Source organism: Xyrauchen texanus, chromosome 2 (assembly GCF_025860055.1).
Source record: "Xyrauchen texanus isolate HMW12.3.18 chromosome 2, RBS_HiC_50CHRs, whole genome shotgun sequence".
NCBI lineage: Eukaryota > Metazoa > Chordata > Actinopteri > Cypriniformes > Catostomidae > Xyrauchen > Xyrauchen texanus.
This window is the reverse complement of record NC_068277.1, coordinates 12,929,898-13,074,076: the sequence shown is the minus strand read 5'-3', so window position 1 is coordinate 13,074,076 and position 144,179 is coordinate 12,929,898. Positions and strand designations below refer to the sequence as shown.

General features: G+C 39.0%; 1 protein-coding gene across 3 annotated transcripts; it reads left to right on the top strand.

The window, feature by feature from the left end:
• Positions 1 to 26,804: 26,804 nt before the first annotated feature.
• Positions 26,805 to 91,416, top strand: LOC127658436 (peroxisome proliferator-activated receptor gamma coactivator 1-alpha-like). Of its 3 annotated transcripts, none has more exons than XM_052147731.1 (13): positions 26,805 to 26,972; positions 33,506 to 33,685; positions 58,590 to 58,784; positions 59,485 to 59,607; positions 60,709 to 61,852; positions 62,644 to 62,689; positions 62,861 to 62,934; positions 70,010 to 71,021; positions 72,375 to 72,467; positions 73,899 to 74,019; positions 82,702 to 82,823; positions 83,347 to 83,498; positions 87,235 to 91,416. In XM_052147731.1, the coding sequence occupies exons 1-13, from the start codon at positions 26,925 to 26,927 to the stop codon at positions 87,336 to 87,338; spliced, it is 3,414 nt and encodes a 1,137-aa protein (XP_052003691.1). In that variant the 5' UTR covers positions 26,805 to 26,924; the 3' UTR covers positions 87,339 to 91,416. The 3 variants fall into 3 exon arrangements, with proteins under 3 accessions (XP_052003691.1, XP_052003710.1, XP_052003700.1); XM_052147750.1 differs by having other exon boundaries at positions 58,593 to 58,784; positions 60,709 to 61,045; positions 87,235 to 91,415; XM_052147740.1 differs by having other exon boundaries at positions 60,709 to 61,045; positions 87,235 to 91,415.
• The last annotated feature ends 52,763 nt before the right edge of the window (positions 91,417 to 144,179 follow it).

Below are 144,179 nucleotides of genomic sequence, written 5' to 3'. Positions count from 1 at the left end.
CGCTGTTTCATCATCGTCGTAAATAGGGTGTTATAACAAAAACTAATGATTAACTTCAAGTTAAGCCTTAATGATCCAATAAACAGCTTTTATGTGTAATGAAGAGTGTCATGTTGAGGGGTTAAAATATTTAAGGAGCAGCAACTTTGTTCTTGCAATCCAGACAGATGTAAGTTGGTGTCTCAACATGGTGTTACTTTTCTCACCAATCAGTCGCTGATCATTCACCCTTTATCCCTAGAGTGTGAAGGAAAGAGCTTGTTTAAAAGTCCAGGAACCAAATCTTCAGAGGCCATTATTAAGAATGTCTGGGTTGGTCATGACACCCTCCAGGAGGTACTGAAGACGAGGTGTCATCTTTAGCGTTAAACAGTAGCTAATGAGGACGTCAGTCAGGGTGGTCTTAAGCAAATGGGCCTCTCATATCTTTTCTCTTCCTCCTCCTACCTTCTGCTTACTCATAGCTGTTTCTCATTTCTCATCAACACCTTATGTCACATAGCTTCAATAAAGAAATCCCAAATCTTTGATTAAGTATTAAGAATTGAAAGGCTGTGCTATATTTTCAGTGAATTCACAGTTAAAGAGTGTTATTAGGCACCCCTTCAGTCTTTTCTTAGGGCTATATTCACAATATAGCACAGTTACCGAGTGCCCTACATACCTTTTCAATGATGTAACAATAGCAAAGGAATAAAAATGCTACTTGTTCTGGGTGCATTTTTGGTAGCAGAATTTTTACTGTAAAAACCTGAAGTGACTTATCTCAATTTTTATTATCTTGTTTACACTGAGTGCGCCTCTATGAGAAATGTAAAATCTTATAGTAATTTAGATTCTTACAGTTATTTCCTTAGCATAAACGTAGGGAATATTGGATCACTCCCATTATAATCAAGAAAGCTTTTAACACTGCAAGTGTGTGACTTGCATAGCTTCATTCATTATAATGAAAGTAATATATAAGGTCACATTTAGTGGCTGAAAAAAATATTCTGACTTAAATAGCCAGCTAGACTCTACCTATCAAACATACAGTCAGGTGCCAGAAATGCTGTTCACTTACCAGAGTTAAAATTTGTACTACATATCTTACAGTTTTTAGTACGTACCCAGCCTTATCACTTCACACAAGACTGAATCTTCAATCCAGGAGTTCATTTGTGTTTTTGTTTTTTGTAAATAGATTTAATTTTAACTTGTCCCATGCATCCAGAGAGCATTCAGCCTTTTAACAACATGGTCCAAAATCTTAATGTTGACATTTTATGACAATCGTGTTAATGTTATCATTAATATAATCACTATGAATGAAGCCTCACCCACTGTTGTTTTTAATGTGTTTGGAAATAACCAAAAATGTTCTAGGAGCAAAGACTTCCCCAACGAATGTTCTTTGAAATGGTCCATTGATTTTATACAGTAAAATGGTTATTATATAATTCAAATGTTAAATGTTTTCATTAAAGATTTTATCTAAGAAATCCAGAGCCATTCTTCTGCTAGAAAATATATTTGCTGGCATGTAATGTATCTTGAAATGTAGAAATCTACCTGTGAACGTGTGATTTGTGCATGCTGATCTCATGAAATGTATGTGACAATTGTAAAAAAACAAATTACCATAATTACGTGCTTCATTACACGTTTGGCTGCAGTTTCCCAGTACAATGTTCAGCGGGAGGCGCCAAAAGCGAGTGAAATGATAGTCATGAGTAGTCACGCATGTTTTTTTTAAGGTGAATATTAGTTTTAATACTAGAATAAGGTTTTAATGGGTGAAATGTACCTCCCCAACCTAGCTGTAGCCTAAGCCTAACCAATAATGTTCTAAAATATATGTGAAAGGTGAACAAAACAGACATCCTTACCCTTAACCAATGCCTAAACCTAATGATTAAAAGAACACAATTTGAAATGAAAAGTAAATATACTGAAGCAGACACGTCATTTTGTGTTGCTTTTATGGCACTTTCCCATAACTTTAAATCCAAGCATCCTTGGCTGGGCTTGAGGCTTGGTCTCCAATTCCAAAATCCAAAACTCTATTAGGTGAGCTAGAGCGCAAGCTAATAATATTGTGTCTGTAATACAAGTGTTAAAATGTGTTGTTTTTCAAATGATGTGTGAGAGTAAAAGTGTTCTGATATCATAACATAGCAGGGTGTGAGTAATAGAGGGAAACATAAGTGTATATCAAGTCATAAATTGCCATAGAACCCATGATTTGTGTGAAAGCGAATAAAACGCACAGTTGTTGTAGAGACTCTAGTGTTAATTTCACCAGGAAAAATGTAGAAAGTGGCACGTTGAAATCAGTTTTAAAACATTTAGTTTAAGAAAAGTTCATTCTATGAGACTAGGTTGAATTTGTGCCATATCTGTTACTATATTGTGTGTTTCAAAATGGCTGTAGTGCTGTATTTTCCAATCAGGACCCTGAACTGGAACTATCTATTTTATTAGAAGTGGTATAGTACAATTTAACGCAAAGTCCACTTAATAATTTCCCTCTCTGGTCTGAAATGATAGTGGATCTTAAGAATCAATTATCTCATTTCAAAGCTATTTTGCCTTCTATCTATCAATATTCACAGCCAATGTGGGCTTGTTCTTGAATGAGTGATCTGCTGGTAAAATTGCAATGGTGCTTTCATGGGGACTGTGTATTTTAGGAAAGGAGCCATACTTAAGGTGAAATAAAGCTCAGATTCATACATTTTTGCATATTGACTAATTTCCATATTGACCACCCATGTGTTGTCTTCACCTGGCTGGTAGTTGATGGAGGTCCAGATTAGTTGTTTGATATCTGACAAGCATCTACACCAAGCAACAGTTGAACATCTTGGTGTGCAAGTTCATCTCACAAAAAAAAAGTATTAAGGATGTTCCAAATGCAATATTATTGAATCCAAATCTGATAGCGTGGCACAGGCCACAGTTTCAGGTCAATGCACAAGCAAAAACTGTACAAATAGCTCTTGCCAGCACTAGATCATTACTCATGTAAAATATGTGCATGCAACATTTTCTTCCTTGCTTGGGGGAGGAGGTGTTGTGCATATATGGTGCTCCCTCATCCATTGTATGTGTGTTCCATGTAAAAGGCTCTTAGTTCAAGCATAAAATGTGTTGTTTTGTACTGCCTATTTATTAGGGACTTTGAGATATATGGTATGTGCGTGTGTTAGCTCAGGACATTATACCTACAAAATTCATCCCCTCAAATTTATGTGTGAGAGTCTATCCAAAAGGTCAAAAATGTATGTTCAAGAGTAACGTATGAGTAGCAACAGATAATAATAATAATGATGGAGACAGAGGTGCACCTTTAAGAGATGTGTTGTTCACTTTGTAATCTGTCCATTTATTTCCACCAGTTTGACCAATTTAAGCAAATTCTCATGACTTTTTGCACTGTATCTCGCTGTTAACCCCTCACATTCATGCCACATTCTAGGTCCTCAATGACAACGCAATAAGGCCCATGGAGACAAAGGAGATGATGATTCCTTCAGAAGCTCTCTCTGCATATTTTGTTAGGAGGCACTGCTTCCACTGTCTCGTTAGAGAAAATGTCTCTGGCTAAGGGAGTATGAGGCCAGCTGAAGTATTCACTTAAGCTCACCTTCTGGTATACAAGTTCTAGAAAGCCATATTGTGACATAGCCTATTAATGTTGCTGCTTAAGGCTAATAAATGAAGTCCCTCTTCACCTTAAAATGCAACTTTCTAGATTCATTTGTATGAAAGTAACATACTATGAGTCACTTTGTGAGTGAAAAAAGAAAGACACAAAGCATCGACTCATTTTTGTTAAATAAGCATGTTAAACACTGTATTTGCTGGAGTAACTTATTCTTCATGGCATGAAATGGTGTTTTGGGGATAGGAAGTAAGGCAATTTGCATGTCAGAATGATGCGCTTAATAGGGACTGTAAATGAGGTTACTTGATATTGGACAAGTCTGCAAATCTGGTTTCCTAGCAATCTTGCATGAAAAAGCATGCACGACTTAAAATAGCCAGTGGAGAGCCAATCATAATACTTTATTTTGAGAATGTAATTTTCTCAAGCCTCGCCAGTAATTAACCTCGCTACAAAAAAGGTATTGGAAGCACCACACTTGCAATTCCAGCTATAGCACAGTAAAAGTCTGGCCATATGATAGCAAAGAGAGAGAGAGAGAGAGAGAGAGAGAGAGAGAGTGGGGAAAAAGGGTCTCGATTCAACTGACTGTGGGCGTATCTTTTTGCATTCTTTCTCTCTCACATTTTTTATTTAAAACTAGTTTCTTTAGCTTCTGCTGAATTGTGGGTTTTGTCCAGTGTTAATTCACTTCCAGCTCATGCTAAGCCTTTTGCGAGCTGCTGGGATCCCTTATAATGATGGCAGTCAAACACCTTGGCAGATAAATGACTGCAAGTGGTCTGACTTGTTTTCCAAAGGCTTAACAAAGGAGTCAAAGACCACTGAAGGGGAAAAGAGAAAAGATCTGAATCTTGAAGCTCACTGCATAGGCAATGTAGATGAATGTGCCTACCTGCGCACAAATTGGCTCCCTTTGCTTGGTGCCAGACTGGAGACATGGCCTTATTTTTTTGTCTTCCCTTTTGTCCCAAAATATTTTAGTGATCTATCTTATTTTCTACATTCTATGAAACATATTTGTACTGTAGTCAATAGGGATGTGCCTAAAGCTGAAAACCTTATTCGGAAAGGCTCGAATAATGACTTTAAAACGAATAGCGGATTCATCTGAATAGTATACAAATATTTGTATGACTGATTATCCAAAAAGCACAAGGATAAAGCAACATTTTAAATAAACATATCCAAAAATACAACAAATTTATGAACCTGCGCAGCTAATATTTCTAAAGTTTAAACCTTATGAATGAAAATGTGCTCATTGTGATTTCAGATTGAATGATCTTGACTTGGTCTGTTAATTGTGCACTTCTGGATCTTGTCAAGTGTAACATTAACTAAGATATGACATCATATACACTTTCCACTTCTTGAAACGTCAATGTTAATGTCTTACATGATTCACACGTGATTCACATGTATTTATTTACAGCCTAAACATGAGCGTGATGTTAAATTCCTTACCTGAAGTGATGATTTCACGTCGGAGCTCATTTTTCGTCTCTTAAATTTGACCACATTTCTATCCACATCAGCGATTAAATATATTTGTCATATTCCCTGTTGTATTTTGTTTTTGTGCTTTTATGTTGGAATTCTTATTTAGTTTCCTGTGTTAGTTTTGTAGTCCTTGTAGTTTTATTCCTTGATTGATTCTCCCTGATTGTTTCTCATTCCCTTATTGTTTCCCCAGGTGTTCCTTGTTTTCCCTTGTGTATTTTTTTCCTTTTATTCTGAGTTAGCTTGTTTATTTTTCAGTTTAATATAGCTGCGTGTAGATCCTCATTCCTTGCCTGCCTCGTCACAGAAAAACTGACCTACGAAATGGATCTAGCAGCGGTCTTCATCCAGTTGAGCTGAGCGAACCTCCCTATAATTGAATACTCTCGTCTGTTCAGCACCATTGCCAGATACACAGGATTTGCTGATGCCCACTTGAAGTCCCTGTACCAGATCGGCCTTCTTTCTCATGAATGGAAGGAATTGTCAGAGACCGGTGACTACATGTGGGAAGAGTACGTGGATTCAATTTAAGAGATGTTCGCTTCTGAGAGTCCTCTTATAGATTCAGCGCCCATGATTGCCATGGCCAACGAACCAATGCCCACGCCTGCCATGGCCAATGAGCCAACGCCCTCGCCTTCCACGGCCAATGAGCCAACACCCACGCCTGCCATGGCCAATGAGCTGGAAGACGCGTCCGCCCCAGAGCCAGTGTTGCCAACTTCGGCCATGAGGAGGAGGAAAAGAGGAAATGATTCTGTTCCCCAGATTCTGCCTGAACTCTCTTCCACGGCTCCACCCCCAGAGTCTTCCACTGCTTCACCTTCCACAGCTCCGCCTTCCATGACTCCACCGCAAGAGCCTTTCACGGCTCCGCCCCAGAGTCTTCCATGGCTCCGCCCTCTACGGCTCCGCCCCAGAGACTATCCCTCCTGCAACTCCGCCCGTTCCCCCAGAGACTATTCCTCCTGTGGCTTCGCCCGCTCCCCTGAGACTATTTTCCTAGCGGCTCCGCCCGCTCCCACAGAGACTGTTCCTCACGCGGCTCCGCCGCTCCCACAGAGACTATTTCTCACATGGCTCCACCCAATCCCCCAGAGACTCCTCCTTCAGCGGTTCCGTCCCCCTTACTAGCCTCTCCTCCTACAGCGGCTCCACCTCCTGACACATTCCCTTTCCTGTGGCAGCCTCCTGACCAATACCCTGTCCTGTGGCTGCCTCCTGACACAGTCCCTGTTCTGTGGCCACCTCCTGAAACAGTTCCTTTCCAGTGGCCGCCTCCCAGGCTTCCTGACCCAGTCCCTGTCCTGTGGCCACCTCCCAGGCCTCCTGACCCAGTCCCTGTCCTGTGGCTGACTCCCAGGCCTCCTGAACCAGTCCCTGACCTGTGGCCACCTCCCACGCATCCTGAACCAGTCCCTGCCCTGTGGCCGCCTTCCAGGCCTCCTGAACCATTCCCTGTCCTGTGGCCGCCTCCCAGGCCTCCTGACCCAGTCCCTGTCCTACGGCCACCTCCCAGGCCTCCTGACCCTCTCTCTGCCCTGCGGCCACCTCCCAGTTTGCCTGTCCCTGTCCTACGGCTACCTCCCAGGTTGCATGTCCCTGTCCTATGGCCTCCTCCCAGGCATCCTGACCCAGTCCCTGTCCTACTGCCACCTCCCAGGCCTCCTGACCCTCTCTCTGCCCTGCGGCCACCTCCCAGTTTGCCTGTCCCTGTCCTACGGCTACCTCCCAGGTTGCATGTCCCTGTCCTATGGCCTCCTCCCAGGCATCCTGACCCAGTCCCTGTCCTACTGCCACCTCCCAGGCCTCCTGACCCTCTCTCTGTCCTGCGGCCACCTCCCAGGTCACCTGTCCCTGTTCTACGGCCGCCTCCCAGGCCTACTGATACTTCCTCGGCCCTAGAGCTGCCTCCCAGGCCACCTGACTCAGTCTCGGCCCTGCGGTCGCCTCCCAGACCTCCTGACCCAGTCTCCACTTTGAGGGAGTCTCCTTGGTCTCCTGGCCATCTGCCTGATCTAGTCTCCTTGGTCTCCTGGCCTCCTTCCTGATCTGCTCTGGTCTCTGGTTTTATTCCTTGATTGATTCTCCCTGATTGTTTCTCATTCCCTGATTGTTTCCCCAGGTGCTCCTTGTTATCCTTTGTGTATTTAAGTCCTGGTTTTCACTGTTTCCTTTGTCAGTTTGCATGATTTGTCTATGCTCTATGCTAGGTTTCCCTGTGTTTTGTTTTTCCTTTTATTCTGAGTTAGCTTGTTTATTTTTCAGTTTAATAAATCTGCATGTAGATCCTCATTCCTTGCCTGCCTCGTCACAATATTAGCTTGTTAAGACTTTATTCTGAAAAAAATTCAAATCTCCATAAAGGTTTTAATGCCTTCTGTCCCCGGCCCGAACCCTTAAACTCTATAACTTAAAACTCATAACTTTTAAAAATGGACGTTTCAATTAGTTTTGACACACGTCTGGTTTAAGGCCCACCCCCCCCCCCCCCCCCCACCCCCAACACCCAGTTCGATCCGAACGAGAACGATACAGATAATTTTGTCAGATACAGATACAAATATAGATAGTGGCTTTACTGCACACCCCTAGCAGTCACATATTTACTAAAAAGAATCGATGACTCTTTATTAGCTTAATGCAACTAAAATAATATTTCAAAGACAGTCAAGTGGTGCAATAGTTTAGAGTGTTCAGCCAACCAAAGAAATAGCTGAATACAAAACTAGCTAACTGAATAGCTTCTAACAGTTCATGGATGGGCAATGAGGAGGCGTGAACCGGCTGAACAGTAAACATACAGTTTTAATGAGAAACTCAACTTAAAACAAAGGTAAACAAACACAGACACATATGCAACATGGCCGCATGCATCACTCTCTCTCTCTTGCACCGGCGTCTCTTGTTGTTGTCAAGCTAACAGACCTTATTCTGATTTTTGATGGGAATGACAAAGAGGCTGTGAGGGCTAGACATACAGTCTCTTAAATGGGTTGTAAAGTTGTTTAAAGTGTTTTTGGGTCATTTAGCTGACATAACATTGAAAATGTAACTTTTCAAGAAATTTCAGTAGACAAAAACTCCAGACAACATTATATTTTTTTTCTTCAATTGGATGTGAGCAAGGAGCTTTTTGATCAGCCTCATTTTCATTCCCATCAAAAATCAAAGATTTATTAAAAGCTACTATTAAAAAGCCCTTGCCAAGAAAACATTCTTGTGAATAAGTAAGAAGAATGATTTGTCTTTCTATGAAGCCTTACCTTGATAAATAATAGAGTTAACCATAACTCTAATAAATGTTATGATATTATGCTTACATTTGAACCAAAGAACATCTTCCAGGAATTTTAGTCCTTCAGAGTTATATGGAATAGACAGATTCATATGCAATGCTATTACATTGATTGGTTCATATGTCAACTGATGCTCATATTTTCCATGATTCAGCATCCCTCGTAATTTTCTCAGATATAAATGAGTTCCGCTGCAATGATTTGAGCGTTACACTATGTTTACATAGCAGCAGAATATGGAGGAACCGCTGCGTGTGTGTGTGTGTTTGTTTATGTTTGTTTTATGTTGAGTTTTTCATTCATCTTTATGTTGACTGTTCAGCCGGCTCCCGCCTCCTCCTTGCCCAACCTTTAACTGTTACAGTCACTATTATTATTATTGTGGTTGTATTAAAAATAATATAAAAAAATTAAATATGTGCTATTTTTATTTATTAAAATACTTATTTAATATATCAATTTAATTTATATAAAATATAAATACTGTCTTCATTTATTCACTTTCACAGCATTGCAACTGGGTCTGAATAAACCTTTTCACAGAAAACTGAAGGAATATGATTTATTCTTATATTCCTTCTGTGCTGTATTTTAATTGTTGTCTATGTACACATGCGTCACATTGAGATATTTGGCCATAAACAATGCTTTTTAAAACACTGTGTAAAGTTTAAAGGAGATCAATTTCAGAAAGCACATCTCAATATTCCTACTAGTAGTTGCTGCTAAAGAAAAAACCTTAAACCAGCCTAAGCTGGTTATTTAGCACTTATCAGGACACAAATACTCTATATCAGTCACACAAATTCTCCCTTGCTGCCCAAAGCTTTAGATTATGTCCCTTTCTTATATTCCTTAAACTTTTAAATGTCTTTCAGCTTTTCCCTGGTTGATACCTTAATTATCTCTTTCAAGCCCTCAAGTCAAGTCAAGTGGTTTTTATTGTCGTTTCAACCATATACAGTTAGTACAGTACACAGCAAAACGAGACAACGTTCCTCCAGGACCATGGTGCTACATAAAAACAACAAAGGACCAACACAGGACCACATGAGACAACACAACGAAATAAAATACCTATATAAAATACCTATATATACCTATATAAAGTGCACGTGCAAACGTCAAAAGTACTGGACAGTACAACAAATTACTGACAATGAACAGGACAATAGACACAGTGCAGCGCCGACCAGTACTCAGTAGTGCAAGAAGATGACAGTTTCTAAAAATGTAAACATAACATACTATGAGATAGTGTTCTATGCACATAGCAGTTATTGAGGTAGCAGACAGTTATAAAGTGACAGTAATTAAAGTGCAACTCAGGACACGTAGTGTGTCAAACCAGTCTCTGAGTATTGAGGAGACTGATGGCTTGGGGAAGAAGCTGTTACACAGTCTGGCCGTGAGGGCCCGAATGCTTCGGTACCTCTTGCCAGACAGCAGGAGGGTAAAGAGTTTGTGTGAGGGTGTGTGGGGTCAGTCCACAATGCTGGTTGCTTTATGGATACAGTGTTTTTTGTAAATGTCTTTGATGGAGGGAAGAGAGACCCCAATGATCTTCTCAGCTGTCCTCACTATCCTCTGCAGGGCTTTGCGGTCCGAAACGGTGCAAGTCCCAAACCAGGCAGTGATGCAGCTGCTCAGGATGCTCTCAATAGTCCCTCTATAGAATGTAGTGAGGATGGGGGTGGGAGATGTGCTTTCCTCAGCCTTCGAAGAAAGTAGAGACGCTGCTGGGCTTTCTTGGTGATAGAGCCGGTGTTGAGGGACCAGGTGAGGTTCTCCGCCAGGTGAACACCAAGGAATTTGGTGCTCTTGACGATCTCCACAGAGGAGCCGTCGATGTTCAGCGGAGTGTGTTCACCTTGTGCTCTCCTAAAGTCAACAACCATCTCTTTTGTTTTGTCGACATTCAGGGACAGGTTGTTGGCTCTACACCAGTTCGTCAGCCGCTGCACCTCCTCTCTGTATGCTGACTCGTCGTTCTTGCTGATGAGACCCACCACGGTCGTGTCATCTGCGAACTTGACGATGTGGTTCGAGCTGTGCATTGCTGCACAGTCGTGAGTCAGCAGAGTGAACAGCAGTGGACTCATCCCATTAAAACCTCAGGACTGTCATTATTACATATTCATCTTGCAAAAACTATTATTTAGCATGACTCACAATGGCCATAAAACTGCTTATGGGCTCATTGTGACATTCTCACTTTTATGCTAAATGCTGGGAGCCGCTCAACCTACTCTCCCGACACCCACTTATGGCACCAACAGGTGGGCATAGCAAAAGGGCAAAGGATGGAATGTTGCCTTTCAACTAAGGCAACCTTGTGACAGAGTGTGGCCTTGAAAATTGTCAGATATACCAGCCAACCATTGTCCTCCTCTCACATAGCCCCAAAAATAGGTCAATGTAAATGGAAGTTTTAAGGGAAGCAACTTCCCTTTTAGGAAACAGCACTGTTTTGCAAAAAAATGGGAGGGAATGATAATTCTTCTTTTGTCACAGAGGAAAAGGGAATAATTTGAATTCATCGTGTGACTTGCTGCTACTGTTTTTCCCTTCTCAGTCTTGTCAGAGTCTTTCCTAACTAATTATGTCTGCATGCCACATTCAAAATGACTGTGAAACAGCATGCTAATATGATACAATGATAATACAGTAATATCCCCCACCTGCCTCAGAAATTAGAATGATTCATCTATTCATAGTTTAGTGTGTGTGTGTGTGGGGGGGGTGTTCATTGATTTATGAGTCACTGTAATCTTTCCCCAAACCAGAAATAGCTGAGCTGCCAATATACAGTCATAGAAAAGACAACTCAATATATACAATATTAGAATATCTCCCAGAATTAGCAAGAGTTACAAGGGATTTTTGTATCTTATTCGATATCCATTTCCTTGCTAAGTTAAACTGTGGGAAAGTTGTTGTAGATATAGTATCATGTAAGACTGAAAGCCTGAATAAGCACACTGAAAAGCACACATTTTAATGGATTGAAAAAAGATTTAAGTAACTGGAGAATGAAAATTGGGCAGAATATTTAGATGAATAATTCAGCCCTGTAGGTTAAACAATGCAAGGAAACATTTGATAGAAATTTGAAGGTCCAAAATGCACATAAAGGTAGTATAAAAATAATCCATACAACTCAAGTGGTTAAATCCATATGTTCAGAAGTGATATTATAGGTGTGGGTGAGAAATAGATCAATATTTAAGTCCTTAATAATAAGTCCTTTTTTTAAATTTTTTTTTTTTACAAGAAATCTCTACTTTCACTTTCACTTGCAGATTCTTCTTGTTTTGTTTTTGGTGATTCAAATTCTTTGTGCATATTGCCAACTACTGGGCAGGATAATTTATATAAAAAATGGCTTATATTTATCCTATTCATTTACTGCTGCCGTTATTTGATTTTTGGAGCTTTGAAGTACTGGTGAGCATTCACTTGCATTGTGTGGACCTACAGAGCTGAGATAGTCTTCTAAAAATCTTAGTTTAATTTTCATTTTTGGGTGAACGATCCCTTTAATGGGCTGACTAATTTATAAATATTTACAAAATAGAAGGCAGTCACAAATATTGATACAAATTTGTCAGTTATAAATATATAGTGTGTGTGTGTGTGTGTGTGTGTGTGTGTGTGTGTGTGTGTGTGTGTGTGTGTGTAAACAATAGTACCATCACTATTTGAAAAAAGTAATTTCTGAGCAAATCTAGACAGGCCCCATTTCCATCAGCCATCACTCCAACACCTTATTCTTGAGTAATCATGCTAATTGCTAATTTGCTCATTTCAAATTGTAATATACATTTTTCACTTTATTATAAATTGGTACTTTTATTCACCAAAGTGGCATTCAACTGATCACTATTTATAGTCAGGACATTAATAACCTGAAAATTACTATTACAATTTAAGAAATAAACTACTTCAAAGAGTTCTATTAAAAAAGAAATCTCCACGTGCAGCAATGACATCTTTGCAGATCTTTGGCAATCTAGCTGTCAGTTTGTCTAGATACTCAGGTGACATTTCACCCCACGCTTCTTGTAGCACTTGCCATAGTCTTGTCGAACACTTCTCACACACCTTACAGTCTGGCTGATCCCACAAAAGCTCAATGGGGTTAAGATCCATAACACTCTTTTCCAATATCTGTTGTCAATGTCTGTGTTTCTTTGCCCACTCTGACCTTTTCTTTTTGATTTTCTATTTCAAAATTTGTTTTTTCTTTGCAATTCTACCCACAAGGCTGCACCCCTGAGTTTTCTCTATACTGTTGCACATGAAACTGGTGTTGAGCGGGTAGAATTCATTGAGCTGTCAGCTGAGGACATGTGAGGCATCAATTTCTCAGATAGAGACTCTGATGTACTTATCCTCTTGTTTAGTTGTACATATGGTCTTCCACATCTCTTTCTGTCCTTGTTAGAGCCAGTTGCCCTTTGTCTTTGAAGACTGTAGTGTATACCTTTGTATGAATTCTTCAGTTTTTTGGCAATTCCAAGCATTGTATAGCCTTCATTCCTCAAAACAATGATTGACTGTAGAGTTTCTAGAGAAAGCTGTTTCTTTTTTGCCATTTTTGACCTACTGTAACTTCAGTAATATCCTGAGTTTGTGATCAGTTGAATGCCACATTGTTTAATAAAATTACCAATTTCTTTCCATAAAAGCAAAATCTGAACATTATCCCAAACTTTTGGCCACCAGTGTGGGTATATAAAGTATATATATATATATATATATATATATATATATATATATATATATATATATATATATATATATATATATGAACTGATGTCATGAAAATAGATACATTTGTATACCTTCTGTAATGGACACAGTGTTTTGCATATACAACGACTGTCAATAAACACGTGAGAGCATGTGATGAAATAGATTGTCATTTTAATACTTGAAATCCCTGGAAGTTCATTAGGTATTGCAATCATAATGTTCACCAATTGTGCCTTTGCAAGCCTTTACAAAATAACCCAAATACAACACTGTAAAGTTGATATGTTGGAAGGCAAGCATAACGAATGGCAATGATGTTTGCTTTGTCAATTATATCAGTGTCCTGGGTATCTGAATAAGTTCAGATATGGAACAGAGAGTTCAGTTTGAGTTTTAAATCCAATAGTGTTATCAGTGCTTTGCACAGAAATAAAAGAGGGGGAACATTCTACACAGTGTTGCATTGGGGTTATTTTGTAAAGGCTTGCAAAGGAACTAATGTTGAACTTTATGATTGCAATATCTAATTAACTTTCAGGCATTTCAAGTATTAAAATGACAATCTATCACATGTTCTCATGTTTTAATTGCCAGTCGTTGAATATGCATAAAACTGTGTCCAGCCCAGAAGGGCTTAATGTACCTATTTTCATGGCCTCGGTTTATAGATAAGGTGCAAGGCAAAGATCACTAAAGAGAACAGCCACTTAAGACACTGGAATTTTTATAATGGTTTCAAAGCTGCCAGGTAATTCTCATATAGGTTAAGGTTCTGTTCCCCACAGTTTTTAGAGACTGGCACAGAATGAGTAGCCAGCTGGTTCCCACGTGATGCCAAGTATTTTGGCATGCCCAGTAATACTCTGCTGGCCATGCAATGCAGCGCACCCCCACCCCACCATGCCTACGCATATGCACTGCAACATTTAGAGTTTTAAGAATCTGTCCATCTTGATTTGCAATATGCAGCGTACTGCACTCGCACACACTATGCATTACTTTTTTGAAGGACAACACTTTATGTAATCATGATGTTATGGATGACTTCAGCTCCTCATTAACATATATGATATTCATATTGTAGTCAAAAGCCAAACTCGTACAGATTGAGGTCTTGCCCTGAGAAATCAGCTGACTGACAAGCAAAAACAAAGTCACCACTAACTTAGAAAATGTATGGACTCCGCTTATGTCTGGATGTATGCACCAAAGTTAGCATATAAAAGAGTATAGTAAAGAAAATGACCCCATGATGGTCAAAATCTGCAAATTGTTCTTTTGTTCACCTTTTTTGTCTTATCACCATCCAGTGAATCAGAACTATGGTCTGGAGAGATTTGCTGGCTTCGCATTTACCATTCATATCAAAATGACTTGTCTCCTGAATAGGAGATTAACTTAAGATTCAAGTTTCAACATGACAGGCCTTCATATGTCTTCAAACTATTATTTGATAGTATTTCTTGAATAGCAATGACTTCCTATCAGCATTTTCTCTCACTTTATCTTTATTCATTTAATTATGACCAGTTGAAGCACTTTTTAATGTGTACATTTTCTGCTTGAACTTTTCACAAGACATTTTTATTTTTGTTTTTGTTTTTTTGTATCCCTCAACATCAAAAGAAGTGCACATATAGATGGTGCATCCACTAATTATAACAGTATCCTTTGTAGCTAATAAAACAAAATCTCATAAATATCTTGCAATATGAATTATTGAAATCATTGATGATGTCCTGTGACGCTGGACTATTATAGAGGGAAGCTTATTTTTCTGATGCTAACTTATGGGCATATACTTATAGAGTGTAATAAAAATCCAATTAAGTAAAATACCTGTGTCATTAACCTAACATTGTTAATATAGGAATCAGCAGGGCTTAATAAACAAACACAGTAGTGCCCTCCCACATGTGGGCTTATTAAAAATGTGCCATCATAATTTTTTAGCACACCACTTTTGAGTACAATACTTAGGGGGGCCTTTGTGATAAATCTTTGTATGGGATGAGTTTGAGGTTGGGATATAGTCTATAACATAAGTGCTGTGGCAGACAGCATTTAATATAGGTAAAGTGTGCAATTTCTGTGCCAATAGCTTTACCACATTGAATTGCATTGTTTTGATATTGCATAGAGCCAAAGTGTTTTCATTTTTGGGGGAAATCAACCTTCGATTTACTTAGTTATAGTAGTCAGTTTGGAAAAATATTTAGTTTTGAAGTTGGTAAAAGTGATTACACTCAAGAAAAAAAAACAGAAACAGAAAATAGCAGTCATTTCTAGTTACTTGATATTAGCCTCTAGATATTATATAAACTTACTTAACTATTATATAAAAGCAAATGCATGGAAATACTGAATGTTAGCACTGCTGGTGTGGAATCACAGCCATGCTAATAAGCAATCTAACACTCTTGGTTTTGTTATATTGCTTTATTACTGACCCTATGCTGACCCAAAATGTCTCACAGAAATTGTGGACCCAGGCAGGGGTGAAGGCTGGCTGCCAAAAGTTGAGGGTGTCACAGGATACTCTGATGCCATTGAAGAGGAACATGGCATGACAGATTATCCAAAAGATATGAAGGGTCTGGCTGTTAAAAATAGTAAGGAAAAATGCCCTCGCGTAAGTTATTTATTTTTCCATGCTGTCAAGGTATGACTACACTGTTTCTGTATGCACAGACAAAGAGATATAATGTCCCTCAAGAGAATTCACACACTATTTTTCACTTCACCTTTAAATTAAGGTTCCTCACCCGGAATCAGTAATAGGGCAGAATTTGTTTATCGTGGTAGTTTAACATACTAATGCAAAATAAATATGCAGAAATATAAAAGACAAGTGAAAGTGGATGTTTTTCAATGCAATGCTTCCAGTAAATATCAAGAAGCCCTGACCTAGTTACTCACCAGCACATATGCATACACACTTTTTTTTTTCTAGATCTCTCTCGCAGTGACTCACTATCTCTTTCCCCCTCACACACATAAACTGAACCACTGATGGGCTCTGACTGAAGAATTATTCCTTCTTTTCCCATTCCCCTGTCTCCCATCATCTTCTCTCTTCTCAGTCTCCCACCCAACTATCTCATCCACACTGTGAGGTTGAGAAAGCGGTCCTGAAACTATGTATTCTTTTTCTTTTAATCCCCCAAACCCCTGGTTTCTGGTCCTCTCCCCACCTTTCTTCATTGCCAAACAGCAGTGCTATCTTTATGAACCTTTTTCCACACCATCGTGGCTATGTGGCCTGAGACCCAGCATGTCCCTGGACCTCCGTTTTGATAGGAAACTCAGCGCAAATTAGCTAGCTGCTATTGTTGGTTAGCAGCACCTCACAATGATGACTCTCTGCCCCCAGACTTCTGTTGTCCAAGCTTTGCTACTTTGACTTAGAATAGGAGCACTAATCTCGTCCTGTTTGATCCACAGCTTTCTTAATAGGGAGTAAGCCACAGTTGTTTACACCTACAGCAAATTCAGTCATCCTAGTAAATGTTATATGTCCATGATGGCATTCAGTCTAAATGTCATTAGATGCTTTCAAATTCAATAAATAAGGAACTCAAAGTGGAACTATATTTAATGTACTGTCTCTACACTCAAATATCTATAAAATAATATAGTGGCCCTGAACATTATTTGGACACTTAAGCCACACTTAGAAAATGTATGAATCTCTTGGCATTATATAGCAAAAAATCAAACCAACTGGAATTTATTTTAAGAACTATTGCACACTCATATTTTCCATACAAAAGGTGTGTCCATGCGTTTCCACTGCAGAAAAGGCCATTATGGGGTGGAAAATCTGGTTCCGCACCAGCTCAAAAAGCTTGCTGGTCTCTACACACAAACCGATTATGTCAGGGGGCGGAACCGAGTACGTCCGGGGGCGGGATAATGTTTCATCACCAGGTGAAGTTTTCACAGTTTTCACCAGTACTTCTTCAATACATAACAACAACAATAAAAAACCCACAAAAATGTCAGATATCAAAGGCGTTGAGAAAACACGGATGAAATGAGCACTCTACTTGCAAAATTATCTTCTACGGAGATCCGAGATAAATAGAGAGATCTATAAGGAAATACAGAAAGAAAGGATGCATGCCGGTGTTTTGTGTCCTCTTAGTAAGTTGTTAGACTGGCCAACTTTGTTAGCTTTCCTTACACTCTTCCCATTTATTTTGTGCATTTTTTTGTTCAGTAAATAGATTTTTGACCAGCTACTCAAGAAGTTAGGCTAACTGTTAAGTAAACCATTGAGATACTCAGTCAAGACATAAACATAATATTATAAGCTATGGCAAATATCCAAATATAACCATCTGTTACAACAATTTCAATAACGATTCCACTGTTACAGTTTATAGTACTTAGCAAGTTAAGCCACATTGAAAAAGTTCTGCGTTTTGGCCATCCATCCTCACTGAAATGGCGATTTGGATAGCGAAAACGAAGCTTTCTGAAAATGCTCTCCCAACACTGTCTACATGTTGTAGTGTGGACAGGGAAAATGTAGATATCTAAAAACTATGATGTATTTGTTGTCATGTGACATTGTCCTGTGATCCATTCAACCCAAAACAATCAAAATGGAAGCCATATTGTAGCAGTGTTATTGTGCCTGCTGTCCACTTTGATAATGTTGTTAAAAATAAATGCTACTTTGTAAACATTTCACATTGCATTCCTTCAAATGCACAGTAAGGGGATTGAAGAGTTTTTATGCATTTTAGTGTGGACAAGCAACTTTTGGAAAACACTTCAAAATAGCAGTGTGGACGGAGAGCATTTCAAAAGAGTTTTCAATTGTATCCAGAATAATGTGGACGTAGCCTGAGTGTCCAAATACTTTTTTGCCAGTGTATATCTGTTTGGCTGTATATGAACCTTTTCCCTATGGTCAGTCTTGGCTCAGCAATACTATTTTCACACCATGTTCACAGATTGTTTGAACCCCTTGTGGCTCCACTCTTTGATGCAAATTCGCTGTTGCATCCCTTGCCCTCAACTGGAGGCCATCTGAGGTTTTGTCTAATGAACTATTGTTTAAAGAGCTGTGTAAGCCATGATGAGGCACGAGGGGAAATGACTAAATAAATGGGTAAATAACTAAGCTGGCAATTAAGAATACCCAACGAGTTACTGAGAGGAAGAGTGTCATTTAGTATGCAAATTAGAACATAAGTAAGTGACCAGGAGCATAAGTGAATTAGAATGGAAATAGATGAAGAGATAAATGAATAAAAATGTTATGTAAGTGAGTTTGTATGTAAATTGGGCCACAAGTGCAGAGGGGGGAGTAAATAAATAGCTTAGTATGCAAATAAATGAATACGTGTATGACTTAAACTAAAGCAAAGGAATATAGCTAGGGAGAGAGGAAGGGAGAGATTGAGAGGGCAAGTGAACTAGTAAGTGAATGAGTAATGAGTGAGTGAATGAGTTATAAGATGAAGTACTTTCTGAATTTCAAAGCAGTGAGGGCTTACCGATTAGTTCGACGGCCATAGAACTCCCATCAGCTTTGAACTGCATAAAGAAAAACAGCAAACAAAATAGATTTGTACATTTTCTGAAGAAAATGTGAGTGGTACTTGCCTGTTCAAAACTATTTTAGCATGTTGCTATGCAGTAGCTAGGTTTTTGTGGGTGGTTACTAAAGTGTTGCTAGGTGTTTGCTTTCTGGCCCAATGTCAAAAGAGCTCACCTACAAATCTCTATGATATTTTAATCCCTAATTATGGCTCCGGTTTGTCTTTCAATGTAAGCCAGTGGATATTATTGTCCATCACGCGACAATACGATAAATCCATGTGTAACTCTGATCGCATAGAAAAATAAAAGCACACCTCTCCTTAATAAGCCACATTGTTATTAATGTCTGTTGCACAAATATGCAGGACAGTGTGATGAAGTTTAATACCTAAGGTAAAAGTTTTTTCAAATCCCTATTGTTAATTATGCAATAGTAATATTTGCCTTAGCTAACATCACTCAAAACTCCTCCAACTCTGGGACTGTTGATTCAGGAGTTCTGATGGGGTCAACAACCAGGAACATAGTACCCTGTAAAAAGACAGGGTGTCCTGCAGTGACAGATTAAATAAAAATGTGGGCCTAAATACAAACAAATATTCCAAGCTTTGTGATTACTGTTCTTTGGTGGATTTATGCATCTGTATGCACACAAATGACTACAGAAAAGTTGTATCATTCAGCACTCATTAAACGGAGAAACATCTCCACAAATGTTCACAGCATTTTTTTATCTGTAATTTGAAAATATTTCCTGGTTATAGCTGTTCTTGCATATCTCTGCTAAACATGTATCATCTTTCCTCATGTTCAGATGATGTGCCAATTACTCTCTAATTACATGCGTCATCTGGATGATAAATCCTGTTTACCATTCTGACAAGCCTCCCAGTGGTTGCAGACTGTCTCTAGAGTGAGGGGTGAAAGGATGGACCTCCACAAAGAGGGTGGAGAGAATTGGAGATAGAGCAGGGACTGTTGCTCAGTATAGCCCCTATGGTGCCATTGTCTGTGACTGAACAATTACTAACTATGTTAGGTATTAAGTTAAGGTTTGGGTAAACAATTTCTGTTAATTCAGAGTTCATTTGCAAGCAACTGTAGCTTAAATACAGAGATAATACCTAAAGTAAGGAAGCAATACTTGTCAAAGCAGCACAGTTCCATATTGTCTGGTTTGTGTTGAGATATCTCTGTATTTCAGAGATATCTGATCTTTTTGAGACCATAATCAGGAAGTAAAGGTACTAATTTTTGCAATCTTGTAAAGGAATCTAATCCTAAACACCTTGCAATTCCTAGATACTATGAGTTGAGGTGCAGATCTTGGAGCTGATTTGGGTATCTAAGTCTATGTCCACCCAGCAACAGAATATGGTTATCAGTTCTGTTTTGAATGCTAAATACAGTACTGTTTGGTTATGAAAGAGATTGAAAACCCTATTCTATAACCAAAGTGACTACAGCATATTATCAGGAGATACAACCGCATATTGAGAGAAAGTTCAGTTGATCTTTCGTTGTTATTTTCTGTAAATCACTAATGTTATACAGTAGTGCTGTCAACCTCCCTGTGTGGACATTTCTTGGTTTTATCCATTCATTTAAGTGCCCTCCATTCTGTCAACTAAAGAATTTCACTGAAAACTACCACTGAATCACCCAACCATCTCCCTTAATTACACATGAATTGTGGAGCTGGCACTTTACTGCATGACTGATTTCAAGGCCAACTGGGCCAACACTCTCTCCTCTTCTACGTTAATGTTCCAAACTATCCTCTATAGACTTTAAGTGTTACAACATTAGTAGCTTTCCAGAGAGATATTTGTTAACTCGGGAACTGCTGTGTAGACACTAGAGTTTAAGAAACCCCTGAAAATGTTTTTTGTGGTAAACCACTCCGGGAACAATTTAACGCACATGAACCACAGGCCTAGATAGTAGGCTAAGTCATACACACATCCACATGGTTATGTTTTTCCCACACTGTTACTTGAAAGCCCACTATTTGTGATATAAATCAGGTGAATCAAATCTCTTCACAGCAGTATAATTAATGTGAATTACTGGAAGAAATATTGTCATACAGTATTCTGCATTTTCTCTGTCAGTGGTTATACTAATGAAAATGAACAAGGAGCACAACAAGAGTGTTTTCTTTTTCTTTATGACCAGGATTTCCTGGGTCAGTAAAGGCCCCAAGTATTTAGTTTGGTGACATGGTTGAGTGATTAGCTTAGGATGGTCTTCAGTTTACTGCCTGGAGTTCAGCTAATATGATGAAGACATTAGAGTGGGGATTGTTGATGAATCTGGATGACTTTTGGATTTCTGGATTTCAGAGGTAACATTTAATTGGCTACACAAATTTCTATGTCACTTTTCTGGTTTTGAATCTTTTATCCTCCTTAATTCTATCACTTTATCAATCTTTCCTTGTGTTATGATACTTGAACATCTACGACATCTCTCTCACACACTTTGGCCCTGTTTACACTTGGTATTAACATCTGTCTTGGGTAATCCATTCACAAGTGGTCAGCTGAAACACATTAATGTAAAAACTTGCATCTTAAAAGTGACATTTCAAGCAGAATGCTCATTGTTCTTTTAGTCAAGCAGTTGTATATTCTTAACACATAACTAAGTTTCAGAAATGTTTTAGTGCATTGGTTGATTAACTGGTGAGTAGGTAATTATTCAGTGTTGTTTCAGTACACATAAGGACGCATTGGTGTTTACCCTAAAAATGTGATGTTGCTACATGCTTTTTTGACTACCTCACACAGCAATTTAGATCCCATTTACTCCTGCATTTAGTGCTGTCACTAAACAGATCACCTAAAATGGATGTTAATACTAGGGATGCACCGATACCGATACCGGTATCTGGTATCGGCCTCGATACCACATTTTCTAAAGTACTCGTACTCGTTAAAAGTCCCCCGATACCGGGGACCGATACCACGGTGTTGTCCAAAGCGGCAGAGTTTACAACAAACTGAAAAAAATACTTGAGTTGCACTGTCACTGTTTAAATTTTTTTTTAGAATTATTTATTCTGTAATATGTTGCATACAACATGCTTTTCATTTTAAATAAATGTTCTTAATTCCAAACTAGTCCCTTGTTTTTTTTTGTTAAATTATATGACTAAAGCTGTTACCTGTAAATTTAAATCATGTTTTTTTTATTAAGTACTCTGTATTGGTATCGGCGAGTACTGAAATGCAAGTACTCGTACTCGTACTCGTTTTCCAAAAAAGTGGTATCGGTGCATCCCTAGTTAATACCACGTGTAAATCTGGTCTGTGTCTGTCTTTTATAATCTACATATAAACAAAAATGAGCCTATCTACATTGCATTTTGAAATGAAACTAGTTTTGTCTTTATAGATATTTGTGCCTTACAATCCAGGTATGCTATGTCAATTTGGAAAGTGGGGGTGGCATAAAGGAGAATTTCCCTCTGTAAGGGGGAAAAAGAGATGATGATACACTCTTTTTTATGATGCCGTAAGGGCTTTTGCCTTGGTTCCACGCCATGTGCAAGCCAACAGCTCGCATAATTTTCCCTTTCTCTTCAAGTTTTCTAAGAGTAATTAGGCAGGTCATGAGCAGTGCACCACTTTTTGATAACATTTCTCAAATGTTCTACCTGTGCACCACCTCTCTCCCTCCCCCATATTTCACCATTTCATGCTACGATTTTAACATGAGAGTTTTTTTACAGGCACGCTGCTCAAATAGTGACCTAATTCTTCCCAAGCATGCCGACACTGCTGAGAGAGCAAGAGAGGCAAACTCATCTTCTCACACAAAGGGACTTCTAGTTCTAATCATACCAGGACTTCATATGAACACTTGTTAATGCCGTTTTCAACTCCCCCATTTTAATGCCAATAACAAGCTGTGTTTATGTTGTGGCTTCAATCAATTTAATTATGCTCATTTTGGATGAACCGAGAACTGTCCTTCACTTTCTGAGAAATCACAAGAAAGACTTAAAATAATCTTGGCTTCCATGCGAATGCATGTCATTCTGAGCTTGTAAACACATCCCCGCTAGTGCTCATCTTCTTGCAAGACTCATGTTTTTCACCATGCATCTTTAATGGCTGCCTAGTGATTCTAACTTGCCTTAATAACAGCCTCAGATGGAGCTTTTATCCCATGTGTCACTCTGACAAGAAACCAGAGGTTTTTTGTGCACCCGTGATGTTTTTGTCCGCAGGAGAGCAAGGATTCTGTGCGCCAAGCATTCTCTCCAAAAAATATATCACTGGGCTTTCCCACTGAGCCTATACTTCTCTCCTATATCCTTCATGTGAATATGCTGTTTTGTCCCACTATTGTTATTTCCAATTTCATAGCTGAGCCCTGGCTAGCACGTTCTAGCCCCGCTATGCCATTTACTGCAATAATACACACTGGGCCCTCCAAGGTAGCAATCAGCCACACTCCAAACCTCCTGTGAAATGGCAGGATTCGTCAATAAAGCCTTTTGTTCTGATACACTTGGCTGAATAGCTTTCTTTGATTCCTTTCTCAAGATGACTTCCTTTCAGTAGAACTGTCGACCAATTACCGCTACTATTTTATTGTAGCCGTATTAGGTTATGTGGTGAGGGGATACATTTTAAATAACAGTACGTATATTTTGGGGACACTCTTATTATTTTTTTTTTTCAAGTTGCTTTCATCTGGTTTTCAAAGGCTATCAAGTGATAAGTCAAGTAACTTAAATTATGGAGTGAAGCTTAAAAATAACTAGGAGATCGGGATGCTGCTTCCAAATCTTCCAGTACCCTGACATCAGCCCCATTATGCTGAGTTACTGACAACTGACATCTCCCATAAGAAATCTTTGCATTGGTTCAAATGCGTTTGCATTTTCCAGTGGCGAGCAAGTAGGTATAGCTGCAGGCCGGAGAGCTCCAAATGGCAGTGGAATCTCCAAACGAGGACGGGGTTACTCCAGAAGGGGCGTGGTTACTCCTAAAAGGGGTTGTACCAATGACAAAAAGGTTAAGGTTAGGGAAAAGGGATAGGTATGGGGCTCCCTATATCTTTACTGGCAGTTTGGAGCTCCTGCCCCTTTTTGGAGCACTCCTTGCAGCTATATCCTTCTCATGGTGCGCCTATAAGTGCATAGCCTCATCAGCATGGGACACCCGGGTTCTCTTCGGCCTCTTGGGGCAGTGCTCTGAATTTTGGTAAGCACAAGTTTAGCTAAAAAAAATACTGTTTCTGAATTCACAGTTAGATCAGTCGGGACATTTGTTAATAATATTTTCTGTTTTCCGTTACACATGCTATATTGTAACACTGCATAATGCATTCTGACTCAGTATTCATCAGTAGGTAATTTCACAGGCAGATATAAACAAAAATAAATCTTTGAATCTTTTCTTAAACCCATTAATCCACTGCACTCTTTGGTTTTGATGCCACCTCTGCCTTTACTAATTTATCCTAATGCTGTTAAAAGATGGCTAATTTCTTTCCACTAATCATTCTATTTCCAATATCTGTGGTTAATTTCACTGGCAGATATGAACGCTGTATTATAAATCAACAGTACAACTGTGAAACAATATGATGCCAGCAGTAATATCAGATATGAAGAATATAAATATATAGATGCACATATATGTTTTGTTTCTTGTTTCTCCATCTTCAACAAATGGTAGATTGTATGCATGAAATGGCTTTGCAAATATACGTAAGCACAGATGCCTACAAACTGCAAGGTAAGCTCCGCAGGCTTTGCCCCAAAACGGCCTCCATGTCCATGTTAATAAATGTTTTACAGTGCTGGTGTGTCTAAACAGTTATCCAACATAGCTTTAATGTGCATTCCCATGCACAAGTTAAACTTGTCATTTCAGACCAATGCTTTGTCTTTTTCAAATATGCCTAAAATGTATAAAAGTGAGATTATAACTTAATATACAAGAAACAAAACATTTACAAGAAACAAAAAAAGAGAATACACTCAATGCCTTTTGAGGTTAATACCTTTTTTTTTTTTTCAATGTGCTGTTGACATTCAGTTTGACAGTTCATTGTCAAATTTACATTTAATCCTCACTGTTTTTTCTGCACATTGAATGCCACCATGAACTACATATTTGTCACAGGTCTTTAGACTAGTTATATCTGGAAATGAACATGTCCTCCTCTTGGAAATATTCAGCTGCCAGCAAGTCAAAACCCATTTGAAAGGAAATCACAACAAAGACATATTTTTAGCTCGCTATTTCTTAATTGCCATAAAGAGAACAATCAGTTAAGGCTTGCAGCGTGTCCATGTGAGTAAGAGAGAGAGAGAGAGAGAGAGAGAGAGAGGGAGGGGTAGAGAGGGCAAAAAGCAAGAAAAACAGAGCGAGAATCACGTGCCATTACTACCATACAATAAGCAACCATTTAAATCCCTCCAGCTCCAGCCTTGATCACAATATGGCATCAGTGTGTTGTCTATATGTTGCATTGGCATTGTGTTTATGCTACCATGTAAGAACCATCCGAAATAAGCGTCATATATACCGAATATAGCACATGACTTCAGCACTCTGATATGGGATAATATTCCTTTGAAATATGTACTGTGTATATACATAACACGTAAAAATCTGGTAAATATGGGCCTACATTTGTATTGGCTATTTGCTTCAGGAACTGTTTGGTTTTTGTGCATTATTAAAATACCATGACACAATTACGATTAGGATACACCCTTAGCACATCTCCCTAATTCCACTATACTTGTTTTTCCTTTGATACATTATGTAAACTTTAACCTGAATTAACGTGAATACTGATAAAACAGCTGACAAGGAGTGAGCTTTCAACTCTCAGAAGTGGGCGGTCACCAGTGGTCGAGCTGCGGTTTGTTATGACTATCTACAAACCTAATGTTTGTGTTCTCGCTATCTGTGTTGCGTATACATTAACGTTGACACGGTACACCTAGTCACCTGCTGCTTCCTGTCGTTTGAGTGAGGAACAAAATCCGTCGTAGGCGTATTACACATTATCTCTAGCTGTTATGACTCCTCGGAGCAGCCAATTCGATACTGCTGCTCAATTTGTGATGCCTCGATGTATATAGAAACGTGACTGTAAACGCGTAAATTGCGCGAAGGGAGAATCGGACAGAAATGCTAAATGTGAAACGTCATCCAATGAGCTGAAAATGAAGCCAATGTCAGTCATGAGTTAGTCTATCGTGCATATTTGTAGCATTTATGCACACAACACCTCCCACGCACACTATTTAATGTGAAATGTGAGCATTTTAGAAAAGAGAAATGCCTCGGAGCTATACATTTAAAGTAGGCCTAGTCTGTGAACCACCACAGTCGATCGCAAAATATCGACCGTGTTCTCAGATGTATATTAACTGACAGTATTTGCTTTGTTTTCCTATTCGCAATGTTTGATACCGTCGCAGATTTGTTTAATAATGAGCCCTCTGGCAACTGTTTACTTTCGGTGAACGTAAGTCATTAGGATTAACAGCTTCAGCGGCAAAAACAAAAAAATATATATAATAATTTATATTATAATTATTTATATGCCGTATATGATACGGCAAATAAGAACGTTGTTTGTAAGAACAAGGAAAAAAACCTAGATATCTGATTGATGCGCTGAAGGGAAAAAAGTCCCAATAGAGTCGTAAATTATTCCCTACTATTACTACACGATATGTTACAGTTAGCTTTTTTTTCTTCTTTTAATTTGTGCATTTACTCTACACTCTTTCAGCACATTTCTCTTTTAAACGCCGTCCTGTTATCTGTTGCCAAAGCTGCGCTATGCATTCTGTCAGGCAGTTGTTACTATGGTATGGTGGCATGTCGTGAGGAGCGAGCGGATTTATAGTAGGGGAAGATTTACTATGCGCGTGCCAGACCCCGCCCTCTTTACGGTACGTCATTGGCGAGTAACAGCGAAGGGGAGTCACTCCCCTGCCTACTTTTAATAGCTTTGTCATGTGATGGAAAGCAGTTGTAAGACAGGTGCCCACGGTTCATTGTCACTGAGTGGCGCTTCCCTGTATGAGCGCGGTCTGGAGCGAGTGGATTTTCTCATTTTACCGGTGATTTATTTTTTATTTTTTCGGACCGTCATTCAGGGGCTGAATGGCGTGGGACAGGTGTAATCAGGATTTGGTGTGGAGAGAACTAGAGGTGAGAACTGATGTGCAACTTAATTTCCAGGGTTGGAGAGCAAATGTTTTTTTTCTGGAGAAAACGGAGCGCACAAAACGTCCAAGTCTGGCTTCGCTTATAGTTTCCGTTGAAGTCAACCGATCCCATAACCTGCGCGGAACGTACGGGTGCTCTGAATGCACGGGAATACTCCGGGTTGTGAAAAAGTCTAATATTTTGGCAGAAATTGTGTGTGCAATGAATGCTCTGATGATAGCGTGTGCTGTTTGCCCAAGCTGTGTCGGAGTTGAACAGTGACAGTCTACTTAGTATGTCTTGTCGTGGGAAATTGTGTTGACATGCCAGTGGATGAAGTGCGCTCGCTCGCTGTTACGCAGGTGATGATGAGACAGGTATCCGCTCCAGTGAGAGCCTAGTGCCACTACTGATGTGCTGGAATTAGCCTACTCATATGTACTCGCGTCAGGTATTGTACATTGAAACTTTTGTTTCTATTTGACACAGTCTGGAAGAGGGCTACGTGCGCATGTTATGCATGCAGAGCGCGTGTTGGCTTTAATGGACACAAATAGTTCATGTACAATTGTGCAGCGTCACATAGCAGTAGAAAATAGATACCTTGGTTTTCGCGAAAAGGTTCATGTAATAACCTTGTTTATTTTTATTTAGCAAGACCAAAAGTAGCGTGTTTAACTCGCAGGGAAACAGGTTACGCGTTGCGCCGGTAGGCAACGCAAGTGTTACGCGATGGTTTTATTTATTTTTTCTAAAGTTGCACATGACATTAATCGCTTTGAATGTGCTGCCTCGCCAAAAATGTATTTTAAAACATGTTAGGTGTTCGGTCAGCGTTGATTGAAATGTGAGATTGCGCTCGTGAGAACAGCGCCGCTCTTTCATGTGGAATGTAAATTTATAGCGCAGTGTAAGAGTTTCATTCTATCTATCTATCTATCTATCTATCTATCTATCTATCTATCTATCTATCTATCTATCTATCTATCTATCTATCTATCTATCTATCTATAGCCTACATTGACTCGCTTGGGAAATGTATGGTACAGACGGAGTCTTAGTCGTATTAGTTATTCATTAAAGCAACGCCTTCAAGTCTATTCCTGTCCGTAAAAAAAGTTTTATCTTCAAAATTTATTAGAAATATCGCTGCACTCGAGGCAACTGTCTGGGTCACACGCTACGGTTAGTTTAAAAGGTTAGTTAACTGTCTAAGTTGGAGCATAAATCCATCTAAACAAAATCAGTGAATTGCATCTCTCTCTCTCTCTCTCTCTCTCTCTCTCTCTCTCTCTCTCTCTCTCTCTCTCTCTCTCTATGTGTCTCTCTCTCTCTCTCTCTCTCTCTCTCTCTCTCTCTCTGCATGTGCTCGTGATTAAGCTTGTCCGTATTTTCGAGAGGAAGGGAGAGCAAGACTTTCAACACTTAAAGATGCCGAGACCGAACACTGCACTTGATGCATTTAATTTGATCAGACGTGCTTCATGATTTATTTGAGATATTATCGTTTTCCCTTAGCTTGCCCGGCGTTTATAAATCTTCTGCAGAGGACGTTATAAATAAATATACTGAATCAGATAGCGATAATCAAGCGTGACATATGCACCACATAGATTAAGATATTCCAGACACATTCAGCAATAAACGGCGATAACTCCTTTTAAGGTAAGTAAGGAACCGTGAAGAAAGTGCAATTTGCCATTATTTTTTTTAAATGTGTGAACTGCATATTCAATATAAACCAATATAATCCATTATTAAAAATATATATTTTTGTAATAGCTTTTTTGTTGAATGACATAGAGACACGGAACCAGCGTCATTCAATAGAAGAGGACAATGGGCAACTTTCACAACCTTTCATTTTATCCCTACTGGTTGAATAGGGAACTGCATGTGCAAAATTACAAGAACAAGGTTCATTTTGGACATGCAGTTAAATGAAATGTTGAGAAAATTGCTCACTGTCCTTATGTATTGAATGGTACGTTTCGTGTCACTATCTCCTCCATACAAAAAAGCTATCCAACTTATTCCTATGCCCCAGGATGCTTTGCGCGAAATGTGGGAGGTACTTCCGTTGAGAAGTAAACACAGTTGTAGTTGCATGGTATGTTCATTCATTTTTCCATTGTGGTGTTGATATTCATTAATACTTGCATGTGTGAGCACAGTCTGATATAGGTTAATAAGGACAATATACGGATAGCCGTTCCATTTTTAATACAGGTTTGGGAGGACGATTTAAAGAAGTGGCCTCAGGAAGTATGTAGAGCCACGGACTGCACATGTTGTTCCTGAGCTCTGTAAGGACCTTGTAACATGTTCTAGCTGAAACCACTTGAGCAAAACACAATACAATACTACTCACTAAGACCTTGTTTATAGCTGGTATTTGTTTTGTATGTTGGTTTTGTATGTCTGTTTCTCACATCGTTTGTAAAATTTTCTGAAAAACAGTGCCATCTACTGTATCCTTAAAGAACAACAGGTATTGTAATTAATGTATAACATCACAGTATTAAGATGTATCTCGGGTGATCAGATCACATGTGGTCAGACAAGACACATCACTGTTAGTCGAACAAATGAATCTCCTGTGAGCACCTGTGACATATTGCATCACTGTATCGCAAATTAATAAACCGGAAAAATGTCACAAAAGTCAAAGAAGCTTGGAGAAATGGTGCACCAGGTACAGCTGAAATTTAATCTACAGTAAGTGCACACAGAGACACACTGACACTTATTTCCTTTTTTAAGCCACGTGTCACCAGAGTCATGAACAGTTTATACTCTTGATTTAGCACAGCGGTTGATTGACTGATAAGGAGTGGTGCTTCGCTGCATCCCAGACGGTGTTTACAGCGTTTCAAATGCGTTTTTGATTACCTACATATGTGATTTGTTCACAAAAGGTTTTGCACCCCATTAACACCTGTATCTAGTGCTGATCACTTGTCATCAGATCATCCAAATCACATCCTAATACTAGCTGTAAATGGGCTACAAGATGACTTCCAGCGGAAGTTCATCCCACATCCGTTTCCCCAGTAAGACCCACATGAATAAGGTGGTTAGCAATGTAGCTCCCTATTCAACCACTAGGGACAGTGCAGAACTTTCACAACCTTTTTATTTCACCCCTAGTGGTTGAATAGGGAACTGCATGTCCAAAATGAACCTTGTTCTTGTAATTTTGGACATGCAGTTCCCTATTCAACCAGTAGGGATAAAATGAAAGGTTGTGAAAGTTGCCCATTGTCCTCTTCTATTGAATGACACAGGTTTGTGTCTCTATGTCCTTCAATAAAAAAAGCTATTACAAAAATAAGGTTTATATTGTGAATGCAGTTCACACACCAAGATAAAAAAAAACAACAAAAAAAAAAAAACAAAGGAAAATGGCACTTTCCCCACTGTCCCTTACTTACCTTAAAGGTGCCTTTTGTAAGATTCAGAATCCCTTGATATTAATAACACCAGTGGCCATTAAGTGAACTGCAGCCAGCTACCTTTTGCTCGCACTCGTGCACACACTCCATAGGGACGCGAACGAGCATCGACCAAAACAATGACGTAACGTACAAATAGGCTGAACGTGATTCACCAGCATCATGCTAACATATAATAATAATTAGCATAATTAAAATTACACAGTTATGATTGTTTTACTACTATCTTTGAGACTGTATGTTATATTTGACTATCCAGTGCTGGAACTTGGCTAAAACAAAGTGTGGATATAGGTCTGAATATGCGAGACTGTAGTTGAAGTAATCACTTTTCTTTGCATGATACATTGGCTGAATTTATACGATAGCCTATGTCGGCATTAGCTAGCTAGCCAGCTTTATCAAAAGCTGTTAGCTAAATTTGGTGGATGATGACAGTAGCTGTTTATAAAATATACTGTACATTATAAATATGTTGACACAATTCAGTTTTGATGTGATTCCATTACAAATGTCATTTTGATATATCGATGCACTATTGTTTTATAATAATAGAATGTATATATTTTCTGTAACCAAGTTACATTACACTAATTAATTTGCATTATCTTGAACATTGTGTAGCATTCATTTAATGTGTTATCGTAGTTTACCTTGCTGAATAATTACAGATTAACTCTGACATTAACCTTACTTTTAGTTTAAAGAGAAGATCGTTGAAATTATTTGAAAGTTATGAAGCAAGGTAGCTTGCAATTCATCAGCGTTAGCAGGCAAGATCAAGTTAGCTAACATTACACAGATCAATCCTTATGGCACGATATTTCACATGCTTTGCATTTATTTAAGCTTACCTGTGCAATAAGAAGAATGCCAATTCAGGGTCGGTTTTGATCCGTAACATCAAACGAAGTTCCCTCCAGGAATCAAATGCCCTGCCGATGTTCACTCTAGTTTTCTCTCAATCCCAATCATGTTCCCGCTTAGCCAGATGGGATTCAGTAGTTAAATGTTGTTGGTTTTTTTTGTTGTTATTTTTTGCCTTACTCAGAGTTTGTGTAGGAGTTGGTGTTGTGCTGGGGGGCAGATGTTTGCTGCATTCCATCTCTAAGATAACGTTACCTAGTGTTGCAATTTGTTGTAGCTGTTGAATAGCGGAAGAGAAGCTACTGTCTGAGGCAAGGCTCTCGGGAGAGGGCATAAACGTTACATCCTTTGGATTTTCCTGGTAAAAGCAACCCGCTCCCTTCACATGAATATCAGTGTACAGGCTTTAATAGGCAACCTAGGAAGTCCGGGAAGGACTCATTTTTTAAGTTGTGTTACAAGCCATCCACACATTGGCAAAAAAAAGGTGAATATTACATGAAAATTTTACACCTTTAAGAGGAACTCTTCTCGGGGTAGCTTAGGAGTTATCGCTGTTTATAGCTGAATGTGTCTGGAATATCGAAAACAAAACTATCTTTACCTCGCTACCCATTGAATCTTATTAGTTTATGTGGTAATGTTTGCTTAATGCTGCACTATGTATGATTGTTTGGTTAAAAAAATTAACAACTTGCCGATTTGGCATGAAATCGATGGCTTATGACGTACATCCTTGCCTCATTACGTTATGTCCGTGAACATAGGAAAGAAGAGCTGGCTGTCTCGTTCCCATGCAAACAGTAGATGCCGGTAATGCACTGTTTTAGTTTGCAAGTAGCCGTTAAAAAAGAAGAAAGAAACTACATACAGTTCAGTCAGTCACACTCACACTGTTCCGGACCGCATCGCAACAATCTGGATGGATGTTTATATGTTATCCATTTGGCTTGGCAAGTTGGCAAGTTTTTTACCTGCTATAATGCTTGGATATGTCGTCTGGTAGGGTTGTTGAAGCTAATATTGCTTGTCATGCTTTATGAATCAAACATTACTTGTGTGTTATCTTGTGTGTACAATGTGTATTCATATTTGTGACTCCTTGAGATTGACCTGAAATTGACGTGTACGACAATACAAACATTAATATAAAACACTTGGAAATTATATTAACATATGCTGGAAGAGATTGATCCCCTTTTCTTTATGTAAAAGTGCTTTGAGAGCAGTATCAGAAAAGCGCTATAAGTGTAAAATTCATTCATTCAAAATATGTGAATACAAATGTTGTTTATCTGCACCAAAGCAAGTAATATTTCAGTTTGCAATGTTTATTCATATAACATTATATCAACATGAAAATAGCATGTTATGACTCTGGTCCTGAATATATCCAAGTCATTATCACACACAAGCGAAGCTCAAATCATGAGATTCATCCACAAGAAGAGCAGTGCCGAAACACGAATCCCATTTAGAGTTCTTACGCAAATTGCTCGCAATTTTAATTTTAAGTCACTTCCGGTCATGCCACAATGGAAGTACTTGCATAAGAGCCGATTAAAAAATGTATGATTGGAGATTGCGCTTGTCAGAGAATCAGCGTAATGTGGTGATTCACTGAAAACAAATCTTCATATGTGAAAGACATTTATATCTTCATTAGTCAAGATTTTCAGATTAATGGAATGTATTTGTTAGGAAGTTTATTTTTACATTGAGACTACTGACCATTTAGCCTACAGTGTGTTGCAAAGCCTGACCAGCAGTGAAAATTTAATATCTGTTGATTCCACCATTAACAGTTTGATCAAGTTTATAGTTTGTGTTTGAGAATCACACAGCAGCTGGTGCAGAGTTACTGCAAGATAGTAAATAGAATAAAGGTTAACAGACAATATAACAATAAAACAAGTGGAATTTCATTCAAACAACATGGAGAAAAAGCTCTCAGGGCTACTATAAAACTATCTCTTGGATCACATTATAGATGACAGCATAACTGAAATGAATGGAGGTATGTATCAGGCCATTAAATAAATAAAGGGATGCAATAAGTGGCAGGACTCAAATACAATAATCTTCTTGTAATTTAAATGTTTGCATTTTAGCAAATCGAGAGCACACATTTTTCTACATAAACTCTGAATGAAGATACAGCATTTGTTTGACATCTTGACAAACAAATGCTCACCAATAACTACTCTTTTCCAGTGTGCTGCCTTGGTTGGTGAAGACCAGCCCCTTTGCCCTGACCTGCCTGAGCTTGACCTCTCTGAGCTGGATGTCAGTGACCTCGATGCTGATAGCTTTCTGGGTGGACTCAAATGGTACAGTGACCAATCAGAGATAATTTCCAGTCAGTATGGCAATGAAGCATCAAACTTCTTTGAGGTAAGGAGGGTCATTTTGCTGTTTCCTTATCTGATTGTTCATGTTTGTTTCTTGTAAAAAAAAAGATATGATTCCAGCATAAGTGAAGAATACTTCAAATGCTGAGGTTGTCAATCAGTGCTGTTTATTAGTTTATAAAGATGTGTTGCACATTTTGAAAGCACAATTGAGCTTGCACCATGCTGTCTGATAATTGGGGTGAGGTATTATGATAAGCACCCAACCTTTGTCCAGTACTGAAGTTCAGTAGATGTTTTGCTTCTTAAGCCCCCATGCACTTAAATGTATGGCTTTTTATATTCATGTTTTTCCTCATCTGTTCCTGAGTAGTAAACAGCAGTTTTGACTATGAGGAAGACCACAGGATGGATAAATTGTGGACCTTCACCTACTGAACAAATCAGACAAATTTCTTAACCTGCAATTTACCACCAACTAGTTTCTTTTGATTATCTCAATAGTCTTCTTTATGAATTCTCGCCTTAATCTTAAGGGTCATCTTCTTATCCAGCTTGTCACTGTTCAGTGTCGAAAAAGGGAAGAGGTAACACTTTAAACCCGTTACACTTGTGCTTCTCTGTCACTGACAAAGAAAGCAAAGTCCATATGAAAATAAATAAGGCAGCTAAAACAAAGTGGCTGAGGCCAGGGCTAGTTCATTATGTCTTATCTGGATAGACAGAGAAGAGAAAGGATAATGCTGCATTACTCTGAGTGCTGGGAAATATAATGCAGGATCTGTCACAAGGGCATGTTTTGGTGTTTTGTGGCATGATCTGATAGGGTGTGGAATTCTTAGATGTTCCTATTGGGTTGTGTGAACCACTTACCTGGACCATGTGAGACTTAGACCCCCTAAGGGTTGGAGAATGATTGAATGGGGACCCACAATTTCTGAGTGGCAAGAAACAAGCGCCCAAGAGCCTGGATGAAAATCAAACTGTGTGTGTATGTGAATTAACATTGTCTAAATAATTGGCTATTATTTACATGAGTCACATTAACAATCCTAGTGCTCTTGTAAATGTGACAGAAGCATAATAAAAATAAATTGAATGCTGCCCTTCAAAGGCAAAACACCATAACTACACAGTAATGAACAGAATAGGGTCTCTTGGGTAGTTTTTATACTGGCCGTATTTGCTGCAGTCCAAATCCAATTGCAATTGTTCCCGCAGCGTTGGACTGGTTTCAGACTTTATCAGATTCTGTCTAACCCTGGTTCTTTTCTATCATCAACTGCATCATCACAAACGTGCACATGATGGAGAACACAATCGGTGATGTCACTTTTTCCTCACAGCCGGTATATGTGTGACTGTCAGCTGAAGGAAGCATTGGTAGTGAATGGAAAAACACCCATGAAATGAGAATTTTTTTTTTTTTTAATTGCTTTGATCCATGCCAAGTCCCAGGAAAAATTATATACAGGTCTGAGGTCAGCACAAATACTGAAAGATAGGGCTTTTGTAGAAATGTAAATATAGTTTATCCACAATTCATCTCTGTACTCTGGTGAGTCTGATGTGTGAATGGCAAGTTCATTGGTTCATCGCTGTAAACATCTCTCATTCAGAAGTTACAAATGTTTTAGTGATGTTTTCTTGTCTGATTTGACCACAATATTACAAAATGTCTATGATGATTCCATCTGTATGAATGTAAGAGCTGCTTTTAGCTCATGAAGAATACACAAAGCAACCAAGGCATATTAATGTATATGACTGATATGTTTACATTGTAGTCTGGTGGTATGAATAAAGGCTGTGCATCATAATATTGTGTGTTGTTTACTGACTAACTTTAGAATATACACATTAAATATATAGGACTGTATATTGACATTTTAGTGATTTATATTTATTTCAATGTGTTACAATTAAGACATGCCTTTCTTTAGGCTGGGTGTTATTAATTTAACATTGTCCTATGTGCATTTCAGGTTTCATTGTATCTTACTTGATTGTTATAAATATAACTAACATGTCTACAGATAACTGGTATGTCTGAAAAAATGATCAAAAACTAATGTGTTCTATCCCTGCTTTTCCCCCTTCTTGTTGTTTGACTTTGGAGAAATGAAGCTGTGACACTTGACAGATATAAATCTTTTGAAAGAAAAATTATATTTTGGCTCCGGTAAGTAAACAGCAATATCACTTTTTCATCCCACAGTGCAGCACACTGAAGGTATAAAGAATTTTAGTCAGAAAATATGGCGTGGTCATACAGTGACTTCACATGAAACAGTTCAATATTTGTCTGTGTTTCATTAATTTAGTCTCATTATGCACTCCAGATTGAACGACCCTTGTGCCTCCATGCATCACATCCCATAATTCAGCAGATATGAATGTCCGGGAGAAGGCAACTATATCTGATGTTCACAAACTGTCTTTTTTTGAGGAGACAGCTGGTTGCGAGGAATGCATTTGCAGCTCTGCATATGCTCCCCTGCCACTCATGGTGGATGTTTGTGTGTGTTTTTGTGCAACCGATGATGTCCCCATGCTTAAATCGGTAAAAGTGCTTGTGAAGGTTAATTTACTTCTTGAACAAGTGCGGACCCCAGTACAGGTTTCTTATTCACTCATGACAACCGTGCCACAGTTCCGTTGCAGCCGAGCTCAGACTACCTCCTACAGGTTCCACGGTCCCCAAAACAGCTTCTATATTGCATATTTTTCATGCCAAGCATGCTCTGTTTTGAAATAAACTACCAGTGTGAAAGTCCCCTTAGACTATGATCTGTCTTGTGACAGATGGGTTTAGCTTAACTATGCTCATATATTTTATATAACTATGATCATCATTTTTTTATAATCCAAATTTGACTGAACAATCAGAAAACTGTAAAGCTGATTTTCTCAGTTTGGGTAAACTCATATATTTTATAATTTTATAAATAAAAATAATATACGACAGGACAGGGTCAGGAGGCCTGGAAGGCATGACAAGACCGGCTTGAAGGACCAGGGTGGAGCTAGAGACTTGAGGGACTGAGGTGGTACCGGAGGCTCGGAGGACCAATGCAGCACCAGATGCTCGGAGGACCGAGGCGAAGCCAGAGGATCAGAAGACCAAGGTGGAGCCGTAGGGATGGAGGTCCCTGGTGGAACTGGAGATTCGACGAGCCAAGGTGTAGACGTACTATTGGATAGCCAAGGTGTAGACGGAGTATCAGATAGCCAAGGCGTAGCCGGAGGATTGGAGAGCCCAGGCAGAGCCAGGTGACCGACAGACCAAGGAGAAGCTGGAGGGACGAGGAACCTCAGTGAAGGCGATAGGCTGGAGGGCCACAGTGGAGCCGATATAATGTAGAGCTAAGATGATGTCGATGAATCGGAGGGCCAAGGCAGTGCCGGATACTCGGAGGACCAAGGTGGAGCTGAAGGATTGGAAGACCGAGGCGGAGCCGGTGGGACTGAGGACCGAGGCGGAGCCGTAGGAATGGCGGTCACTGGAGGAGCCGGAGTATTGGATAGCCAAGGTGTAGATGGAGTATCGGATAGCCAAGGCGTAGCCGGAGGATCGGAGAGCCTAGGCGGAGCCAGGTGACCGACAGACCAAGGTGAAGCTGGAGGGACAAGGAACCCCAGTGAAGACGGTAGAGCCGATATAATGTAGATCTAAGGTATGTCGATGAATCGGAGGGCAGACAGCACCGGAGACTCACAGGACTGAGGCGGTACCGGAGGCTCGGAGGACCGAGACAGTGCCGGATGCTCGGAAGACCAAAGTGGAGCCAGAGGATTGGAAGACCGAGGCGGAGCCGGTGTGACTGAGGACCAAGGCGGAGCCGTAGGAATGGAGGTCCCTGGTGGAGCTGGAGGATTGGAGAGCCAAGGTGTAGCCGGAGGATTGGAGAACCAAGGTGTAGCTGGAGGATCAGAGAGGATCTGAGGGCCTCAGTGGAGTCGGAGGGTTGAAAGTTCCCCTTGTCTGTGATCTCACAGGGTGATGGTCGAGCCAATCTGATCAGGAGGAGGAGCTAATATCCTGGCCAGCATGGAGAAAAGAACCATCGTGCGAGACGGAACTAGCGGATGAGGAAGGGCCATCGTGCTGGACGGAACCAGTGGAGGAGCGGAGGAAAAAGGGCTAGGATACTGGACAGAACCAGGGAGTCTATGATTCTGGACGGAACCAGTGGAGTAGAGAGGCTGGACAGAACCAGTCAAGGAGGAAGAGGACTCAGAATGGGCACAAGGGCAGAAACCAACTCCTGGTCTAATAGCTCAACGAGAGCTGGCTCTGGGACGGACAAGGCTTGCAACACTGGCTCTGGGATGGACGAGGCTTGCAACGCTGGCTCTGGGATGGACGTGGCTTGCAGCGATGGCTCATTGGCCATGGCAGGTGTGGACGTTGACTCGTTGGCCTTAGCAGGTGTGGGCATTGGCTCGTTGACCGTGGCAGGCGTGGGAGTTGGCTCAGGCGTGGACATTGGCTCGTTAGCAGTGGCAGGCTGTGGGGCATTCACTGTGGGAGGTGAATCAACTGCTGCTAGATCCATTTGAGGAGGTCAGTTCTTCTGTTACGATATACCAGAGATGAGATGGGAGACGATGGATCTACACACAGGCTTTTAATGAAGGTGATGAAGGTTATACAAAACAACATATCAATATCATAAACACATTGACTCTGATCTAAGAAACATACAAGACAACATACTAGGTAACGTAAGAATTGACCAAGCGTGGTCAAAACCAGACTGATGAGGCAATAGAAAACAGTTGCTTGATTAGGGAATAGGTGAGGAAGATGGGGAACAGATGACTGTGATGAGGGCAGTGCAACATGGGAAATGTAGTTTGGGGTAACTAATGACAAAAACAAATCAAAAGAATACAAAATCCATATCAAAATAAGAGTCATTATGAACATAACAGTGACTAACTGTGACATATATTATATTTTTATTATATTATGCAACAGTAAAACATTTATTTCCTAATTTCTACACTTTCACATGTTATTTTAGTGCTCTGATTAAATGCACAAGCCCTTATTTGTCATGAAGTAAAACTTTTGAGATTTCGTTTCATAATTTTATCACCCCACAGAAATAGAGTAAGCATGCGCCTCCTCTTTGTCACTGCGTGTCATTAACACAGCGTGTATGAACCTGGAACATTTGCCATTACACGATCGTTTAAAGTGAAACTGTAACACTTCATACTTGTTCTTTTATATTTTCCTGGGAATTTGGCTCGAGCCTCTGCTGACAGGGCGTGCATCAGAGTGCTTCATGCGCTCTTCAGTACAAGAACATGTTGACCTACACGGTGTGGCTCAGTGACGCTTGGACTCGGAGTTCAACTGAATGACACACAAATGTGCCTTTCATGGGATTTATACATTATATTTACTTAAAATTCCCTTATTTGGCCATTAAAATGTGATTGGAATTTGAATGCCCTATAAATCATGATCGTCTCAAATAACCGTGGTTAGATAAAAAAAAAAACATGATCTGATGGTTATTTAATAATTGTGACAGGCCTAGTCTTATACTATGCATTGCAGATTAGCAAACAGTGGAAAAAACACATCTTCCAGATGCAAACACACATCAAATAGACATCTGGGTGATGTACGTGTGCTATTATGGACGGTTATTTAGCCTTTTTTTGACTAATATGAACCCTTGATAATAGAGCATGCTAAACTAGCAACTGACACTCCCATGATACACTGTGAATGATGTAATTAAGGTGGTGTCCTTACACTCAAACTAGTTGTATATTTGCAGATATGTGAATACTTTGCTATTAAAATTAATATATGTTTGTATACTTATAATCAAACAGCTTTTAATCAACATTTTAAAATTGTTCAATCATTTCTAATTCACTTCCATCATTCACAATGCTTCATGTGATTGTAGTTTATTCCCTCATTAAACATGTTATGTACACAGCCTTGTTCCTTTGTCTTTTTGTCCATTTTTTTTTTTTTTTTTTTTTACTTTCTTGATTCAAATAAAAATTGAAATGTTGCGATTCATCTCAGCTGGTTGGTTTGGTTATGGTTTAGAACTGTTTTATGAAGAATTTTATGAAATCCCTATTTAAAAAATTAATGGGAAAATACTGCTGGAACCAAGCAAAGTATTGGCATAGATGTATTTTGGCATTTTAGGTCATTATAGATTAGATTACCAAATTATTTTCCATATTTCTGACTGGTCATTTGTAAAATATGTTTGCTCTTATTGTACGATGTGTATTTATTGTCTGGAATACTGACCTCATCATCTGATTCAGATTAAGCACAAGGTAGAAAGGCAGCAGATCCTAGATAAATGAAATGGGACATGAAGTGCCGATACTGATTAATGTGTTTTGTGTGCAATTCCAATATTGGCCCATGTGGGTCAGTACCGTGCCAGAGAGCAGAGTGAAGACAGGTAAATTAATGGCCAGCTCTTGCGTAAACATTTTTTTCTTCCTCCCCCTACATCACTGGTAACTTTTTCTTAACCTGTCTGACTTTAGCATAGTTAATAGGTGGCCTGGCAAGTTCCATTATCTCACACACTCAACTCTCACACTTAAACTGGCCACAAACATAGACTTAAACAGACATTACACCAAAGCTCAATCAAATATTCTTATACTGTATATGGAGATAAGGGCAACAGAGACAATCCATGAGAACTAAAGGGATAGGTTCACCCAAAACTGAAAATTCTGTCACTCATGCCATTCTTTCTGTTGTGAAACACAGAAGATGTTAGGCAGATTGTCTGCCTCAGTCACAATTCACTTTCATTTAATCCTTTTTCCATACAATGAAAGTGAATAGTGACTGGAGCTTACGTCCTGCCTAACATATTCTGTGTTCCACAGAAGAAAGTAAGTCATCCGAAACAACATGAGGGTGAGTGAATAATGGTAGAGTTTTAATTTTGTGTGAGATATCCCTTTAAACATACGTTTACATGCAACACAAAGATTTTCTCATGATTATGATTCATTATTTCATGTCCTATGCTTTCCTGACATTTTGTACATCATGTTCCATTATTGCGGGGCAAGCTGGCAGGCAGATGAGAATGAGCGATAGCAGCGGGCAGGGAAATGCAGCTTAGAGATTTTGTGTGATGTGTCAGCTTATGCCTTTTAGAGGCAGATCAGCTCTAGTTATCAAGACCATCTCAGGGGCTAAAATGTATCTCTGGAGGTGGGAGCCAGCAGGCAGCCTGCTCTGCTCCAGGGAGAATGCCTGACAGCACGGTCAACCTGTCACCACTAGCCCCTCTCCCGGGAGCAGGATCGCGGGGAGGTTAGAAGCACTCAAAACCATGCTTTGAGTCAAATAGATTTGCTCTTTTAGGCACTAGTCGAAGGTTATGTAGGATACTACATTTGTATTGTGTGCTTTGTATTTCTTAAATGTAACACTTCCTTCTCATGCATATTAATAAATGTTATAAATGTAAGCTTGCTCACAGGGTTCTAAATACATTTATTGTTTAATTATTACATTTTTATACACAATTTACAATTATATTTAATCAAACTACACAATGATCACTCTAACACTCTATAGATATTGCAGTTTCGTTTTTTTTTTTATTGTTAATGTATGATTTACTGTAAAGCTGCATTGAAACGTGTGAGTTGTGAAAAGCAATATACAAATAAAAATGACTTGACTTACTTTGAATATATGTTTTCATATGGAAAGTTGTATTGCTTGCTTTTCTGGGAATTTGATTTTCTCATCATGGATAGCCCTTTAGGGTATTTAGCTTAACAATTAACTAAGAATTGGTGTTAAAATAATGTATATTTTAACAACTGAATCAGTGAAAACTTAATGTAAATATGACATTATGAATAATATTCATTTGAATTAGTAGATAAACTTGAATCTACATGTGTGTGTATATATATATATATATACACTCACCTAAATGATTATTAGGAACACCTGTTCAATTTCTCATTAATGCAATTATCTAATCAACCAATCACATGGCAGTTGCTTCAATGCATTTAGGGGTGTGGTCCTGGTCAAGACAATCTCCTGAACTCCAAACTGAATGTCAGAATGGGAAAGAACGGTGATTTAAGCAATTTTGAGAGTGGCATGGTTGTTGGTGCCAGACGGGCCGGTCTGAGTATTTCACAATCTGCTCAGTTACTGGGATTTTCACGCACAACCATTTCTAGGGTTTACAAAGAATGGTGTGAAAAGGGAAAAACATCCAGTATGCGGCAGTCCTGTGGGCGAAAATGCCTTGTTGATGCTAGAGGTCAGAGGAGAATGGTCCGACTGATTCAAGCTGATAGAAGAGTAACTTTGCCTGAAATAACCACTCATTACAACCGAAGGAATGCAGCAAAGCATTTGTGAAGCCACAACACGCACAACCTTGAGGCGGATGGGCTACAACAGCAGAAGATCCCACCGGGTACCACTCATCTCCACTACAAATAGGAAAAAGAGGCTACAATTTGCAAGAGCTCACCAAAATTGGACAGTTGAAGACTGGAAAAATGTTGCCTGGTCTGATGAGTCTCGATTTCTGTTGAGACATTCAGATGGTAGAGTCAGAATTTGGCGTAAACAGAATGAGAACATGGATCCATCATGCCTTGTTACCACTGTGCAGGCTGGTGGTGGTGGTGTAATGGGGATGTTTTCTTGGCACACCTTAGGCCCCTTAGTGCCAATTGGGCATCGTTTAAATGCCACGGCCTACCTGAGCATTGTTTCTGACCATGTCCATCCCTTTATGGCCACCATGTACCCATCCTCTGATGGCTACTTCCAGCAGGATAATGCACCATGTCACAAAGCTCGAATCATTTCAAATTGGTTTCTTGAACATGACAATGAGTTCACTGTACTAAAATGGCCCCCACAGTCACCAGATCTCAACCCAATAGAGCATCTTTGGGATGTGGTGGAACGGGAGCTTCGTGCCCTGGATGTGCATCCCACAAATCTCCATCAACTGCAAGATGCTATCCTATCAATATGGGCCAACATTTCTAAAGAATGCTTTCAGCACCTTGTTGAATCAATGCCACGTAGAATTAAGGCAGTTCTGAAGGCGAAAGGGGGTCAAACACAGTATTAGTATGGTGTTCCTAATAATCCTTTAGGTGAGTGTATATATATATTCATGTTTAAAATGTAAAAAACTAAATAAAATAATAATGCATTTAAAGGGATGGTTCACCCAAACATTTATATTCTCTCATTTACTCACCTTCATGTCATCCTAGATGTGTATTTCTGTCTTTCTTCTGCAGAACACACAGATTTTTTGAAGAATATTTCAGCTCTGTAGGTCCATACAAGCAACTGAATGGTGACGAAGCTCCAAACATCACATAAATGCAGCATAAAAGTAATCCATATTACTCCAGAGGTTAAATCTATGTCTTCCGAAGCTATATAATAGTTGTGGGTGAGAAACAGATCAATATTTAAGTCTTTTTTTACTATAAATCTCCACTTTCACTCTCACATTCATATGCTGGAGTAAAAGTGGAGATTTATAGTAAAAATGTTTTTAATTATTGACTTGTTTCTCACCCATGTAAATACATCACTTCAGAATACATATATTAAACCACTGGAGTCGTATTGATTACTTTTATTCTGCATTCATGTGATTTTTGAAGCTTGAAATTTCTGGCCACCATTCACTTGAATTAAAAGTATGTACATAGCTGAAATATTTGTCTAAAATCTTTGTTGTGTTCAGCAGAAGAAAGAAAGTCATAAACATCTGGGATGGCATGAGCGTGAGTAAATGATAAGTGAATTTTCATTTGTGGGTGAATAATCCATTTAAATTGTGTAGTGAAGTTGCACCAGAATTTATACGTTTTTAGCCATTAGTTCAACGCAATGATGTAACAAACACCTGATTTTGGGAATTGTTCACCCAAACATAAAGATCATTTCATTATTTACTCACCTCTATGACATTCCAAACCCATTTGACTTTTTTGTCTTTGTGAAACCCATAAGGAGATTTTTTGTTTGGCAATGTGTTAATAGCCTCAGCCACTCTTAACTTTCATTGAATGGAAAAATATGCAATCAAAGTTAATGGGACAGAGGCTAACACTGTGCCTAACACCTCCTTTTTTGTTCCACAGGAAAAGTAAATAAATAAATAAAACTACTTTTGTGTTTGGAACAATATGATGATAAGTAAATAATGAAAGTTTCAGACTCAATGCTTACTGAAAAGTAATCTTTCATCTTATCAATCAATATTTCCTGTCTCATTTGAGCCTGCACATATACAGGTAACTAAAGTATAGCATGCTGACTTCCTGGAAAGAGTTATTGCTGTTTTCTGTTCTGCATGGACAATGTGTGGAATAGGCTATATTGAATGTCACATGACCAAATCGGAAAACTGGTCTTATCACATCCACTTGTTGAGAAGGCCGTTTCAGCAGTATGAACTGACCTAGCTAGTGCTTTTTATTGTTGGTCTTTTATTCGATTTTAATATCTGAATGTTAGTGTGAAGAAGAAATTTTTTTTGTCAAGACCAATAAAGTACCAGAAGTGGGATAATCCTAACAGTGATTTCTGCTGTGTACCACAATGAAGGCATCTTGAGTAAAACAGCGCCATATTCAACAGAGGACCCGAACCAGAAGTGATGCAACCTCTTTTACAGAGTATGGAAGTTTATTGCGCATAACCAGATGGAACACTCCCTGACTCCAAGTGATTGCCACAGCCTTTATTTTAAGGCCACTTGTCACCTAATATAAATAAGTGCCTGTTAAAGGGACGTGCTGTATTAGGTCACCCAATAGGGGCTTTGCGGTCTGGTTGTGTGATGTTTGTATCCAAATGTGAAACTATGCTGCCAATGAGTGTTTGGAATTAGAACTTGGTCATAGGGTAAAAGCACTGGCTGTGCTTTGTAAGGTCAGCATGGTTACTGATGAGCGGTCAAAACTTTGACCAGAAATTGACCTCCTTGTCAGCTATTGGCGAAGAGCCAAGGTGTGTTTGTATGTGAGGTGTCAGGGTTGAATTTCTAAGTGTGCTGCGCGAGCGTGTCTGCAGATTAATCACTGAAATAAATCACACACATTCTCAAGTACACACTCACACTTAAAAACATGCATGTCAACAGGGTCACATTTGCTTCTTGCAAGTGTAGTAATTTGTAAATCAATCAAACAGTCATTCCTGCCTGGACAAACCCAGAGCAGCAGCAAGGGATTAATAAATTGCCCAATCGCATTCCTGGATCAAACGTACATATCTCTGAAGAGTGAAAAATTCACATACACTGGCACATGGTGTTAACAGTGACTGCTGATCGCTTTGCATTTTTTATTTGCAAATTAATGCTGACATTTGAAAACACACCATCGGTTTAGCTGCGCCAGTTCAGCTGGGCCAAGCATATTATCATATTGTGCTGTATAATGTGATTTCCTCAAATGAACACTTATGCAATGCTCACACACACACACACACACACACACACACAGACACTCTGTGCTTTAACTTATCTTCCTGCCCTGCCTCTTGAAGCGTAGACAGTTTGCATGTAGTTTGGTTTCAGCCCACTTCAAAGCACAGCCAAAATTGTCTGCTTCTGTTGTTTGTTTTTTATGGTTGTTTATGCTGTTTAGTCACCTCACCACTAAATTAATCATTTATCCTAGCAATTATGTTGCTTCTTAGTGAATCAAAATGGTATATTTAATTGATTATATCTGATATTTACATGAGCTGCAGGTTTATTTCGTAAAAGGTCAGTGGTCTTCAACAGGAAGTTTGCGGTGGTTTGGCAGTCTGTAAATTATTGTAAAATACATACCAAATGTTTGTGAAAAAAAAAAAAAATACAATGTTAACGTCAACCAATTGCAAAATGTATATTTTTATATAGAGGATATAAATCCATTACTATCTTCTATACTAGAGGTGTGCAGCGTAGCCATTATCTGTTTTTGTTTCTGTATCTGTTCATTAGACAAACTTATCTTACATTTATAGTTTCTATTAATAAAATATGCCTTGTATGTGCCTTTTCATAATAATAGCCTAATAATAATAATAAATATACAAATAATTATTATACAATTATAAAAAATAAAAAAGCTATTTTCAATTTTTGTTTGTCTGTGCATGTGTAACAACATTATTCTGGAGGGAAGGTGTGTCAAACAAAATGTGAAATGTCAAGAACATATGTTTTTGTGAAAAATAAATAAAATCAATATAGCCTACAAACAGGTGAAAGCCCTGAATATTTACGACAGGACAGCATTATTTTGTTAAATAATAATAACAATAATAATAATAATAACAATAATAATCTTAAATATATAGCACCTTACCAGAGTTCAAGAACACTTAACATTTTCAAATTTAGCACAGTAAAAGAAGAAGAAGAAGAAGAAGAAGAAAAAAGACGGAGAATGTTTCAGTTTTTTCGTTTTACATAAGGAGGAATACTCTGAATAGATGAATACCCTATGAAGCATTTAAACCTTTATGGAGTATTTTATTTTTTTTTTTTAATAAATTCTTAATTAGTTAAAAACCTTAATCGCTGATGTGGATATAAATGTGGTCAAATTTAAGAGATGGAAAGACAAACTGTGATGGTAAATCACTTCAGGTCAGGAATTTAAAATCGCGCTCAGGTTTAGGCTATAAATAAATACATGAGAATCACATGTCAATCGTGTGATATATTAACATAGACATTTCATGAAGTGGAAAGTGTATATGATGTCGTTTCTTAATGTTACACTTGATAAGCTCCAGATGTGCACAATTTATCGAGACCGCGGCCATATGATCTGAAAATACAACGTGCGCATTTTCATTCATAAGGTTTACACTTTAGAAATATTGGCTTTATCCTTGTGCTTTTTGGTCATTCAATATTTGTTTTATTATTGGATGAATCCGTTATTCTTAAGTCATATAAGGCATTATCTGAATAAGGTATTCGTCTTCGGAACACATCCCTAGTCTATACACATGTTATTATAAGTCAAGCATAAAATGCAATATATTGTAAGCTGTAATAAGTTCTGGGTCAGGAGCTTCAGTTAATGTTCACATCAACCACCAGAATGGGGAAAAAAGTTTATCTCAGTGATTGCGACCGTGACATGATTGTTGGTGCTAGATGGGCTGGTTTGAGTATTTCTGTAACTGCTGATCTCCTGGGATTTTCACGCACGACAGTCTCTAGACTTTTCTCAGAATGGTGCCAAAAACAAAAAGCATCCAGTGAGCTGCAGTTTTGCAAACGCAAATGCCTTGTTGATGAGAGAGGTCAATGGAGAATGTGCGTGAAAATCCTAGGAGATCATCATTTACAGAAATATTCAAACCAGCCCGTCTGGCACCAAAAATCACTCCATGGTCGAAATCACTTAGAGCACATTTGTCCCCATTCTGATGGTTGATGTGAACATTAACTGAAGGTCCTGACCAATATCTGCTTGATTTTATGCATTTCACTGCTGCTACATGTTTGACTGATTGGACTGCATGAATAAGTAGGTGTACAGGAATACCTTATAAAGTGCTCAGTAAGTGTATATATTGAAGTACCTTGGCATTACCATCGTATACCATAATTTTACTATGAACCAGCTGCAATATTTCTTTGTTTTGCATTGCCATGTTCTTGATAATTCTATATTAGCACTTTATATTGGCATACAAATCTTCAAATCGTATTCTTAAAGCCACCGGTATGCATTAACTTAAGCTTTGTTCTTAACACATTTCTCCTGCGTGTGTTTGTGCATGCCTGAGCTGTTCATCTGGCAGTTTTACTTCCTGAAGGACACACTGTGTTCTTCCAGTTCTGTGGCACAAGTGTCAGCTGACAGTCAGTACCCCGAACTGAAGCACCACAGGTGGTATCACACATGAGACCATTTTTCCATGTCTGTAGGCAAGTGAGAAATTGGGTTTTCCCTTGGACATAGTGGTCAGCCCTTTAAATCCCATTTTATGAGTTTGGCTTAGACAGCTCTTGGTGGAAGTTGCTCTTTCATGCTGATCTGCTGCCAAATTTTATCTTGGTTGTGCTAAATATACTACATCAACATTACAGCAAGTACAAGCCAAGGGTTTAACTTTGGCTTCCATTATCTTGATAATTATTTAATCCCATTTCATGTTCGTACTAGCACGGTATACAGCACATTATTTACAGCATTGACATTCAGTGTCTACACATGCATATGTCCAAACAAACCAATATACACAATGTCTCATGGGTATCAGTTGGCCACGTACAGTAATATTCACATTTTAGAGTAAGCATGTAATGTGTCAACAGTTGAAAGTGTGGGATAGCCATTGTGGGCTATTTTTAGTCTGGTACGTTAATCTCTTCTAAGAGTCTTTCAGGGCCTGTCTCTTTCTAACCTGGCCGGAAACGCTAAGCCAATAAGCCCTAGGCGTCTGGCTCGACTCTTAGCTGGGAGAGAAAGTGAGCCACGGTACAGGCGTTTCCTGGATTATTTAATACTCCAGCATCACAGGGAGGGGCAGTGTGAATCTCTGGATTCCAGGAAAGATGGTCCTTTTAGGTCCTTTTGTGCAGGGGACAGTGTCCGGACATGGTTTAATGGGTCACTCGAAACTGTTTTATGAAAGGGGAAAATTAGAAGCAAAACAAAATGCAATAATTCTGCAACAAGGAAGCTGATTGGGCTTATTGCACGAGATAAATTCAATGGATGATCAAGCTTGTACCTGCACTTTTAATAGCTTTAGCAGCCAGGTAAAATGAACAGAAATGAATCACTTTATTAACCAACATTCCACAAGTTTTGCTCAAGTATTAATTTCCCACATCCAGATAGTGGTGACCTGTTCACCCTATAGATCCAAAGCTTGCCCTTGTTTCTCATCAACAATAGATTGTTTAAAGTGCCCTCAGGTGAACTACCTGTTGTGAGTGGTTCAGTAATGTATCCTTGTCTCTATTTGATATCCATTGGTGTTTAAAAGAGATGGTCGTGTATGTCTACAAAATATATTTGTATACCTCTTTCTCTTTTTTAGCTGTTATATTCTGCTTATAAGTGAAGACATGCATTGCTAAGATATCTTATGAATATATTCTTTGACTATCGATTCTATTATAGTTTGGTGCCTGTAATTTGTGCACTAGGACAACTCTGAAGAAAAGACCAGATTAGAAGCCCTGCCTAGTCTAGTCCCCTGGTCTAGCTGGTGGACCAGCAAAACTGGCTGACTAAGGAAGTAACACTGAAAATAGCGGCTCTAGGAATGGAAGTCTAACCTTACAGTTAAAATAACCAATCACCTTTTTGATAGAGACATCACATGTCAGTTTACTTGAGAATGTGCATGCCCATTAGCTGGAGCAGCCAAAATAATAGTGTTTCTTTTATAGTGATTTGAGCTAAAGAAGCACAAATTATGTAGAAGTTGTTGTCAGATTTAACTACTCATCTGAAATGTTATTTTATCGGACTCTTGACTATCTGTTTTGTAGATTTCTGTCTTTCCCCATTCAGGTAGAACTGTACTTGTATCCCTCTTGTATCCATAGAAAATAGCTACCTGGAAGCCTTTTGAATATGGCCTCCGAATTACGTGACTTGCCTTGAAGGGACTTTGGTATTATTTGTTAACCTAGTCAGCATCTATATGCTGGTCACCAGCTAGAAACCAGACCCTTTAAAGATTTAGAATGATAAATAAATAAAGAAACACAAAGGATAAGAAAAAAAAAACATGTTTGAAAGATAATGAGAATAATGTTCTCGCAAAGTCAAAGTCTCGTAGAGCTTCCCTCACCAACATCTCAGGCCTGACCAGGAAAGAAAGAGAGGGTACATAATTGAAATCAAGGTAAAAGGTAATGCATTTATTTAGTAATCATCAAATAGCTTTTATCCACTGGAATGAGAGCACTGCAGTGGGTTCTGTTATGATAATTTGCTTTCAGGTGTTTTGCTGGCTACTGTACTCAGCACTGAGTGTAAATTGAATAGCGTGACCTTTTGCTGCTGAATCAAATTTACTGCATTCCCACACAGATTTGGTGGTTTCAATTACCATATATTTTTTTATATTGGAGTCTGCAACCCCACTCCTCCTTCATAATTGCACAAGAGCAGGTGTTCATGATAAAACACACACACATGCATTCATGCAATCTCTAAGTGCTTTTTTTTTGCCCTAGTTTCACACAGATTAATTCAGCAATCAACTCTAATACATTTTTTACGAATGTGCTTTGTTTTAGAAAAGATTACTATACAGGATCCTTCTCCTTTGTTGAGTTTTGTGAATGTTGAATGTTCCTTTGCATGCCTTGTGCAGTGTTGTTGATGATGTGCCCCACTGCTGATATCAGGGTGACAAATTACAGACCGTACAGCCCCTGTGCTTCTCACAAGCCTTCCAACAGCCAAAAGGTCAGGGGGGAAACATAGCACTTTAAACAAGCAAGGAGGGATTTGGAGAGCCTCTACACACAAAACAATGATAATTTAAAGGAATATTATGGGATCAAAACAACTTAAACTCAATTCACATCATGTTTTGGCATAATGTTAATTACCAAAAAAATATATTTCAACTCGTCCCTCCTTTTCTTTAAAAAAAAAAAGCACTTGCATTAATTCTTCTGTAAAATCTTGAGTATTATTTTAGTTGTGAAATTGTTTAAATCGACGTTTTTACTGTCGTATTATTTATTACTCCAGCATCACAGGGAGGGGCAGTCTGATTCTCTGGATTCCAGGAGTTTATAGCGTTATGACATCATTGCAATGAAGTTATACATTTGGATATAAGTTTATACAAAAAATTGCAAACACCTGTACTGTTTACTTAGTGTGGCAACACTTTTAAAACAGGGAGTATTTTAACATTTACAGATTGTCCTCGTTCACTTCCATTGCTTTTTTAAAAGAAAAGGAGAAAAAAGTCTAAATAACTTTTGTGGTAATCAAAATAATGCCACAAATGCTGTCAATTGAGCTTAAAATGTACTGAATGTTCACTCCCACATTTAAATGCGGTTGTCACTCCCAAAACTTTGTGTGCCTGTGTCTCATTTTGGTACATGCACATTTCTCCAGTCATCTCAATAAGCACTTACACTAGAGTAAAACAAGAGTAAAACAAGCTTTCCTCTATATGTCCATTTCCACATGCAAGGCTGACTGTAGCAGTTCCTCTCCCTGCTTGCATTGCCGTGAAATACAACATTGACTTTTTAATGGGTTGAAGTGTACAGGACTCTTATTTTTCCTTTCATCCTCCACTTCCTCCTTGCTTGTCTATTTCTTCTGCTATCTATCAGATCTAACATGATTGCCATTCTGTATATGTTTATTCTCACAAAAGATTGTATACCTCTGACTGAAGTGAAGGTCTGTGCATGCCGTTTTGAAAAAGGAATAAACATTGTGTTGTTCTGTTCTTGCTGCATTAAAATGTTTTGATTCCAGCTCTTTAGGAGTCTGAGCACCCGCACTGAAAGTGTAAGTATTATTGGGCAAGGTTCTAAAATAAATAGAGCATCAATATGTCTGAGTACCGAAAACTAATTTGATTCTAATCACATTAGAAGCAGGGCTGTGGACCATCTGTTGCACCACGGCTAAGAAACAGTTTGTGAACCCCTTCTTTTTTCTCTCAATCTATTTAGATTATGTCAGTTCTTTCTTTTTTCAGTTTCAACTCTTTTACTGTTTCATTCCATCTTTAAGAGTGATTATCTTTTAAGAGAAGTTGTTTTAGTGATCAATTCTTGAAGCTACAGGAACATGCAAACACATACAATATGTGTAATGCATACTGAAAGACTCTTCAGTATGCATTATTCTGATTGTTTACATTTTCAATAAACTGGTTTCTGGTCTTAGCTGGCTTAAATTGTTCTTCCAGCCTGACCAAGCAGGTCTTCAGCTGGTCTAGCTCATCTCCCAGCCTGGCTTATCTGAGACTGGCCAGCTGAAAAGTGGCCTAAACTCATTTAAACCCAAGCAACAGACCAGAGTGGAAGTCAATCTAAGACCAGCAAACCAGTTTAGGCTGGTTTATGGTGGGGTTTTTTTCTGCAAAAAATCATCATGGTTACTGTTGTAACCTCCATTTCCTGATGGAGTGAACGAGACGTGTCAATTGTAGTGACACAAGGGGTCTTTTTTGAGAGCCTTGCGTACCTCTGGATTTTAGAAAAGGCCAGTGAGAAATTGGCAGACTGAATTTGCATGTCCCGCCCCCTGACATACGGGTATAAAGGGAAGCGGACGTGCATCTGTTAGTCAGGATTTTGCACTGAGGAGCCGAGAGTAAGGTTCGGCCATTTATAGTGGTAGGTCTAGTGTCATGGCAAGGGGGACACAATGGTAACCATGACGTTCCCCTTCTGTCACTCACTCGATGTTGTGTCGATTGTAGTGACACAAGGGGTCCCATTTAAAAATGACATTCACGGTTAACACTAAACCGTGTTACGTGAACTGCTGACACAAGTGCAAGTAAGCTAATGCATGCTTGAAGTAACTTTATCGGCCGCACGTAACCCTCCCCAATGCACAAAAAATCATATACATTTCTTACGTTCCCAGCACCCTTGAGCTGCTTGAACAAGCGACATGACTATCATGGGAGCAAGCCAGCCAGCCGTGGCCTTTTCTCTCTCTATGTTTCTCGTCATAGAGCATAAACCGGCTGGGGCTATCTTAACGCTATATCACGCCGCAGGTAAGGTGTTCTTTTCCATTCCTATTCTTTCAGGTGGAAAAGACTCTGGGAGACCACATCCTGCCCAGGCTGGGGGGAGGTAACATGTGTCCAATATGTCACATGGGTTGTAAAGCCACACATGGAAGTGGTGTGGTGGTAGGTCCTACCTAGTAAGGGAGGAGCTCTACAAACACATTGAACGGGGGCCGAGAGACTGCCCAAGGGAGACGCGGGTCCACCAACAGGGGGACCGTACCGTGGAATATACATCACAGGGAGTTGCTTGAAAAGGGATTTATGCCTGTGGAGCCCTACCCCAGTACAGAGAACTTGAAGCTCGTAGTGGGTCTGGTCGCAAATTCCTCCGGAGGGCTAGAGGGCTAGGGAGGAGTCATCCAGGGAGCCAAGTTAGTGGGATCTCCTGGGATAAGAATGCACGTGTTCGCCTCAATAGAGGGGAAAGGCGCTGAGTGCAAGTGGTACAACCGGTCAGTAGTTGAAGAACACCAATTTGCGATCAAACGCCACTTCAGGGCATAAAGCTGCCTGGTAGAGGGAGCTCTGGCTTGGTTGATCGTGTCTACAACTGCTGGTGGTAGGTCACTCAGATCTTCCGCATCCCGTCCAAGGGCCAGACGTGGAGGTTCCAGAGGTCTGGGTGTGGATGCCAGAGGGTGCCCTTCCTCAGGGGAATTCGCCAGGGAGGTGCTGTCGTGAGGATTGCGAGATCCGAGAACCAAGTCTGAGTGTGCCAGTAAGGAGCCACTAAGGTGACTTGTTCCCCGTCCTCCTGACATTGCACAGCACCAGTGCAAGAAGGACAGTCGCGGGTCAGGAGGCGAGGTAACTGCGTCCGGGAATCCGGACTCTAGGATTTTGGTTCATCCGGCACGCACCGGCTAGATGACCCAAGAAGTGAGGAAATCGCTCTTTTATTGACAAAGTTGGTACCGCAGCCTGAAGGGGTGTGGCAAAAGAAAATAAGGAAAACAAGGATTTTCCTCCCAGCCCACCACAGGGGGACAGAGTGGTCTTGGTACCTACTCCAGAGCGAACATCTGACTGCCCGGGTTTTCCATCTCAGGAGCGCTTAGGAGCCTTCCGGGTCCTAGAGGTGTTCCTGGAGATGGGAGGCGTATGCTGCTTGTGGGGCCCTCGACTCTGGGGCTGAGAGCTGGGCTCGGGTTGAGGTGGAGCTGCCTGTTGTTTGGATGAAGCTGCAGGGGGACACCCTCAGCGGGAAGACGGGGCGTGGGCTGCTGGGGCGGCACCGCGGCATGATGTGAGAGATCACTTCCATCTTTCACTTTACCGGCAAAAACTGCTGGGCGAAGTCATCGACGGTGTCGTCGGAGACAGAGGCATTGAGAAAGCGGGCTTTTGCAACGTCGCGCATCTCGACCAAAGGAGCCACAAGACCACGAGGACCACGGACCACGAGGGTGGCCATCGCCTGCCCAAGTGCCCATGCTGTGACCTTTGTTTCTCTGAGAGTGAGGTCGGTGGCAGAGTGCAGTTCCTGCAGCATGTTGGGGTCAGGAGTACCCAAGTGCAGATCTTTATGTGCCTTGGCTTGGTGAACTTGCAGGAGCACCATGGCATGCAGGGCGGAGGTGGCCTGACCAGTGGTGCTGTAGGCTTTCGAGGTCAGCGACGACTTCATCCTATAGGCCTTGGAGGGGAGTGCCAGACGATCCCGCCAGGTGGCGGTGTTCTCGGGGCACAGATGGATCGCAACCGCTCTATCCACCTGGGGGACCTCCTTTTACCCATGGGCCGCCCCACTGTCAAGGGTAGTGTGAGCGGACGCCTCTGTGTATTACTCTTTTATGAATGAAAATACTCTCTTTTAGAGGGGAAAACACTTCTGTTTTAGAAGGTATACACTCTTTACAGAAGTGCTGTCGAAGCGCCCAGGGCCGTGGACTGCACAGCATGCAGAGAAGGTGAAAGCTGCTGGAAACATGCCTTAGATCCAACAGCAATGCTCTGATAGAGGTGAGTGGAGCAGTAGTGAAACTCAGCTTGCTGCTGCACAACTGCTCTGCTCCGAAGAAAAAATCTGACTAACAGACGCACGTCCACTTCCCTTTATACCCGTATGTCCTGGGGCGGGACATGCAAATTCTATTATATGCATTCAGTATCATGACATTTATTTTGTCCTAATTGTAATTTAACAATAAGTATAGTTATTATTATTATTATTATTGTTAATAATTATGTACAATAATAAAATATGTCATTATTAATATAGTATTATGAATCTCAGATCATGTTAATTTATGAAAGTATCATTGTTAATTGCTACTTTATGTTAGTTCCATTAATATATTATTCTTATTCTTATTATTATGAGTATTTTAATTTATGTATCTGTGTCAGCAAAGAAGAAAAAAAAGGAAAAAGAAACCACATTTGAAATACATAGATCTTCTTTTTAAACAGTTTCTACACATTTTATGCCATTTAATCACTACCTTTTGATAGTGCAAGGTTTCATTGTAAAACCCGCTCTGCTTAATTGACTTTCCAGGTTTATTACCTGCAAAGTTTTCTTTCTCTGTCACTGTGGAGATGCGAGGCCGCAGACACTCAGAATCTTGACTTTCTTTTTATGTTCTGTCATTACTTGGCAATGAAGGATATTCACCAAAAAACCATCAAAAGATATCAGAAAGACTTTGTATTGCTTTCTTTTGAAATGAAATTAGGGGTTAAAAGAAAGGGACCAAGCTACTGTTATCAGTGCATAAGGTATATCTCAGGAATACAATGGCTTGGGTGGAACTCAATAAAAGAGTTAAAGCAAGGACAATTTCAAAGACAGCCTGTCTGATAACAAAAGGGTTCACCTGATAATGAATGACTGGTGAGCACTGGCATGCCTCTAAAGCATTGGGAAAGGGAGGGGAGGTAGATGGAGTGTGACTACCGAGTGCTTGCCAGTGTGTTTTATGGCTAATTGAAGCATTTGGAGTAAAACAGCCATGAATGGCACCCTTTAGAATTAAATCAGGTTAATATATTGTGATCCCATAATTAGCCTATGATTGTTAAGATCTATTTAATTCAGTGGGGTCCATTAAGCGGAATGGGAAAAGCCTGATCTATTTTTCTTCCTCCTTCTTCAGGTCATTCCTCTTTAAGGCTGCTACAGTCAACCAGTGGCTGCAGACATTGCCACCAAAATGTTGCCAGACGCTTCTGGCAAATCTGATAACTCTGACACAGGACTGGATGTACTTTTTCAAGTGCTGGTTGCACTTTGAATTATGTGTCTGGATGGCAGACAAAGGTTATACAGTGTGTTTCATAGCATACAGAGAGATAACAGATTTTGTAAAAGGAGTGCCGGAGATTTTGGCAGGACTTCATGCTTTTGATTGCTGTGTAAACCCTTGAGCACCCGCTGACATCTTGGAGAATGTCTGACTGAGAATTGACACTTTAGTAGTAGTTTTAGAAAACTGTACTAGCCCATTCACTGCAAAAATATTTTTTTGTACTTATTTTTATCTAAACATCCTTAAAACAAGATACATTTACTTAAGAAAAATGGCATATGATATTAAGTCTTGTTTTCAGAGAAATCTAACAAGATATTATGAGGCTGTACACTTTACCACTATCTTATAGTGTCTTATTTAATTTTGACTTCTCAAGTAAATGCATCTTATTAGAAGGATGTTTTGTTATATTTACTGTGAAACAAGATACAAATTCTGATTAAGAATGATTTTTTGCAGTGTATGAGTGCATGCTATGGTGAAAACTACCTCTATTTTTCTGACTCAACCCAATAAAAATCTGTCTTGAACTTGCGTAATTCAAAAGATAAGCAGCCATTAAAGCGACATGTGAAGTGACCCTAAATAACGATGATTTAGTTAGCTTGGAGGAAATGCTTTAAAACATTAGGCAAAGGCTTTTGAGTCTATTGATTGTTATTGCCCTATTTGTCAGTGGCTGACTGGTAATTTATAAAGTATCTAAAGACAAATAGCGGGGAGCCATCGAAAGCACAGCACATTAAAAGGACATCATTAGACAACCATTAAACAGCAAGCTATGTCACAGGCTGTGATTTATTTCTTACAATTTTAATGTCAACACTCAGGTGTGCCCCAGTGAATGATTGGTTATCTTTTGGAAATATGTGCTGTTATCAGTTCCAATAAAGAATTAGGAAATATATCCCAAGGAGGGCTTTATGAAACTGGGCTTAGCATTTTCCCTGTCAGTGGATAATCGAATGATAGAACTATCAGTGTGGAAATCTTTTAAATGGAGGGAGATAAGTAAAATGGCCTTGTTATGATGTTTCAAAATCAGTTTCCATGGGTATAGGGACATGCCAGGGTGTAATGGTGGGACACTATTAATAGAAAAAAGGATCAAACTGTGTGATCATTGCACATGGGACAGGAGGTTAAGCAGTGCAACACTTCTATCTAATGAGGACAGTCTGCCTGCAGCCACCATGCCTTACACCATCAGCAAGCCATACTAGCTCTGTGGTGTGCACAAAAGGATTTGTTCTTGATGGCCTGCTTACACCACATCCCCCATCAATTTGTGTTTATATTCTGCAATTGCTAAGTCCTGTGGGTTTTGGTGCTGGATCTTCCGGTACCTTCTACTTTTCCACAGCCACCACTCCACAGATACTGCTGCCCCTCATGCTTTACCATCTAAAAAAGAAACAGCCCCAGAAACATTTGACCACATCAAAGACATTATCATGTGGTTGTGTAATCATACACCATAGAATAATAAATATAAATATATCACATACACTCACTGAGTCACTTAAGTGCCCAACATGGTCTTCTGCTGTTGTAGATCATCTGCCTCAAGGTTTGACGTATTGTGCATTCTGAGATGATATTCTGTCACTTTCATTTTACAGAGCGGTTATCTGAGTTACCGTAGCCTTTCTGTCAGTTCGAATCGGTCCGACCATTCTCTGCGACCTCTCTCATTAACAAGGCATTTACATCCTTATAAATACCACTCACTGGAAGTTTTTTTTGGCACCATTTTGAGTAAACTCTAGAGACTATTGTGTGTGAAAATTCCAGGAGATCAGGATTTACAGAAATACTCAAACCAGCCCGTCTGGCACCAGCAATCATTACATGGTCAAAATCACTGAGATAATTTTTTCCCCCATTCTGGTTTATGGTTGATGTGAACATTAACTGAAGCTCCTGACCCGCATCTGAATGCTTTTATGCATTGCACTGGTGCCACGTGAATGGCTGATTATATAATCGCATGAATAAGTAGATGTTCTTAATAAAGTGCTCAGTAAGTGCATATTTAGAATTAGTTGACAACAGGGCTAGGCAATATAGCCCTGAAGTATTTTTCAGCCTTTTAATGATATTCAGTACGTCAATATTTATGTATTGCTCAGTAAAAATTTTAAATGTAAATAAAAAAGACCAAACTATTTTGTAGTAAATGAATGCATAATAAATAGCAACAGCAATATTTACCTAAATATATTTGTACTAAAACATTTTTATATACATGAAATGTCATGCTTAGACTTCCACAAATTATTAAGTGATGATGTCAACAAAACGTTGAATCAGAGTTTTGAATCAATTCATGGTAATCATTTCAAATTATGTGCCAAATTAAAAGCACATTCAAATCATCAAATGTTTTACAATGAATTTTATAACACCAGCAAAATCATTATAATATATTGCCCAGCCCTAGTTTACCATAAGAGTTACGTATCTATGGATTATGAGCAAAAGTTTGGTTGATGGACACACATTTCCCAATTTATGACAACTGTATTGGGTATTGTAGGAACTTAAATTTCCTCCTACTGTTTCTTCCCTCTTTCTCTGTACTTCATTGGGTAGTTGCTGTGTGCCAGCTCAAGTAGGGGAGATATTGTTTTGGTTCAATTAGCTGCATGTTTAATATATGAATGACAGTGCTGACATATGTGGCTTAGGCAATTTGTTGTTGAAAGAGGTTTTTGCAAGTTTATGCAGCAAAAAAAAAGGAAACCCTCCATCCTCTATTAACAATTATGTAGTACCTAACATACTCCAAAGCGTAAAGACAGACAGAATCGATTTCTCCAAACTAAAATGTCCTATTTTCTCTCACTGTTCTTTTTCTTTCCCTGTTTCTTTTTGCCCCTAAGAAGATAGATGACGAAAATGAGGCCAACTTGCTGGCAGTGCTCACAGAGACCCTGAATAGTATCCCAGTGGACGAGGACGGGCTGCCTTCATTCGAGGCTCTGGCAGATGGGGACGTGACCAATGCCAGTGATCAGAGCTGTCCTTCCACCCCAGACCGCTCTCCACACACCCCAGAGCCAGAAGAGCCTTCCTTGGTAAGAGAAGCTCCCTCCCTTGCCTCCACTGTGCCCAATCCTATTTCACCATGAAGCATAGCCCTCTCGTTCTGTCTTTGCCTTACTCTTTCTCAGTCCCAGGGTGATTAACTTCCCTGACTCTCTGTGTCTGGTCCTCACTTGCACCAGATAAGGAGATGCTGCAGGCCTGTGAGCAAAAATGGGTACAGACACGCCAGAGAGTAGCTCTGCCAGCCTTCTGTTTATGTGTGTGCACAAAACACAGCCACGCTGCTCTGTTAAAAGAGCAAATCAAAGTTTGTCAGCTGGACCAATATACAAGATAAAATAATTAAATTAATTTATCTATCATCTTTATTGTTTGTAGTAACTCCCTGTAGCAACTTGCAAAAGTTTCAGATTAAATCCACCTGGCAACTGATTTGTCACGGCGGGGGCTCATCTGTGATTTTAACCCGGGACCTCTTGCATAAGACCAGAGCCCAGTTGCAGGAAACCCCTTAATTATAGAAAACCCTTAGTTATAATTGTATGGCTATTGTCACTAAGCGTTTTCGCAATGAAGTGTTTTTTGCAACTGACTCCAGATTGACAAGTCAATAAAACTAATATTTTCTCTTTCTTCTATAAATTATTTTAGTTCATTTTGAGATTTTTGCATTGTGTTTTAAATACATAGTTCTAATCCCCATGATCTGTTTCTCTGCTCTGTTTGTAGCTGAAGAAGCTCCTTCTGGCGCCTGCTAACTCCCAACTCAGCTATAATCAATACCCAGGTGGCAAGGCACAGAACCATGCAGCCAGCAACAAACGGATCAAACCAACACCTGCTGTTGCCAAGGTAGCTGCTCCCTGCACTTCTCGAAATCAAAGGCCTGGTGTGTGTTAGCTCATTTGCTGATTTCATGTAATTTTTCCTTTCTGGTAAATTATACAAATAGTCTGTTCACTCAGTTCGTTCACTCACTCACTTAAGGTTGATTAAGTTGTGTCTGAGATGGAGGTATTGTGGCAATTTCCTCTAAAGTTTCATTGCTCTTAACAATGTTTAGGACCTCTGAGTTGCACTTTCCGTGAAAAATAGAAAACGTTAAGTCGTCTTGATAGAATTAGCAATGTTGACATAAAAATTATGATTTCATTTACCACAGGCTCCATTTTGTTGTGTACAAGCAGCAAAATTTGTATTTATTTAAGGTGAAAATCATGCTTAATTCTCTCTCTCTCACAAAAACACTTTCACTCATATGTATGCAATTCTATTTTAGGAGTTAATTTTCTATAACGACTTAACTCCTCTGTTTCTGGAGTTCTGCTCATAGCAGGGTCCCATAGGACGCAGCTGCCTCCTCTGGCTGCCTTCATGCAGATCTTCCTGGAGCAATCCCAAGACCTCATAAATAAGATGATTGGCAAAGCACACTCACATTGCCTTTTGGGAGACAAAACCACCTCTGTGCTAACCCGCTGTTCTAATCTCTCTATTACCACTGTCCCTTTTTCATCCCATGATTCAGGCTAAAACATACTCTATGCTATATTGATGCAGACGCTTCTAATTATGCAAGCTCAATTTAATGCGTTGTTGCGTACCATATTTTGTCAGACAGCAATTCATAATTCATAATTCACACAACGCAAGTGCATGTTGCATTCTCAACATTGCCACAAGTCAAGTAAGTTAAAGTCAGTCAATTTAGAGCAACTTACCTTACAAAAACACTTCCAGTTTAATGAGACAGACTTTTGAAAGCAACCCTATCACCACGCTGAGTACTGAGGTTTGCTACCGACACTGTAGTGCAAGAAGGCACATTAAGCGTGTTGAACTGGACCTCTCTTTGGCAATGCCGTGGCCAAGCACTCATATCTATGTCTGGTTAATTCCTTAAAGTATGTTTCTGAACTTTTTCCCCCTCTCTCTGTGTCTCCTAATCTTTAGACAGAAAACCCCTGGAACAGCAAACCTCAAGGGGCCTGTCCCAATCGCTCCATAAGACGCCCTTGCACTGAGCTGCTCAAGTACCTCACCTCTAGCGAAGAGGCCTTCCAGACCAAAGCCAGTGAAGCCAAGAGCACCTGGGCAGGCTGCAGCAAGGATAGGAGAGGGGCTTGCACCTCCTGCTCATCGTCCTCCTCTCCATCGTCCTCATCGTCCTCCTCTTTCTCCTCTCTGTCATCCTGCTCCTCCTCCACTGCCTCCAAAAAGAAGACATCCTCTGCCTCCCTGTCATCACAGCAACAGCAACAGCAGCAGCTGGCAGTGCAGGCCCAGCGAGGTGAGAGCCAGGCAGACGGCGCGTATAGTGTGGCTGGTGAGAGGGCAGGGAAGTGGCGGCGGTGTACTCACGGGGAGCAATCGGCCCCCATTGTGCCATGTGGCCATGCTTGCTCCGGTGAAGAGGGTGCTGACCCAGGCAGCTTGGCCGCCGCCCGCTTTATTAGGTACATGCACTCTTACTCTCTCCCGCCTAGAGAGACGGGTCATGCAGGCAGCTGTGGTCATTGCCTTGAGGTGGGCGGCAGGGCTTATGCTGGCCGTGCTAGTAGGCATTTCACGGTGAACATTAGGAAACAGAGGCAAGAGCTAGAGCACCCCATGCTCAGTCAGCTGCTCACCTCCAGACCCAGGCCAGCCCGTTACCGGGCCCACCTGCAATTGCCCAATGTCCCCCATAATATAAGGCAATACCTATCTGAGGAGGCTCGTAGAGTCCAAGAGAGTGATGGACACTCAGAGCAAGCTATTCATGAGCATGATAGCAAGACACCCAATTCACACGATAAAACATTTAGCCTGGCTGACCAGAGTGATCTAGAGTGTTCAACAGAGCTTAATCTAGACTTAGAGAGCTGGTTAAGCAAAACAGAAAGAGAAAGTTTGCGTGATCTCGTGAGCCAAGCTGGGGGGGAGGATGTTTTGAATGATGTCATAGGCAGCCCCATGTCATTCTCACAGGGCCTGCCAAGCCCTTTGTTCCCAGACTTTTTAGTTCCAGAGCACACCCCCTCCGACTCACAAGGGCAGCGCCCATATAAACAGGCAATCTGCAGGCACCTCGATGACCAAGTCTCACCAATGTTAGGTAATCATTGCTGCATCCCTGCCCTCTCTCCTTTGCCTCTCCTCCTTTAACCGCTTTCCCAGTTTGACCACACACTAACCTCAGCGCTAACACATACCAAAAATTTACTTGGGAGATTAAAAAAACGCAGCTGGTCACACCATTCAAATTGAAGAGTAAACCTCTGATTTGGCACAAACATTTGTCTGTAGATTCAATATAAATTGGAGTGGGGGAAAGCCTGCACAACTTTGCACTATGGAGTCATTCAATTTAAAACTCAGATACGTGCTGAAAAGATTCTTTCTCTGGCTGCCATAATATAGATGTTTAACAGAGAGATACTCCCTAGCTGCTGTTGAAGATGGTCGCTGCCTCAGGCAACTGCACATGCTTACTTGACTCTTCTTTCTTTCTCTGCTTTGGTTTCAATTGCATGCAAAATATCATCTTGTTGAAGTTTTAGCCATACGTAACCTTTGTGTCTGTCTTTTTCATTATCATTCAATTCTTTATGTTTTCAGACTGTTAAAATGTGGGGAAACTTTTTACGATAGGCTGGGAATCTTGACACATGCCATTACTCCATCCTGCCTCACAAAGTATGCAGTTAGATAAAACAAAAATACAAACCAACAATGGGGTCATGTTAGTCCAACTATTGGTTTTGCCCAAAATATATGACTGGAGAGTAATCTAGCCTTTCAGTAGGGTTGGTTTTGCAACATCATTGCTTTCACTGACTGAGTCTACAATTTAGTTGTAGATGTGAAATAGTAAATTAATTACCCATGCTCCTTTGTGTTCTGCAGCCAAACCAACCATCTTGCCACTTCCTTTGACCCCAGAGTCTCCAAAGTAAGTGAGAGAGTTTTTACACAACTTTTGTAGAGCAGAAAACAATTATACTTAAAGCTGAAAAATATGAGGCATTTTGTTAATTTCATTTCCATTTGTTAGCTCACACAAACACTTTCATCAGTCAGGTCTGTCTGTGTTCTCATACCTTGTTTTACTGTGTGTTTGCAGTGACCACAAGGGATCTCCGTTTGAGAACAAAACCACTGAATGCACATTGAGTGTGGAGATCTCTGGTACCCCAGGTAAACAATCATTAATCTTTACTAATAACCAAGAAAATGAAAATGTTACACAATCCAAGCTGCTTTAAACAGACAGATAAATCATATTGCATGTACCCTCTTACTTGTTTTGATCTTTTTGTTGATCTGAAATACTAACCTGAACTGAATCTTACCATTTTTATCATTCCATGGTAAAGATAAGCTTTCTTGTCTTGGATTTCATGAAAAGGGCAATTTCTCCCACAAGCCTAGTTTAATAGTTTAATTAAAGCCTCCAGTTGAAGGTGAACTCATGGGACATGGTCAGAATTTTACACAGTCCTCCACTGATTACTGTTTCCATTCTTAGTGTGATATATTGAAAAGTTTTAGTCTTGCCTTTTGAAGAGTTTCTCTCTTTGATTTAGACACTAATGCTCTTTTATTGGGAAGCTCGCTTCTTCAATGCATCATAGACAAAACGATATGGCATTATTATTGTTTTATTTGTTTTTGTCAGTATTATCTGTATCTTTCTGCAGACAGTCTGGCAATTTAATTAGGGTCATTAAGGTAATTTACTGTTAATTCAAATATTTATTAGAAGGACCAATTTGCCATTTTTGGAAAAAATGTATGTGTGTGTGTGTGTGTGTGTGTGTGTGTGTGTGTGTGTGTGTGTGTATGTATGTATATATATATATATATATATATATATATATATGTTGAAGTCAGAAGTTTACTTACACCTTAGCCAAATACATAAAAAAATTCCTGACATTTAAAAATAGTAATGTCAGTTAGAATCTCTACTTTATTGTAAGAATCTGAAATGTCAGAATAATAGTAGAGATAATTATTTATTTCATCACATTTCCAGTGGGTCAGAAGTTTACATACAATTTGTTAGTATTTGGTAGCTTTGCCTTTAAATTGTTTAGCTTTGGTCAAATATGTTGGGTAGCCTTATTTGATTGTAGTTAGTATATCCACATCATTTTCCTTCCTCATGATGCCATCTATTTTGTGAAGTGCACCAGTCCCTCCTGCAGCAAAGCACTCCCACAACATGATGCTGCCACCCCCATGCTTCAAAGTTGGGATGGTGTTCTTAGGCTTGCAAGTCTCACCCTTTTTCTTCCAAACATAACAATGGTCATTATGACCAAACAGTTACATTTTTCTCTAAAAAGTAAGATCTTTGTCCCCATGTGCCCTTGCAAACTGTAGTATTGCTTTTTTATGCTCTTTTTGGAGCAATGGCATATTCCTTGCTGAGCAGCCATTCAGGTTATGTCGATATAGGGCTCATTTTATTGTGGATATAGATACTTGTCTACCTGTTTCCTCCAGCCTCTTCACAAGGTAATTTGCTGTTGTTCATCTCTAGGAGACAGATTGTGTCTCATTCCTGAGAAGTTCGATGGCTGCGTGGTCCCATGGTGTTTTTACTTGCGTACTATTGTTTGTACAAATGAATGTGGTACCTTCAGGCATTTGGAAATCGCTCCCAAGAATGAACCAGAATTGTGGAGGTCCACAATTTTATTTCTGAGGTCTTCATTGATTTCTTTTGATTTTCCCATGATGTCAAGCAAAGAGGCACTGAGTTTGAAGTTATGCCTTCAAATACATCCATTGGTACACCTCCAATTCAGTACACCTCCTATCAGAAGCTAATTGGCTAATTGTCTAAAGGCTTGACCACATTTTCTGGAATTGTCCAAGCTGCTTATAGGCACAGTTAACTTAGTGTATGTAAACTACTTATCCACTGGAATTGTGATATATTCAATTAAAAGTGTAACAAACTGTGTGTAAAGAATTGCTGGAAAAATTACTTGTGCCAAAAATTTAGTTTGCTAATATTAAATCTGTGGAGTGGTTAAAAAATTTGCTTTTATGACTTGTAAGTAAATTCTGATAAGTACTTGTTAAAAAATTAGGAAAATGTTTGTGCATGGAACTAGTTTCTTACGCGACAGATCAGAATCTGCCGTTGCTGGTTCAAACCAAATGATGCATCCAAGCAACCATTAGTAATTCAAAAATGTGACTTCAGAAATAGTATAACGGCTTATGCTGTTTCGAACAAGTTATTGGATAAACAAGGATGTATGTATGCGTGTGTGTGTGTGTGTGTGTGTGTGAGAGAGAGAGAGAGAGAGAGAGAGACTGGGCATGTGCAAAAACCTGTTTCCACACCCAATCAGAGATGCTGTCAGCTTTTTGAAGGTCTGCTTTATTAGTGGAAAAATAGCATCCAAGCGGGGGTATTTCTCCCTATTTCGCAGAAGCCGGTGCACAAGTGTCGATCGCTATAGAAAACCGCAATGTCCTCCGCCATTTTAAACAGCACCCATTGTGTAATTAATCAGTCTGTTGTGTCTCTCATCTGTGATGAGCCGTAATGCTGAAGTTGTTTGTTTAAAGCAGTTTAAAGCTATTTCTTAGCTTTTGTAGTGTAGTGTAGTAAGTGATCACGAAGAGCTGTTGTATGTAAACAGCTAACTCGGATTTACTTCATGTCACCTAAGTGGCTCATATTACACACAAAAATACATGTATGAACATATACAACTTCGCCAATCTTCTTCAGTATGCCTGATATCAACATAGAGTGACACAGATGAGAAGACACAGTTCTGGTGTTAAATATGACTCTGGTGTCTTGTGTTCAATGATCCTGAAACAGGATAATTGTTATGGTGGTCATTTTTTTTTTTTTTTGTTATTAACTGTTATAAAGCCACAAACCACCCAATCTCCAAAAAGATTTTAGAATGTTGAATATTTATTTTAGGAATTATAGGTTTTGGATACTCTTGGTCCAACCCAATTGATACATTTAACCCCTAAATAATTAAATAACTAAAGTTAAACTTTTCTTTGATAATTATTCACATAGGGAGTCCTAGATTTAGTTCACAATAGCAGGTAACATTGGATAATATACAATCATTTACACACCATTTATACAGTCATATTGTAGAATATGTGAGCATTTGGCCACTACAAGAATTTTCAACTTCATTGATAATACAATTGGGGAGTTATGAGCATTTTGTTATTTTTTTATTTTTGCGATTTTGCATGCAGACTCAAAATGTGCTATTGTATATATGTATCAAGTTTCGTAACATTTGGCCTTTATTTTTGGTAGATATTGGTCAATACTTACAAAATGGATGACGCCTCACAAATTCGTTGGCTTATATCTTTGCAACGCTTCGACAAATCAAAATTATTTTGATAACTTTTTGTCAGGAGGGTTCATAGTAGAAACACCAATTTTTGGTTGCGGAGTTATTGGTGAAAATGTAAATGATCTTGTTATAGCGCCACCTTGTGGCCAATTTTTCATAAATATTGGTACACAGCCTCATTCTGACACTGTCTACAAATATCTCAATTTCGTAACGATTGGTCATTCAGATTTGATGTTATTAACTGCTGAAATTTGATTTGCTGCTGGCGGCCATGTTTTTTATTTGTCTGACTGATATTGTATGATATGTTAGCCTTTGGCCCCTACAAGATGCATACCAATTTTCAACTTCATTGATCACATGGTTGCAGAGTTATGAGAGTATTTTTGTTGTAGTGCCCCTATAGGCTGAAGTTTTTCTTGACTTTGCGTGAATCCTCAGAATGTCTTTTTGTCTATGTGTATCAAGTTTTGTAACTTATATCTTCGCAACACTTCAATATATCACAATTCCTTTGATATATTTTTGTTAGGAGGGTTCACAGTAGACACACCCCAATTTTCGTGTGAATCTAACATACAGCCTAGGAGGAGTTTGAAAAAGTAGGTTTTTCGAATTATGCAAATTAACGCAAACATTTTTATAACCAAAATGAAATAGGAGATACATGTTTTGTTCTTCTTGAGCCAAGGAATCCATTGATGTAGTACACTTGAGTGTGCAAAAAAGTTTAGGAGTTGTGGGCCAAATCGTAAACACGATCACTAAAGCGCCACTTTGAGGCTGATCGGGCCAAAACTTTGATATGCTGTAGTACTCTGGGGGACAACCTTCCTCAAAGTTTCAGCTCTGTACAGTTTGGTCTGCACAATCAGATTTAGGGCAGAATAAAATCCTTACAATTACAATTGGGTTTCAGCCCTTCGGGCTTGAACCCATAATTAAGAGAAACTTCAATCTGGTTTACAGTGTTTTTTTTTTTTTTTTTACATTTTGCATATTATTGTCATGCAGTAATACACTGATGTTATGATTGATGTATGCCTTCTGCATCATAAAATCAGAGACTTTCCCCTCGAAATCCAAACACAAGTGATCAAAAGAGATGACCAGATCTACTTTTGATCAGGTCACCTAAAGCGCTTTTAATACCCTGTGTAAACAGGGTTTCAGTTGAGGAAGAGTGGTCGTGTAGTGCATACACCCAATCGTGTGATCACCATCACGAAAGAAAACAGAACACTGTGAGTTGTAAAGTGTACACAGGGCGCTGACAGAAAGTCGTGCACAGTGGGCAAGACTTAAAGGGTTACATTTTCTCTGTATTTAATGTGTTCTACTTATTTGAAAAACTACACGCATTATTAGCCAATTCAGATTGGGGATTAAATATTAGTTTAATATAGTGCATGGCTGTACATGGGAAGTTTCTGATGCTGAACTTTCCTTATAAGGATTAGTTTACTGTCTTTCTACTGTATATTGTAGTTGCTGTCCATAGACAACCTCAATCCCTTCATGCTCAGTCTTTACTGAGATAATACCAGATTAACTGATTACAAATGATTGCAAATCCAGATGAGACCTTTAAGTCTGAATAGAATACGTTAGAGTACGAATGAGATGTCATTTTTATGGAATTTTGGAATTTGGAAATGCCTGGTTTTTGCACTGCACAGAAAAACACCTCAGTACCTGTGAAACAGTCAGTGATATGAGCACCAGATTTAATACAATTCCCTAATCCCCACCCCTCTAATAGATTAATTTGAGCAGGGGTTCCTTTAATTAAGCTATCATATGACACCCAGGTCAGTCTGTGCTCCGCTCCTTGCGTAGCATTTTCAGATTTCCATGGGGATCAGTTCTGTAAGCTTAAAGTAATAATTTGTTCAGAGATCTCTCCATAATACACACCCAGCTAGAAACAGATGAGAAAACCCCACCAGTGAATGATTAGTGTTTGTGTCTGTGGGCATTTATCATGGCTGCCTTACTGAACAGCACATATTTATGTAATGCTTTGTAATTTATGTAATGTAATGTAATGTAAAGGCGATAATGGTCCTTGGTTTATGACCCTGTGTGCACTGTTTTGCCCAGATGGTGTTTGATTGCCCCGATGGTGTTTGATTGCCCCAGTAGAACTTCCATTGGCAGTGCCTACTTTCTTTTCATAGCTCATTGCATTGGCATAATGATAAATTTAGTCAAAGCCACTGTTTTTTTAATATACCACATCAGGCTGCAGTAGTGTATCTATCTAATTTAGAGAGAGATGGCATATGCTGGAGGCAGGGAAGTGTTTGGAAGACATTCCTTTTAATAATAGATCCTTTGTCTAAAAGGGACAGTTCACCAAAAATGAAAATTATGTCATCACTCAGTCTCATGTTGTTCCAAAACCATATGAGTCTATTTCCTCCATGAAAGAAAAAAGGAGATGTTATGCAGAATGTAAGAATGCAGAATTAGTTTTGAACTATTCTTTGAAAAACAGTTTGAGGGTATAGTCTTAAAAGGATGTGACAGTCCCTGAAAATGTTTGAAAATCAGCTAGCTGGTTCTTGGTTGATGCAATGCACTTATAGCTGTTTTTAAAAATATAGAACATTAAAAATTAATTAATAAAAAAATTAAAAAAGAAATTACAGAAATATAGTTTATTGAAAATGAACAGAGAGTGAATGACACAAAGAGATTTTGAAACAGAAAGAGAAAGAGGAACTATCTGATGTTTGTGCAAGTGCATTAACCATGCCGTAAAGCAGTGCATCTCAGGACTTCCCATATAACTGCCATCTGTTGCCACATAATTCTGTCAGGATCGCTGGAGCTCATGAGGAGAAAAGGTGGCAAAGATGAGGAGAATGATAATGATTCCCCCAGTCATTGTGCTTTCACTGGGGACATAAAGCATGGCATACTTACATCTGCATCCATGTATGCCAGCAGAAATACAGGATCAGTATGCCTGATTATATGGATGACCATATAGGTGATTCTGATGAAACCTGTGAAAAAATTTCCTGGTCCTATTTAACCTCAAATCAATACAAAAATATATATATTTTCTATTATATTTTGCATAAAGAAAATGGACCCTACAACCATTAAGATTTGTTTGCATTATGGCATTATTTTCAGGACACAAGCACATTTTACCCCAATTCACATTACCGTAATGCCTCCGGGCGTTTACTATTGCTATTGTTTTCAATTATGATTCTCATTACCATAACAGAGTATATTTCAGTAAAAAACGATGCTGTTGTACAATGATTTTGAAAAGGAAAATCAGCAAATATGAAAGGCAGTACTACTATGATATATAAATACAATTTACCATTTTTAAAAACCAGTGTTATTATTTGGTCTGATTATTTTAATTTCTAATGAATTAGGATTGTTTACAGTCTGGGGGAAGTTAAATTGAGTAACTCTGTCCGTATCTGTCTGCAATCTGAGATTACATTGATGATCATGGTTGCATTAAAGCACGGATCAAATTTAGGGCTAAGTGAAAGGGAATATTTTAATCAAGCCTATAAAGTATAGACCAAGTACTTTTAAAGGAATAGTTCACCCAAAAATGAAACATTCTCTCATCCTTTACTCACCCTCATGCCTTCCTAGATGTTTATGACTTTCTTTGTGTTTTTTGACAAACAAATCTCAGCACTGTGAGTCCATTCAGTACAAGTAAATGGTGACCAATTCTTTGGACCATTCACTTGCACTGTAAAATCTTTGTTTGTATTCTGCAGAAGAAAATCATACTCTTCATTGATGGCATGAGGGTGAGTAAATGATGAGATAATTTTTTTTTATTTTGGGGAGAACTATTCTTTTAAGAAAAGAGAGTGATCCTGTTTGGTAATTTTTCTCTCTTTTTGTACCTCCAGGTTTGACACCACCTACCACACCTCCTCACAAAGCCAGTCAAGAGAACCCTTTCAAACTATCACTTAAAAACAAGCTGTCTTCATGCTCTTCCTCACCCTTGTCAAACAAAAGGCCTAGGCTGAGCAACGGCCAACAGCCAACCAGCAGCTCTATTCGGAAGGGCCCAGAGCAGACTGAGCTCTATGCGCAGCTGAGCAAGGCATCCTCCACAATGCCCCTAGGGGGCTCGGAGGAGCGTCGGGGCAAGCGGCCCATGCCCCGTGTCTTTGGCGATCATGACTATTGCCAGTCTACAAGCACAAAACGAGACAGCACTAATACCACGGCTACAGCGGTTTCTGGGCCAATGGATGCCCAGCATGTAGAATGTAAAGACTCAAAAATGCTAACCTCCTCTATTATTACATCATCTTTGTGTTCCGCCTCCCCTTCGTCTTCCTCTCTGGCCAGGCAGCTTCAGGACCTTTCACCCCCAGCTCAGGAGACTTGTCTGGATATGGATGCTCTCAGACAGGACCACGACTCCACTTCGGGCCCCAAAATTTCAGTAGATTGCACTTCTTCTGGCAGGAAATTACTTAGAGACCAGGAGATCCGGGAAGAGCTCAACAAGCACTTTGGAAACCCTCAGCAAGCCTTCATTAGTGTGGAAGAGGGAAAGCAGAAAGGCACCCAGCTGCTAGAGGACAGTGACACTGGGGATGAATACTCTGGCCTTCTCGGACACTTCATTCACCAAGGTCTGCCATACTTCGAGGATCTGGAGGTAGGCCGGGAGCGCCTACTCCGCTTGGGGGAAGGTTTTCCACTTGAACTGCTCCTCGAAGGGTCGCCCTGTAGCTCCCCTTCCAGCAGTTCCTTGTCATGGAACTCTGTCTCACCTCCGTCCACTAAGTTGTCCCCACGCTGGCCACGCACCCGCTCCCGTTCTTCATCTCACCACAGATGCAGATCCCTCTCCAGGTCTCCATACTCCCACTCTGAGTCTCCCGACTGCCGTTCTCCCACTAGGTAACTGTGGAGTCTACCTTCTGTTTTTGAATCACATTTACCTAGCAATCTCTTTTGACACAAATGTACATGTCTCAGCAGGGGGGGCGGGATTAAAGGAAGTAAACATCTTTCTGTGGCTGTCATTGTGCAAATCTAAGTCTCGCAGCATGGCCACTAGAGTTGTTGCAGCTGATTTTGCACAACCAGAGAAAGATTACATACAGTAGACTATAAGCCTTGCCTTTGAGAGACATACGATAAAATTAACTTAAAAACGTTTTAAAGGATATACTCAATGAGTGTCTGTAGGATAGATAGTTAATCTCCACACTTGTAGCAATCTTGCTGTTACACCAAATGAGCCTTTCAAAACCTGAGTTCACACATTCTCTCCCCATTATAGAAATGTATTGAATTTTTATAAATTGCAGAAGCCTTTCAGCCTTTTATACACAAACAATGGTGATGAAAAGTAATTTATTGGGCAAACAAGCTTGTGTCACTTGAGGAGCTCGAGAGACTTATGGAATAGTCTCATATGATTTCCTCAATGGACCTTCGTCCCATTAGCTTGAATTTTAGATTAATTTATCTCCAGTACTCTTTGATGGCACACTGTTGTTTTTAGTAGCAGCTGTTGTTTTGCTCTACAGCATTGCCCACTCCTTCCCTGTGAGATGAAAGAAAGGCCCAATGAGTGAAGCCCTGGACACTTTAAAGTGGGTTACATCCAATGTTTACAGTGCCTACTTTGATTTTTTTATTTTATTTTTGGTAAAAAAAAGAAAAAGAAAGATAAAGAGACAGTGCTTTGTAAGCAGATTCCGATTTTATACTACTCTTAATACCTAGCTACTTAGTGCTATTTTATGTGTCCATGGCATGGCAGCATTCATTTGATGTATTTTATACATTAAAAGGTGATATTAACTCCATGTTACCTTGTTTCTAAAAGATTCTGGAAATTGATGAATCAGTTGACCTTTCTTGAACTTTTGTGATAGAATACACTTTAAAATACAGTTTTCTTTGCTATACTGAACAATAGGAAATTAGAATGTGTACATCAGAATTTTGTCCCATTAATGTTATCGAGGCTTATAAAATTTCACCTACTGATGTTCAAGTCAACGTTCCATGCAACTCAATTGCTGTATGTGTGCATGTGTCTGCTGTTTATATAAGTTATACTGTATATATATATATATATATATATATATATATATATATATATATATATATATATATATATACACATCATTTCTTTGCCATGATCCTTTGGAGTAAAGAAGGCATACATTGTAAGACTTTAAAGGTATACTTTGAGTTGGATTTACTAAGAATTGTGTTTTCATTCTGCTTATCACACAGGTCTCCTGACAATATGGACAATAGCACTTTTATTCCCAGAATTTATAGAAGCCCTCAATCCCAGTCTCATTCCATTTTTGGTCGGAGGCCCAGGTAAGTGTCTACACTTGTGAAATATACTTGTGTTTATCACTCTTCAATATACTCTATATACAATGTATTATCTGACACCTAATATTATGCTAGAGAATATAAATGTGGATATTATAGACCTGTTTATAAGGTGAAAGATAATCTACTGTGTCTGCAATAATTTCAAAGTCTGTCCTTATGCAAAGGAAGCAAGTAGCTTGCTGACTCTGTCTAATTGATGATGAGTTATGATGATACATCATTTTAAGGCTTGAAGTTTTCAAACTTTTACAATAAAGCTTTCGTTGGCAAGAGCAGCTTGCATTAGGGACCCCACTACCTCTCTGATATACCTTCACCCTGATGGTGCTTTAGTCTGCTCTTATTGTGCTTGTACACCATGATGTTGCCAATGTTGCAAATGGTTGAAGAAAAACTTGCAATTTTTGTACGCAAAGTTCAAACTAAGCAAAAAGTAGTGGCATGTGAAGTTGTGCTGACAGACACAGCTGCCAAATTTCTGCCATATTCCCTTAAGAGTCCTGCCATTGGGAGCTGTAACCTTTTGCGATGTAATGAGACATCTTATTAATGTGTTTGTTTGTCTTCCACGCTAAGAAGAATGGAAAGCGCTCTGCTCAGAGCTAGCTGATTCCCAAGGCCACTTGAGCAAAACAACAATAAATCTATTTACTCAGAGCAAATGTTTATTTGCAAAAAGGTTGCTCTTTCATAGTTCCGGAGATTTAATGGAGTTTTCAGTTATGTTTCATTTAAATATCAACGTTGTCTTGGGTGTTTCTCCTAAAATTTCTTAGGAGTAAGGGTTACGGTTAGGTTAGGTTAAGGTTGGGGTCTTTTTGGCTTTTAAATATGCAAGATGTTTTCGATGTTAAAATACTTTCAGATATACCACCTTAATATACATTCCTACATCAATATATTCTTAAGTTGATTAAATATGTAAGCAACATTTTTAAAATTGTTGTTTGAGAATACTTTAAGGCAGCCAATGGCAATGATGATTTGTTTTGTCTGATCAATGTCTGATCAGGAGAGTGTTTGGGACAACTGTTTGAAAACATTGTTGCAATTCCGTTTGCTAACAATTGTGGTGCAGAAATTACACCTTCACCTTTAATGAGAAATGTTGAGTTTACATAACATCTAAATTTGAATGGCAGACTATGGTATTTTGGCTGATCTAAGCACAGTTTGTTACATTGTTTAGATCTATTTTGTTAATCAAGGTACATGTTATATTAGGTTACTAACTAGTAATAAATAGGTTATTTTTTCCAAGAGAAAAAAAACATCTGAATTTGCTTTCATTTAATCTCATTGCTGTTTTGAAGAAGTAATTAAGATGCTGATTTCCTCCAGTGGTTATATGTTCAAATAAGGCATATGGCATGTTTTCCCAGAATGTTTTCTCCCCCTTTTCAAATGTAGGTATGATAGCTATGAGGATTATCAGCATGATTGCCTGAAGCGGGAAGAGTATCGACGCAACTATGAAAAGCGAGAGTGCGAGAGGACTGAGCAGAGGGAGAGACAACGGCAAACAGCAATAGTGAGTAAACACACCATTTAATTTTATTCAATTATTATGTTTGGAGGTGTTTTCCTGTTCTGTGTCTGTCCTACTGGCACGAATCATACATTAGCATAGATGTTATTCATCTCTCAGGCTTTCTCTCCCTCCCATCATAGTGTATGCCTGCAGAAAGCTCGAAGCACAAAGCTATCCCATCATGCTCTCACTTTCTTCTCTCAAAAAGTGATCTAATGCAAAGCTAGAATTCTGAATCATTCAGGCTACACACATTTCCTCTTTATCTCCTAGTTGTGTATTTTTAACATCTCCGCATTTCAGAACACTGCCGGATTGTATTAATCACAACATGGCTAAATGCTACCAACCAGACAACCAAGGTAAAAAGTTTAAAGGGACAGTTCAACCAAAAATTATCCCAAATGACCTCAAAAATTATTTACTCAACCACATTTTGTGCCAAACCAGTTGACTTTCTTTCGTGGAATGCAAAAGGAGATGTTTGGCAGATTTAGCCTCAAGTCACTAATCACTTTCATTGTATGGAAAAAAGATAAAATGGAAGTGAATGGTTACTGAGGCTTACAGGTGAAACTCGAAAAATTAGAATATCGTGCAAAAGTTCATTAATTTCAGTAACTCAACTTAAAAGGTGAAACTAATATATTATATAGACTCATTACAAGCAAAGTAAGATATTTCAAGCCTTTATTTGATATAATTTTGATGATTATGGCTTACAGCTTATGAAAACCCCAAATTCAGAATCTCAGAAAATTAGAATATTGTGAAAAGGTTCAGTATTGTAGGCTCAAAGTGTCACACACTAATCAGCTAAACACCTGCAAAGGGTTCCTGAGCTTTTAAATGGTCTCTCAGTCTGGTTCAGTTGAATTCACAATCATGGGGAAGACTGCTGACCTGACAGTTGTGCAGAAAACCATCATTGACACCCTCCACAAGGAGGGAAAGCCTCAAAAGGTAATTGCAAAAGAAGTTGGATGTTCTCAAAGTGCTCAAAGTGCTGCATCAAAGCACATTAATAGAAAGTTAAGTGGAAGGGAAAAGTGTGGAAGAAAAAGGTGCACAAGCAGCAGGGATGACCGTAGCCTGGAGAGGATTGTCAGGAAAAGGCCATTCAAATGTGTGGGGGAGCTTCACAAGGAGTGGACTGAGGCTGGAGTTACTGCATCAAGAGCCACCACACACAGACGGGTCCTGGACATGGGCTTCAAATGTCAAACGTCTTACCTGGGCTAAAGAAAAAAGAACTGGTCTGTTGCTCAGTGGTCCAAAGTCCTCTTTTCTGATGAGAGCAAATTTTGCATCTCATTTGGAAACCAAGGTCCCAGAGTCTGGAGGAAGAATGGAGAGGCACACAATCCAAGATGCTTGAAGTCCAGTGTGAAGTTTCCACAGTCTGTGTTGGTTTGGGGAGCCATGTCATCGGCTGGTGTTGGTCCACTGTGCTTTATTAAGTCCAGAGTCAACGCAGCCGTCTACCGGGACATTTTAGAGCACTTCATGCTTCCTTCAGCAGACAAGCTTTATGGAGATGCTGACTTCATTTTCCAGCAGGACTTGGCACATGCCCACACTGCCAAAAGTACCAAAACCTGGTTCAATGACCATGGTATTACTGTGCTTGATTGGCCAGCAAACTCGCCTGACCTGAACCCCATAGAGAATCTATGGGGCATTGCCAAGAGAAAGATGAGAGACATAAGACCAAACAATGCAGAAGAGCTGAAGGCCGCTATTAAGCATCTTCGTCTTCCATAACACCTCAGCAGTGCCACAGGCTGATAGCATCCATGCCACGCCGCATTGAGGCAGTAATTAATGCAAAAGGGGCCCAAACCAAGTACTGAGTACATATGCATGATTATACTTTTCAGAGGGCCGACATTTCTGTATTTAAAATCCTTTTTTTTATTGATTTCATGTAATATTCTAATTTTCTGAGATTCTGAATTTGGGGTTTTCATAAGCTGTAAGCCATAATCATCAAAATTATATCAAATAAAGGCTTGAAATATCTTACTTTGCTTGTAATGAGTCTATATAATATATTAGTTTCACCTTTTAAGTTGAATTACTGAAATTAATGAACTTTTGCACGATATTCTAATTTTTCGAGTTTCACCTGTACATTTTGCCTAACATCTCCATTTATTCAACAGAAGATTTAAAATGAAAGCGTTTTGGAACAACATAAAGGTGTGTAAATGATGACAGAATTTGTATCCCTTTAAAATACCTCAAATCAAACTATGTTAACATGTCATTCCAAAACTAGCATTTTAATTCGAACAGTTACATATTTGAAATGCAGTTCTGTTAGATGAAATATCGGTTTTGTTCTCTCTCGCTGTGCCTGACCAGACTGTGAAATGAGACGGGTTTCCAACTCAGTCCACTGATAAATGCACATGTCGAATGATGCACGCATGACTCAGCCCTGGCGCATGTCTATTCTTTGTGTGCCACGGCAGCGAGACAATTACTAGCAGCAGTGGCTGAGCTGTCAGAAGAGGTTTTGGGTGGGGGGCAAAGGATGTGAAGGCTTCATATGAAGCGCAAGTTTCAGGGTGTCATCTTTAAAACCTCACCACATTTATCAGCTGTCAGCAACAAAACCAGCAATTCAGCAAACACTTTTGTCTCCTATTGTATGTGATAGAAGCGTAAGGGTAGCAGAAGAGATAAGGCAAAAAAGAAACCCATCCCAGGTGTTTCCGGTTAATTTGTAGTTTTTATTTTTTATTTCTATATTTTTGTTGTCACTGTTCTTGATGTGACACGGTGACCTCATGTTCAGAAGTGAGTTATGACTCTATTGTGGGGTAATAGATATGTCTCATAATTTTATGTATGACTTACAAGAGACATATGGATATAGTTAAGGATCACAAGTATTTTATGTCAGACAAAATGACAGGTACATGAAAATATATATATATATATATATATATATATATATTTTTTCATGTACCTGTCATTTTGTCTGACATAAAATACTTGTACATTTATATATAAAGGATGCCAAGTAAAAAGGCCTGAGTCTTGTGCTTTGTCTCTATATTAGCAAAAATTATTAAATTACTCCTTTTTATATTTTCTGCCTGGTGGGGTCTTTAAGTTTTCCCAGTCTATGTGGTGACCTTGTCTTTTTTGGTTCATAGAACAATGGACTAGTATAGTTTTATGTATGTGACTTGGTTTGTACCTCACAGCGGTTACTGTGGCTAAATAAAAGTCTTATATACAGGTGCTGGTCATATAATTAGAATATCATCAAAAAGTTGATTTATTTCAGTAATTCCTTTCAAAAAGTGAAACTTGGATAATGTATACATTCATTCCAAACAGACTGATATATTTCAAGTGTTCATTCCTTTTAATTGATGATTATAACTGACAACTAATGAAAAACCCCAAAATCAGTATCTCAGAAAATTAGAATATTGTGAAAAGGTTCAATATTGAAGACACCGGGTGCCACACTCTAATCAGCTAATTAACTCAAAACACCTGCAAAGACCTTTAAATGGTCTCTCAGTCTAGTTCTGTAGGCTACACAATCATGGGGAAGACTGCTGACTTGACAGCTGTCCAAATGATCGACCATTGACACCTTGCACAAGGAGGGCAAGACACAAAAGGTCATTGCTAAAGAGGCTGGCTGTTCACAGAGCTCTGTGTCCAAGCCCATTAATAGAGAGCCGAAGGGAAGGAAAAGATGTGGTAGAAAAAAAGTGTACAAGCAATAGGGATAACCGCACCCTGGAGAGGATTGTGAAACAAAACCCATTCAAAAATGTGGGGGAGATTCACAAAGAGTGGACTGCAGCTGGAGTCAGTGCTTCAAGAACCACCATGCACAGACATATGCAAGACATGGGTTTCAGCTGTTGCGTTCCTTGTGTCAAGCCACTCTTGAACAAGACACAGTGTCAGAACACAAAAAGGACTGGACTGCTACTGAGTGGTCCAAAGTTATGTTCTCTGATGAAAGTATATTTAGCATTTCCTTTGGAAATCAAGGTCTCAGAGTCTGGAGGAAGAGAGGAGAGGCACAGAATCCACGTTGCTTGAAGTCCAGTGTAAAGTTTCCACAGTCAGTGATGGTTTGGGGTGCCATGTCATCTGCTGGTGTTGGTCCACTGTGTTTTCTGAGGGCCAAGGTCAACACAGCCATCTACCAGGAAGTTTTAGAGCACTTCATGCTTCCTGCTGCTGACCAACTTTATGTTGATGCAGATTTCATTTTCCAACAGGATTTGGTTTAAGGACCATGGTATCCCTGTTCTTAATTGGCCAGCAAACTCGCCTGACCTTAACCCTATAGAAAATCTATGGGGTATTGTGAAGAGGAAGATGCGATATGCCAGACCCAACAATGCAGAAGAGCTGAAGGCCACTATCAGAGCAACCTGGGCTCTCATAACACCCGAGCAGTGCCACAGACTGATCGACTCCATGCCACGCCGCATTGCTGCAGTAATTCAGGCAAAAGGAGCCCCAACTAAGTGTTGAGTGCTGTACATGCTCATACTTTTCATGTTCATACTTTTCAGTTGGCCAACATTTCTAAAAATCCTTTTTTTGTATTGGTCTTAAGTAATATTCAAATTTTCGGAGATACTGAATTTGGGATTTTCATTAGTTGTCAGTTTTAATCATCACAATTAAATGAAATAAACATTTGAAATATATCAGTCTGTGTGTAATGAATGAATATAATATCCAAGTTTCACTTTTTGAATGGAATTACTGAAATCAACTTTTTGATGATATTCTAATTATATGACCAGCACCTGTAACTATGATATTAAGAATCAGAAACTGTTCTTTCCAGTCAATCGTTTTGAAACCCCAATTCAGCCATTAATTTGTGTCATCGTACAAAAATGTTCACGGAAGTCTTTGAAGCATTTATCATATATTAAAATGTTTTCTCCCCTTTTCTCCCCAATTTGGCGTGCCAAATTCCCAATGCGCTCTAGGTCCTCGTGGTGGCATAGTGTCTCACCTCCCGAGTGGTGGAGGATGAATCTCAGTTGCTTCCGTGTGTGAGACAGTCAATCCATACATCTTATCATGTGGCTTGTTGAATGCTTTACCATGTAGACCTAGCGCGTATGGAGGCTCACTCTATTCTCTGCACCATCCACGCACAAATGTTGTTTGCTGTCCTTTTCTGCACATCGCGGTGCCGTTTTGTGGTCTGTTCTGCATAATCTGTCAGCTCATTTTCACTAATCACGGCCCATTTGGCCTATTTCGTGGCAGACCCACCAGCCCGCTCGGTTCTCCCGATGGCCAGTCCGCCCCTGATCGGCCCCAAAGTGCCTAAACCCACCGGGAAAATGCCCAGTATGCCAGATTACCAGTTGAGCCCTGTGTGACTTCATGAACGGAAAGATTTAAAAATTAGATGTTTCAGCAGGGTGGCAACTATAAATGCTCTTTTTAGACTGGGGAGGAGGTTTTGAGTTCTGAAATTTATGGTATGTTTTTATAGTACAGTTACCTCTTTTATGACTAATTCTCAAGGAAAATGTTATTCTCAATTCCACGACCCCTTTAAGATGTTTAAAAAAGCATTTGTCTTAAGATGGCTATTTATATCTTCAGCTTTAGTGTGTCAATAGGAAATATATATTTTAGACTCTTAAAATATTTTTTTAAACCTTTTCAGATCAAATATATAAATATTGAGATGAGAATACATACATTTGAATATTATATATTAAAGATATCAAGTTATTATTTTAAATTTTTTTAGCTATATCACCCAGCCCTTTTCTGTGTACTGTAGAGGACTATAATAAAGGACTGATAAAAGTCTTCAAACTGCAAGTCTAAGAGATTGAGCCAGATGCACACAGTGTACCTTCTTAACCTAAAACACGTTTTCAGCATCTATAAAGCTTTAAACAAAACCAGTATATAGTAGTTTATAAAAATCCACTATAAAAATAATCAGACACTAAAGCTGTTCCATTATTATTTTAAAGGGGAAATAACTGTATAATATGATGGCCTTATCTTGTTTTCATAATCCCGTGGATGGTCTATAGCTGTAATAAGCTGGAACATTCAGTATGGGAGAGGCGCTAAAGCCGTTCCACCGCCTGACCCACACATCAGTTAAGAGAGAGAAAGGCTATGCTCAGAAAAGCATACTAACATACTACTCTTACAATTGCTCCAGTATATAGTATGAATACTATTTCAAATGATGTAAAATTTCTATATATGTAAAGTATCTGGATGACCTACTACATTTGTCAATATGTGCAGTATACAGACCTTGTGGGATACTGTATCCCACAGAATATTGACTTGACTTTCAATTTCCAGTTTGATGAACAAAATGGAAGTAATATCAGCTGTGTTTAACTTGATTTTTTCTTGACTCATTCTTTGATCAGATTACCAGAAGTTAAAGGCAAATTTCACCCCCAAAAAAACATTCTGTCATCATTTACTCTTCATGTTGTTCCAAAACTGTATGACTTTCGTCTGTGGAACTTTAAAGGAGGTGTCAGGCAGAATGACAGCCTTAATCACCATTCTTTTATTTGTAATCTTTTTTTTTTTTTCTTTAATTATTATACAGGTGAAACTCGAAAAATTAGAATATCGTGCAAAAGTTCATTAATTTCAGTAATTCAACTTAAAAGGTGAAACTAATATATTATATAGACTCATTACAAGCAAAGTAAGATATTTCAAGCCTTTATTTGATATAATTTTGATGATTATGGCTTACAGCTTATGAAAACCCCAAATTCAGAATCTCAGAAAATTAGAATATTGTGAAAAGGTTCAGTATTGTAGGCTCAAAGTGTCACACTCTAATCAGCTAAACACCTGCAAAGGGTTCCTGAGCCTTTAAATGGTCTCTCAGTCTGGTTCAGTTGAATTCACAATCATGGGGAAGACTGCTGACCTGACAGTTGTGCAGAAAACCATCATTGACACCCTCCACAAGGAGGGAAAGCCTCAAAAGGTAATTGCAAAAGAAGTTGGATGTTCTCAAAGTGTTGTATCAAAGCACATTAATAGAAAGTTAAGTGGAAGGGAAAAGTGTGGAAGAAAAAGGTGCACAAGCAGCAGGGATGACCGTAGCCTGGAGAGGATTGTCAGGAAAAGGCCATTCAAATGTGTGGGGAGCTTCAAAAGGAGTGGACTGAGGCTGGAGTTACTGCATCAAGAGCCACCACACACAGGCGGGTCCTGGACATGGGCTTCAAATGTCAAATGTCTTACCTGGGCTAAAGAAAAAAAGAACTGGTCTGTTGCTCAGTGGTCCAAAGTCCTCTTTTCTGATGAGAGCAAATTTTGCATCTCATTTGGAAACCAAGGTCCCACAGTCTGGAGGAAGAATGGAGAGGCACACAATCCAAGATGCTTGAAGTCCAGTGTGAAGTTTCCACAGTCTGTGTTGGTTTGGGGAGCCATGTCATCGGCTGGTGTTGGTCCACTGTGCTTTATTAAGTCCAGAGTCAACGCAGCTGTCTACCGGGACATTTTAGAGCACTTCATGCTTCCTTCAGCAGACAAGCTTTATGGAGATGCTGACTTCATTTTCCAGCAGGACTTGGCACCTGCCCACACTGCCAAAAGTACCAAAACCTGGTTCAATGACCATGGTATTACTGTGCTTGATTGGCCAGCAAACTCGCCTGACCTGAACCCCATAGAGAATCTATGGGGCATTGCTAAGAGAAAGATGAGAGACATAAGACCAAACAATGCAGAAGAGCTGAAGGCTGCTATTGAAGCATCTTGGTCTTCCATAACACCTCAGCAGTGCCACAGGCTGATAGCATCCATGCCACGCCGCATTGAGGCAGTAATTAATGCAAAAGGGGCCCAAACCAAGTACTGAGTACATATGCATGATTATACTTTTCAGAGGGCCGACATTTCTGTATTTAAAATCCTTTTTTTATTGATTTCATGTATTATTCTAATTTTCTGAGATTCTGAATTTGGGGTTTTCATAAGCTGTAAGCCATAATCATAAAAATTATATCAAATAAAGGCTTGAAATATCTTACTTTGCTTGTAATGAGTCTATATAATATATTAGTTTCACCTTTTAAGTTGAATTACTGAAATTAATGAACTTTTGCACGATATTCAAATTTTTCGAGTTTCACCTGTATATTTATTTTTTTCATTGAAATTGAATGGTGACTGATGTTGTTGTTCTGCCTGATATCTCCTTTTATGTTCCAAAAAAGAAAGTAAGTCATAAATATGTGGTGACCGAATTTACATTTTTGGGTGAACTATCCCTTAAATACATATTTACACATAATTGGATTAAAACGTGGGGAAAGAAACATGGAATAATGCCGACTTTTTCATTTACTATTTTAAACTGTGTCAGTATTCCATTCCGAATGTAGCCAGAGAGAGTGTCACTGTATTTGCTCACACACACACACACACACACACACACGCAAGCACACACGCACACATTAAACAGAGTGAAAAAGACAAAAGCGAGTCCTCCAGCCATTTTCTCCAGACTGTTCTTGGCTTTCACACAATATTGGATGTTAATTACAGTCATGGGGTGAGGTTGAGAGAAGTCGAGGAGAGAGGAAAGAGGAAATAAAAGAAGGCAGAACCTCTATATTAGACTAATCTCTCCTCTCTCGTTCCCTTTATGATCAGGAGGAGAGGCGAGTGGTGTATGTGGGACGTCTTTATGCCGACATCACACGCACCGAGCTCAAGCGCCGCTTTGAAGTCTTTGGTGAGATTGAGGAGAGTACAGTCAACTTGAGACATGACGGGTAAGACCGTGGGCTTTTGTCAGTCTGTGTTTGTTTCAGGATTGTATGTGTAAGATGGTCTACTTAATTTTGTACTTTAGCCTAGTGGAAAGTAATTAGGAAAGCAGGCTTAGCTTAAGCTAGTTTGCTGAACTTATCAGATCTTCAGCTGGTCTAGCTGGTTTCCCAGCCTTGCCAAGTTAGCGCTCAGCTAGATTAGCTGGTTGGCCAGCTAGTCTCCCAGCCTGACCAGCCGACAAGTGCCCAAAACTCTTCTGAAACCAGCAAACAGACCCACCTTACCAGGCTGAGAGACCAGCTATATCAGTTTCTTTCAGCAAGGTTGGCTTTCGCCTCAGCACAGGACAGGTGTGTTTGATAACAAATAGAATTACGCTGTAACATTGTCAGCAGAAAAATGAGAAGTCACCTATTTATTGATTCCAATTTTGCATTTATATGGTATGAATGGGGAACGAAAGAGGTGGACCTAGTTCCTGTTCCCTCTGCCGCCTGACACTTAATTTTCTATTTCTCAACCCAGGGACAATTTTGGCTTCATCACTTACCGCTACACTTGTGATGCGCTCGCTGCCCTTGAGAATGGACACACCTTGCGCAAGTCGAATGAGCCTCACTTTGAGCTATGCCTTGGTGGACAAAAGCAGTTCAGTAACTCGAACTACACAGACTTAGGTAAGTGAAACAGCTTGGCTGCATCCATACACAAGTGACTACAGTTACAACACGACACAATAGCCTTCTTAATACAGAAAGAATATATCAAAGAAGACATCATGCAAGACATTTGTTATGTTTCAAAATTGCAAAAGATGTACAATGCGTGCATTTTTGTCTCTATAGTAGACATTTTGTGCAGAATATCCTGCTCTACCCATGTATACTGCATGTTTTATATATTGGCCACCTGAATGTTTGGAAAATGGTGAGATGTGAAACATTAAGGAAGTGTAGGAGAGCAAGGTCAAGTCCCATCAGCTTCCTCTTCCCAAGTGGGCTTCCATCTGCCTTCTGTTGGGCTGTTGAATAGCAGCAAGACCTCACCATGACACTGAGGAGTGAGCCGACTACATAAAGAGCAAGAGACTGTGGGAGAAACATCAGAAATTAAAAGGAAGATCTCTGTCAGGGAGTGACTGATTCATAAACAGCATCATCTTCATCTCCCCCAGTCTAATCTATATTCTACTTCACGCATTCCACTAACCTTCTCTGGAATTCTGTTGTACACTTTTCTCTTGTCTTTTCCAGTGTCGTCTTGTTTCTGAGCTTTGTTCCAAAACCTAGTTAGCTCCCTCACTGCCTACTGCCTAGATAGGCAGCGGCCTCCTAAGGTAGCATCCTAACCATCATGGAACCTCATAAGTGACTGATGTAGTGACGCTCTACATAGGCACTATATAGCGCTTAGCACAGAAGGCTCGACTAGAGATGTGACACTTTAAATACTGTTTAACTTATAAGCATAAAAATACATAGCACATACAAATTGTTGCCTACCTTTTTGAAACGGCCATTAGGAGTGCCTATGATACCTTAAAATGCAGATCTCTCTCTCTCTCTCTCTCTCTCTCTCTCTCTCTCTCTCTCTCTCTCTCTCTATATATGAAAGAGAGAGAGAGAGAGAGCGCGAAAGCAAATGGATGGGGTTTACCAAATTCGGGTTCGCTGTCCTTTTCTGCATATCGCACCACCATTTTGTTGTCCATTCTGCATAACGTGGCGGCTCATTGTTGCTTATCGTTGCCCATTCGGCACGTTTCGCAGCCGAACCACCGGCCCGCTCGTTTGTCCCGAAGGACATTCCACCCCTGATCGGCCCAAAAGTGCATTGGCCCACCAGGAAAATGCCCAGTATGCCAGATTACCAGTCCAGCCCTGGGTCACTGGTATACTTATAACGTTGACTATAGAGGCTCTAGAAATGGAAGTCCTGCCTTTTAGTTAAAGAGCCAATATTTTTTGATAGAGATAGCATTTTCTTTTTTTTTATATGTTATTTGCTCGTAATCTTGACCAACCATGTTTCAGATTCCAGTCTTTCCCTATTCAAGTAGTAGCTGTACTTGTATCTATAGAAATAGCATCCTGTAGGCTGCCTGGAGGTATTACGAACATAAATGCCAAGTTACCTGACGTGTCTTAAAGAGACTGATAATAATACCAACTACACTTACAGCAGTTATTTGAATTTCTTTAAATGTAATTCCATTTTAATTTTACGGTTTGATACCTCAACTAAAATTCAGGATTTGAATTGGAATTTAAAAGGCATCCTCAATTAAATTCAGAATGGTGCACAACCCTCATTATAATAGGAGGGATGGTGATGTGCACTTCAGTATTTAGTCGATGCTCCACTCCACATTTATTTTCCACAAAATATGAGGTCAGGGAAGTGCAATGCTCGGGACAATGGAACGATCCGTCTCAGTGCCATTGATGGTGCTGCAGGTCAATGGAAGGGAACAAGAGCACTTTCCTTCGAATAATGAGGACATTACTGTGTATTTTGAAGGCTCAGGGTAAGGCCAGAGGTATTCAGATTGTGGACATAATATGTCCTCCAAAGGTGAGCATTTGTTAAGGGCCATATAGCAGAGCCATTGTATTTGGGAATCTACCCCCACTCCAGGACAGATGGATGGGGTGACATTCATTTTGCTGGGCCTTTCACCAGAGTGAGGGTTTTATGGTGAGTGTAGGCTGTATTGAAGCAGACAGTTTTAGATAAAGAGGAAATAAAGGGACAGAGGCAAGTGACTAGAATAATGCCACACCATGGCAGCCTCAAAACCTTCACCTCAATCTTCTGCCTTTCTCTTCTGTTTTGCCTCTTGTTTTCCGAGACACTGTCCATTAGTTCTAAGTAGAGTGTAGGTGCATTTTTCATCTTTCAAGGTGTGCGTCATGACACAATCCTCCCCTTAGCCATAGTATTAGATCACAACTGGCATCTCCTGCCTGCCATGGTCATTCCCATTTCTCATGCTCTCTGACTGTGCTGCTGTGCATGTGAGGGCACCATTTGTGAAGCTGTCTGCCAGCAGAGATAAGCCATGTTTGATAGCCTGGCCACAAATCAAACTGTATGTCTAATGGCAGTCCGGTTTTCATATTGGACTCCTGACTTGGTTTAATTATCCAAATAGTCAATTTAAGCCAGTTGAAAAGCATATTAAATGAGGGATTGGTAAAGTAGCAGCAAAATCTGAGGCATAGAAGGATGATTTGTTGTGTTTGAGACAACTTACTCCAGACCCTAGTGTCACGTTGCCAGACTACGGCAAATGTCTGGGATCTACAGCAGCTTCAGTTGGCCAAGAACCACCCATTTACACAGGAAAAGCCATCTAACTGACATTCACAGTCGGTTTTATCTTTACGGTGTGTTTAGGGGCGGGGTAATCAGAGATGTACTGACCATCGTGGGCAAATAAATTATTTATATAATGCCGTGCAAATCTTTGTGAGGGATTGCACAGAAACACACAGGGAAAACGTGTAGAGAGTCTAAGTAGTGCACTGGAAACCTCATTACAGCAAATTTTCCAAAGCAAAGTAAACTAATCAAAAAATGCAGCTCTGCTCATGGATATCCACTTTACTTTCTGCTACGTTCCTCAACTGAAACTCTGAATATCTTTAAAATATTGTATGTGACTAACCTGGCAAACTTGAGCAAATTCTGTGATTATTTCATCCTCAAAAATGCTCATTGTATCAATGTGGCACCTTGTGAACACAACTCAGCTTCCAGGCATACTGATAAAAAGTCCTGTTTGCTTCTACTTGTGGAAGTTCCATCCCAACCGGCCAATCAGATTTGTGCAGAGTGGTTTGAGAAAGTGTTTTCCAGTTTTGTGTGCTATGTGCATCAGACATAGAGCATGAACTATTGTGTGCCGTCTGAGGCTGAAACTGTCCAGAACATCCTGCATTTTGGATATTGTTTTAGTATATAATGTCAAGTATGGCATTTCAAAGCTGATTCAAATGCATGTGATATGGATAGTTCACCCAAAAATTCTGTCATCATTAACCCACCCTAACTGTACTGTTTGTCCAAACCAGTTTGACATCCTTTTATCTGCGGCACCAAAAAAGGAAATGCATACAATAAATGTGAACGGTGGTTTGGAGCAGGTTTTGGAAAACATGACATTAGAATGACTGATGACAGAATTTTCATTTTTGTTTGCTGATATGCACTTCCTAAATCCCAATTTAACCCTTGGCTGTCATGGTATTTTGGTATTAGCAAGAGATCCCAAACTGTAAAGCAGTTGTTAAAAAATTAGTAACACTGAGATTAAATTATAAGTTTTGAAAATGACATATTAAAATTGGAGGCCAATGTCTCTGATTAACATAGATGTTCAAATCTGAAAATGTCTCCTACCTCTTGCAGATTCCCATTCTGATGACTTTGATCCAGCCTCAACTAAAAGCAAGTATGACTCCATGGATTTTGACAGCTTGCTGCGAGAGGCCCAGTACAGCCTGAGAAGGTAATGAGCACCACTGCACCGGCTGGCTACAAAGAGAGGAATTTTCAATACCTCACTGTTGTTTCTGTTCTTTGAATACAAGACTACCAGAAGTTTTACACTTTATGAAAATGGAAAGAATATATGTATATGAAAAAAAAGTTATACATATATAAAGGGATATACAGTAAATATGTATACCTGCAAGCAAAGTTTACATGAACCTAGCTGCTGCAAAGCTGAGAAGAGACATTACCTTTGGGAATAGCCAGTGAAGTAGTGCAGTGGACACTACTTTTGTGGACTACACTGATCTGAGTGTGTGTGCGTGTGTGTGCGTGTGTGTGTGTGTGTGTGTGTGTGTGTGTGTGTGTGTGTGTGTGTGTGTGTGTGTGTGTGTGTGTGTGTGCTGTACTGCTATGTGAGGCTCTGAAAGAGACATTTCTTCATCAGAGTTTCTCCACACACCACATCACCCTCAGCGCTTTTGAGAGGGGGAAAAATGTGCAGCTTGTTCAATCTGTTTTTATTGTTTGGAGTTTATTTTTCTGGGTTTTTTTAATCTGGTGTTTGGATGTGGTGTTAATTTATCGATATGGGTTTGGGAAAATATCTTGGATGTTCAAGGTAGCGTTCTCTACATTTATTGAGGGAAAAAAATGTAGTTGCCTATTTACAAATATAACTAAAATTATTAGTTTTATTTCATGTGCACATCAGCATTCTTTGTTTGTTACAGCTATGCACTGTAAAATGCAGCCTTTTTTAATATGAAATTTTCTTAATTGAGAATGTTGATCATTACAATGATGTATAACCAACATGGCGTTTAGATGACATGATTTGATTGTAAAAACATGTATGGAGATTTATCGCTCTTTTTAGGGGAATGAAACAGATTTTTGTCTCTATTTTGCTTTTGTTATTTTCTTTTGTTTTTTAAGATTTATTTTATTTAAAAAACTCCATGTGCATTTTCATCCAATATAAATGATGAAGTTAATGACTCAGTGTTTTGCTTATACATGCAGTGTAAGATAGATTGTCATGGGTTTATGTTCACAATTGTAAAAAAAAAAAAAAGAAAAAAGATATTTTTCTATCCTTTATGTATGAGGGAATCAATAGCTTATATTTAATTTATCTGTGCACTCAAATCATTGTTATTGTTCCTGTTTGATAATACACTTTCATAAAGAGATAACTAACACAAAATAACTCATACATACGTATTTATGTATTTATCTCAGTATTCTAATCAAAATATTTATGGCTGCCATCTCACGTGATGCGCCTTATACATTTTTGCTATTTATATAATTTGTAATTCAACAATCACTGGAAATTGTATAAATTAAATGTTCTAAGAAAATATTGTTTTTCTATACCTTCAGAGATAGAAATAAAACATTGTATGATCACTATTTTAGGCTTATTATGAACTTTGCTGCTCCAAACTCAAGTGATTTATTTGTCCACTTGTTTTCCAGCTCTAAAACACTTCCATCCCCCTTTTTCATCTCTTTTTTATTACATGAAGCAATAAAATAATTTTGCAGGTATTTTGTTGTACCACAGTCTTTGCTCCACACTTCTGATTATGTGAATGCCAAACTGAAGTTTACATTTATTTTCCTGAATTTTTCAAAAAGAAAAATATGTATTTGATGTAAATGGTAAATAATATATATGATCATACTAATCTTGTCATTCATTACTCACAATAATTCAAAATAATGAAGCGTTAGAATGGAATATGAAAATGTGAATAAAAAAAATATATTTTTCAAAGCTGTATGTTAGCTTATGTTGTTGTATGGTTTTAGACATGACAAATTACCCAGACTCTGTTAAAAAATGGGGAATCAGAACATGGAAAGAGAAATCATCTTCCCCTCTGTGTGCCAGCTATGAATGTATGTGTGTGTCTGAGTGTGTGTGTGTGTGTGTGTAAGGTCTGCATTAAAGAAATGCAATATAAACAATGAGTTGTAGGGTTAAAACTCCAAAAACTGCATATCAACAAAGGTTTGCTAAAAGTAAGACCATTTGCTTCTACAAAGACAGCTCCCTATGGCTTTGTTCACACTGCAGGAAAAATCAGATTTTCCTCAAATCTGAGTGACTGTTCAGACTACAGTCACTTTTTCTATCACGTCCACATTAGTTGTCATGGTAACACAGAAAATTGTGTATATTCACCATGTATGAAATTTTAACAATGGATGTTTTACCATTGATTATGCTTTTCTTGAGGGCAGTATACAAATATGAACATTCTTCACAGACAACGGTTTAAAAATGGGAAAGGTGGCATATGCAATGTTTGTTGCTGCTAGTGTTGTTGCTGCCCGTTTTAGCGGGGAAGTCCTGTATTTTGGCCGAAATTACAACGTCTCATACGCGACTCCTTTTTATCTTGAGGCCCTTTATTTTAGTAGAGTGAAACATCCCGTATTGAAGGCTTTGTGTCCTGTATTAAATCATAAAACGGTTGGACAGTGAGATAAGGACCCACGTCCTATGATAAAAAGCTCAAGTGCCCCGTATTCACGTGACATTAAATACTTTATCACGTTGTGGTTTCTCATAACCGGTATGGATTACTGCACCTTAGTGCATATCTTTGGGTAAATTAAGCCAATTTAGGTGTTATTATAAGAGGTTTGCAGTGCTTTCATGCCCTGTAACATATAAATGACATATGGGTGTGTTTCATTCAGAAGTGATCTCTATGCCCTGTTTACCTTCCACTGTGAGTGTTTTGTATGGCTGAAATGTGTAAAAAAAAAAAAAAAAAGAACACAGGCTAAGCTCACATTAGAAGTAATTTTTATTGAAAATTCTGTTTGTAACGATCCTACTGCATGGCCATCATTATTGTATTAAATTCAAAGTGCCCTGTAAAGGCATTAATTATGTAGTTCGGAGTGCAATATTTTTTCTCGTAGCAAAGCCTATAATGACTGTCACACACAACAAATTATGAAGAAAAAAAATCTATCTGACCATTCACACATTAATACACGATAAAAATACGATTTTAATCCGAGGCTTGTAAAAATCGGATTTAATGCGTTTTTGTCATGTTCAGGCTACAAAAACCTAAACGGATTTGAGTGACTGCATCAAAATAATTGGATTTTTCTCTACCTGTGTGAACATATGATTTCTAGTTAATCAAAACCACAAAATAAAGTCTGTTTCCAAAGCAAGAGCTACCTTTGTCTTAGTTTAGCATACCTTTGTCTTATCTTTAGCATAGTTTGAAGATACCTATTTATAATTAAAAAAGCCGAAACTCAACAGTACCTAGTCACTGATACTTAAGGTAACCTTGCAGTTCTTGTCAAGTAATATCAGTTTTTGTTGTTGTGCTAAAATGTTTTTGATTTAACGAATTTACCTTTAAAGACCCTGATGTGTTTTAGTTTATATTAAACTAAAAAAGTCAGAGCAATTTTCAAAAGCAGTTATGGTATATGAGACTGTCTAATTTAAGCAATACAAAGGGTTTCAGAAACCTTTTCTACTTTTTTCTCTCTGCTCAGAGCTTGGGTATGAAGTCATGTCTCATTTGATATAGTATGTGGCTTCAGTCATTGCAACATATATGATGCAAATCTGCTTTGTAAATTGCTGGAGTAGCAAAATGTTACAACACCTGACTGGGTGTATCTTTTGGAGTGGCAGACTTTTTACCACAGTGAAAATTACTGAAGTATTTGCCACTGCTTTTGGACATATTATTGTTATTATAATTGTTTTATTTTCATTTTTTTTCTTCATTTATTTCATGAAGAACAGGATATATTAAGGCTGTGTGTGGTTTTGTGTGTGAATTTGATAGAATGTGTGTGTATTTTGGGTGAAGGGGACTGTGTTCGGCAGTTATCTTCTAGTTGTCTCCTATATCTGTTGCCTTCTGCTGAGACCTAAACAATGCCTTTGTAGTTGTACATTATTGTACAATATTTGTTGTGATTTTTTTTTATGTGTAGTTTTCATCATCCTCACCATGCCAATAAAGGGAAATGTATCTAATTTCTATCTTTCCTCCTTTTTGTGAATTGTGCACATTTACACCTGAAAACAATTAAAAGTACTGAAGTAACTCTTAAGATTTGTGTAGTCCATATTGACTAAACCGATTGTTCTTAACTGGTGTGGCGTGACCCAAAAAATGGGTTGTAGATCTGTTCTCATAGGGTTACAGCAGGGAAAATATAATGTTGAGGGCAAATAATATATTACAACTAACTATATAATTGTGCATAGTTAAGATGGCAAAATAAATTGTCTTATCAACTCTCAAAAGGAAGGAATAAATGCTTCTCTTAGCTTTTGTTGGGGATGTGGCAGTGTCCAATCAAACTATCAAACAAATTCATCTTTCAGTTGGTAATATGGCTAATACTGAAACTTGTCCATTTTCCTATGCAGTCTATATGTCAAGTTAATAATATTTGCATAATGGTGGAACTATGCAGTTCATGGTAATATTAAAAGATTTCAATGTTACATTTTTACTCATATATATATACAGGTCCTTCTCAAAAAATTAGCATATCATGAAAAGGGTCTCTAAACGAGCTACTAACCTAATCATCTGAATCAACTAATTAACTCTAAACACCTGCAAAAGATTCCTGAGGCTTTTAAAAACTCCCAGCCTGTTTCATTACTCAAAACCGCAATCATGGGTAAGACTGCCGACCTGACTGCTGTCCAGAAGGCCATCATTGACACCCTCAAGCAAGAGGGTAAGACACAGAAAGAAATTTCTGAACAAATAGGCTGTTCCCAGAGTGCTGTATCAAGGCACCTCAGTGGGAAGTCTGTGGGAAGGAAAAAGTGTGGCAAAAAATGCTGCACAACGAGAAGAGGTGACCGGACCCTGAGGAAGATTGTGGAGAAGGACCGATTCCAGACCTTGGGGACCTCGCGGAAGCAGTGGACTGAGTCTGGAGTTGAAACATCCAGAGCCACTGTGCACAGGCACCAGAAACAGCGGCAGAAGCGCCTGACCTGGGCTACAGAGAAGCAGCACTGGACTGTTGCTCAGTGGTCCAAAGTACTTTTTTCGGATGAAAGCAAATTTTGCATGTCATTCGGAAATCAAGGTGCCAGAGTCTGGAGGAAGACTGGGGAGAAGGAAATGCCAAAATACCTGAAGTCCAGTGTCAAGTACCCACAGTCAGTGATGGTCTGGGGTGCCATGTCAGCTGCTGGTGCTGGTCCACCGTGTTTTATCAAGGGCAGGGTCAATGCAGCTAGCTATCAGGAGATTTTGGAGCACTTCATGCTTCCATCTGCTGAAAAGCTTTATGGAGATGAAGATTTCATTTTTCAGCACGACCTGGCACCTGCTCACAGTGCCAAAACCACTGGTAAATGGTTTACTGACCATGGTATTACTGTGCTCAATTGGCCTGCCAACTCTCCTGACCTGAACCCCATAGAGAATCTGTGGGATATTGTGAAGAGAAAGTTGAGAGACGCAAGACCCAACACTCTGGATGAGCTTAAGGCCGCTATCGAAGCATGCTGGGCCTCCATAACACCTCAGCAGTGCCACAGGCTGATTGCCTCCATGCCACGCCGCACTGAAGCAGTCATTTCTGCAAAAGGATTCCCGACCAAGTATTGAGTGCATAACTGAACATAATTATTTGAAGGTTGACATTTTTTGTATTAAAAACACTTCTTTTATTGGTCGGATGCAATATGCTAATTTTTTGAGATAGGAATTTTGGATTTTCATGAGCTGTATGCCAAAATCATCAGTATTAAAACAATAAAAGACCTGAAATATTTCAGTTGGTGTGCAATGAATCTAAAATATATGAAAGTTTAATTTTTATCATTACATTATGGAAAATAATGAACTTTATCACAATATGCTATTTTTTTGAGAAGGACCTGTATATGTGTGTGTGATTACAAGAAAGGGACTAGATAGATACAAAATTAATGCATTACATTTGAAAGGAAATAAACACACTATATTAAGAAGCACAATTCAGCAAACTCAGAAATTGATAAATCATAAACTTGATTATGATAAAGAACATAAGGTTTATTGCATCATATCTGTTTAAAGGAACAGTACCATTCAAAAGTTTGAGGTCACTTACTCATTCTTTATTATAATTTTTTTTCTTCTCATTATCAAATAATATTGAAGTCATCAAAACTAAGGAATAACAGAAATGGGATTATGTGGTGACGATTTCTTTTTTAAAATAAAAAAATCTTCAAATAGCCACTCTTTGCTTAGAATCTGCAGAAACGTACTCTTGGCATTTTCGCAAACAACTTCTGGAGGTATCACACTGGGATGCTTTTAAAACAGTAATAAAGGAGTTCTCATCCATGCTGTGCACTTAGTGGCTGCTTTTCTTTATTATTCGTTCCAAGTCATCCATTTCAAAATCCTTTTTTTTTAATACAATTTTAGTTTTGTAATGAAATAAACTAATATGGTGGCACAATTATATTTTTGTCTACAAAAGTAATTTCAAACATTTAAGCATACGTCTTCAGATCAAAAGATATTTAAGATCATGAGAAACATTTCAGTCAGGTGACCCCAAAATTTTGAACGGCAGTGTATGTAAAAACCTTGTATGAGACAGAATGTTGCAAGTCCACTAAAGAGCCAAAACATTATGGCCACCTGTATAATATGCTATTTGTCCTCCACGTGCTGCCAGAACAGCGCCAACCTGATGAGGCATGGACTCTATAAGACCCTGTGTCTGGAATCAAGACATTAGATACAGATCCATTAAGTCCTATTAGTTGCGAAGTTGAACCGCCGTGGATCAGAAATGTTGGTCTAGCATATCCCACAGATACTCAATCGGATTGAGATCTGGGGAATTTGGAGGGGGGCAACACCTTGAACTCTTCATCATGTTACTCAAACCATTCCTGAACAATGTGAGTGGTGTGGCATACACATTATCCTGCTCAGAGGCATCTGCCATCAGGGAATACCATTGCAATGAAGGGGTGGACCTGGTCTGCAATGATGTTATGGTAGGTGACACATGTCAGATTAACATTCACATGAATGGCTTGTTTCCCAGCAGAACATTGCTCATAGCATCACACTTCCTTCACCGGCTTCTCGTCTTCCCACAGTGCATCATGGTGCCACTACTTCCCCAGGTAAATGGTGCACACGTACACGGCCGTCCATGTGATGTAAAAGAAAACATGACTCATTGGACCAGGTAAACTTCTTCCACTGCTCCAAGGTCCAGTTCGATGATCACATGCCCATTGTAGGCGCTTTTGACAGAGGACAGGGATCATCATGGGCACTCTGACCGGTCTATGCAGCCCCATACGCAGCAGGGTGTGATGGTTGTGACACAATCCTCCCATAACCATCATTAAAATTTTTTGTGACTTGTGCCTCAGTAGACCTACTGTTTGTTCGGACCGGACGAGATAGCCTTCATTGCCCTCGTACATTGATGTGCATTGGGCAACCAACACCCTTTTGCCGGTTTGTGGTTTGCTGGTAGGTACTCACCATTGCTGACCCCACAAGCCTTATTGTTTCAAAAATACTCTGACTCAGTCATCTGGCCATAACAATTTGGTCCTTGTCAAAGTCGCTCAGGTCTTTACTCCTGCCTGTTGTTGATTTCTCCTGCATACAACACTGCATAAAACACATTGACTACAAGACCTTATTGTTCGCTTACCATCTAATCTACACAAACCTTGACATGTGGCCTTGTTAGGACGTGCCATAATGTTTTGACAAAATACCCATGCATGTTTGTCAAACTATGTTAACATATTTAATACAGTTAAAACATACTTTTAAAACAAGTGAAGAGTGATCAAAAATGTAGAATATTACAGTATTACATTTCTTTCTTGTTGACAGAGCTTCTGAAGGGAGAGAAGATTGAGTACCTGCATAGGTTTAGATCAGCAATTGGTAGCCTATGCAAGAATTTGTAAGGGCATTTTAGTAAGGGTGAAGATGTTTAGTTTGAAAAGCCTTGTATTTTATCTTGATGCTCAGTACAGTCCTTGTCGTCTCTTCTTTTCTTCAACAGCGCTGTTTATAATATTAAAGTTGTCTAGTTGTTTCAGATGTTTGCCTTCTTCCAAAGCTCTTTAGAGCACAGCATTCTCTGTAGAACTCAAATAGATTGCATAAGTTTTATGTTCTGTGCTGTGTGAATGATGCCTGGAGGACTCAAGCAAGAGATTTGTGCTATTTTATCTCTGGATCACGCTGTTGTGCCCTTTTTGTACTTGGAAATTGTGGTGAAAAATAAATGAAGCAGAGTTGAATACTTTTAACATTTTTAATCAACTCAAGTAAAATTACTATGATTTATTTATACTCATAAAGGTAGAAAAATGTGAAACATGTGCTTAAATACTGTAACAGTAGTAGTTGTAATTCGTTCCTTTCCACCTCTGTTTAAACAGTCTGGGTGATATGAATTTAACATCATCCTACAGAATTTGTATTTCCAGTTTGATTGTATCCCACTTAATTATAAACATAATTGACACCTGTACAGATAACTGGCATGCCTGAATATGCAGTGCTCGACATTGGTAAAATTAAGCCACTTGAAATATATAACTTTACTGAAAGACAAATAACACTTTGACTTTGTTAAGTTAACAGCAATATCCCTTTTTAAGATTTATAAATAGAAACATACATGTTGCAGACACTTGCCGCATCCTGCAGCTTAGCACACTTAAGAAGTGGGATGTTTGGTGTTTGATTGTTGCACTAATGGAGAATGTGGTCTGTATAATCTTGTTTTTGACTCACAATTTTTTTTTTATTATATCAATATGTCAGATGTTAATATGAGTGGATTGTCTCTCTCCATGTGGAATGTGAATGGGTTGGGGCACCCCATAAAAAGAAGGAAGGTTATTTCTTTTCTTAAGCGTAAGAAATATGATATAGTGTTTCTTCAAGAAATGCATCTTTCCCCGCAGGAAGCTGATAGATTTGGTAAGATAAGGGGTGGATATGTTTTCTGTTGTGCTGGCTCGAGTAAGAGTAGAGTGATTATACTGATAAATAAATATCCACAATTCAAATGTCTTAAACAGATAAATAGACTATTTATTAAAGATAAATAGTCTGATTTTGGCTAATATTTACATACCTATTGCTGATGATCAGGTCATTTTATAGATCTTGAAGGGATTTTGCAAGCCTTTGGCACCCCTCATGATATAATATTGGGAGGAGACTTTAATATATTGATGGACTCAGTCTTTGATCATAGTGAAGCAAAAGTGTGTAAGCCCCCTAGAGCAACAGTGACCCTTCACATTATGTGTAAAAATCTTGGTCTTACAGATATTTGGAGACTTTTGAACCCATGTGGTAGGGATTATAATTTTTTTTCATCAGTTCATAAGATTTATTCTAGAATAGATTTTTTTTATATATATCTAAATCCCTCATTTCAAATGTTGTTGATTGCTCAATTGGAAACATCTTAGTCTCAGATCACACCCTGGTGGATTTAGAGGTGTTGCAACAATTGGAGAAAAAGAGATCATATAGCTGGCACGTTAATGTATCCCTTTTGCAAAATCCTAATTCCCAACAAAAGTTAATGGCTGAAATCAATGTCTATATGGAGACCAACTGGTCCTCAGTATCCTCTGTGGGCGTGACTTGTGAGGCCCTTAAGGCGGTTCTTGGGGGTCGGATCATACAGTATACCTCATTCATCAAAAAATCAGAGAACTCGTGGAATTGGACGGGAATATTAAAAGTGCCAAGGCAGAGCTGAAGCGCCGAATGTCTTCTGATGGCCTCAGATAATTGACACGATTAAAATACAGATATAATACTAATTTGTTGTAGAAAGTGGAGTTTTGGTTATTCAGGGCAAGGCAGTCATATTTTGAGTCTGGGGACAAAGCAGGGAAGCTTCTGGCTAGATATATAAAACAGAGAGAGTCTTTTTCTACCATTCCCTCAGTGATATCTGCTGGTGGTGAAATTTTTACCTCTGCCATTGATATTAATAATGCTTTTAAAGTGTTTTAATAGTGCTTTTAAAATCTTGATCTCTGTAGTTCCACACTTTCATCTACTTATGAGGATATTAGAAACTTTGTGGAACCATTAGAACTTCCTAAATTGATGACTGAGCAAAAAAACTCTCTTGATTCTGAGATAACCTTGGAAGAGATTGACGAGGTAATTAAGGCCTTACCTACAGGCAAGGCTCCAGGGCCAGATGGTTTTGCCGCAAAATTTTTCAGATCTTATGCTACAGAGTTAGCTCCACTTTTGTAATAACTTTATACAGAATCATTAAAGAATGGAAAGCTTCCGCCAACCATGACACAAGCCCGGATCAGTATGATTCTTAAAAAGGACAAAGATCCAATCGAGTGTAAAAGTTACCGTCCAATTTCCCTGATCCAGCTAGATGTAAAATGTTGTAAAAACTTTTGGCTAATTGATTAAGTAAAGTTATGACATTTCTTATACAAGTGGGGTTTATTCTGGGCCATTGCTCTTCTGATAATATTAGGCGTTTCATCAATATCATGTGGTCATTAGCATATGATTAGTATCTGGTCACTGCATCTCACTTGATGCCGAAAAGGCTTTGATATGGTAGAATGGGATTATTTTTTTAAGATTTTGGAAATTAATGGGTTCGGATGTACTTTTATTGGATGGATTAAGTTACTTTATAGACACCCTGTAGCAGTGGTACAAACAAATGGATTAATTGCAGATTATTTTACTCTGAATAGGGGCACTCGGCAGGGTTGCCCTCTTTCCCCATTATTGTTCTGTCTTGCCCTGGAATCATTAGCAGCCACGATAAGAAAAGAGGATGATTTTCCAGGGGTGATGGCAGGAGGTGTGGCGCATAAGCTTTTGCTTTACGCAGAAGATATTTTATTATTTGTCTCTGACCCTTCTAGATCTATGCCTTGCTTCCACAGAATTATTCATTGTTTTTCCAAGTTCTCAGGGTACAAAGTCAATTGGTCTAAATTCGAAGCTTTGGCTTTGACAGCGTACTGTCCATTAAAGGCCATCCAGCCGGGCATCTTCCAGTGGCCCAAACAGGGCATTAAGTATTTGGGTATTTTATTCCCAGCAAATTTGTCTGATTTAGTTTGAGTTAATTTTGACCCTTTAATTAAAAGATTTTCGAGCGATGTGGACAGATGGGCTTCATTACATTTATCAATTATTAGGAAGGTTCATATAATTAAAATGAACTGTATTCCAAAATTCAACTACCTTCTACAGTCCTTATAAATGTCTCACTCTGATATTTCAAGGAATTTAATAACATAGCGAGTCCTTCATTTGGAATGGTAACATTCAACAAATCATCTCAACAAATGACATAGGCCAATTGACTAAGGTGGGCTAGGCCTATCCAAGATTTTGTTTTATTATTATGCATTCGGTGGCTTTGGTCGATTCCACCTGAAAGAGCCCCTCCTTGTTTTAAAGTCCTTGCCCCTATTCCGCCATTGCTAAGCATTTCTATCAAACTAACCGGAGTAGTTATGTCACATCTCACATTTACACATGATTTGGACAAGAGTATTCAATTCAGACATTTATTTTAGTGTTACCTCGAGCATATGGCTGATCCCAAAATGATGTATCAACAAGTCCCCTATGTGCTGATCAGAGTAGATAGTGAGGGCTGTTTCTACACTCGGCGACATGTATGATAGTGGAGTGTTGAGATTTTGTGTTTTTGGGATTCCCAGATCACAGTTTTATAGGTATTAACAGCTGCGCCACATGCTCTGTACTGTTTATGGGAGTAGCACACACCCCCCTAAAATGGCAGATACTTTGGGACAGGTGATTGCTCCTTTTGGGAAAGGTCATGAGGCATCAGTGTATTACTCCCTGCTGACTCAGAGTCTGGTGGATGGAGCTTTAACTTCTATTAAGTGATTATGGGAGAAAGATTTGAACTTGGTATTGGAGGATTTAAGATTTTACTAAGATTTTAATAGACCACCTCTAGATTATAAAGGCTTGGTCTTAAAGACACACCCACCTGCTGGCAATGGCAATCAGAATTTGGAGACAAAAACCATATTTTTCGGGGATGTATTAAGATACAAGATTTTTGGTTAAAGGTTCAGAATAATATGTGTGACATTCTGGGCACTCAAATTTTACTTTGCCCCAGACTTTGTATTTTGGGCAGTGGGGAAGTTATAAATTTGGGGGACAAATATATAAAAAATTTGGTTCTGACTGGTGTAATGATTGGCAGACAAATTATTTGAAGAGGTTGGAAGTTAGACGGAGAGCCACCATTTCCGGAGTGGTGTGGGGAGATGGGGAGGGTGGCGGCTTTAGAGAAGATAATAGATGGAAGGCTGGGGCTGGAGGACTTGTTTTTCAGGAAGTGGGGTAGGTATTTGGTGGTTTTGGGGGACTCTAGGGGAAGGGATGAGAAGAGAGAATTATAGTTCAAATATGCATGTTTATTACATATTTTATTATTTATTTATTTATTTGTATTTATTTATTTTATTGTTTGTGTTTGTGTGTGCGTGCAAGTGTGTGTGTGTATGTGTATTATTTTATGTGACCACAGGGGTGTTCTTTGGGGTTGGGTGGGGTTGGTGTTTTTGGGAGGGATATTAATGAGGGTTAAAAGTTAAATGTTGATTCGGTATTTATATGTTGTGTTCCCCATCTGTCGATCACTTCGATGTTTTTTCAAATGAAGCGACGCTAGGGGACTTTCTTGAAGGCTTCGGCTACCTCTGAATTTTAGAATAGGCCAATGAGAATTTGGCAGACAGAATTTGCATGTCCCTCCCTAGGACATACGGGTATAAATGGAGGGAATCATGTATCTGTTCATTCAGATTTCTTATTCGGGGCCGAGCGGTTGTGCGATCAGCGAGCTGAGATCACTACTGTTTGCTGTTGGATCTACGGCGCATATCAGCGGCTTTCTCCTTCTCTGCACAGCAGTGCCGCTTTGCCCCTGGGCGCTTCGACAGCGTTTCATTGAAGAGCAAATAGACCTGTAAAAGAGTATATTTTCTCTAAAAGAGTATACACATTGGCATTGAACGTTCTTTTTAAAGATGTCTTTACACCTTTGTGTAGTTCCTGGATGTGGCAGATATCTCTCCGCTTCTGACGGTCATAAGAGCTGCCTCACCTGCCTGGGCTGCGATCATACGCAGGCAGCGTTTTATGAATGGTTCATGTTCTCAGTGCGAGAACATAACCATGGAAACATTGCGGTTGCGGCTTTCTTTCCTCCAAGAGAAAGCCACTTCAGCCGCCCCCTCCTCCTTCCTACGGGATTGGGGCCTGTGCGGCTGGCAATGAAGGCGATTTGGGGAGTGTAACAGGCTCGGTTTCGGCAAGTAAATCCCCACGAACCACCCACCCCAGCACGCCCGTTTGTATCCATTTGGTCTCGAGGTGAGAGCGGATCACCTCAAGGACAGTCTGTTTACTCCCTCAGACCCCACGAGCTGTATGATGTTTTCGCCGCTGCATTGGAGAGTGTCACTGCGGCGTCTGATGCTGATGACGCGACTGGGCTGCCACCTTTGGGTCTGCTCATCCAGTCTGTGCCTGATGCGCAGATGTTCTCTCTACAAGTCACTGAACAGAGCCACTGCAATGGCCGAACCTTATTCTCAGCTCCTCATTGCAAAACCGAACGTAAAACTTATTCTTGGCTCCTCAATGAACAGATGCATGATTCCCTCCCTTTATACCTGTTTGTCCAGGGGAGGGACATGCAATTTCTGTCTGCCAAATTCTCATTAGACTTTTATCAAGTTCAGAGGTAACCGAGGCATTCAAGAAGGTCCCCTAGTGTCGCTTCATTCGACACAACGTCTCGTTCCCTCCATCAGGGAACGGAGGTTACAACAGTAACTAGTCAAGAATGTGTTAGTATAGGTTGAAATGAATATTAACCAAGATTAATAACCACTGTGAAAGAATTGTTCCATGCTAGTTCATTTTAACTAATGTAGAAATTTTAACTAATGTAATAAAAATAAACCATTGTGAATTATTTGGGCCCTAATAAAATAATTTTCTGAGCTATCTTTATGTTCTTGCCCTTTTAAGGGAAAAGGACATACAATATTCAACTGTTGTGTTATGTCGCCACATGATGTCCAATTTAAAATATGGGTCTTCAAGCAAAACCGAGGATCACTAGGCTAAACCAGGCATATTAAACCCTGCTGGGTGATGTTGTATTCTGCATATAATCACAGTAAGCTGTAGAGAGAGCACATTGTTTTGAATGACTCACTTGCGGAGTCAGTGATTTTTGGCGGATGCTCATGTTTTCGCCAACTCTGCACGAACTTAGAAAATGACTGATGATAATCCTGTGGAGCTTGTTTCTTAATGCCCCTAAACTCTTTTTGACAGGTTTTGCATACGCTATACAGCTAAACTGTGCCTTTTAAAAGAACTGAGAATATTCTAGCCAAAGCGTACTGCATTTGATGGCACATCTGTCCAGCTGAAACATAATACTGTATCATTACTATTCTGCCCTTGTGAGAATAAAATAGAGGAGGTGAATAACCTCTTCTCTTCTTTGAAAGATGTGGCAGGAGTGGACATTAAATTTTAAAAGAAGAGGATCCAATTGTGGATTTATTTATTTATATATTTTTCATTAATGCTGCAGTTTAGCCTCAGAGAAAAGAGAAACTTCTTTTATTTCACCTTCACAATCATGCAGGCATGAGGTCTCTCAGAATGTGCCCTTTTCCAAACAATGAATCTGAAAACTGGAGAGCCTCACTCTACCTCTGTTTTGTATTGTTTGTGTGTGTGTGTGTGTGTGTGTGTGTGTGTGTGTGTGTGTGTGTGTGTGTGTGTGTGTGTGTGTGTGTGTGTGTGAAACACACGTACGTACTCTGACAATCCATCCTTATCTTTCATTTCACAAAGATATTGGTGAAAACATGGCTCCCCTATTGGTGTTCCCCAAACATAATTACATCCTAAAAACATAACAACAAGACTATATACTTAGTTCAAGATACAAACACACACATATATTTGGCCACTTTGAACTTCTAGAACGTATGGTCTAATTAAAACCTTTTTTTTCACATTCTAATTTGTCTAATAACAATGTCCTACAGTCTGGTACATGCTTCACAAGAGATAAGTAATTTTTGTATATACGCTGTACAGAGGTGGGTAGAGTAGCAAAAAACTGTACTCAAGTAAAACTACAATAACTTCAAAAACATAATTACTTAAGTAGAAGTAAAAGTACTAACATAAATAATTACTTGAGTAAGACAATTATCCAATTAAAAGAGTACTCAAGAAGTGAGTAACTCATTACTTTCACAAATTAAATAATAGATATTAACTCCCCTATATTCCATTACATAATACACATTGGACATATACTACAGAATTATGATTATTATTAATTGAAATTCTGTCATCCTTCACCATCATGTTGTTCCAAACATGTATGACTTTCTTTCTTCCATGCAACACAATAGAGATATTAGACAGAATGTTTGCCTGAGTCACTATTTACTTTCAGTGAATGTTTTTTTTTTGTATATATATATATATATATATTTTGAAAGTGAATGGTGACTGTCAGTCCCTAAAATTCTGTCTCACATCTTTTGTGTTCCACATAATACAAAGCCTCACACTGGTTTGGAACAAAATGAGAGTAGAGAAATTATGACAGAATATTAAATTATGGCTGAGCTGTCACTTTAAAGAGATAGTTCACTCAAAAAGGAAAATTCTTTCATTATTTACTCACCCTCATGCCATCCCAGATGAGTATGACTTACTTTCATCTGCAGAACACAAATTCAGATTTTTAAAAGATTATTTTAGCTCTGTAGGCCAACTATTGGATGCTCCAAAAAGCACATAAAGACAGTATAAAAGTAATCCATAAGACTACGTGGTTCAATCCATGTAGTCAGAAGTGATATGATAGGTGTGGGTGAGAAACAGAGCGATATTTGTCATTTTTTGCTAAACAGCAGGGGGCGATATGCAGAGAAGAATGTGAATCACCAAAAACACAAGAAGAATATGAAAGTGATCTGTTTCTCTGTTTCTCATCCACTCCTGTCACATCACGTCTAAAGATAATTATTTAACCACTAGAGTCTTATGGATTATTTTTATGCTGACTTGTGTTTGTTTGTTTAGCTTTAAAGGGCACCTATTATGGAATTTTGAAAATTACCTTTCATGTAGTGTGTAACATAGATTTAAGTGAACAAAAACATCCTGCAAAGTTTTATATATATGAAAGTAAAAAAAGTTATTGTCTCTCAAAAGTAGGAGTCGACTCTGAGTCAGTTTAATGAATCGTTTTTCCAATGAGTCATTTTCCTTTTCGTTGTGACGTCAAGACAAAAGTTATGAAATTGGCCGCGCCCACTCATTGCACGCGCAGACACCAGGGAAAAATTGAAAACATCATGTCGACAACAAGACGCTGTGTTCTGAAGTGCATATCAAAAGCGACCTTTTTTTCACTGCCCAGGGACGAGCATGTGAAGAATCAGTGGCTAGAGTTTATATTTACAACTATACCACACAAGTATAGCCCGAACCTTGTGCTGTGTTCACGTCATTTTAATGACGATTGCTTTACGAACATGAATGCTTTCAAGTGTGGATTCGCGAGCCGGTTGATACTGAAGGAAGATTCAGTACCAAGTTTATTTGGATCAGCTTCCTCCTCCAAATCACAACCTGTAAGTATTATTAATAAGTGTTGCTTTTATGTGTTTTTTAGCATGCTTAATAAGTATTTGTGTGTGTTGTGTAAGTTACACTCAGCGCAGCTTCTAGGTATTCAATGTCAATTCTTTTGAAATATGTGAAATGTTTGTCGATGTTATTGGAGTTGTCATAAAGAATAGAGCAATAACTTGTAGTAATGCAGTGCTTTGCCAATATGTTTATGCGTTGGGCTAACGCAAACAATAACTGATTGGGTGTTTACCACTGAACTTTGGGCTATGATCGCTAACATAAATCAACTCAAATTCCTTCTCTGATTTTGATTTTTTTTACTACAAAGCGGTGATGGGCGTTCCGTTTCCGACAATCTCTGCACAGAGTATACCAATCACAACTGACTGGGTCATCTGACCAATCATCGCAGATTAGCGTCACGCAAAGGAGGGGTTTGGAAAAATGAGTCGTTGAACGAATCATTTGGGAGTCGGTGAGCAAATCAGGTAAACATAAATGCATATTATAAGACAACAAAAGTGTTTTTTGTCATTGCATACATGTAAAACTGTTGTTGGGGACTCCCAAAACAATATTAGGAACATTTTAAATGCCATAATAGGTGCCCTTTAAAATATTGCCACCCATTCACTTGCATTGTATGGAGCTACAGAGCTGATAAATCCTTCTAAATATCTTAATTTAAGTTCAGCAGAAGCAAGAAAGTCATACACATCTGGGGTTGCATGAGGGTGAGTAAATAATGAGACCTGTAATTTTTGGGTGAACTATCCCTTTAAGGGCTCTTGTCAGATGTGGATGAATTTGTCCCTTCCTGAGGTTTATGATGGCTGCGTGGTCCCATGGTGTTTATACTTGAATACTATTTTTTGTACATATTAATGTGGTACATTCAGGCAATTGTAAATTGCTCCCAATGATGAACCAGACTTGTGGAGGTCCACAATTGTTTTTCTGAGGTCTTGGCTGATTTATTGTGATTTTTCCATGATGCCAAGCAAAGACGCACTGAGTTTGAAGGTAGGCCTTAAAATACATCCAGAGGTACACCTCCTATCAAAAGATAATTGGCTTGGAATTTTCCAAGCTGCTTAAAGGCACAGTTAACTTAGTGTATGAAAACTTCTGACTTACTGGACTTGTGAACAATGTGACAATTAAAACTTGTGACAATTAAAAGTGAAACAATCTGTCTGTAAACAAATGTTGGAAAAATTACTCATGTCATCCACAAAGCAGATGTCCTAAACGACTTGAAAAATATGAAATCTGTGGAGTGGTTCAAAATGAGTTTTAATGACTTCAATCTAATTGTACACTAGCGACCAAAAGTTTGGAATAATGTAAAGATTTTGCTCTTATGGAAAGAAATTGATACTGTTATTCACCAAAGTGGTGTTCAACTGATCACAAAGTATAGTCAGGACATTACTGAAAAACAAAAAAAAAACTAAAATATCAGCAGCGTCACTATTTGAAAAGTAATTTTTTATCACATGGTGGTGGTGGTGGTGTAGTGGCTAAAGCACAGGGCTGTTAATCAGACGGTTGTTGGTTTGAACCCCACGGCCACCACCATTGTGCCCTTGAGCAAGGCACTTAACTCCAGGTTGCTCCGGGGGGATTGTCCCTGTAATAAGTGCACTGTAAGTCGCTTTGGATAAAAGCGTCTGCCAAATGCATAAATGTAAATGTAAATCACATCTAGACAGGCCCCATTTCCAGCAGCCATCACTCCAACACCTTATCATGCTAAATTTAGTATTTAGTAATCATGCTAAATTGCTAATTTGGTATTAGAAATTCACTTGCCATGATATCAAATACTGCTGAAAGATATTTAGTTCATTAAATGAAACTTAGCATTGTGTTTGTTTTTGAGTTGCCACAGTGTGCAATAGACTGGCATGTCTTAAGGTCAATATTAGGTCAAAAAATGACAAACAAGAAACAGCTTTCTCTAGAAAGTCATCAGTCAATCATTGTTTTGAGGAATGAAGGATATATAATGATTGAAATTGCCAAAAAACTGAAGATTCCATGCAAATGTATATACACTACAGTCTTCAAAGGTAAAGGACAAATTGCTCTATCAAGGACAGAAAGAGATGTGGAAGGCCAGATGTACAACTAAAAAAGAGGATAAGTACATCAGAGTCTCTAGTTTGAGAAATAGACACCTCACATGTCCTCAGCTGACAGCTTCATTGATTTCTTCCTGCTCAACACCAGTTTCATAAGAAGAAAAGTGGGCAAATACACACAGACATTGGACAACAGATAATTGGAAAAGAGTGTTATGAATCTTAACCCATTCAGCTTTTGTGGGATCAGCTAGATTGTAAGGTGCGTGAGAAGTGCCCAACAAGACAGCCCTATCTATGGCAAGTGCTACAGGAAGTGTGAGGTGAAAGGTCACCTGAGTATCTGGACAAACTGACAGCTTGAATGCCAAGGATCTGCAAAGTTCGAAGTTCAAAGTTTTTCGATGAGAACTCTTTGAAGTAGTTGAAGTAGTTTTTTTGTTTTCAAATTGTAATAGTAATTTTTCATGTTATTAATGTCCTGGCTATATATTGTGATCACTTGAATGCCACTTTGGTGTATTTTTTTCCATAAACGAAAAATCTATACATTATTCCAAATTTTTGGCCACCAGTGTATGTCAACTTCTGACTTCAACCGTAAATGTGATAAACTTTAAGAGATGGAAAGACGAGCTCCGACGTGAAATCATCACTTCAGGTCAGGAATTTAACATCATGCTCAGGATTAGGCTGTAAATATATACATGAGAATCACATGCGAATCGTGTGATACATCAACATACACATTTCAAGAAGTGGAATGTGTATATGATGTCATATCTTAGTTAATGTCACACTTTATAATGTTACAATTTACAGAGACCGAGTCGAGACCGTGCCCATCTGATCTGAAATCACAACGTGCGCATTTTCATTCATAACGTTTACACTTTAGAAATATTGGCTGAAATGTTGGTGCAGCGATCATTATGACTCTCCATCGACATAATGATTTTTATACTGTATGCACTATAGATTATATCCCCTTACCCTTACCCTACCCCTAAACCTTACCCTCATATAAAACTTTCTGCATTTTTACATTTTCAATAAAACATAGTTTAGTATGTTTTTTAAGCAATTTAACTTATTGTCATAGCAGAAATGTCCTCATAAACCACATTTATAGCAGAATACCCTTATATTTACCAGTTTGAACCTAAAAAAAGTCCTCGTTAACCACTTAAACCTGCCCACACACACACACGCATGCACACGCACACTGAATATTCACATCAGCGATTAAGGTAATTAACTGGTTAAGACTTAATTCCGAAAAAAAGTTAAAATGCTCCATAACGGTTTAAATGCTCCATAGAGTATTCATATATTCGGAATATTCCTCCTTATGTAAAACGAAGAAACTGAAATACGCTTTCCTTCTTCTTCTTCTTTAAACTGTGCAAAATTTGAAAATGTTAAGTGATCTTGAACTCTGGTAAGGCACTATATAAATGTAACATTATTATTATTTAACAAAATAACAGTATCCTATGGGGAAAAAATCCTGACTTATGGGATTTTGCCTGTTTTTAGGCTATATTGATTTGATTTTAATTTATTTTAATGTTTGAATTTGTATTTGTTATTCACTGCAAAAATGTTTTGACATTTCACATTTTGCTTGACACCTCTTGCCTCCAGAATAATGTTGTTATTCATGCACAGACAAACAAAAATTCTGTTTCATGCAGATATTAATATCTGAAATACCAGGAGAAACCACAAAATATTCCACAGATAATGTAGTCTACAAATTCAGCTTCATCAGGTAAGAAAAAATAAGAAAAAAATAATATTTTTTAAATAATAATTGTATATTATTTTTATTATTAGGCTATTATTATGAAAATACATATATAAGGCATATTTTATTAATAGAAACTATAAATGTAAGGGTACTACTTAAAAATGGTTTTCATGACCAACACCCAATTGTATCCGAATACAGAAACAGATACAGATCATTTTGTCATATGAGTAGATACAGATAAAAATAGAGATAATGGCTCATCTGCAGACCCCTAGAATAATATAGAGCTAAACTCATACTCTCTGAAAAAATACTTTAATATTTACATTATTATCACTAAATACATACTCTCCTTCCAACTGCATTCTAACCATACCATGGCAGCACTAATAAGCTAATACGAACTCAATTCACACTGAGGTTTATTGCGATGGAGTTCTGGTTATTGATGATGATGATGAAATGACATCAATGGAACAGTGGTGAGCTGACACTCCAGGATTGCAGTGAGGTAGCCAGAGTGTTATTTTGAGGCATCATCGTCACTGATCCCCAGCCTTGTGCTCCATCTCCTTCACTCTGTTTATTTTTAGAGTGCTTTATAAGCACCACACTATTGTCTCTAGGTTATGTCTATCACATTTACCTTCTCATGAAGGACAACAGCTGCAAGTCCCCAGAAATTCAGCCAATCGCCACCTTTGGAAATTAGCACGCTGTAATGAGAAACTTGTTGGTGAACAGCAACTCAATATTCACCAAACTTCAAAACGTAATTATGCATAGACATTATGATGGGAAAGGTAGACAAGGGACCATAGCAATATCAAGGGGTTTATAATAATCTGATTTAGGGTGGCCAGGAATCATGATAGTTATTTACTAGCCTTAAAGTTAAAGGTGAAGTGTGTAATTTTAGTGCACTGTGTTAGTCAGTATAATATCAGTGTACCACTGAGTTAGTCAGTATAAATAAGTAAATAAAGCTATAAGTCAAATATTGAGCAAACCAAAAGCTGAGTGCGAGTTTTCTTGCTCCTTCTGGCAGCTGTTCGTGATTGAGGTGCAATAATAGAACGTCCTCCATCTCTATCCTCATGCTGCCATTTTCAGCTTTAAAGAGTAATGAGCAACAGAAGGGACGTTTTTCTTCTTCCCCAAAGTATCAACTTTGGGGACCAAACATAAACTCTGCTTGATAATTAATGACACGAGACAAATGGCGGCTGATTGAGCAACTTGCCTTTATTGTCAATCACCATCTGGTCCGCAGTGCCAATGCAACACATCGCTAATTGCCTTGAGTGCGCTGAAGATGCCTTTATTAATTAAAATGGAAAATTAAAATGATTTTAGGGACGGTTCAAAAGCATGAGCATCAAACGAGTTGGCGGTTGTGGGTGTATGGATGGAGGGGAAATGCTGTAGACTGTGTGGGGATTTGGTGAGTCTTCTGATGGGAGGGACCCATCATGCCCCAAGGCCATCACAGGCCTTTCAGAATGCTGCGGCAGGCAAGTCTCAGTGCGTGCAGGGGACGTCAGCAGAAAGCCGTGTGGCTGTGGTGACTGAGGTGACCGAGGGGAAAGCCGCTGACAGAGTCTGTTAGGACAGCGAGAGGTGGATTGGATGTTCTTTTTGTCAGTGCTTTACCTTGGGGGGTGGTGGAGGATAGATGTGTGGGGGTGGATGGGGTGTGAACGAGAGATTGACAGGAAGGTAGCTGAGAAGGATAAAGGCTAAACTTAAAAGGATCATACAAAAATTAAAATTTGGTAACTTGCTCACTCTCATGTCATTTCTAAACCTGTATTATTATTTTTTCCATCAAACAAAAAAGGCAGAATGCTAGAGTCTGCCTCAGTCACCATATATTTCTACAGTAGGAAAAAAAAACATTATGCTAGCAATATTGTGTAAATACAGGTGTAATTTTCAAAATCTTGCAAATAATTTTGAGAGAGCAAGATGCTTTTTTAAATATCAAATTAAGATAATAATTATTCAAAATAACCACTTCAGATAAGAGTGCACCATTTCCTGTTGATTTACAGCACATGGGGGTTTCTTACACCAAAAACGATCCCATTTATTGGACAGTTAGTGAGAAAACTTTATATAATCACCTTGAGAAACAAAAAATGATAAATGAGTATTTTGGGAGTGTGCAGTATTACGACTTTACGTCTTGTTACGTCTTATCCGATTTTTGTGAGAGCTCTGATTCTAAGTGCAAGTGGCCATGGGAGTGAGTGTTTGCACTATCTGTGGATGTATGCATGCAAACTGTGGGTGTTTTGTATGAAAATGAATTGGTGCAAAGCGCAATTTTATATTTTACAGAGAAATAGGTCATTACGCTAAGCCGTTTCAAAAGCATGTCTGTTTTCAGCACAAAGTCCAAACTCAGTTCCTACATTTGCAGTTTGGAGATTCCACCAGCTGGTGGTAATAAAAGTAATGTCCAAACTCTGAAAATAAAGTGGAACATCAAATTATGTTCATGTTGATCACTGTTGTAGTTGTTTCTCCATTTTGTTTGAAGTGCAATTTGAAATTATAAATATATTTAATAAAATTTTGTGTGTTTCAATAAATGTAATTTTTCAAAATCGACCGGTAGAAATGAAGTGTGTTCCAATACAATCACTACTTCTAGCCTCGATTTTTGTGTCAGTAGATGAAAATTATTAATAATACTTACATTCTCTATAATTTAACGGAGCGTAAATCCAAATCCTGATGAGCCACCACATTTTCCTCACACAAATATGCCTGACACTCAATAAGGATGCAGTTAATGTACAAAATAATGTAAATTCATAATTCTGTTCTTTTAATTCTGTCACGATTCACTGTTGTCTGCCGTGTGTTTTGCCTCTATCATCTGTTCCTCATGGACTACATTTCTCATAATTCCCTGCCCTCATCACTGCCAGCTTTCATCCATTGTCCTCACCTGTGTTTAATTTACTCATTAGTCTTTTTGTATTTAATGCCCTGTTGTTTGCTCATTCCTTTTCAGTTGTTATATGTGTTTTGACCTCCCGAGTATGACCAGTGCCCTTCGTAGATTTTTATGTTCTTGTTTCCCATCGTGGATGTTTTATTTGTTCCTGTGTTTACCCGTTATTTGTTTATTTTTTTTCATTAAACTCTATAGCCGCACCTAGATCCAGCTCTCGTGACTTCCTTCCAATATGTTACAAATTAATTATTTGTTTATATCGCTGGTGCTTGACAGGGACGGACAGACGGTGCTGGAGAACAACCTCAGGATTTAATTGCACTTGACCCAGTTTTTTTGTGCTTTGCGTGCACAATTTCATCAAACCCACTTGCACCTAGATTTAGCGCATACTTACACAAAATTACCAAAACTTCATGGCCGTGCCCATTGACTTTGCATGTATGATCTTATCGCATAGTTCTGCCCTTAAAATAGGGCCCTTTGTCTGAAAATAAATGTGATAATTTCAGGGATTCTCATTATCTTCTGTAAATAAATTTGCAACATTTTAAAAGTTACTAAATATAAGATAAAATTACCTTGAGCTCAACTTTTACACACTGCATTGTGATTACACCACATGGATGCTATTAAGTGTTTTGTGAGAAAATAAATTCAAGCACCTTTTACCTCCAGGGGTCTTCCCTTGCACATTAGATGAAATCTGCAACACAAACACATATTTCACATAAAAAAAATAAAAAAATATTTGATAATATCTTATCTTGCCTAGGGCACCAAGTGATCCAGAACTGCAAATGGTTCTCCCTCAAAAAAAAACAAAAACAAACAGCAGCGGTATGTCATGCATCGCTGACATAGCTGTCTAGTGATTTACTATGGACATTGTAACATTTTAAAGGAATGATTAAGCTGATGCCAGCTCCACTCATGTCGAATAAAACATGCCAATGTAATGATGTGCAATTATTTTCCATATCATCAGTAATTTGGTTTAATTAGGTAATTATCAACTGTCATCAATACTCATTAATGTAATGGCAAAGAGTCACATTTCTTGAAATGACAGGCGCCGACTGGCCAAATTACTTCACTTCCACTGTGGAATGGCATTTTGCTACTGCCTCTTTTCAGTTGAACTGTGAGAATACATCCAGCTATTCAACAAACTAGAACAGCACTAAAAATATCTGAATATTTTCAGACTGTCATAACTTTAACAGTTTGACATGAATAATTCTTTGACACGGTTATGTCCTTAGCTTTCCATCAATATGATTTGACATGCAAGGGCGAGCTGTGCACTCCAGAGAAAATATCACTGGCTGCATTTGATCGCTGTTTGAGCCACAGTAATGGAAATATATATATATATATATATATATATATATATATATATATATATATATATATATATATTTAAACACATTGCTCTTATGGAAAGAAATTGGTACTTTTGTTCACCAAAGTGGCATTCAACTGATCACAATGTATAGTCAGGACTTTAAAAACTTAAAAAATTACTATTACAATTAGAATTTGTTTTTCAGAACTTAAACTATTTCAAGCTCAATGGGGTTAAGATCCATAACACTCTTTTCCAATTATCTGTTGTCCAATTTCTGTGTTTCTTTTCCACTCTAACCTTTTCTTTTGTTTTTCTGTTTCAAAATTGTATTTTTCTTTGCAATTCTTCCCATAAGGCCTGTACCCCTGAGTCTTCTCTTTACTGTTTAAACTTGGACATGAAACTGGTGTTGAGCGGGTAGAATTCAATGAAGCTATCAGCTGAGGACACGTGAGTCGTCTATTTCTCAGATTCAGAGACTCTGATATACTTTTCTTCTTGTCTAGATGTACATATGGTCTTCCACATCTCTTTCTATCCTTGTTAGAACCAATTGTCCTTTGTCTTTATTTCGTTTCATTTGCTACATTTAACAAACCAAATAGCTTTCAACTGTGTTTGATATAATGGCAAGTGATTTTCTAGTACCAAATTAGCAATTTAGCATGATTACTCAAGGATAAGTTGTTGGAGTGATGGCTGCTGGAAATGGGGACTGTCTAGATTTCATAAAAAATCAAATTTTTCAAATAGAGAAGATGCTGTTTTTTTACATCAGTAATGTCCTGACTAGACTTTGTGATCAGTTGAATGCCACTTTAGTGAATTAAAGTAGCGATTACCTGGAAAATCTGTACATCATTCCAAACTTTTGGCTGCCAGTGTGTGATTCAAGGAAAATAGTCCAATGCAAAAGGCAACAATGCACATCATGCTTGCTAAGTTAAATGTTTGCAATGATAAAACAGCAGACTGGAAGCAATGTATATACAAACTGTTGTTAATGCATAGTGAGTGAGATCATAATTTCTTGTTAAAAATATTGGTGACCTAAATCCAAATGCAAATAGCATAATAAATGTGGTATTTCATGTACTTTGTAATCTTCTGTGACAAGACTTTAAATACATTTTACCCCATGTTAACACTTTTATTTCAATTGCTTATAGAAGGCTAAATTGCTTCAGATTTACCTCCACTAAATATAATTAAGATTTGAAAATATTTGTTTTCCAAGTATACAATCATTGAATGCATATGTCTTTAGCACACTGATTTCATTTGCTTTCTATCGTACAGCTTGGCAACATCTATATATTGCAGGATGGTGTCTTATATGGCATCAAATCAAATTATACCTCCTTAAAACACACACATAAAAATGCTATATACTATATGTTTATATACTTGTAGCAGGGCGGAGGGCGGGGCCGGGTGGTGATTCTACAAACCCGGTCCCTTATCAGGCTAATAAAGCCTCCGAGAGGGATAAAGGCAGACTGCGGAAGATGGTGTGGGACAGAGAGATCATTTAAGGGCATGTCCGTCATGTGTGTGTTTGTGTCTTTTGTGACAACTGTCCCAGAGTGTGTAGCTTTGCTCGAAGATCAAGGACATATTGGATTTCATTTTTGCTCTGGGAAGGTCCCTCCTCCCACACCTCCCGTATGACTTCAAGCATGCTGCGGGGCCGTTGTCCATACAGGAGCTCGAAGGGGGAAAATCCAGTGGAGGCTTGCAGGACTTCCCTGACTGCAAACAATAGGGGGTCCTGCCATTTACTTCTGGATATCGCATTGCGTAGTCCACCAGGACTAATACAAACCAATATCCGCGTGCTGACCATTCTAATGGCCCCACGATCTTTCGAAGAGGACCTCGATTAGCGGTAATGGGCGCAATGGCACTCTTGGGGTGGCCGGTGGATTCACCAACTGACATTCGCGGCATGTTGCACACCACCTGAGCACATCGGCGCAAATGCCCGGCCAATATAAATGGGTCATTAAACGGTGGAGTGTTCTTTCTTGCCCTGGGTGACCGGCCATAGGATTGTGATGAGCCGTGGGACTAATAACTGGGTTGTATTTTCATGGGGTTGAGTGTCCTGTGTCATTCGATACAACCAGTCCCTATTTATTGAAAAATACGGAAATGTGAGGGCGATGTCAGGCTGGAGCTGCAGACCATCGATTACTCTCACTTGGTCAAAGGTGTGCCTAAGGGATTCATCACATGACTGCTTTAGAGGGAAGTCCCCCTCCGGGAATTCCCTAAGGGCGGGAATGTCGGAGGATTCCCCCTTGCATCCCTCTGACGCCAAGCAGACGCGGACGCCCCCGCCTCCCCAGCCATCGTGTTACACATCACACACCGAGTTTTTGGTTCGCAGGACCCATCCACACACAATGGTTTTAACAATGTTTTAAACCCCGGCCAATTGTTTCCCAGAATTAGTGGATAGGTGAGGCGGGAATTAACCACGGCCTCTACTCTATGCTTTAGTCACCGAAATTGAATAACGGTGGTCACTACCGGATATTCCTGAACGTCCCCATGCACATGCCTCACCCGCACCTTGTGATCTGTACCCAAAGCCCCATCATGAACCAAGCCATGGTGGATCAAGGTTTGGTTTTAACCCGAATCCACCAGGGCTTAGTATGTATGCCCCTTAACCCTTACCAGTATGTGATACGTCCCAGCTCGATCGGGGGTGGTCTGTTGTGTCTCGGGAACCCGGATCCACGTCCCGACTTCCATTACCGGACACCGATCCTGGGCGTCTCCAGGTTCCCCGCAACCCCAACAGACCGGCCCAGGCTCCCCGGCTGCACCCGTGGTGGCGGAGACATCACCCTGGGAAGGATGACGGAGAGGGGTAGATGCCGGCACGTAGTGCAGCCCACGGAAGCGGGGCGCTGGTTTGGGAAATACGCCCCCCATTTCCGGCGGTCCACCGCTGGCAGTTGTTGCGCTGTGAGTTGTGCCTCCCCGGAGAGCAGCGGTAACAATTAGAGGGGCCAGCCAGAGGTGGTTGCTGCGTGTTCAAAGAGGCCCAGAAACGCCTCTGGGTCATCCTGAGGGCCCATCTTGGAGAGGAGGAGGTGCAGCTTTGTCACTGTCTCCTGGGTCGCGGCGGAGGATCGGCCTTGAGCAAGCCAGCCCCGTAGAGTCTTCCGCAGTCTGCCTTTATCCCTCTCAGAGGCTTGATTAGCCTGATAAGGGACCGGGTGTGTAGAATCACCGCCCGGCCCCGCCCCTGCCACAATACTCTATATATATATATAGTTGTTGTCTCTGTCCTTTTTACATATCGCGGCGCTGTTTTGTGGTCCGTTCTGCATAACATGGCGGCTCGTTTTAGCTTATCGTTCGCGTCCGACCCACTGGCCCGCTTGGTTCTCGCGATGGCCAGTCCGCCCTTGATTGGCCCCAAAGTGCATTGGCCCACTGGAAAAATGTCCGGTATGCCAGATTACTAGTCCAGCCCTGCATGTGGACATCCACATGTCTTTCTGTCCTTGTTAGAGCCTGTTGTCCTTTGTCTTTGAAGACTGTAGTGTACACCTTTGTATGAAATCTTTCAATTTCAATCATTGTATAGCCTTCATTCCTCAAAACAATGATTGAATAACGAGTGTCTAGAGAAAGCTGTTTTTTATTTTGCCATTTTGTACCTAATATTGACCTTAAGACATGCCAGTCTATTGCATAACGTGGCAACTCAAAAACAAACACAATGTTAAGCTATTAACGAACCAAATAGCTTTCAACTGTGTTTGATATAATGGCAAGTGATTTTCCATTACCAAATTAGTAATTTAGCATGACAATCGTTAGCTGACATTAACTTTACCTAACAGGGTCGGGAGGGGTTTGCTGACTGACTGGGATTGAGAGATGCTTTGCCGAAGCAACGGCATAAAACGCAATTGTGGGCCACCACAGTCTAGGTTATTAATGGGAAACACTGAATATCAAATAAATAGAAATATACAATTTGTAATATTAAACATTAATTTTATTGTTTATATATTATTTTATTATAGTTATACAATTTATTTGAAATTAATATGAATTTGAATATGAATATACATTGACTAGAAAGATTCTCTCTCTCTCTCTCTCTCTCTCTCTCTCTCTCTCTCTCTATACTGTATATATATATACACAGTATATGTATATATTAGAGAAGTCATAATTAACACGTTAACACATGCAATTCATATGAAAAGTTTAATGCATTCGTTTTTATTAAATGCAATTAACACATTTATGGCTTAGAAAGCATAAACCAGCATAAACACTTGTTGGAGGGTAGTGATGTTTCTGCCGAGACTGAATAACTGCCTCACAATACACACACACACACACACACACACACACACACACACACGTTGGGTTTCCATGTTTTATGGGGACTTTCCATAGACATAATGGTTTTTATACTGAACAAACTTTATATTCTATCCCCTAACCCTACCCCTAAACCTAACCCTCACAAAAAACTTTCTGAATATTTACATTTTCAAAAAACATTATTTAGTATGATTTATAAGATTTATTCGTAATGGGGACCGACAATTGTCCCCACAACCTCAAAAATTTCGGGTTTACTATTCATATGGGGACATTTGGTCCCCACAATGTGATAAATACATGCTCACACACACACCCACACACACAACAGCACTCCATGTCAGAAACAAAATGATGGAGAAAGGACCTCTAATTTTTGATGTACAAAACTAGCCCATATGGGACTTGTGATAGAAATCAAGTATCTTTCAGCCTATGTAAGTTGCATTTTAATTACCACAGAAGCACAGCAAGTCTTAACTATCAGCAAAATGATTGCTGTAGTAATGCGGATAGCCACAGTCTACCGGCAGTTTAATATTGTGGAGGATGAGAATATAAGAGATTTAATGCCCATTGCAATGAATATGCAACCTATGCAGGGCTAGTTATTTCAATTTTGTCAAACTCTCAATTAGACTTTGGGAAATGTTTAATGTTACTTGAATTGGTGCATGGTTCTATTTTAGTTCATGTTGTTTTCTTTTCTTTTCTAAGATGGAAATAAATGCATTTTGACAGGAAATTACCACTGTAAACAGCCATACCTTTTTCTCGGCTCCTCAGTGCAAAAAACATACTGACAGATGCACGTCCGCTTCCCTTTATACCCAGACATGCAAATTCTGTCTCAGGGAATGGAGGTTACAACAGTAAACGTGACGTTTTCCATCTGAAAGGACTAAATATTAAATTAAACAAATGACAATAAAATAAAAGTATATCTAAATAAAGTAATCTCTTCAGTAATCAAAATACATTTTGAATGTAACTGTATTCTAAATACCAATGATTTAAATTGTAACTGAAGTGGAAAACAGTTACTTATATTTTAAATATGTAATCCCAATACATGTATTTCGTTAATACCCAACCCTACTTTGTATATATATACAGTGTATATATATATATATATATATATATATATATATATATATATATCCTCATAATTATTCTTATTTACAATTTATAATTAACATGTCAAATGCATCCTGTATCATTTCATATTTTCTTATAATTTTGCCAAAGTGTCCTGCTGCAGTATTAAAATGATTCCAGTGTCTTTCTTGTCTTCTTCTATTATAGCCACTGTGACATATTGAGCAAAGACGTTTTCCATGTTCTTATGGAGAAGGTCATCAGGCCAGCCCAAATCTAGTCCCCCGAAAGCGAGCCAAGATTTCCATCGGTGTCATTCAAATTAGCATTAGACTTGAATGCTGTTCCCGAGCAGATCAGACAGTGTGAAGGACAGAGCTGTCTCCCGTTCAAACACTGCACCACTCCCCCACTGTCACAGCACACGGCACAGGCCTTGCAGTTTCTACACTATCAGGGAAATTAATTGTCCTCAAACCTCTTTTATCACACCCTCAGGTCCATGGCTAGATTCAATAAAGAGTTTTATTAATGCTACAGCTTGGGACTTGCTATTGACATGTCGGATCAATACAGTGGACTGCAAAAGTGAGCATGCTTCTAATCAGTATTGATAGACAAGAACACAGGAGTTTCTTTTTGTACCTTTCTTGAGCAGTTTGTCCACAGCTGGAATTATATTACAGAATATTATATTACAATTACATTGTAATTGGGTGATTCTTAGTTTGCATTAGCACTTAGTTGATGTCAGTGCATCCAATCAAAATATACTGCTTTTTGTCGCCATTTCAAGCATGTCAAATGGCATCATGAACAGGTTGTGTTACATTCACCAGACTACAAGAGATAAATCACAGAGAAATTACAATTCTGTCAACATGAATTTATTTATTTATTATGTGATACGTAAAAGGAGATGATAGACAGGATGTTTGCCCAGAGGTGTATAGTAACTAAGTACAAATACTTAGTTACTGTACTGAAGTACAGTTTTTTTTTAATAGAATATTTGTACTTATATTTGTACTATAATATTTCTTTGGACATTTACTTTCACCTCATTACATTTTGAAGAGAAAATTGATAGTTTTACTCCGCTAAATTTCTACAGACCCTTTCGTTATATTGGTACATGCTAAAATGCATGCAGATCGGCGATCGTGATGTGTGATTCGTTGAAAGAATAATTTGAATTGAACAAAAAGATTCAAAAAGCGGTCTGAATGATTAATTTTGCGAATCACGAATCTGAATCAAAATCACAAGTGAAGCATGCACCAGATTACTTGTTCCTTGTCTGACTCATCTGGGTAAGACAAGAAACTGCTCATGTGAGATTAATGTAATTTTATTTTTTTACTAATTAATTTTATAGCTGTAGAATAATGAAGTTATGTGCAGTCATTCTCCTGAGTCCCGCCTTTCCATGAGACCTGTTCATATAGAAATCACTAAAATGCGTTTACATTTTACATTTAAACAAGTTAGGATGTGAATAATTACCAGCACTCATGAAAATGTCCAACAATATTAATCTTTTGATTTTATGAAGACATGAATTGTCTTTGCCGAAGCAAAACAAGATTTCTGGTGGTTGCTAAAGTGTTAACTTTTCTTTGTAGCACATTTATGCTATGGTATGAGGAAACTAGGGTTCCCCGTCTGTCGCTCACTTAGACGTTGTGTCGAAGAAGCGACACTAGGGGTCTCTCTTGAGTGCCGAATATACCTCTGATCTATGAAAAAAGGCCAATGAGAAATTGGCAGACAGAATTAGCATGTTCCGCCCCCGGACATACGAATATAAAGATGGGGAAATACGTCTGTTTCATTCAGAAATTTTCTTCGGAGCCGATGAACGTGTATGCAGCGAGCTGTGAGTCACACACCTGTTCCTTTTACCTCTGAGCGATCTGCTGTTGGATCTACGGCGCACTTCAGCTGCTTTCTCCTGCTCTCTGCGGCAGTGCAGTTTGCCCCTAGGCACTTCGATAGCGCAAACTAAAAGAGTTGTTTTTTAAAAGAGTGATCTTCTCTGAAAGAGTATTTACCTCTAAAAGAGCAATACACAGCGGCGTTGAACGTCCTTTTCAAGATGCGTCTTTATAAAGATGCCTTTCCACCCCTGTGTAGTTCCTGGATTTGGTAGAGTGCTCTCCGCTTCAGATGGCCACAGGCGCTGTCTCGTGTGTCTGGGCTGCGATCACGCCGAGGCAGCGTTTGCGGATGGTTCATGTTCTCACTGCGAGAACTGTTGCGGTCGTTGACTTCTGTCCGGGCTCGAGGCAACAGCGGCTTGCCTCACAGCCAGCCTGCCTATCCTCTGGAGCCCCCCGAGCTGGATGAGTTCATCGCTGCATCAGAAAGCGGTCCGGCATCTGACGCGGATGACTCGTCTGGGCTGCCATCTTCGGGCCAGCACGCCCAGGCTGAGGCTGACGCCCAGATGTCCGACATGCTTGCCCGAGCCGCCGCCAGCGTGGGGTTCAACTGGAACCCTCCGTCCTCTCCACAGCCATAGCAGCTGGATGATTGGTTCCTTGGGTCTGCACGCCGCTCACAGCCATGCCCCCCCCCGGTCCCTTTCTTACCGGAGGTACATGATGAGCTGACGACTGCATGGTGAGCACCCCTCTCCACTTGCCACAAAGCCCCTCGCTCATCTGCTCTCACTACATTCGATGGCAGAGCGGCCCATGGGTACATGGCGATTGCCCAGGTGGATAGGGCAGTTGCGATCCACCTATGCCCCTAGAACGCCGCAACTCGGGCAGCTGATGGTCACTATTGTGGTTCAGGAACGTCATCTGTGGCTGAACTTGTTTGAGATGCGTGAGACGGACACGACACGCTTCCTCGACGTCAGTTCGGCCTCTTCGGCGACACCGTCAAGGATTTGCCCATCAGTTCTCCGCAGTGAAAAAGCAGACGGAGGCCATCTCACACATCCTGCCTCGCTGCCACGGGCCATGCCCTGACTGCTCGCCGAGGGCGTCCTACTGCGACTAAGAAACGCCTCAACCCGGGCCCAGCTCTCAGCCCCTGCGTCGAGTGCCCCACAGGATGCGCACGCCCCCCGTCGAGGACCCGGAAGGCTCCCAGGCGCTCCTGAGACGATCGACCCAGAGACCAAGACGTTCGCTCCACGGCTTGGATGCGTGGTTTTCACTTCCCAAACCGTGGCTGGCCAGGACCATCCGACTTGGTTACGCAATTCAGTTTGCCACCCCCACCCCCACCTGTGCATCCGCTTTACCGCAGTACACGCGAACATGGCGATTCCCTGCGTGGAAATCGCGACCCTCTTACTCAAAGACGCGATAGAGGCTGTCCCTCCAACTGAGATGAAGAAGGGTTTCTACAGCTCTTACTTCATCGTACCCAAGAAAGGCAGCGGCTTACAACCGATCTTGGTCTTGTGAGTTTTCAACCGGGCTTTGCACAAACTCCAGTTCAAAAACACATTTTAACTTGCATCCGGCATCTAGATTGGTAGACCAAGCGGTAGACCTGAAGGACACGTACTTCCACCTCTCAATATTGCCTCGACATCGACCCTTTCTACGGTTTGCATTCGATGGCCAGGCATATCAGTACAAGGTCCTCCCCTTCAGCATGTCCCTGTCACCTCGTGTCTTTACAAAGGTCGCAGAGGCACCCCTTGCCCCGTTCCGGGAAGCTGGCATCCGCATACTCAACTACCTCGATGACTGGCTTATCCTGGTCTACTCCCGAGAGTTACTATGCGCCCACATGGTCCAGGTGCTCAGGCACCTCAGCCGTTTAGGGCTTCAGGTCAACTGGGAAAAAGCAAGCTCGCCCCAGTTCAGAGCATCTCTTTTCTCGGCATGGAGTTAGACTCAGTCTCAATGTCAGCGAGCCAACTCTGTTAGCCTCAGTCGCTATTCACTTTCACTACATCTTGGAACATCATGAGGATGAGTAAATGATGACAGAATTTCATTTCTGGGTGAACTATACCTTTGAAAATGGGTTCACATGCAACGAGGATAATAATGGTTTGTGCAGGCCACAATGTTGATTTTATTGGTATGAATATAATAAATAATAATTAATGATTACATTTTTATACAATAAACAACTTTGGTGCCACATTAGATAACTGATGTTGAATGTGAAATCTGAGTCCTAAAGCAAAATCAACTGAGAATCACTATGAGAGTTAGAGAGTAAAATGCCATAAAGCACTCTAAGGGATATTCAATTAACATCATATTAATAAGAGTGATTTAATCTTATACTGTCCATTTTATTAATATATGTTGTCAATCATCTTGGTTTACAACCTTAGTCTATAAGACCAGGCTATAATGTTCCTGCCTTAAAGCAGAACAAAAGGGAGCTCACATATTCGATGGATCTATTTTTACCAAGGCCACAAGTGCAGCCGGCACAGGCAGGTGAGGTGGGACGGACTTTTTGGGGCCCATACGGGAGAGTGAAACGGCCCACGTTAATCATCCAGACAGCAGAGACATTAACAGTGCATGAAGCAGGGTCTCTGGACATCACACCAGAGAACACACTCTGAGTGGGGGGGGGATAACAACTCCTGGATTCACACACTGCTGCAGCTGCCAGACTGAGTACTATTGTAACATGCTTCTCGCAACTTTCTTGGCCAATTTTGCCTTTGTGCTCCAGAAGAAAAAAAAACATCCAGTCATATGGTACTAAAAGCAAATCTTACATAAATGCCTCTAGAGCTGACCTCTGAAGCTCAACAATCATCCTCTTTCACAAAAATAAACCATTCTCAATATTTTCACAGAACACCCACTGTGTGCATTTTATTTAATTGTAATTTTTTTTTCTTATATACACATATAAAGCACATATAAAACATATTCTTAATCATTATGTTAATATTTTCCAGTGAAACTCTCTAAATCTATTATTTTCATATTTTCTAAGAATAAAAACAAATATACGTTTAAAAATGTATTGTAGGGTTTTTTAAACTTGTTTTAAGCATATATCAGTAACACTTTACAGTAAGGTTCCATTTATTAACATGAATTAACAACATTAGTTAACAAGACCTAACAATGAAAAATACTGTAACAGCGTTTATAAATCATGGTTGATTTTATTTTCAACAAATAGTAATGCATTTTTAAATTTAAGTTGTATATATTATCATTAGTTAATGCACAGCATTTATAAATCTGTGTTAGTTCATGATACCTAATGCATTAACTAGTGTTAACAAATGGAACATTATTGTAAAGTGACTAAATGTTTTATCCATTTTCTTATTTTCCAAAGCAATCATTTCTGCAGTGAGCGCAAACCATAACCAAATTATAAACATAACTAGTCGCCAACATTTATTTTTAAGGCTGCTTTATTAAGTAACAATTATTGCATTGACACCTTTCTTTCAATGGTTCCACTAACTACTGTTCATACATGTTCACAGCTGGGTCAGTCTCTATTATTATTTCAAGTGTGGCTGATTCTCCATGACCTACTTGGAGAGCTGAAAGAGCCTGTGTGTGCATGGATGCATTGAGCACAGTCACTTTTTGGGGATTACAAATCAGCCACGCTGATGAGAGCCAGCCGAATGGTTCCAAGTGCTCCAACATGTGAAAAAGATTAAATGTGTTTTTCTTTACCATATAAATATTAGTTATTTCAATCACAACTGATCTCAAGATAACCATTTGTATTCATAAAGCATAATTAAGTCAGTTAAACATTTTAAACGTGTCCGTGTCTGTTTGTTTTTCTTTTTTATCTTCATCTGTATCCGTCTGGTGCTTTAACACTGATGGCAGGTGGCTGCCAGGCTAATGTCAAATTTATAATAAGCAAATGTTCTTTTATAAATAGTTTGCATGTCATTTTGTAAGCTGATTCAGTTTCTGAAGACTCAAACTATAACACACAAATGCAGTGCAAGGTTTAAGGAGCCATACATTTACATACATTACAGTTATGCATTTGGCAGATGCTTTTATCCAAAGCGACTTACAGTGCACTTATTACAGGGACAATCCCCCCGGAGCAACCTGGAGTTATGTGCCTTAATCAAGGATACAATGGTGATGGCTGTGGGGCTCAAACTGACAACCTTCTGCTTAACAGTTTAGTGCTTCAGCCCACTACGCCACCACCATTCCATACAGGCATGCAATTCGTGGTCCTGTCCAATTAATTAAGATACTACGTATATCACAGTGGATCTAAACTGAATGGTTGTGACCCAAAAATTGGTCACAAGTCTGTTCTGACATGATCAAAGTAGGAATAAAACAATCTTAAAAGCAAAAAATAAAATAAAAACATATTATCATGTAAATAATCAAATAGACTTATCAACTTTTAAATGGGAGGATGTAATCTTTCATTGAAATCAAATGGCATACATCATGAATCTTTACAGTGTGTCAGCACCGATTCATCTGTCACTTGGTAGAAGCTAGTCATATTAGGCAGATGCCAACACGAACAGGTTGCGTGTCATGCCCCTTTGTTTCGTTACCATGTTTGATCACCACTTGAAGCAAAACCAGTTGAAAACCACTGCTAAATCCTGTGTCTACAAATAACCAAGCATTTAACAAATCTATGTTCATAAAACATTCTCCAAATGTTACATTGAGAACGTTTACATGCACATCTAATGCTGGGTTCACACATCCTCCGAAAGACTCATATTGGTCTGTTTCTCAACCACACCTATCACATTGTTCTGAAGATATGGAGTTAATCCCTGACGTCACATGGGTTACTTTTATACTGCCTTAACATGCTTTTTAGACCTTCAACGTTCTGGCCACCATTCATTGATATGGAACTACAGAGATGAGATATTCTTCTAAAAATCATTTGTATTCAGCAGAAGAAAGAACGTCATACACATCAGGGATTGTATGAGGGTGAGTAAATTATCATTTTTTAGTGAACGATCCCTTTAATAAGCATAAATAATAAAAAAAAAGTGTAAGATCATGAAAATGCATTTCACTGTAATCTTTAATAATGGCAAGGTCATAAACTGTGACCTTGCCATTATTAAATGGCAAGGTCACTGTGACCGTGCCAAAAACAGAATGGCACACCTAGAGTTTTGCCTGCTTCCCTGATATCGCTCCGCATTTAAACACATTTAACAGTGATCTGGCTTATACAATCTGCTTATGTTCTGAAGTCAAAACTAGCGAATAACCAGATGATTTACAATTTCATGTAAACATGGTTTTCTTGCCCTGTGAGATTTAAAAAAAAATGTATAAGCTGTTTTTAGGTGCTTGTAAGCAGGAGTAAAACATTATTTAAAGGTTAGATTAACATTCCTGTAATGTAAAAAATGATTGTATAAATGCTGATTTACAGTACAAAAAAAAAACATTTAACAACAGCAAATCAGATGCACACTAAATCTGAGAGAAGCAAACTCTTATTTTATACAATATTTACTCATGCATATTTTACTTTTTTTTTTTTTTACGTGAAAACACATTGTTTACTATTTATTGACAAATCTATTGGTTGATTTTGGAACTGAAACAAAGGAAAGTTAACACTTGAACAGGTTTTTGGCCAGTGCCAAAAAACAAACAAATATCAGCCAATATATCAGTCTATCACTAACGAAAACCTCCTGAAAACGTAATTTGCCAACTTTTTTATCGGTTTTTACTCCCAGAATCTAAATGTAAAGAAATCTAGTTTAAAGGACGTCTGAACAAAGTTTTCTCCTAACGTTGTGAAAACATTTATTAAATATTTATAACTTCAAGGAAGTCCCATTTATGTCATTTTAACCATTTTGTTCCGAACCTTTATATAACATTAACCAAAGTTGTTGTAATGTTTCCTTTTAGGTGGGGAGGAGTTCTAAATAGGTGTGGTGAGATTTTGGTATTTGAATTAAAATGACTGTTCAAAGTCAACTAATATTCTTCAACCTTTCTGTCAAAGGGATATTCTTAGCTACAGTACACATTACACATTTGGCATCGATAAAAGCTATCAATCCTTTTTGCACCCTCAAATATTGTTTATCCTACTTTTCTCTGCTTTTACAGGGCTGAAAAGTAACATATAATTTTGATGTCACATTTCTCTTCTGCCTTAAATAATGGGCCTTCAGCAATCAACTTCACTAGAGAGCCCAAATCCTGTAAGAGTTTCCTCCACTACCTTAGCTATGCTGAAATTTATACGTTGAACTTTTCACATGGTGGAAAATGAATAATTCTCAGCCGTACTTTCCTTCTCCCAGGCTATGGAATATTAGATGTGGAGAGGCTTTTATGATAACAGAGCTATCTTAGCTCAGTTTCAAACATACATTTTAGGGAAGAGGGTGTTTACATGCCTCCTGATTTAAGATAAAAACAATATGTTGTCACATTTTTATTTACATAATACATACAGAATACGCAACTCTTGTAAAAGGTTGTCAAATTCTCATTTCACAGCAGTGCTTTGAAATAACACATGCTTCACAACATGACACAATCAAAGTGGAATCTGTTCCGAGTGAAAGTCGGTTTGAAAATAAAACATGAATTATGGAATACTAAACCATCCTCATTTTTCTCATTCCTGGTGTTAGAAAAGAAATATATGGAGAGCATGAAGAGAAACAGTTGATGACACAGACGAGGAATACAGGTGGTATATAGCTTTTATAGTTCCTAAGAAGCCCCTCAATGTGCTAAAACATTACAACCTTCCGCTTTATAACCAACGACTGGCTGAATGCAAAAGCTCCAGAGGGGATTTTAGCCGGAGAATATTTCAAATATGCAACATTATAATTTGCTTGTATATTTGATGCTTAGTTGTTCTTCCACATTCTTCCCCATGATCATTTGTGTCATAAAAAGGAGGAACAATATCTCACAGACAGAATAATATCTGACTGGCATCCTAATCAGGGGCTCTAGATGTTGACAGTGTTGTCCCTGAGTGTACATCCTCTGCGCTGATGTCTAAATCACATCTTGTCAGGCGTGTGTCAGAGTTCTGTTCTACTCAAACTGGATGACATGGGGAGGGAGAGCTCTGTGCATCTTTTTAAAATCATCTAAGGCTTACATCTACAGCTGGGCTCTAGACTGCAACTAAATGATCACATGTCCATTTTCCCCATTGGTACTACTTAATTTTTTAAAGGCTTGCACTAGGGCTAAAACGTTGATCAACTCTCTCTGATTATATGTTGACATTTTCTGTTGTGTATGATAAACAACAAACATCAAACACCTAAACAGCCCAACCCAACATGACGCAAGCGCAGAACAGATGCATTCACTCGCAGAACAGTCTCAACCATGCAGCGCAGATCATTAAAAATAGTGCTGTGAGAACCAATGAAATGAGTCTCAAAACCCATTTATATTAAGCACTGAACTCTCTGTTGCACACCTATGTGAACACCCCAAATAAGTGATTAAACTAGAAAGTTTAACACTATTAAACATTCTAAACAGCGTTGACAAGAAAATCAGGAGAAAAAAACTGTGTCATGCATAGACATACAGAAAATTAGAAGGCTTTTTCATCCAAATATCACCACCCGTACATAAGCTTACCATGGATTTACCTGGGGTATTACAGGGGTTTGGAACACTTTTAGCCAGCTAAGACAGCTTTGACCAGCTAAGACAGCATGACCATCTAAGACCAGCCTGACCAGCTAAAAATGTGCTCATAACCCCTCTAAAATCAGCCTGACCAGCTATGACTATGCTTGGCAAAAAATCTGGTCTTTAAATCAGGTTTATTTGTGCAAAACAATAACAATATAAAACATTTTAAAAATTACAATTATTAGTCTTTTCATAGGCCCCAGATCTCCCATCGCTGCTTCCAAATGAGGTGCTGGTGCTACCATTTATACAACCTGATGGCACCGATTCCATCGCTCTCAAATTTTAGAGCCATTTTGTAAATATTTTGGGAGAAATTATCTTGATATGTTTCGAATACAACATGTTCCAAATTATTATGCACATGCCAATTTGGTTAGTTTTTTCCGAAACATTCAGTGTGATTAAGGATTTTATTTTATCCTCAACAATTATTTTACAATGTGGATTCTATTACATGTGAAAGAACTGATAATGTCAACAGCTATATTGATATTTTGAAAAAAATATATATATAACTATTTACATTTCAAGTTACATTTATGAGCCCTTCTTTGAGATGACATCAACAACTCTCTCTCATTCATTGAACTTTTAAGTCAATGTATAGTTTCTGCCAGTATTCCATTTGAGGATGCCAGTATTGCCTCCCAGAACTGTTGTTTGGAGGCATACTGCCACCCACCCTTACAGATCTTCCTTTTAAGGATGTTCCACAGGTTCCACTCAATAGGATTGAGGTCAGGGGATGATTTTTTCTCTTTTTATGCCCATAGCAATCAAGGAGTCAATGGTGTTTTTTGCAGCATGGGACAGTGGTCCTGCATGAAAATAATTTCGGAAGGCACGATTCTTCTTTTTATACCACAGCAGAAAATGGTCTGTTAGGAACTCCACATATCTTGCAGAGGTCATTTTGATACTGTCAGGGGCCCTAAAGGGACCTACCATCTCACTTCCCAATATACCAGCCCAAATCATCACTCCACCACCTCCTTGCTGATGTATCAGATTTGTCGCCATTCACCAAGTATCCAGAACTCCATCCATCCGGACCATCCAGTGTAGCACGGCATTCGTCAGTGAATAAAACTGTTTGAAAATTAGTCTTCATGTAATTCTGAGCCCACCGCAAATGTTTCTCTTTGTGAGCTTTGGTTAGGGGTGGCCGAAATGCAGCTTTATGCACAACTGCCAGCCTCTGAAGGATCCTGCATCGAGAGGTTCTTGGGACTCCAGAGACACCAACAGCTTCAAGTACCTGTTTGCTGCTCAACAGTGGCTTTTTGATAGCTCCCCTTTAAATGACATTAATTTGTCTGACAAAAACCTTTCAGCCTTTATCTGATCAAATTCTTCTGTGCTGTGTATCATTTACAAATCTTTTGACAGTTTGATGATCTCTAATCAGTTTTCAAAATATATCAATTGTTGTTATGCCTTTTGCAAGACATTGCACTATTTCACGTTTTTCATCTTCAGAAAGATCTTTCTTCCTCCCCATATTTCATGAGAACTGTGACTTGCTTAATAACATGGAACAACCTCTTTAAGTGGTTTCCCTTTAACTAAGATCACCTGGCAAACTAATTAACTAACTTTTCTGAGATTGATACTTTTTTTTACAGTTTTTTTAAAACATATGATAAATAAAACAAACAAACACTTTCTTTGAAAAACTAAAACCTGAGTGTTTATTTTAAAGAAATCCTACTGATATGTTACTTGCATAATATTTTGGAATATATTTTGTATATCTCTTCTTTGTTATGCAATCTGTATGATTTTGGTGTGTTATACTATCTTTTGAGTGACGCATTGGGTGTGTGGTCAGAGAAATTTTGGTCAAGGAAACAGGCGACTCAGAGGGCGAGCGGAAGGTAAACAGATTTTAGACTGTGTGTGCAACCTGACATAGAATGTGTTTTGGAATTACCTGTTTTGGAATTACCTGTTTTTTGATGGATAACTTCTGTCTATAAATAAATAAATAAATAAAGTTTTGACACTTGTCAACTGGATCAGCTCTCTTTATTTAGTGGCCACAACATCCCTGCACAGCCTGAAATCAATAATCTTAAATGTAAAGTGTGCAATTTTTAAAAAAAGTATTTAAAATACTTTCTAGTTACCTATATTAATATGCAGAGATAGCTAAAAGTAGCTTTTTATTATTATTATGCTTGCAGCTTTTATGAGCTCATATTAATTGAGAGACTACAAGGTATATTTGCACTTTTAAAACTTAATTTGTCACACCGCAAGAGCATCTCTAATGAACTAGTGAAGGAAATGGTGGCCAGATAGATCCTAGGATATACACTTTCCCTGACACAAAAATGTTATTAATTTAAATCTAATACACAGACTTAAAGAAGTATATGGACACTTTATGCATTAACTTCTCAAACACCTTGTGCTGCATGTTTGTGGATCCGTTTCCCTTACAAATACGTAACTCACTGCTTTACCAACATAGTACAATGCATCATTGATGAAATTAACTAGCTTGTCATGACTGTTTCCAGAAATTGTAGTAACTATGTCACACATACATCATTTGAACCATGTTGGTTCAGCAACATAGAGCTGCTGTTAATGATGTTCTGAAAAATAATTAGTTCTTGGTTCCCAATAGTATTTTGGAAATCAGTTTGAAAAAAGTCATTATTTTTGCAATTCCGTTTTTGACATTAGTGGCAATGAATTTACACACTTCACCTTTAAGCTCTGTAACAGACACAAAAAGGCAGATCTACAATCACAAGCAATGCCCATCAAAGTCTAAAAGGCTTTTAAGGCCAGTCCCAGTAGGAGGAATTTTAAGGCCTGTTTGGTAAACATCACTTGGTCAGGTCATAAACTTACACTGTTTTGTAGTGGTTATATTTGTAGAAATGAAAAGTTCAACCTTGTTGCAAATACAACTTCTATGTCTTGGCTAACCACTTTGACAGCAAACATTGATGCAGCACCCTCCCAAGCCGCCTGATGCATTACTGTGACCCAAAGTGAACTCACGTAGTCTTAACTTTCTACTTGTGTTTCTACTCACATAGTGTGCTCAAGGGTTCAGCTAAATGCATGTAGGGAGAGGAGAAGGCCATGTTTCTGAACACATGCACTAAAGTATAACCATTGAGTTGATGCTTGTTGTTGGAGCTTGAAGCTGCCATTTCTGCTGATAAGAGGCATGGTGGTGGAGGAAGAACCTTTCATTCCCTGCCTGTCGCTCACTTCATCGTTGTGTCGAAGAAGCAACACTAGGGGTCTCTCTTGGGAGACTTTCGCATCTCTGCGAAAAGATGAGAAAAGGCCAATGAGATATTGGCAGACAGGATTTGCCCCCGGACATACGGGTATAAAGGGAGGGAAATGCGTCTGTTTCATTCAGAAATGTCCTTCGGATCCGACTGGTTGTGTATGCAGCGAGCTGCGAGTCACACACTGTTCCCCCCATCTCTGAGTACGATTGGTGTTGGATCTACGGCACATATCAGCGGCTTTTTCCCTTCTTTTTGCGATCCACCTGTGCCCCAAGAACGGCACCACCTGGCGGGGTCGCCCTGCGCTTCCTCCAAGGACTGTAGGATGACGTCTTCACTGACTTCCAAAGCCTACTGCGCCACCGGATAGGCCGCTTCCGCCCTGCATGCAATGGCCCTCATGCAAGTCCACCAGGCTAAAGCATATTTAAAAATCTGCACTTGGATAGTCCTGATCCGGACGTGCTGCAGGAACTGCGCTCAGCGACTGACCTCGCCTTCAGGGTCACGAAGGTCACAGCATGATCACTCGGGCAGTCGATGGCCACTCTCGTGGTTCAGGAATGTCATCTGTGGCTGAACATGGTCGAGATGCGTGAAGTGGACAAAACACGTTTCCTCAACGCACCTGTCTCCCAGTTTGGCCTTTTTGGCGACATCGTCGAGGACTTCGCCCAGCAGTTCTCAGCGGTGAAAAAGCAGAAGGAGGCCATATCTCACATCATGCCCCGTCGCACCTCCAGTGCAGCCCATGCCCCGTCTGCCAGCCGAGGGCGGCCTCCTGCTGCACCTAAGAAACATACAGCTCCGCCTCAATCCGGGCCCAGCTCTCAGCCCCAGCGTCAAACACCCCGCAGAAGGCGCACGCACCCCTCACAAACCCTTTCGAGGACCTGGAAGGCTCCCAAGCGTTCCTGAGACGACCAAGACGTTTGCTCCAGAGCTGGTAAGCAGACCACTCCGTCCCCCGGTGGAAGGCCGGGAGGAGAATTTTCAGTTAAGTTTATTTACTTTGCCGTACCCACATTCTCAATAAAAGAGCAATTCCCTTTGTCTCTGGGTCACCTGGCCCACAAATGCCATTCTCACGGCACTCTGCCGCCACATCTCACGTGGCGGCAGAGTGGAAATCACGACTCTCTTACTCAAAGACGTGATAGAGATTGTCCCTCCAACTGACATGAAGAAGGGTTTCTACAGAACTTACTTCATCGTATCCAAGAAAGGCGGCGGCTTACGACCGATCTTGGACTTACGAGTTTTCAACCGGGATTTGCACAAACTCCCGTTCAAAATGCTCACACAAAGACACATTCTAACTTGCGTCCGGCATCTACATTGGTTCGCAGCAGTAGACCTGAAGGACGCGTACTTCCACGTCTCAATATTGCCTCGACATCGACCCTTTCTGAGGTTCGCGTTCGATAGCCAGGCGTATCAGTACAAGGTCCTCCCATTCGGCATGTCCCTGTCTCCTCTTTTGTGTGTGCATACATGAATACATGTATGCACACACACACACACACACACACACACACACACACACACACACACACACACACACACACACACTCACTCACACACAGGAACACACTCAATCAAATGCAAATCAATGCATGGGTCTAAAAATATGTAGACCTTCTGGATCAATAAGAAAGATCATTCTCATGCCTATGTGCATCGTCTAGATAAAATAGCTTTTTGATTTTATTGAGTATGAAACCTTTTTCAGGCTGTGTTTGTGCATATAGAGTATGTTTCTGTCTCTTCTTTGAAGTAGCCTTATGTTTCCATTTCATGACAGCCAAGTATAGACACAAAGAGGATCAAAGTCTTGGACACAAAAAGCAAAGTCTTACAGAGCCTTTTAGAACATGCAATGCAGCGCTGAAGTTTATGAGCACATTTAAATGCACATTAGGTAGGGACCCTGGGTTTCCTTTTAAATTCTGATACATTTTATGCTTGCCTTATATTTCCAACAGCCAGGAGAATATTCAATCCCAATTTAGAATAACATTTCTCAAACATTTTCATTTACATTTTTTGCAACATGTACCTGCATTATGTTCAATTAAAGTAATAATTATTTAAATCAATTCAGTTTACATTAGCAGTTGAGCTATGCTAATGTAACAGGAGGCCTTGTCCTCCGCTGATCCTCCTCAAATGATAGACAGACAATTAACTGGTCAATTAACCGACAAATAAATGTTCCTAAATTCCTTATATTAATTTTCAACTAACAAAATGTGGCAGTTGACAAGATCTTTTAGATTTTATCTGACATTTGATCCATAATATGCTGTAAAATACCATAAACAAAATAAACCTGTTATCAGTTTGTCATGATGTAACCTTAAAACGATGGGTGTCAATTTCGCCATTCTAAATTCTGGTTGTTTATGTTGTGGTCTTTTAAAAATGTATTTAAGTTCAGCTAGATTTACAGTGGTGGCCATCAAGCCACTTCAAGTTTAACCTCTACTCACCTCTCTTGGGTGTCCATTTCTGTTTAACACAGCAATTCAGCATCAAAGGGTACATATCTGGGAGGGGGATTGGAATCATGGAGGTAATAATTCACCCAAAAATCAAGATTCTTTTATCATTTACTCACCTTGTGATGATGTTGTTGCAAACACATTTCTTTCCTCCATGGAACACAAAAGTTAGGCAGAATGTTATGGACTGACAACCTTATATGGGTTCATATGTGTTTTAAACAACATGAGTAAACAATGACAGAATTAATATTTTTGGGTGAACTTACCCTTTGAAAAAATTATATATGCATGATTATGATTAATTTCATTGTATATGAAAAGATGCTATGAATGGAGGCTAAAGTTCTACCAAACATTTAAATGTTTTTGTGTGTGTTCCATGGAATAAACAAAGTCATTCAATTGTGGAACAACATGACATACATTTTATTTTTTGGTAAACTATCCCTTTATCATACAAGCACACTGCTTCTAAGGACATTTGGTGTCAGCTATAATTTCAACGAGATAACACAGATAACCCACCAGTTGAGAGAGATAAGGAGCAAAGAAAAAGACAGGAAAGAGCAGCAGAGGTTAAAAAAAACAAGGAGAAAGAGAAACAGACAGAGGGCAACAGGAGGCCTTGGCCTCCGCTGATCCTCCTCAAATGATAAACAGACAATTAACTGGTCAATTCTACCTGTGTGTGCGGCAAGGACCAATGAGCCATACACCGTGCCCGAGGACGGTCATTCCCATCACACACACACTAGCCCACCTGCCTCCTGGGGCTCATTCTATAGTCAATGCGCGACTGCTTCTTGGCACCCTCCATTATATAGAAGCCTCTCAAACGAGGCAGCTCATTGGCAGTCCACTTACATGAAAAGGTGAGTAGCCTCACCAGACCTGCTTGACCCCCCCCCACCCTTTTTTTTTTTTGTCTGTCCATTGGTGGAGTGTGGGCTTAAACGTTTAAACAGATTGTTTGCTGACCCTCTAATGTTTTACTATCCTTGGTTGGGTTCAAGTGCACTGACTGTCCTTTGGTTCCTGTGTTTGCATTAACTATACGCATAAAGCAGTAATTCTAAATGGTAAGGTCATGCTGAGGATAAAGACAGTAGGTTGACTTTTCTATTAATAAAATCGGTCTGCAACTACCAAAATGTGAAAGACTGTGCACTGTGGCCAAAACGGTAAGTGTTGTTGGGTGTATGGGCACCAGAGTATGTGAGTGGAGTGGAGTGGCAACAATTTCCCCTCTGTGCTCAAAGCATTCTTTAATCACTCCGCTCCAGCTCCACTCCGGGTTGTCCATTTCCCGGTCCTCGCTCCTGAATTAGAGAAACCCCGCTCCATGTTCGCTCCATGGCAAAATTACCGCCTAACTCCCTCTCCACTGTAAAGTTATTTCAGTATGCTTTTTAATATCACAACCTTCCATGCAGAAGGTGTATTAAATGAAAAATGCATTCTTATTAAATCAATTATTTTTATAGGTTATTTTTTAACCATATAGGCAGCATTCTCTGGGTTCGATCAATTAAATAAATTGCTAGATGCAAAAAACCCCTCCCATGTTTGGTGTCTCTAGGACTTAAAGTTTTTGGTGCACATAGACTTTTAGGACAGAAAAAGAATGAGAATAATAAATATAGATGCAAGCAGCGATGACGGGCCCAAGCACCATGGGTCCATTTCTACACAATGGCTTTTGAAAAACAATGCAAGGTGGACACATGCATCTGGCATTTGACATTATTCTAAACAATTTTGACAGAAGATATAAGGGACTTCCTGTTTCCAATTTTCTCCACAAATTTATTGCTTGACCATGGTGACACCATTCAAAATATCAAAACTCTGTTTGCAATTTTGAATTTAAAATGTCTTGGCATGATGTTGCACAAAATTGGTACCAGTCACATAAAACCATTAGGAGGAGTATTAAAAGTTCAAAGATTGCGATTTTCAGAAAATCCAAAATCACCAACTTCCTTTTGGGTGGAGCTAATGACTGTATGAAAGCTTTTCAGCTAATGAGAACTATGTATGTACCAATTGTGGTGACTGTAGGTGAAATTGATGGTGCTACAGAGCCACCCTTACATGTCCATTTTGAAGGGGGCACTACAGAGCCCCTTCTGCACTACCCCCACCCCCCTCCCAAACTTTGTCCAGCCCTAATGGCCGACGACTCTGATGTGTGTGCAAAATTTAAAGAGTTTTAATGTTAGGTACCCCAAAAGTACCGAAAAACCTTTGGTGCTTGGACCCCTAATTAGTTTTTTACTGTTTTTGACTCTTTAAACCGGTCAAGAATTACCCAAACATAAGTGGAGGGATAAGTATTAATTTTGACTCAAATATTTCTTATCAAATTCCTTTGATAAAGTAAAAATGTAAACAAATGAGACAGACATTTGTTTACAATGTTGACAGACAGTAAGAGTACAGAGCTATACAATTAATGGGGATAGCACAGCTCAGATAACTTGGTTTTGGGAGAATTTAATGAGAAAATTAGTTAAATTTACATTTATTAATTTGGCATGAATAATCTTCTTTTCTAATATATTCAAAGTGACTTACAAAAGAGGAAAACAAATTGAATCATCTTAAGGATGGTATGAAAAGTGCCATATTAAATAGTTTCACTAGCATCAGAATAGTAGTATTCAAAACAGATTAAAGTGCAACAATAATATTATACATTTTGTTTTAGTTACTGGTTAAGTGCTCATGCAAAAGATGTGTTTTTAGCCATTTTTTGTAGACAGATATTGAGTCAGATTCACGAATGGAGTTGGGAAGGTCATTCCACCAATGTGGTAGGATGAAGCCGAAAGTCCAGAAAAATGTTTTGGTGCCTCTTTGTTTTGGTACAACAAAGAGACGTTCCTTAGCTGAGGCAGGCTTCTAGTGGGCGCATAGCTCTGCAGAAATTATTTTAGGTATGCTGGAGCATACCCAGTGACTGTTCTGTATGCCAGCATCAGAGCCTTAAATTGTAAAGGTACATCAACCAGCAGACAGTGAAGAGAGACAAGGAGTGGTGTAACATGTGCTTACACCACTGCATTCTGGATCATTTGCAAGGGTCTAATTGCGCATGCAATTTTAGACACATTAGAAGGCCTGCAATGATAATGTTAAAGTACTCCAGGTCTAGTTATGACAAGTGACTGAACAAGAAGTTATGTGGCATGTTCAGAGAGGAAGGGTCTTTTCTTCATGATATTGTAGAGTGTAAATCTACATGATCATTCGGTCTTTGAGGTGTGGTCTGTGAAATTTAGTTTGTTATCGATGGTTACCCCTAGTTTTCTGACCGTTTTGGAAGGCGTTACTGTAATTGAACCCAGCTGCATGGCGATGTTGTGTTCAACAACAGGGTTGGCTGGAAAGACAAGTAGTTTTGGCTTGGCTAGGTTAAGTTTCAAGTGGTGTTCCTTCAACCAGTCCGAGATGTCTGCCAAGCTGGCAGAGATTTGAGCAGTCATTGTGGTGTCATTGGGCTGGAAAGACAAGTAGAGCTGCATGTCATCGACATAGCAGTGGTAAGAGAAACCATGTCCCTGAATGATGGGTCCCAGTGATGTTGTGTATATAGAGAAGAAAAGTGGCCTAAGCACTGAACCCTGAGGTACCCCAGTAAGTAGCTGATGTGGCTTGGACACTTCACCTCTCCAGGCTACCTTGAAGGCCTACCTGAGAGATAGGAATTAAACCAGTTAAGCACAGTTCCTGTGATGCCCAGCAAAGACAGAGTGGAGAGTAAGATCTGATGGTTGACTGTATCAAAGGCTGCAGAAAGGTCCAGCAGAATCAGTACGGACAATCTGGATTCAGCGACTCACTGAAAGAGAGCAGGGTAGTCTCGGTGTAGTGTCCATTTTTGAAGACTGACTGATTGTCATCCAGCAGCCTGTTCTGTGAGAGATGTGAGAGATTTGATTGAAAACTGCCCTTTCAAGTGTTTTTGCCATGAATGGGATGAGAGAAACTGGTCTGTAGTGTTCATATTGAAATCTCACCACGCGTCCTAATCCGCACCCTATCCACCCTAAACAGTATCCGAGATTAGAATTAGGGTGTCCCAAATCATTGATTGTGGAAATGAGTGTCCCAAAGTTGTCTGGATGGTTTAATTTTTCTTGTAGATTTTTCGAAGTGTTGGTCTGTAAACACTTTTTAGGCTCATATTTCCCACAATACCTTGCTCGATGGAAGATGAATTTGGCCAATTACTTTAGAACAACAATTGTCGTACAAGACGATGGCAGCATCCTCATTTCATCATATTTTTACAACATAAACAGTATTAAACGCTATGTAAGTTTGGTTAAAAGCTGTGAAGAGAAACTACTTTGTTCTCACTGTTAGACAAATATGCTGATCAGCTCGTTAAATTGCTAACAATCAAGCTCTATTTACAGTAGCCTAATCAGAAAAGTTATTAATTATCTTCATTTTACTACCATGCATTCTTTTACAGTATGTCCATCTACACTATTTGTACTGCTTATCATGGATGCTCTTGTGTGTTCTTAGGAGCTTATTTCTCTAAAATAATATTTAATGAAAAGTGTCAGCACCATATTTATTAAAAGCAGGATTATCACAAATAGAAAATTAACCACATTAACACAATTTTCAGTTCTCTTTTTATTTTTGTCATTTATTGCATCACTGGAATATCGTGGAGGTCAGATTATCTTTCAAGGGACTGTTGTAACGATCTAAACAGTTTGTGACACTGCCAAATTAAAAATATATATAAATATATATTTATAAATAAATACATATAAATAATGTGATTATATAATTTAAGTGTTCTGTATTTCAGACTTGGTATAACATTCAATTTAAGCACTCTAGAAAACGATAATGAATTATAAGGTCACATCTTTAACTTTTAATATAACTGTCTCTGGGTTTTATTTCATCTGCACAATGAATAGATATAATGATAAAGAAATAAGTTTGGTTTGCATTAACTACACATTACTACATGCATCAATTATATCAAATCATCAGCAGCTTTCCATGCAAAACACCCCACAACAGATCTTCAATGATGCACTTTTTCTTCTCCAATACAGTAGAAATCATGGTAAGGTATCATAAATTAAATTCAATAAATAATAATGAATGAATCATGGTAAAAAATGAAATGAGGAAAATGCTTGTAATGATAACTGTTAAAGGATTATTGGCAGGTCAGTGTACGGTGACACCATGTAACAATGCGACTGAGAGGTCTTTGGTTTCAAGACATGATTTTATGACATAATATATTTTTTGCTACACACGATCAACCTTATTTTTCAGCAAAACTAGGGTGCTGCCATTATCAACCTTGAATGTGGACCACTTCCGGTATAAGCCACTTCCAACTATTTTAGCTATACAAAAATACTACATTATGCTGCTTTATATTACAGGCTGGCAATAAATGTCGACATATAGTTATCATTAATTGTGATTTTCATAAAATCATTGGGCTTGAGCACATATAGTGATACATTTTGTCACATTTTGTCATTGTTTTTTCACACACTGTTGCACAGGCTGAATGAAATTAGGCGCTGACAGGATAGTCCACAAACTATACACAACCAGCAGAGAGGAGAAAGCTGCTGGGAAAATTATGCTTACATTTTCTATGCATCTTGTTTCATCATGGCAAAATAATAAACGCGTTTTACTCTCTGTTCTTGTCAGAGAGCATTCTCCCTTTCTTAGCTGTGCATAGTAAAAAAAACACGCAGATCTCGCATTCAGCATGTCTTATGAAATATCGCCATTGGAAATAAACAAATAAAGGCATCATTAGAGGTTATGCAGATACATATGAACAGAGGTTTACATGGAGAAAAGAAAGACTGCATTGTCACGATCTTGGTAAAGAAATAAGCTGATTTTATTACCGTCTCTTCAATACAACAACACACAGTAACATGTGAATGATTTACTGTACTTACTCTTTTACTGTAAATGCTGACATTAGAAAGTTATCTGACATTGGCACATAATTCTACTGCACATCATGTGGTTGTGTGATAGTTTATAAGACCATATCACAACATTTTGGAATTATAACCTTCTAATTATTTACGTCAATGCCAGTCAATGCCAGCCCAATTCCCAATGCGCTCTAAGTCCTCGTGGTGGCATAGTGACTCGCCTCAATCTGGGTGGAGGAGGACGAATCTCTGTTGCCTCCGTGTCTGAGACCGTCAACCTGTGCATCTTATCACGTGGCTTGTTGACTACGGAGACCTATCACATGTGGAGGCTTCATGCTATTCTCCGTGGCATTCACACAACTCACCTTGTGCCGCATAAAAACCGAGAACCACTTTATAGCGACCATGAGGAGGTTAACCCAATGTGACTCTAGCCACCCTAGCAACCAGGCCAATTGGTTGCTTAGGAAGCCTGACTGGAGTCACTCAGCACACCCTGGATTCAAACTTGCAACTCCATGTGTGGTAGTCAGTGCATTTTACTTGCTGAGCTACCCAGCCCCCAGATTGAAACATTGTTGAGGTATTTTCTAAAATTCTACAGAAGATACATGTAAGATTACTGAAGTCATTTTCTCAGGAAAAACATCTGAGAAGATGGAGACTTTTGCAAAAGTCTTCTTTTAACCTCTTTTAAAGTCATTTCTGTCAAGGAGAAACAATTAAGATATTAAACATATTTAATTTATGATTTTTCTTTCCTTAAGGCCATGCTTGATAAGCCATGGAGAGAAACCATGTGTTTTACAAAAGGACATGACAGAGAAGAGTACCAATGTCAAAGAAAATCTAATAGTATTAATAGTACGTGCTTGTCTGGAATGAATCCATTGTTGCTCACTGAAAGCTGGGCTCTAATGCTAGTGGGAGTCAAAGGATGACACTAGCTCTTTTGGGAGCCAGTAGAAGATGGTGCCGTTTCAGTAGTTGTTAAGATGTTTCACCATGGTTATTCACAGGCAGGGTTGGGAGGGTTACTTTTGAAATGTATTCCAGTACAGATTACATGCTGTAAAATGTAATTTGTAATGTATTTAGTTAGATTACTCAAGGCCAATAACGTGTTCTAAATACTTTGGATTACTTCTTGTTTTGACTGTAAAAACTGTTATTTCTAAAACAAGATAAATCAAATTGATATTGATATTTTTAGATGAAAATAATAAAAAAATTATTATCAAGAATATGATTTTTGCCCTAATATCAAAGGTCTTACTAGAAAAAAGAAATTGTGATCCAACATGAATTTTCTTGATAAAAAAAATATGATCGTGTCTGGTAACATGTGCATGTAAAATGGCTAGAAATAGCATTTTAGCTTAGCGTAAAGCTGAAAATTTACACAATGTTTATTTCTATTTCTTGTGCTTTAAACTTACTTAAAAATTCTCTGCTTGTATGAATGTAACGCATCATAAGAAAGTGTTTCACTGCTGTTCAAATGCACTTGATCACATCATTTATACGTATTTAAATGTTTTCCATCTGAAAGGACTAAATATTTAATGAAACAAATGACGATTTAGTTCTTAAGTAATCTCTTCAGTAATCAAAATATATTTTTGAATGTAACTGATTCTAAATACCAATGATTTAAATTGTAACTGTATTGGAATACATTCCCGTTACTCCCCAAATACTCCCCAAGGAGTATTTCAGATCGTGTGCACCTGTATAACTATTGTAATTTATTCTGAATGACAAACACTTATTACCTAAACACTTATGTTACCTAAAATGTAAATTCTGTCATAATTTACCCTCCAAACTCATGTGACTTTCTTTCTTAGGAAGACCACAAAAGAAGATGAAGATCTCCTTGTATTTAATGAATATTGCTGTCTGTGTTTTTAAAATAATGGCACTGGATAGTGCCTCACTTTAAAACTTAAATAAAGGCTCAAAAGTATGATAAAAGTAGCCTTTGCAACTCATGTGTCATATTCCAGGTGCTCTAAAGGTATACAATACATTTTGGTGAGAAACAACTAGGCTTTGGTTCGATTACTTTTTCACGCATCGATAATTGGAAGATTTTCCCAATGACAATTGATATATATTTTGGGCTGCGCGTTGCACAATAGTCTTTTTTTTTTTTGGCTTCAGTACATTTTATATCACCCCCTTGTGGTCTCCCAATGTAATTGCACTAGACCGTTAAACACAGGCCAACTCAGAGAATTCGAAAGCGTGCAAATTAGGCTTCTAATTTAAAAGTCTAGTCTAACATATATATATACTGTATATATATATATACATATATATATATACATATATATATATATATATATATATATATATATATATATATATATATATATATATAAATATAATCAAGTGCCGATCAGTAATCATTATATCAATATTTTATGACATCCCTAGAAACAACCCAAAATGTTAGTCATTTTTTTGTGAAAACCTTTATGTTGGTTGTGTGTTAATACGTCTTAAAAGCTTGTTGTGCTTTTGTATCTTCTACCTTCAAACCTTCTACCTTGATATATGACACAAAAGCTGCATTACTTTACTGATACTTTTGATACTTTTTTAAGCTTTAAAGTAAGATACAATCCACAGCCATTATATTGAAAAAATCTAACTAAGAAATGTATTAAAAGACTTGGAATATAACTTGGAATTACATGAGGGTGAGTAAATAATAAGTAAACTATTACTTTAAACACTCAAAAAAGATGACTCAAAATATTTGTGATTACAAAATATTCTAACCCTACTGTTTGTATTAGAATTCTGTATATAACCCGTCCCACAACATTTGTGCTACAACCATAAATAATACCTTAAATCATGCAGAATGTTGAAGGGAGATGTGCCATTACTTTTCTATGAAATTCACTTCATACCTTTTCCATAATTTTGCAAATGCAATAGAGTAACATTGAAGGAGGAATCCAATATCTACAGACCAGAATATCATAGAAACTTGTGAACGGGCTTCTTTGACATGGGCAATAAGAAAATACATAGCAATGCCCCAGCAACAACCCAGAACATCCAAGCAACCACATAGCAATGCGGTGAAAACTACCCATTAAACTGTAAAACTGCACACCATGGCAAGCACTACAGCATAGCATCTTGAAGTTTTACACAGGCAAACACCACTGACATTTTCTTTAGAGAATGTACAAATCTCCTGAATGTAATGTGGTACTTGAATACAAATTAATTTAAATTGACACATCACCTTAAAATCTTTATTTGTCCAAATGTATTCGGTAAACTTGTACAGCAGCTAAACCTATCTAAAATATAATTATGTGTGACAGAGTAAAAAGACACTGTTTAATATGAAAATTGCTTTCAGCGCAACTTGGAAACTACAAGCTATCTTGGCCACTGGCTCTAAGAAAATGTATGTTTACAAATCGCTCATTCCCAGTTATTTAAGACATACAGGCAGACACAGTTTCCTTTTATCTTAAGCATATGTAGATAATCGACTTAGGGAAAAAAATGAATGTTGGGTCATGGTTTGTTTTTACTAAAATCTGACAAATTCCACTGTATATGCAAACTAATGCAGGCATGAAAAAATATGTGCTCCATCTCGATGTATATAAGAGAGAGAGAGAGAGCAGAAAGACAGAGATATCGAGAGAGAGTCTTTTCTCAGCAAATACAAACCATAGGATAACTAAATAATGTGTTGGGTTAGCACACTCAATTGCTCTCTCCACTCTCCCCCATCAATATCACTCAGATTCGCTCATGTAAAACATGATTTCTAATTGCTATATTTAATATGTAAATTATTTAATTATTCTTTTAATTAATTTGTTACGACTAAATGATTGACTTAATTCAAAGGCTCTCGGCTTATCTGGGAGAGATGAACGAGTGAGTGGCAGTTGTTTGCTGATGAGTTGCACACAACATTGGGTTTAGAAAGACAAACTTGAGTTGTATTTAGAAAGACAAACTTGTGCACTGGGAGAGTGTCTACACGAGTTACTAGAGCATGTAAAATAGTCTTCAGTAAATCATTTAGATTATGTGTCTCTCTGTTCCTACTACTGTGTGTTTGTGTCTGTCCCATGGTCACGTTCGTATTTTTGTGTTTTGGGTGTACAGACTAGCACATTTCTGCATACTCCACTGATACCATTGCCGGAGGGAACAGTAAATTGCCAATATATAGTCCAGTCTGGAGTACAAGCATAACATGAGCTTATTGTCTCTCTGCAAGCAAAAGATTTTGAGTTGAGCCGGCTGCCTGCAGTAAAGTGTCCAGTAGCACATCATCAAAGAGAGCATGTTTTGTTTTTAATTGCTACTGCTATAATGTATTATGCAGATAATGTATTCAATTTGGAGTCAGTAGCCAGTGAAAAACACAAGATTTATTCTTTAAAGGTCAAATATTCATATTTCAAAATGTGCTATGCTGTTGCTATTAAAGAAATTGCATCAGCGAACAAAACAATTGGTGAGCACATGTGTAGAGTCTTCAAAAGTATAGAAAAAATATCTAACCCTAACTGAGTGTTAATGATTATTTTCAATTTACTGTAAGCTTGATAACATGCACATATTTCTAATTAAGATGCATTTAACTTAATCCATTAGTTAATAGTCCATATAACACAAAATGTACATACGTAAACATTTTGGTCAATGTTGGTATTGTATTACTTTCCCATGACTTACTTCACCATTCATACAACAACACAATTGACTTTCAAATACAATGTAAATTGTTACTTACAATTTTAATGTGGACAACATAAAATAAGATTTATTTATTTTTATAAAAATATCTTTTGTAAAGTAAACCCTAGATGTTTGTTTCCCACTTGTGTGTGCCAGGCTTTTAGCTGGCATACTGCAGCTTGTGTAAATACCTACACACAGATGACATTTTAGTGTGATTGCCTGCTTACTCTCTGCTAAAATTATATCCTGGTCCATTGTAAATATTTAGTGTAGCTGTGTACAAAGCACCACCCACACAGAAGTCACTGCCAATCAAGCAACTTTGCCAATCCACGGCAAATTCACCTGTCAAAATTCAC

Coding starts and splice junctions, on each gene's coding strand:
- LOC127658436 (XM_052147731.1), top strand. CDS start 26,925: ATGGCGTGGGACAGGTGTAATCAGGATTTGGTGTGGAGAGAACTAGAG. Junction 33,686..58,589: donor AAGCATCAAACTTCTTTGAG/GTAAGGAGGGTC, acceptor TTTGCCCCTAAG/AAGATAGATGACGAAAATGA. Junction 71,022..72,374: donor GACTGCCGTTCTCCCACTAG/GTAACTGTGGAG, acceptor CTTATCACACAG/GTCTCCTGACAATATGGACA.